The sequence below is a fragment of the Watersipora subatra genome, chromosome 8, assembly GCF_963576615.1.
Source record: "Watersipora subatra chromosome 8, tzWatSuba1.1, whole genome shotgun sequence".
NCBI lineage: Eukaryota > Metazoa > Bryozoa > Gymnolaemata > Cheilostomatida > Watersiporidae > Watersipora > Watersipora subatra.
Genome location: NC_088715.1, coordinates 16,011,814 through 16,140,421, shown reverse-complemented (window position 1 = coordinate 16,140,421; position 128,608 = coordinate 16,011,814). Strand labels below are relative to the sequence as shown.

The 128,608-nt window shown below is 34.7% G+C and overlaps 4 protein-coding genes across 6 annotated transcripts; 1 reads left to right on the top strand and 3 right to left on the bottom strand.

Moving 5' to 3' along the window:
- Positions 1-14,125: 14,125 nt before the first annotated feature.
- On the bottom strand, positions 14,126-38,625 carry LOC137401434 (arrestin domain-containing protein 3-like). 3 transcript variants are annotated; one of them, XM_068087770.1, is made up of 9 exons: positions 38,567-38,625; positions 38,360-38,425; positions 32,418-32,542; positions 31,355-31,495; positions 25,771-25,840; positions 23,670-23,829; positions 19,525-19,633; positions 15,581-15,849; positions 14,126-14,668 (listed from the first exon to the last, which is right to left on the bottom strand). In XM_068087770.1, the coding sequence occupies exons 3-9, from the start codon at positions 32,530-32,532 to the stop codon at positions 14,474-14,476; spliced, it is 1,059 nt and encodes a 352-aa protein (XP_067943871.1). In that variant the 5' UTR covers positions 32,533-32,542; positions 38,360-38,425; positions 38,567-38,625; the 3' UTR covers positions 14,126-14,473. The 3 variants fall into 3 exon arrangements, with proteins under 3 accessions (XP_067943871.1, XP_067943873.1, XP_067943872.1); XM_068087772.1 differs by having other exon boundaries at positions 14,126-14,655; XM_068087771.1 differs by having other exon boundaries at positions 15,587-15,849.
- Positions 38,626-54,488: 15,863 nt separating this feature from the next.
- LOC137401962 (arrestin domain-containing protein 1-like) lies at positions 54,489-90,216 on the bottom strand. The gene is made up of 8 exons (XM_068088433.1): positions 90,146-90,216; positions 76,428-76,552; positions 75,330-75,458; positions 66,234-66,303; positions 63,199-63,346; positions 60,717-60,825; positions 56,180-56,445; positions 54,489-55,045 (listed from the first exon to the last, which is right to left on the bottom strand). Exons 2-8 carry the CDS (start codon positions 76,540-76,542, stop codon positions 54,953-54,955), a joined length of 930 nt encoding a protein of 309 aa, XP_067944534.1. The 5' UTR covers positions 76,543-76,552; positions 90,146-90,216; the 3' UTR covers positions 54,489-54,952.
- LOC137402323 (protein FAM200C-like) lies at positions 79,464-80,268 on the top strand. The gene is made up of 3 exons (XM_068088821.1): positions 79,464-79,670; positions 79,922-80,068; positions 80,179-80,268. The coding sequence occupies exons 1-3, from the start codon at positions 79,464-79,466 to the stop codon at positions 80,266-80,268; spliced, it is 444 nt and encodes a 147-aa protein (XP_067944922.1).
- Positions 90,217-98,006: 7,790 nt separating the features above from the next.
- On the bottom strand, positions 98,007-116,768 carry LOC137402322 (arrestin domain-containing protein 3-like). The gene is made up of 7 exons (XM_068088819.1): positions 116,747-116,768; positions 116,560-116,646; positions 114,322-114,391; positions 111,483-111,633; positions 108,232-108,340; positions 103,170-103,435; positions 98,007-98,201 (listed from the first exon to the last, which is right to left on the bottom strand). Exons 1-7 carry the CDS (start codon positions 116,766-116,768, stop codon positions 98,007-98,009), a joined length of 900 nt encoding a protein of 299 aa, XP_067944920.1.
- Positions 116,769-128,608: the final 11,840 nt, after the last annotated feature.

Here is a 128,608-nt window from a genome sequence, read left to right as displayed (position 1 = left end):
TTAAATGTTTTTTGCTTGCAGTTGTTTTGATGGTAGTGGTAATAGCGGGAATATGTCTTGTTTCAAACGATATCACAAACACCTGCTTTAGGTTGTCAAAATTTGCTCAATTAGTGCCAACAACTATGTAGGAGTTGGCTAACAAGTAGTATAATATTTTGTTCTAGATAACACAAAGATCTGTCCATTAATAATTTTATTAGTTCATTTATTTTTCTATCAAATTATTGTATGTCCACGTTTTATATTATAAGACAATTTAAAATTGATACAACTTGCTAATAAAAATACACCTTCTGCAATTATTTCTTGTTCATAATGCTCATAATGTTCATAAAGGGACTCCTCAATCTCTCCTTGATGATCTGCTGCTGCACTTCAATCACCGAGGCTAAGTTGGGTCAGCCATTCATTCTACCTGTATATATAAATCACAGTGTTTGTCTGTTAGTTGTTTGTCCAAAGTATGTCCAGCAATAGCGATGAAGTATAAGGAACAAACAAAGGACTTCAAGCAGGATTTGAACTCACAACCTATCGGTCTGCAGACAGGCGTGTTGTACTTGTAGGCCAGGCCATCACATTGCTATACAATAGCTTAGCACGTCATACTTATTACACCTGTAAATTTTCAATGCCGATTGGTTGGAACACTCAGGCTTCAACTAGCTCGCTTAAAAAGCATGATGCAATCTTTTATCCTAAAACTAGCTTCAATTATAATAAAGGGACTTATTTGAGAGTTTAAAGATGTGCTTAAAGGGTTACTTGCTACAAAACTCACATTACAGTTATTTGATATGAAAAGATTCACCATGTCTTACTCTGTTGTGTTGTAGGGGCAAAATATGTGGAAAAGTGATTACAAGCTCTTAAAAGCTCAAAAACGAACAGAAAGTCGCAGCCACACGAGACCGCCGTAGTTTGGATTCTCTTTCCAAAATGGCTAAAATGTGACGTAGTTGTGAGAGATGGTTTCCATTTACACTTTCTTGCAACCTTATTTGTCAAAATATTTTCACAAATATACTTCACGCATTCAATAAAACCATGTCTATTGTTCTTACCCGTTTGTTTTATCGTCATCGTAATGCTGTCACTATTAGCAGTGATACCCTATAACTTACCGTAAAAATTCATTTAATTTTCAGCCTTAGCTTGAAGGAGTACATATCATTGTCTGACAATCATGACGAGCCTGTTGGTCACTTGTGATAATTGAAAAGTGCCGCAGAAATTATTTGTAGAGTATTGGGTCACATGATCAGATTACGACTTGCCGAATAAACCAAACCGAACCAAAACTGTAAAGTAGCGAGCATCTACATTTGATACGGGGTCTTCGGTAAAACCCGAAGTGTTTGTCATAAACTATTGCTACGATAAGTTTTATATTGAGTTTTTTATTGGCCTTTCATTTCATGTGGGAACATCACGTGACATAACAATAATCAAATTCCATGGCTACGTCATCGAAATAAAGAGACTCCAATCTACGGCGGCTTTTCGATTTTGAGCTTTTAAGAGCTTGTAATCACATTTCCACATATTTTGCACCTACAAAACAACAGAGTAAGACATGGTGAATCTTTTGATACCAAATAACTGTAATGTGAATTTTATTGCAAGTCAACCTTTAAGTAACTCAAATTCTTTAGGTGAAGAGACTTAACCTATATTAATATGAATGTTCTAGGCAAAGATCTTTTGTTATCAATGCAACACCGAGCATTCAGCTACTGACTTCATATCAAAGAGAAGAACTAACACTTACTTTGAAACTAGGAAGTGTACAACTCTTACTTTGAAACTAGGAGGTGGACAACTCTTACCTTGAAACTAGGAAGTGTACAACTCTTACCTTGAAACTAGGAAGTGGATAACTATTACATTGAAACTAGGAAGTGTACAACTTTAAACTTGAAACTAGGAAGTGTACAACTTTTACCTTGACACTAGGAAGTGTACAACTCTTACCGTAAAACTAGGATGTGTACAACTCTTACTTTGAAACTAGGAACTGTACAACTCTTACTTTGAAACTAGGAAGTCTACAGCTCTTACCTTGAAACTAGGAAGTGTACAACTCTTGCAGTAAAACTAGGATGTGTACAACTCTTACTTTGAAACTAGGAAGTGTACAACTCTTACCTTGAAACTAGGATGTGTACAGCTCTTACATACCTCGAAACTAGGAAGTGTACAACTCTTACCGTAAAACTAGGATGTGTACAACTCTTACTTTGAAACTAGGAAGTGTACAACTCTTACCATGAAACTAAGAAGTGTACAACTCTTACCTTGAAACTAGGAAGTATACATCTCTTACCTTGAAACTAGGAAGTATACAACTGTTACTTTGAAACTAAGATGTGTACAACTCTTACCTTGGAGCTAAGAAGTGTACAACTCTTACCTTGACACTAGGAAGTCTACAACTCTTACCTTGAAACTAGGAAGTGTACAACTTTTACATTGACACTAAGAAGTGTACCACTCGCAAATAGGCTAAATTCTTTTGGTTTAAAACTTGTTGAGTTGTACAAAATTCTTATTTCTTAAAATATAATTTTTAGAATTTGGTTATTGTAGACTTTTCCACGCTAGATCGGTGATCGGCCGCAATAAAATTGTTCACACTATCAAAAAACTATATGCATTTACATCAGCATACAGTTTGCAGCATAGCATACAATGTGCCCGCTAAAATGCTTGAATACCTGTCCTGCAGCCACTATTATGAAGGGAAGTTTAGCTCAAGCAGTCTGTGACAACCAATCACCATAGTCGAAGATGAGCACATGGCACAAAATGTCGTGAATGCTCAGCAAAATATCAAAAGATTTTTGACAGTAGCCGATGCTTCCCATACCTTCGTATTGCTTTGATGATGTCATCAATGATCTCATCGGTCCACAGTGCACATATTCACAAATTAATGTTAAGAGGTTCATCTTTCTGTCTTTACTCGAGCGATCTCGGAAGCTATGGACTGATTCTTCAGTTTTGATTGATTGAAGATCTGCATTGGAGGTTTCTGAGATCTTACATTTCTTTACTGCTGCTTCCAGAGTCAACCCCTCAGATTCTTCAAAGAGTTTTCTTCTCAGCTTGTCATCTATGATGCCAAGCAGCAAGGCTTGCATCATAAATTCCTCGTACATTTCTCCAAGGCTACATTCTCTGGCCATCTTGTGTAATTCAGTGATGTACTCATCAACAGAGTGACTTCCTTGTTTCGTAGACAACAGTTGGTGCCTCTTTATAATATTGTTAGAAGTCTTGTTGCATGTCTGGTCAAACTTCACTAACACATCCTGGTAGACCTCCTTTGACTTCCCTTGTTCAAATTTGAAACTTTTGAAAATGTCAGTTCCTCTTGGTCCAATAGACCTCAGAAGGAGGGCGATCTTGATTTTGTCATCCATGTCCGATTTTTCTGCAGCTATCAGGTAGTAACAGAACTCTTCTTTGAAACGAGTCCATTGAGTTGACAGATCACCTCCTTCTTGCAAAGGTTTGGGAACTAAGAAACTGTCTGCACCTGGCATCTTGCACGAAATTTTATAGCATTATCTGTGGTGGCAGGGAAGTTCTTATTCTTAAAGGTGGAACTCACTCGATGGCACCATGTTTGTTTTATTGTTTGTGTGAGGGTAAGTTAGTGCTATATGACTGATTGTTGTTGACAGAACTTGATCATATGTGTGTTTGTCTTCGAGTTTATTTCTTTACTTCAGTCTCACAATTTTAAGCCAGAGAATTTACTGAAAACATAAACAAAAAGGAGTATCAGTATTTAAATACAACATTGCACAGGTAGTGTAACAGAGTATTGAGCATAATACATCAACTGTTCAGAAATGGTTACGAAACACTAGAATACCTTTTGTGTGAAGAGGATCAGTTTGTAGAATGTAGAATATTGGACACGATGTGAAGAACCCAAATATTTACGATAAAATGTTTTGAACCAAACTAAATATTCAAAACTGCATTTGGGAGGATAACTCTAAATTGTTCAAGACATGAACACCAATGCACAATTTTGTTTACATTTCAAAGCGTCATAGCTAACAATATCAAGAAGTTGTGATATTTATATAGATTTTTAGAAAATCTATTTAACAAAACTTTAGAAAAACTAATAGCAGTAACATACTGCCCATCATCGATGTTGTTAGCGTGACTATAAGACTTCAATAGCCATCCCAACTTATAATTAAATATTGTAATAATCTCATAAGAATCGTTAGAAAAAAATATCATCGTAATTTTTTGTACTTTCACTGCTTTGGAGATCAGTTAGAATACCAAAGTACTCAAAAGTTTCCAAAATTTCAGTTACTTTGAAATCGCCAAAAAAGAAACGATTTCAGTACTTCTACGTTAATTACAGAAACCTTCGGCAATTCGACAATGCTATAGACTGGTGAAATGTGCAAGTTATTTTTGCGTGAAATGCGCACGACTTAATATTTCTATTCTCTGTCACTCGGTGTTTCATTTTCCGGTCTTAATTTTGATAAAAGTAAGGCTTGGCCAGTTTTAATAAAGATTTTTGGCCAATTTAATCTGTCTATTTGTGTATAATCCGATCAGATGGGTAAGGTTTAGGAATATGTCGACAATTTTCAAAGACTTGGTAACATGTTCAAATAGGCTTATATGTGTTTTGTATCGTTATTATACTTTAACAACTCTACAAAAAATGGTTAAATTTGTTGATGAGATTTCGATACAAGGGTTTGCGACGTTGTTGATGAATAATTTTCGTAAGTTGTGTGCACATGCATTAATCATAAGGACTCTCAAACATTCGATCCACTCGTTTGGTCGTGGGAATATTTTTTCAGTACAAACCAATACAGATTACTTGTACAAGCCTTAAACATACTTATATAAACCTTCAATATACTTATATAGGCCTTAAACATAAATTATAATACAAATTATAACACTGAAGCAACTTAAAAACAAATTCACCTTACGAACGATCGTTCTCGGAACGTAACTCGTTCGTAAGTAGGGGACCGCCTGTATTATAAAAGTTATTCTTCACAGTCGTGTGGTGGTAGGTGACTGGTTTTAGTCCGTGTTGAGTCCGGGTCTTAACAAAAAGCCAAAGGATCTTCCTCAATACCACTAAGACCTTCTTCAATATGTGAGCTGTTCCTAACATGGCTGTCTTATTATTATTATTACTATTATTGTTGTAAAAGTTTTTCTTCACAGTCGTGTGGTGGTAGGTGACTGGTTGTAGTCCATGTTGAGTCCGGGTCTTAACAAAAGGCCAAAGAATCCAACATCTTTCTCAACTCCACTAAGAGAGGACCTTCCTCAAAATGTGAGCTGTTCCTAAGATGGCCGTCTTCTGTATAGTCTCAAAAGACATATTCACTCCCACCTCCGCCAAGTATGCTACATGCCTCATTGATATCGTTCCAAGTGCACCAATTACTATAGGTATCACTTCGGTCTTCACCTTCCACAGTCTGTTTATCTTGAACCCAAGCTCTTTGTATTTACCAATCTTCTCATCTTCCTTCTGTACTACCCTTGTGTCTCCAGGTATTGCTATGTCTATGACCTGGCAATTACTATTATTATTATTATTATTATTATTATAATAATAATTATTATTATTAGTATTATTATTGAAACTATTATTAAAACTGATGAAAGAAAAGATCAATATAACACAAGAAAAGTCATTGTTGCTCAGCTCTTGTCAATAATAGCTATTGGGTAGAAACTTTTTAAAGCTTTTGTACTTTTCTTTGGTTCGGGCGAATTACTCAACATAAATGTAGCTGCAATGCTGCCTTTGCATTAAAGCCCGTTTAATTTATTTCATAGGTGGTATAACGAATCTTTTGCATTTGTGATTCCAATTAAGAAATCTAGTGTTAAAGTGAAAAAAAAGTGTATTGCTGGAAATAATAGCAATGAGTCGGAGCAAAGTTGCTAAAGAGAGTTGAGTATATTATTACTCTTCAAAATATGGAGATTTCCCAAAAGCTGTATCAGCACTGTAGTAGCCTTGCACACGGTGAAGTCGATTTGTCAGAAACATTCTGTAATATGTGCTTAAATTCAATCTTTTTTCACTACATGATAAGTTTGAGCAAGTAAAGAAAAGCTGTGACAAAGAATTAAGTGTGAGATTTATAACTTAGACTTTTGGTTGAGCTTTGTTTCATCTCCCTCTCCTGATAGGAGCTGATAGCGTGCGTTAATCTAAAGGTGTGAACACACTGAAAGCGAGTTAGACGAAGCTGTAGCGGCTGAGGAGTCAAACGAATGTCACCTCAACACGCACTTGGTGCGATATCATTCTCGTCCATCAGAAAAAAACCAAATACAGTACACAGTTTTGATCAATAAAGTGATGTTATTAGTGACATAGTAATAGTGATATAGTGATGTTATTTACATTAACTTAAATTTGAATTAACATATATTAATTATTATTACGATTTATTTACTTATCAGCTGGCTTTAACTTTTGCGATTTTATGCCAGTTATTCCTCTTGATATCTTCTTTTTCATAATTTTGGTGTCGTTGATTATAGAGGCACTGCATCTTTCTTTCTAGCGCAATGAGTTTCTCTCCCAAATCTGATTACGCTACTATTATTAATTATTTAATCAATTTATTATTATTAATACACTAGCGTTTGGTACGACCACGTTTGCAGTTTTTGCAGTCTATGACCTTGGAACAGCCAATAGCGTGCAACAGCCGCACCCAAAATCAAACATGTTTGAATGCTCTGAAAATGCAACAATCTTGCCGCTGCGGCTGCCGCTTTGTCGCATCGCTTTACTTTTGTATCACAATCACTCTGGTGTGCATGCACTTTAACTCTTTGGGACAATATTGAAACTGAAAAGTTGTTTCACTTTGATCATTTGCTGACAAAGTATGTTTAGATCATTCTTTAATCTGAAATTACTCGGCCATCGGGCACGGAAGATCTCTTCCTCTGTGGTACTCTTTGTAAATTAGAAGCCTGAGCATTTAATTTTGAAATGGTGGAGGATTTATTTGTTTCCTTAATCAAGTAAAAACTATTGTTATACTCATTTGCAGTTTCCCAATTTAGAATTGTGATTATGTTGTCGTCTGTTTGTGATATAGATGTTGTTATATATGTTGGTGATATATGTCTGTTTATTCTTTTATATAAACAGTTTTTTTTATTTTTGTGTTTTTAATTTTTTAATAAATATCTTTTAGCCCGCAATGTAATGAAAGCTGAAACTCGAAGTAGCAAAAGATTACTGTATGTTCATTGCATATCGATGAGCCTTTTACATCAATAATCGGTCCATATGTCAAACGCTTCATTTTTTAATCGATTTGGAAAAGACTCATAACAAAACAATTATTTTGTATATTATATGATTTCTAAACAAATCAAGTTTCGCTTTTTTTTAATCCTACATTATATTGAAAAGACAACAAATCCATTTACAGATTGCCTACAATGGGAAAAGTAAAAGTATTTTGTGTGACAATCAATACTGATCCTGCCACTATTCCACCCGCTATTCCTGGATGTCTGTGTGTCTCTGGGGTCATTGTAATAGAGCTGGAGGAATGTATGTATACTATGCTGCACGTTTGTTGAGTTGTGTTTGTATGGACTTTTCCCAAATTGTGTTGAGATGACTTTGTAATGGATAAAACCTCAAATAGATTTGCTACAATTAAAGGTTAACTTACACAAAATTTTAGTAGATTTTATTAGAGAGTATAGCTACTTTTTTAGATGATAAATACTGAAATTACGCCACTAGTTTCTCAGCTGTCATGCTAGCTGGTGTGCACACACTCCTAAATTAAGAATTTTATTTTAAACCATAAGCTCTCTCATGGAATTCCTAAACAAATGTAAGGCCATTATTTGGGTACTGAGGTTTTAGTTTTTGCTGTGGAGAAACAAAACCTTACGCTGTACATATATGAAAATACTTGTTTGATGTTGCTTTCCAAAAGTTGGTCATGTGTACAAGCACAGAGAACTAACAGTTTTGGCACATTTATAATTCCACAGTTTTGAAACTGCTGGAGTCAGTGCTGACCAGGAAATTTTTTTTATTCGTTTTAAACAAGAAAAAGCAGCCATTTTGTTATTATTTTAATTTAAGTACCTGACAGTCTAGTGTGTTGTGAGGAATTGTCAGGTGCACATAGAACAACTATCTGCACAACTATTACAACCGGCTGATAGGTGTTTGATTGGTGCAGGTGTTAGAGTTATATCGAATTGTCTAAAATTTGATATGATGTCATCTTTTTATCCACTTTTAGTCAGGCTCTTATTATAGTAAAGCTTCCTGATTTTAACATTGAACTATAAAGTGCTGAAACTATGTTAAAATTATAAAACGGTTTATATTATAGGGTTGAACTTATGAACCTTTACTCGAATATAGCTGTGTCCATCTAGCCAAAGCCACGATTAGAGGTTAGAAAAAGGATTAAATCAGACAGGATTTGAACTCGCAGCATGAAAATGATATTTTAGTTCATGTTTTTGTTAACACAAAAGCTTCTTACTCTTCTTACTCTGCTTATGCTAAAGGCTTATTTTACTTCAATTCAAGATTTCAAGATTTTTCATGGTTTTTGTCCTCATTTTTTACATGAGAGTTACAGATTCTCAACTCATTTCAACTTAGGTGATAGGAACAAATTGCATACGATCACTAACAATTATTTTGAAAATATCATTGCCAGCTGCTTTAACAATCTTCCAACTAATATCCGTTCTTTTAGCAGAAAAAGGCATTTTAAACACTATTTGTCAGACTATTTACTTAATTTTAATGGCTAATAGTTGCTTTTTTCTCTTTTTATTTTATTAGTGTTGTATGGCTTAATTTAAAAAACATTTCTATTTGTGAAATGAAATTATTGCCAATGAAGTACTATATAAATTCTATATAACACAAACACAAAGTTAATATATTTTCAGGTTGAAAAAGTTAGTAAAGTGAACAATACCACTAAAAACAGCGAGTGTAACAAATTATTCAAATTGTAATCTATCAGCAAAACAATAAAATGTGGAAATCTAAATAATTATTTAATCATGTCTTTTTATACTGAAGAGCAACAAACTAAACATACCTATAGAGAGTAGTTAAGGTTGACATATAATACTTGTGTCTAAGTCAAAGGTGCTCAATAGATCTATGACATTATAGTACTAACCTGAAAGGTTACGTTGGTAAGTCACATGACCTGACCCGATTCCTTGAAGCTGTCTCAGCAGTAACAGTGCATCTGCTGATATCGATTGTTTTTAACATGCCACGAAGCTCACTCAAGTCATGATGGTTGAATGACATAAAAAAATAAAGATACAAATCCCATATGAAGACAATGAGAGAAGCATCATGTCAAATTGAAAAAAAACTAAAAACTGTCACTTTACTTGGCGATGACATTTGATATTTGCTACAAAGATTTCTTTGGTAAATATTATGCAAGTCTGTTCTAGAAGAGATTTGTCAACGAGAAGATAATTTAAATACTAATGTTGAACAAACTTGTGGCTGCTCTCTATAGGTAGAGAAATCAGATACAGGATGAGTAAACGTACAAAACGGCACCAATTGTAGTCGATACACAATGTTTAGTGTACATTATCGATCAATTTTGTTACCACTTGTATGATGTAAATTCAGTTTAAATCAGGAGAAGGTATTAAGTAAAAATGTACATAAGAAAAAAAATTATATAGATGTGTATAATATATTATACACATCTATACATATATAGTAATGATATATATATATATATAATATATATAATGCCTATGTTACAAATATATATATATATATATATATATATATATATATATATATATATATATATATATATATATATATAAAGTTTATTAAAAACTACAGGTTAAAATCATTACTACTATTAGTTTCATGCAATCGTGTTGCAATCTTCAGATAGAATGACTAAAATGTATAATGTACAAGCTATAAAATTACTTAATAAAACTGAGGGCTTAATACTATTGTGTGATATATATATTATAGTATACAGCAAATTATGTAGTCAAATTATGTTATTGAGCTATTAGGTGTTTTCTGGCATGCCGGCATGCGGATATCAGCTCACTTCTAGTGTTAAGGCTGGCTAACTTCGGTTCGAATATGATGAAGTACTTTTCCCATAGACATAACTGGCAAGATTTTGTTGATGTGTTGTAAGATTGCGCTCTTTTGATGATCTTCTAGGTTATATTATAGCGAATTTTCTTGTCTTTTAAGTCCCATATGTATTTGCTCAATTCTGTCTGTAGCCTTTTAGTAGGATATTTAAAGGATGTTTTGTGGTTGGCTAGTTTTGTTTTAAAAGTTGTTTCGGTGAGGCCTACATACGTTTGTGTCTCTTGCCCATTGCGTTCTTCAGACTCTACGGTTGCCTGATATACTATGCATTTTGAAAGGCATTCTCCATTTAGAGGGCAGTTTTCCCGATTTTTGCAGTTGCATTTTCTGTCGGTGTTGGTTGGTTGCGATAGTGCTTGTTTATTGTGCCTGCTAATTATGTAGTTGATGTTTGAAGTACAGCTATAACTTAGTTTTGCGGAGTTTCTGTTGAAGATTTTGTGTAATTTGTGTTCTGGTGGAAATTCACTCTCCAGGATCTGGAAAAATTGTTTACCAATCTTGGTGTTAACAGCTTTGTTGTATGGGGGGTTGTACCATATTGTTTGGCGTTTCCTGTTTCTGTGTTGACTGGTTTCTTTGTTAGGGTTGTTGCTCTGGTATTTTAAAGAAAAGTTGTATTTACTGTTAGAAAGTGCATTTTGAAATGGAGCTTTTGTTTCCTCGAAGAGTTGCTTGTTTGACGAAATGTTGGTGAGCCTATTGTTGATGGATTCAGGTATGTTTCTTATGATTGATGGTGGATGATTTGAGTCTTTGTGTACATATGTGGTTGGGTTGTTAGGTTTACTATACGGTTTGAAGCTGTTGTTGTTAAGGTCCAAAGTTACGTCTAAGAAGTTTACTACTTTCTTATTTGCTTCGATGGTGATACGTAAACTGTGTTTACGGAAGATTTCAGATAGTTCTTTTTTAGTGCGCTCGATGTTTCGTGCAGTATCTTTTAGTAGTCCTAAACTTTGGCTTATATCGAGACGAGGTCTAGGACTACTAAAAGATACTGCCCGAAACATCGAGCGCACTAAAAAAGAACTATGTGAAATCTTCCGTAAACACAGCTTATGTATCACCATCGAAGCAAATAAGAAAGTAGTAAACTTCTTAGACGTAGCTTTGGACCTTAACAACAACAGCTTCAAACCGTATAGTAAACCTAACAACACAACCACATATGTACACAAAGACTCAAATCATCCACCATCAATCATAAGAAACATACCTGAATCCATCAACAATAGACTCACCAACATTTCGTCAAACAAGCAACTCTTCGAGGAAACAAAAGCCCCATTTCAAAATGCACTTTCTAACAGTAAATACAACTTTTCTTTAAAATACCAGAGCAACAACCCCAACAAAGAAACCAGTCAACACAGAAACAGGAAACGCCAAACAATATGGTACAACCCCCCATACAACAAAGCTGTTAACACCAAGATCGGTAAACAATTTTTCCAGATCCTGGAGAGTGAATTTCCACCAGAACACAAATTACACAAAATCTTCAACAAAAACTCCGTAAAACTAAGTTATAGCTGTACTTCAAACATCAACCACATAATTAGCGGGCACAATAAACAAGCACTATCGCAACCAACCATCACCAACAGAAAATGCAACTGCAAAAATCGGGAAAATTGCCCTCTAAATGGAGAATGGCTTTCAAAATGCATAGTATATCAGGCAACCGTAGAGTCTGAAGAAAGCGATGGGCAAGAGACACAAACGTATGTAGGCCTCACCGAAACAACTTTTAAAACAAAACTAGCCAACCACAAAACATCCTTTAAATATCCTACTAAAAGGCTACAAACAGAATTGAGTAAATACATATGGGACTTAAAAGACAAGAACATTCGCTATAATATAACCTGGAAGATCATCAAAAGAGCGCAATCTTACAACACATCAACAAAATCTTGCCAGTTATGTCTATGGGAAAAGTACTTCATCATATTCGAACCGAAGTTAGCCAGCCTTAACACTAGAAGTGAGCTGATATCCACATGCCGGCATGCCAGAAAACACCTAATTAGCTCAATAACATAATTTGACTACATAATTTGCTGTATACTATAATATATATATCACACAATAGTATTAAGCCCTCAGCTTTATTAAGTAATTTTATAGCTTGTACATTATACATTTTAGTCATTCTACCTGAAGATTGCAACACGATTGCATGAAACTAATAGTAGTAATGATTTTAACCTGAAGTTTTTAATAAACTTCATACACAGCTCTAATTGACTCGATTATTGAGCACTTTACTTTACAGTGTAAACCACATATACTATATATATATATATATATATATATATATATATATATATATATATATATATATATATATATATATATATATATATATATATATATATATAATATATATAATATATATAATATATATAGTATATGTATATATAGTATATATACAAATATATATATATACATAGTATATGTATATATAGTATATATTTATATATACAAATGTATATATATATATATATATAACACCGGAATTATATTGACTTACTCTTACTGCTGATAAACCGAGGAGTAATTTCCGGCAGCTAACCCAAAGAACAATAGCCAGCAGCTAGCCTAAGCCATAATGTATAATAGCTAATTAAAAATGTAATGCTTATTAAAAAACATAGGGGGATATTTTCCATTCAGAAATCTTATTTTTGGCATTTTACCAAATATGTAATTAATTGCGGATGACTCAACGTTTTGTGCAGCAGGCAACCAAATAGGAGCATTTAGTAGTTAAGTTGAGATGTAATATTTGGTGCATAAGGCAAAGTACGTTTCCCAGCAAAATATGTGATATTGTTTATTTACGGTGGCTTTTACATTAACTCTTTGTAGATTTATCTACTAGTTATGTATCATAATATGAGTTTTATGAATAGAGTGCTGTTCCAAATTGGTCACCCATAACATAGACAATTATATTTTTAATGTGCAGATAGCTACAGTGACCTAGTTGTCTAGAACTTCTGACCTGAACACCTTGAACCTGTTACAAACCACAAGTTAAGATTTAATTCCTCAAAAAGAAACTGGTGACGATGAGAATGGCATCTAACCATGAACTTCTATTTGCAACTAAGCCTGGTTGTAAAGGTTCTCTCGCCAGTGAACTCAGACATGTCCAGCCAAGATTACAGAGTCATTGCTTGTAGACTACAGCTTTAAAAACACACACAGCTTCTGCTAAGGAGACATCATCCTCAACTTTCAAGGGATTGCCAACACAATTGAACAATGCTACAAACCTAAATTTTAACATAACTCTTCACAGTATCTAACGCTTCAGATGGTGTTATGTAGAATTACAAATCAAGTCTTACTAACACATTGCATAAATCCTTACTAGAAGAAGAGGCGTGTCCATCCGTCACCATAGTAGTTGATGTTACAAGGAAAACATTAAACCAGGCTGTAATCGAGCCTCTAATCAGCGCAGAATATTCAGATTTTAAGATACACTTGCTACCACTACATTACTCGTTACTCAATCACCTATCTATTTTTAGGTATAACTGTGTACATAGTTATTACACATGATGATCTCTTACGATCTCAGACTACCAGGGTACTAGTATTGATAATAACAACCATCTTGTTACATAGTGGAATAATTGTACACATAGTTATTACACATAATGATCTCTCACAGCACACGAGACTACCAGGGTACTAGTATTAATAATAACAGCCATCTTGTTACAAAGTGGAATAATTGTATAGATAGTTATAACACATGATGATCTCTCATAGCACACTAGATTACCAGAGTACTAGTATTAATAATAACAACCATCTTGTTATATAGTGGAATAATTGTATGCATAGTTATTACACATGATGATCTCTTATGATCTCATACTGTCAACATGATAATAATTATATGTAATTTATTAAAATTCACAAATCAATAGTTCAACAGAACGGCAATAAACCAGCAGTAGTATACCGATAGAACTCCTTATAAAAATACTATAATGGTGAGCATGTGAAAAGTAAAAGATTGCAAAATCAATTTTGATAATCGCCATTGCCTGTAGTTATAAATAACCGCACATCACAATAGTAGCCTGGAATGTCATGATAGAAGACTTACTACACATAAGAAGGTGCAATAATGAAAGCAAATATATTGAGCAAAGGCTAAAAGGTTAAATTATTTATGAAGTTGGCAGCTTCCCTTCTGAGTCAAAGTTGGAGGTCTAACAATCGTATGCAAAACTGTCATAGTTAATACTTCACAGCAGCGGGTTGTCCGGGATGAGATGGGGCAAACATAGCGCTGTCATAATCCATCGGGGGCACATCGGGGTCTTCTTCGGGCTCCGAGGATAAACCACGGAACTGGGAGTTAGGGTACGGAGTTTGACCCGTTCCAAGAAAAATCGGATGCAGCAACTTAAATCTTGAGCCTTTCATTGTCACCTGAAGAATAACTGAAAGAATAACTGAGAAAGTGCCAGTTGAGAATTAGCGGAAATAAATACTGATGAATTTATATTGGTATCACAACTGTACCTGAATCATGAAACAAAATGCGAGCAGTATAACAATACTACAGGTGGATAATACACTACTACAGTACTATTGATAAAGTAGTACATATTACCAATACTACAGGTAGATGATATACTACTAAAATACTATTGATAAAGTAGTACAGAGTACCAACACTACAGGTAGATGATATAATACTAGAGTACTATTGATAAAGTAGTACAGAGTAACAATACTACAGGTAGATGATATACTACTAGAGTACTATTGATAAAGTAGTACATAGTAAGAATACTACAAGTAGATGATATACTACTAGAGTACTATTGATAAAGTAGTACATAGTAACAATACTACAGGTAGATGATATACTACTAGAGTACTATTGATAAAGTAGTACAGAGTAAAAATACTACAGGTAGATGATATACTACTAAAGTGCTATTGACAAAGTAGTACATAGTAGCAATACTACAGGTAAATGATATACTACTAGAGTAATATTGATAAAGTAGTACAGAGTAACAATACTACAGGTAGATGATATACTGCTAGAGTAATATTGATAAAGTAGTACATAGTAACAATACTACAGGTAGATGATATACTACTAAAGTACTACTGATAAAGTAGTGCAGAGTAACAATACTACAGATAGATGATATACTACTAGATTACTATTGATAAAAGAGTATAGAGTAACAACACTACAGGTAGATGGTACACTAGTAAACGACTATTGATAACCAAGCCCAGTATAACTATGATGCAACTGGAGTGGTGACAGTATGGCAATCACCATGGCAGCAGCCTAAAGCAGCAATACACAATTAAGCTCACCGATACCATATAAGAAACCAAAATGTTGTTGGTCGAATTGATGTTTCCACAAACAGTCGGAGGAATTGGTCCAATCACGTATGAACTCCTGTTATGCCGAGTTTTTGGCATAATTGGCTGACCCAGCTGTTTTTCAGCAGAAATTGCCTTTGTGAGGGTTTTGTAATTCCTTTGTGCTCGAAACTTTGTCATTTGTATGAGGCACACTTTGGGAGTAATCTCCATCCCTTTCATGTTGTCTACGGATAATTCAACTTTGAGAGTTTCACCTAAAAATATTGCCATTTAATAATTAGGGTAAATTAATTACACAACAATCATGGACAGTTTTAACAAACTCTTTTACCCTTGATGTAACCACAAAACAAATTCTGTATCAAAGAAAGAATCTGACAGGATAAATGAATTGTTTGACAGCCAGCAAGTCAAACCATTATAATCCTAAAACGGTGATCAAAATTTTGAGAAAATGGCACTGTAAATAGCACTGTAACGCTTTCATGTATTACTCATAGTTTGATGCCTTTTTAATGCTCCAAATTAATATCTCTTTTTGTCAGAGTGTACTACATGTAGATGATGTAATACTAGAGTACTATTGATAAAGTAGTACAGAATAACAATACTACAGGCATATGATTTGATACTAGAGTATTATTGATAAAGTAGTACATAGTAACAATACTACAGGTAGATGATATACTACTAGAGTAGTATTGATAAAGTAGTACATAGTAACAATACTACAGGTAGATGATATACTACTAGAGTACTATTGATAAAGTAGTACAGAGTAACAATACTACAGGTAGATGATATACTACTAGAGTACTATTGATAAAGTAGTACATAGTAACAATACTACAGGTAGATGATATACTGCTAGAGTACTATTGATAAAGTAGTACAGAGTAACAATACTACAGGTAGATGATATACTACTAGAGTACTATTGATAAAGTAGTAAAGAGTAACAATACTACAGGCATACAATTTAATACTAGAGTACTATTGATAAAGTAGTACATAGTAGCAATTGATACTACAGGTAGATGATATACTACTAGAGTAATATTGATAAAGTAGTACAGAGTAACAATACTACATGTATATGATATACAACTAGAGTATTATTGATAAAGTAGTACATAGTAACACTGCTACATGTAGATGATATATTACTAGAGTACTATTGATAAAGTAGTACATAGTAACAATACTACAGGTAGATGATATACTACTAGAGTACTATTGATAAAGTAGTACATAGTAACAACACTACAGGTAGATGATATACTACTAGAGTACAATTGATAAAGTAGTACAGAGTAACAACACTACAGGTAGATGATATACTACTAGAGTACAATTGATAAAGTAGTACAGAGTAACAATACTACATGTAGATGATATACTACTAGAGTACTATTAATAAAGTAGTACATAGTAACAATACTACAGGTAGTTGATATACTACTAGAGTACTATTGATAAAGTAGTACATAGTAACAATACTACTGGTAGATGATATACTACTAGAGTACTGTTGATAAAGTAGCACATAGTAACACTATTACAGGTAGATGGTATATTACTAGAGTACTATTGATGAAGTAGTACAGAGTAACACTACTACATGTGGATGATATACCACTAGAGTACTATTATCAAAGTAGTGCATAGTAACAATACTACAGGTAGATGATATACTATTTGAGTACTATTAATAAAATAGTACATAGTAACAGTACTACAGGTAGATAATATACCACTAGAGTACTATTGATAAAGCAGTACATAGTAACAATACTACAGGTAGATGATATACTACTAGAGTACTATTGATGAAGTAATACATAGTAACAATACTACAGGTAGATGATATACTACTAGAGTATTATTGATAAAGTAGTACAAAGTAACAATACTACAGGTAGATGATATACTACTAGAGTACTATTGATGAAGTAATACAGAATAACAATACTACAGGTAGATCATATATTACTACAGTACCATTGATAAAGTGGTATAGAGTAGCCATACCACAGGTAGACGATATACTACTGGAGCGCTATATTTATAATTTATACGCAATATGTATACGCTCTATATAATATTTATATAGTTATTATACATAATACATGTCTGTATCATATAAATATACATATTTCACTATTAAACTTGACTGACTAGGCATGATAATGTCCTATTATTAGCAATAGAATTAACTTTATTAAAAAATTAATCATAATTGTTAAAAGCATATTTAATGTTTTCAAAAATAAAACAAAAATCTCAATTCAATACACACATACACAATTATCACTGTGCAAACCTATTCAATATTCAATGTGTTTAAGCAAAGTGCGTATGATTAATTGGCTTTTATTTAATGTTTCGGTAGTAGTTTCTCTCCGTTATTTCCAGAAGAAACAACTCCAACATTAGACAGCTCCAAATATGCTATACATACGACTGACTCGTTGAGCACCTGACGGGGCCGAGGTAATAAAAAAGTTTTTGCGCAAAAAACCAATTTTTTTTCAATAATTTAACTCACAAAAGTACAAACCAGAGTTTTTATGTTTTTTCAGGTTTTGCTGGATCCATTATTGTATGTCAGTACTCTTTTGGTAGATGAGAAGGCAACCCTTTATGATATTTGAATCAGGTCAGATTGGTAATATATTAATTTGAATCTCTGATATAAAGAGAATGTAGATTCTTGAAATAAAAGCTTTTTTCTGACCTTGATAATACCATCTCTATAATCTTATTGGTCAAGGATTTTGAGCGATTGTTTGCATGGCTAGCCATATTTTAGCTTTCGATATTGATCAAATATAGTACCCAGCTTTGGGACGTGGTTAGACTTTCCCACAAAAAGATGATGATAGATGCATTCATAGGTCACTGTACTGGCATAATTACATGTATAAATGCTTTGGAGAAGGAAATATGTACCTGGACTGTGTGTAATCAAGTATTTACTGGATTATCTTCCCTTTTCATCATCCCATTCTTATGTGCCTACACTATTGATGGACTTATACAGTCACTTCATGGTACGCTATGTTTGGGTCAAAAACGGTCAAAGAAAAATAATACCGGTAAGACACAAACACGTTAATGCTCACTGAAAAGTTATTTAATTATATTTGAAATAAAATTACATTTAAATGGACAATTCAGGGTTCTTTCAGCCTTTATAGCGAGTCTACTAATGTAATGTTTTGGTAACTCTCTGTTATAAACAGTATGTAGACTCCTGAAATAAAGCTTTTTTCTGACCTCGATAATAACATCTCTATAATTTTATTGGTCAGGTATGTTGAATGACTGCTCGCCTGACCAATCGCATTTTAGGTTTAGACATTGACAAAATATAGTACTCAGCTTTAGTACGCTGTTAGTTTTTTAAACAAAAAGATGATGATAGATGCATTCATAGGTCTCTGTACTGGCATAATTACATGTATAAAATATGCTTTGAAGAAGGAAATATGTACCTGGACTGTGTGTAATTAAGTATTTGCTGGATTATCTTCCCTTTTCATCATGCTATTGCTATTTGCCTATACAATTTTTGGACTTCAACTTCATGATACGCTATGTTTGAGTCAAAAACGATCAAAGAAAAATAGTACCGGTAACACACCAGTAATGTTATTGCTAACTAAAAAATTTATTAAAACACGAAGGAAATTACAGTCAACTGCGCATTTCAGGATTCTTTCGACCGTTATAGTGAGTCTTTCAATACCAGATAGAACTGAACTGCAACTACGTTGTTTGAAGCTGAAAAAAAATTAACAATTTTCAGTTCACAGATATCATCTGTAATGGATTATCTATAATCCTAGTAAAAGCTAGTGGGATAAGGTCTGACAACTCTAGATGGTACCCATTCAGTAGAGCTAATCTGACATGAATTTACAGACCTGATCCGATGGCAAGTCCAGACTTGTTGATGTTGGCTGTCACTATGACAGGACCAGAAGTACAACAGAGGCAGCAATCAGTGTGCGAATCTTCCGCAACGGCAGGTTGCTAAAATAGGTCAAAAGAAAGTGAGTTGTTTGGTACAATTAAGAAATAGATTTACAAATAAACTGCTTCTATACTCTAGTTAAGAGAAAAACCATGAGTCCGCTGAAACAATGTTTTTGTATTCCTTCTTGAAACAGGAATAAACTTAGATCTGTCTCCCTTAACACACGGTGGAATACCAAAGGAGACAAATCCCTTGGCGTTATTGTTAGTTTTGAAACTCGCCAACTAAATAAATTGAATAATTGCCAGCGGTATGATTTTTATAAAAAAAAGCCTGCATTCATACATTTAATAAATTTTGGTAAATCTATGCTTCATATGTAAGCCTCAGTTCTATGCCTCATGCGTAAGCTTCAGTTCTAGGCTTCTTACGTAAGCCTCAATTTTATGTTTCATATGTAAGCCTAAATTCTATGCCTCATACACAAGCCTAAATTCTATGACTCATACCTAAGCCTCAATTATATGTCTCATATGTAAGCCTCAATTCTATGACTCATATGTAAGCCTCAATTCTATGACTCATATGTAAGCCTCAATTCTATGCTTCATATGTAAGCCTCAATTCTATGTCTCATACGTAAGCCTCAATTCTATGTCTCATACGTAAGCCTCACTTCTATGTCTCATAAATAAGCCTCAATTATATGACTCATACGTAAGCCTCAATTCTATGTCTCATACGTAAGCCTCAATTCTATGCCTCATATGTAAGCCTCAATTCTATGACTCATATGTAAGCCTCAATTCTATGACTCATATGTAAGCCTCAGTTCTATGCTTCATATGTAAGCCTCAATTCTATGTCTCATGCGTAAGCTTCAGTTCTATGCTTCTTACGTAAGCCTCAATTTTATGTTTCATATGTAAGCCTAAATTCTATGCCTCATACACAAGCCTAAATTCTATGACTCATACCTAAGCCTCAATTATATGTCTCATACGTAAGCCCCAATTCTATGCCTCATATGTAAGCCTCAATTCTATGACTCATATGTAAGCCTCAATTCTATGACTCATATGTAAGCCTCAATTCTATGCTTCATATGTAAGCCTCAATTCTATGTCTCATGCGTAAGCTTCAGTTCTAGGCTTCTTACGTAAGCCTCAATTTTATGTTTCATATGTAAGCCTCAATTCTATGACTCATATGTAAGCCTCAATTCTATGACTCATATGTAAGCCTCAATTCTATGACTCATATGTAAGCCTCAATTCTATGTCTCATACGTAAGCGTATTCAAATTGAAGACAACAAACAATTAATCCAAAACTTTGCTGATTTTTAAAATGGCTCTAATGCTGTCAGCAATGAGAAATAAACTTTAATTCTCTAGCAGTGCATCATGGTAAGTTGGATAGTAAAACACCTACAACCATATTTGCAGCAAGAGTGTTTCCTTGGCTACTAGTTAACCATGTTACAGCAAGTAAGGCCTTATAAACACTTCAGTATAATAAACCGCGACAGGAAAGTAGCTTATATTGCATTAATGACTATAGTTGATAGTTGCCAATGAACTGCTCGGTTGCTTAAACTTCTGAATGCTATATTATTAAAAAAAATTATGAAAAGATAACTTTAAATTTGAATTAAGGTTGTTTGTCCCGCAAACGTTTCACAAAACGCTTAGACTTACAAATGTTGTCAGCTGCAGCAATGACATCACATCACTAGCTCAAACTAAACCTATCAGATTATTTCATGCCAAACAGAGGATTATACGCGATTCTCTATACGACAACATGCATGTTGATTTTCCATATACAGTACGTGTGAATGCTATCACCGACTTTAAAGCACTGATATTTAAGACCATTACACAACATGTAATAACACTAGAAATTCTCTTGTCATACCGCCCACGACCTGGTAATGGAATAAGTGATAATGGAAAAAAGAAATGGCAGTGCTGGTTCTTGAAAAAGTAGTTGCCAAAAAGTATGTTTTACAGTTTTTTTTCTTTTTATGTTTTGGAAGAATTAAATCTTAACTTGTGGTTTGCAACATGTTCAGGATGTTCAGGCCAGAAGTTCTAGACAACTAGGTCACTGTAGCTATCTGTAAATTAAAAATATAATTGTCTATGTTACGGGTGACCATTTTGGAACAGCACTCTATTCATAAAACTCATATTATGATACATAACTAGTAGATAAATCTACATGAAATTAATGTAAAAGCTACATTATCTACTATTATATTTATACTAGAAATTCCACTGTCATACAGCCCACGACCAAAGTAATAATAGAAAAAAAGAAAGGGTATTGTTGGTTGCTGAAAAAGTAGTTTTCAGCAGGAATTGACAGAGTACAGTGTAAATGAGACTAGTTTGAAATAGCAATTGAAATAAAAATAGAAATTTTCTAGAAATAGCTTAAAAAGCTTGGTTTAATATAATAATAAATCACACCTAATCACACAAAAAATTCACACCTAATCTACTACTATCTCAAACCTGTTTTACAACAATAAAATAAATATTAATTAAAGCTTTAGGCATAACCTACTGTAATGTATGTAATTCAACAACAATAAGGAAGTATGTTTATTACAACTCTGAAATGCAAAATTAATTGTAAAATGGCAAGCTACTGTGTACTATACACAGTTTGAAGGTTGGTTGTGGTGAATGTAGAATGGTTTTGATAGCGATCTTAAACAGAAAGCAAGTATGAGCATTCACGCGTCTGGAAGTTTTCTGCAAACTGGAGCAAAATAAAAAAATGTTCTCGTCATAAAGGGGCATTGTGGTTCAGCCCTAGCTTGTACACAAGTGGTAGAGAATTTTGACTAACGTTTTAAATGAATTAATGAAACCTTCGGTAATTGGACAAAAAAACATAGGCTGATAAGCTGTGTACCACAATTTCGTACCTGTAAATCGGTCTATGCCTCAAACGGGGTACGTTTATTACAGAAACCTTCGAATAAATTCGAATAATTATTCTTATAATTAAATCTTACAAAAATATTAGAAACATTAGCAAGTAAACAATGTCACAGACTGGTGAAATGAGCACGTTTTCGCTTTATTGGCATATCGTAGGCCGGTCGTAACTATTATTAAACCAAGCTTTTCAAGCTTTTTGTGGCGATTTTTGGTCGAATTAATCTGTTTATTTATGTATAATCTGATCAGATGGGTAAGTTTTAAGATATTGTCGACACGTTTCAGAGACTTGGTAATATATTTAAATAGAATTATATGTGTTTGGTATTGTTATTATACTTAAACGACTCTACAGAAAAATGGTTAAATTTGTTGAGATTTCGATACAAGGGTTTGCAACGTTGTAGATGAATAATTTTCGTAAGTTGTGTGCACATGCATTTATCATAAAGACTCTCAAACATTCGCTCCGCTCGTTTGGTCTTGAAAAAATAACAACAAAACAACAGCTAAACAACTTGAAAGTCAAATTCAATCTTTACTGTAATAAGAGTCGTGCCAGTTCCTTTGTCTGTTCAAAGTCACGCATAAAGAGTAAGGAAAAAATTGCTTCAGACGAGGATTGAACACAGATCCCTGTTCTCCGCAGCCAAACACGCTACCAACTATACTCCCGGACCACTTTGTGGCATCAGGGATTAAATTTGCATATAATGATTACACATGATGTTGTATCATGTGTATATGTTATATGTGCATAGGAATGCGCATTTGATTGCATATGTTGCTCATATATTTAGTGTAGCATCACCTATAATAGCACAATATTATTGCCTATTATTTAGGTAAAAGTAGTGTGTAATCATTTTAATTAGAGGTCAAATAATCTCTGTTTGTTAGGATTGCTCTTTATTATTGTCCATTTGTTGACTCTTTTTTTTAAAAATCATGGTTCTTACAGAGAAGGCAAGCCAAACATTTAAACTTAAAACTAAACATTTTTTATATTTTCAAATCTCAGTAAAATTCCCTATTGTTGAATGATTAACTTTAGCAATGGCAACTTTCTTGCAGGCTAGATCAGAAACTCACAAGCAACTACATAGCCACTAGCACTTGATAACGTTGTCACCTACCTCATGTAGGGCCATGTTCAGTGGGACTGGGTTTGAAACTTGGATAATGAGAGACGCTTTCTCATGACAGATGGCTCCAAACTGACTCATTCTAGCACTCAGTGAGTAGACGATACGACCATAGCCATATTGCCCGCAGGCATAGCTAGAAGGCAGGTGCCTGAAGGAAGGAAAAGGGTGGATAAATCCCAAAGGAAATTCGATAGAAAATATTTAGCATTAAACTAATAATCGATATATATAAATCTCAGTGTCTCTCCAGCTATAACTATTACATTTTGGAATGAAGAACATGTATTGCAGAAGCTCTGATCTTGAAGCTTTCTTTTTATTAGGGCAACAAGCTAACCAATTGTGCTATGCGAGATGCATTGGATTCATATGGCGATATGAGTGGTTACCTAATGTAAGTTAAATATGCATAGCGCTCCGCATTATGTTACGGTGCAATGCCACTAAAGCTTGCCCTCACAGCTCTTATTATTAGGTTTAGCAATATGAATACTAGCTGGTTCTAATTAGCCATTGGCAATGCGTCAAGCTAATGGAAGTAGCAGACAACTACATTATAAGCTGACTTTTTAATACCCGCGCAACGCGAGGATTTCCGCTAGCATTTGTATAATCTATAAATACATGTATTAGTTAAAACCTGCAACAAATACACATTAGAATCATATTACTGCATAATAAATAAATTAAACAACAAAAAATGAAAAAAAACTGAGAAACATCAAATGAAAGCTATGAATATTTTGTTTGTTTATCTTTGGCATTAATCGCCTAGACCAGCAGCTAAGGAAAGACTACAGGTAGTTGGTGGATGGCAGTCATGAGGACTGGGTGTTGTATTGATTGTTATTTTGGTTTTGCTCAGAATAAATGTTTAAAAAAGACGTAAATAGGAAAATTTATTTACATTGGCAGAAACTGAAAAACTGTCATCATACAGAAAACACATAACTTGAATTACTAGAAACAAAAGTTTTTCCACTCCGCAATATATGACAACTCCAAATTATATATTGAATCGAAACAAAACACTTGTCATTTATTGACTTTTCTTAGTAAAAAAATGGATTGAGATGTACTCTAAATTGTACTCTAGTCTAAGTCATATCTACAAAAAGCAAATGTCTCAATGAACAAAAGAAGCAAACTGACATGTGCATGTTTTAGTTAGAGACTTTAATAAGTGAACGCATTTATAATTTATACAAATATTACATCCGAGTTTTGTAAAAGCTTAGAAACGAATAGGTCATTTATATGGTTAAAATTGGTTTCTACATGTACTTAGGAGATATCTTATGTAAGCTGACTCAAAGTGTCTACCACTTTTTTTAATTGAATGTCACTTCTATTAGACTGCCACTTTGACACTTTTCGATCTTTGCAAACACATAATCAAAAGTGATCAGTAGAAAAGTTTCCAACAAATTGTACTAATAATAATCTTTTCGCTGTTGCTGAAGCGGTTATCATGGTTTTAGTGATGGGGTACCTGAGAAAATCGATAGTCACAATCATCAGAACTACATTCCGATTCGAAGTCACTAAGGTCTAAATCTGATCCATTGTTTTCAGATTTGTCAATAATGTGGTTTACAATCTGATATGAAGACTTCAAAGCATTTTGATGAATGATGAAAATACTTTTCAGGAACAGCATATGACGTAATAACAGCCATTGTTATGGCGTATCGAAGTCTATTTTCTAACTAAAAAGTGTTAATTTTTTTTTAAACTCCGAAAGCAACACTATCAAAATAATTGATAATTATATGTATCTAGTGCTTTACTCAAAGTAGTTCTTTGGTCAGCTCGGTCTGATACTTCAGCGTGTAAGAAAAAATTGTTTTGCAAAAATTTTGAGGCTGATGGCATTAATGTAGCTCTGCCCAAAGGGGAGAACAAAATATAGGCGACATTACCATTGCTTAGTCTGTAAAAGGGTTAAATTTATCTTTCTGAAATTCTGACAATCTAGTAAAAAGTAAAGCACCACTCTAATACAATTTTACTCCAGAAGAAAGGTTGCAAAATACAGCGCTATGGTGACCAAATAAAGGCTTCACAGCAAGTTAAATTACATTCTCACCTGTCAGCCTGCACTTGAAAGACAAATGGGACCTTATGAGATCCTTGATTCAGCACGTAAGGAGATGACTCTAAAAAGACAAACAATATTTGCTTAATCAACATCCAATATAACAATAATATTTTGAAACCCAGTCTTGTACATACTATCAGGTCTCCTGATCCTGGAACGTATTCACAGCTTTCTACTGTCTGTGAAAATACTTAGCATGGTATAATTCATTTAAGCTGAATATAATATCAAAGCTCCAAGCTTGTAGAACTCAATGAAAAACACAAAAAATCAAATAGAGCATATAGTTTTTTTTCACAAACTTTCAAAGAAGTTATATTTAGTACACAGAGTCTGAGAGAGTGTGAATGTTTGTAATGAATAGAAAACCAACAGTTTTAATGTGAAGCTCTGGTTGCTGAGGAGAAGCTTTCTAACTTTGTCTAAATTAAACGCGTCGTTACTAAAAAGGCTAATCAGTGTGACATTAGACACTATGTAATGATGCACCTTGAACATAATAGCCATTACTATATGTAGCAACGATGATAACGTAGTGATGTCATTTTGCACGCCTTTTGTAAAGAATGCAAAACTGTAATGAAAGGAATTGTTGATTGTATGAAATAACATACTGAAAAGTGTTCAACTTCTCAAGCAGACGAAAAATGAATCGCTGTTGCAGGAGCAGAAGTCAAACCAACAGCTTTGGAAGGACAGAATGCAACAACAACAATTGTACTTGCTATTTAACTATGCGCTGCCACATCAACAAGAAAGCCCACATAGCGACGACATACAAATTCTAGATTGTCAGAATATGACAGTCAAACAAGCAAAACTGAAAGGGAAGGAATTGATGAGCTCGTGGCAAGAATGATCTCTGCAACAGATGGGTTCCGGCTAGTTGAACACCAGACATTTATGGCTTCGATAGAAAAGTTCAGGCCAGGAGATAAGCCACCTTCACACAAGGATATGGCCAGCCCACTGCTTGACAAGGTGCATGATAAACATTATTTGGTAACGAAAAAGCTGGCAAGCTGGTATTCATATTTCACGCAATCAACCACTTCTACCACAATAAGTGCTTAAATCTTTCATAACTCCTTTTTATGTCTTCAGCTCTCATTCCTACATAGTATGAAACTGCTAGTAGCTCTACTCTACTAACTTATATGGAGTTTATACAATATACTTTTACACAACTGTTGATTGCAAGAAATATAAGAAATTGAAGCATTTAAGTCACTAATACTGAAAAGTGGGTTTATCAGCATTCGGATGTGCAATGCAATACACAGACAAATTACATGAGCAAAAACAAGCGAAAATCAAATTTATCAAAAACATAAAAATCAATAAAAATAAAAATGCTTAACACAGGCTAAAACTAGAAAATAAAGAGAATGATTCTAGTAGAAGGCGACCTCAACTATCTCAGATTTTTTGTGAAAAAATGACTGTTTTTTTCAGACCTTCCATAGCTGAGGTTTCAATTATGAGACGTTCATACATTTTCTATCAACTTCCCCAGGTATGGATTGCCTCTGCAAATGATCTTCATCCTGGCATAGGGCTAATCATGAACACTTGCTCATGAGATATAGCAGAAACAACTGCAGTTTTGTACTCTTCCTAACACTACCAATGGTCTTTGTGTGACTCACACCACTCACCTATTACTCATAACCCAGTGCCCTAACCATTGAACAATAGAAATATCATATAACCTTATATAATATGTTAATGATAATAATTTATGATAGTATGGATTATATTATCTACTTCAAACTTTACTATAATAAGAGCCACAGTTGAAGGTTGAAAATAACTGTTTTTAAGGAATTTGAGCTCGCAACCTTCGAATTGGCAGACCGACCCTACCACTTGTGCTAACCAACTACTTTGCCAAATTTCAAAAGAAATGTACAGAGAGCTATCACTTGACAATCTTGCGGAGCGCGCTAGACTACCAGGGTTTGTCTTTGCATAATACAATCCTGGTCTTCTGTCCAGAGTCATAGTCGAAGGTTAGAAAAAGGAATGCAGTGTATAGGATTTGAACTCACAACTCAGCTTTGTAGACCGACACTCCAGCACTCATAGACCTATTAATTATAGTTTTACAATAGTAAATTTTAGTATAGTTAATAGGCCTATGCTAACACCTGTGGCAATCAACCACTATTTCATTTTCATTTTAAGCATACTTGTGCACATAGTTATTCTCTGAGCTTTACATGATGGTACAGCACACATGATGGTCTCTCACAGTACATGAAATAGCTAGGGTACTAGTATTATGAAAAGTAAGGGAAGACGACAACCGCCATATTTACACCACTGTGACTATATGCTATAGATTATAGTGTATAGGTTTCTTAGTGATGTCGACCAATAGCAGACCAGCATCAAAAGATGCTGGTCTGCTATTGGTCGGCATGACGGAATCACTAAAATACCGTTATGCTATTGGCCAAATTCCTCCTACAATGCCTGAATGAGACCTAAGACGCTATTCGTCGTTTACTGCTAGCTAAGTGATGAATCCCGTATTGCATCATGTTCATCTCATGTTAGTGTTTATGATTTCATAATTACTTTTTGCTTTTTAGTGCTTATATCCAACATTCGTTCATGAGCCGTAAGTTCAAAAGTTGCCAGTAGTGGTAAAAGGAGAATCAAAAAGATGATCACTATGGAAACAAAAAATTCAATAATTTAATGATTAATTAATTAATGATGATTAATTAACCTTGCCTCATTAGAGTATGATCAAAATAAATTAATCATCCAAATGCTCCTCAAGAACTATAAAGCCAATGAAGCGAGTCTTCTAAGGACATGGCTCATTTCAGAAATATTAATAAGCTGGCATTAGTAGCACCCCTGAGAGACATCAGAAGCAGGCTTCCCAAAGAAGATTAATAGGAATTTCACCCCACAATCCCAACCCAAAAACAGACTAACGCCATATTCCAAAATTCGCCTGTAGTTGTTGGCGAATCACTCATGTCATGGTACTGATGTGGTTTCCTGTTGATTGCCTTAGATTTTTTACCCTGGGGTTGCCTCCCTTACTACGGGAGCAATGTAATACCCGATGCCCCTCCTGACACCTTGTAGCAAGATTCAAAACCTATAACCTACTGCCAAGCAGTGCAGATTTCTAACCACCATATCACGGCTGATCAATAAGTTAAAAGATGAAATATAAAAACTAAGTTAAACCACTGCAGTTTGTTCATACTAGTCTAAAGTTTTTACAACAAAACTTTAGACTAGTATGAAACACAACAGCATATAATCAGCATGTTTGCACAGCGCAGCCATCCTAGAAAACAAATATTGAAAAAATCTACCAGAGAACTTGAGCTTTTGGCAACTGAAAAGCCGGGTTAGAGGCCCTAGGATGTGGTTTTTTTCAGGTAGCGATGTGAAATACAATGTTTTGCTTGTCCCTGGTTATGGCATTTGCCTCGCCTTACGATATCGCCAAAAAATTTAAACTTGGCAGCTGATAGTTTGAAATCCTGCCATTAATTTCAAAGTCAGTGTATGACTGTTGATTGCCTCGGATTGCTCCACCTTGGGGTTGTCTTCCTTAGAGCAGGAGCAATTTAATACCACATGCCTCTCTTGAAATCTTGTAGCGGGGTTCTAACCTCTGACCTACCGCCAGGCAGTACAGAATTCTAACCACCATACCACAGCTGATCCATAAGTTGAAAGATGAAATATAAAAACTAATTTAAACCACTGCAGTTTGTTCAAACTAGTCTAGAGTTTTTACCACAAAACTTTCATGTACAACAGCATTACAATGAACAGCCTTTGTCGTCACATCTGTCATCACATCTGTTAGTATATCTGTCAGCACGTCTGTCAGCATATCTGTCATCACATCTGTCATCACATCTGTCATCACATCTGTCATCACATCTGTCATCACCTTTCTCATTACATCTGTCATCACATCTGTCATCACATCTGTTAGTACGTTTGTCAGCACGTCTGTCAGCATATCTGTCATTACATCTGTCACCATATCTGTCATCACATATGTCACCACAACTGTCATCACATCTGTCATAACATCTGTCATAACATCTGCCATCACGTCTGTCAGCACATCTGTCATAACATCTGTCACCATAGCTGTCATCACATCTGTTACCACATCTGTCATCACATCTGTCATCAAATCTGTCACCATATCTGTCATCACATGTGTCATCACATCTGTCATCACATCTGTTATAATATCTGTTATCAAATCCCTCATTACATCTGTCACCACATCTGCCATTTATATTATATATAGAATATTAATACATATTAAATAATATATATAAAATACTACACATTAATATTATATATATATATTTATATATATATATATATTAACATATATATTAACATATATATTAAGGTGGAGATGACGAGGCAAGCTCGGTGTCTACTAGGTGTCTTTTGTTGCCAAAACTTGACAAGCAAACTCAGCAAATTGTAGAATTTCCAGCTGAGCAGCAGATGCTACTCAGCTGGAAATTCTACAAACCTAAAAATTGAAAAGGAAAAATGTTTACTCCTGTTATTATTTTTGTAAGAAATAATATGATAGCATTATGGTATAGCAGCATGTGTGACTAAGAAGGAATGATCATGCCAAAGTGAGACCTTATAGTTGACTCCTATTTGCCTATACAAATGTAGAGAATTAATCGTCTTAATCCATTATCTGAATAAAAACGTTTGGGTAAGTAATTGTCTTGGTAAACTATTTGGACATAAAGCAAGTGAATAATTAGCTGTCTTAGTTGATCATCTGAATACTAAACTGTTTTTATCTGAATAATAAGCATGTGAAAAGCTAACTGAGACTTTATTGGGATACTAACACAGTGACAATCAAACTGCAACTTATCTTTATAGTAAGCGCAAAGAGCTAGCACAGACATTATCTGGATCACCACATTATCTGGATCAAATTACAGTTTGATCTTCACCCAGTGAAGATCAAACTGTAACTTATCTGGATAATAAAAATGAAGAGCTAACATGAACATTATCTGGATACTAAGCATGTAAAAGTTTACCACAAGAATATATCTATAGAACACAGCCAGGAGGTTTGTTTGAGGTAATGTTTGAGCAAATACTTTGATGGAATTTTAAATTATAGTAGCAAACCTTGAAACATAATAGCCTCTGATTCAACTAAAAAGACAATCATTGCCTTTGAGAGGAACTTCATGTGAAGTCCCACCAGCACAAAAGAACAAGGGAAAAACAAAATTCTCAGACAAGATATAGATAAAGACATAATTGGATAGATGATGCAAGAAGCCATATGATTGGCTGTAACCTTTTGCTTATGTTGTGTTGCACTTAACAGCAGGCTGAATGTCTAACCAACTACTGATAATGCACCAGCTTGATTCGTAGACAAATCACATTTTATGACTCACTCATCAAAAATCAATACCAAGTAGGGGACCATTTACAAAGGAAGTTACAAAATTTAAAATTTACAAAATTTGAACAAACAGGTCAAGTTTAAAAGTGTAGGAAAAAAAGATGCCTTTACCGTCAGATCTGATGAGCTCCTGCTCAAGGTCGATAAGAACATCAATAGAACTGTATATTCTTGCATTACCTTTAGACCCTTCATTCCATTTGCATTTAGACTCTCCGTGCAGCTGAACGTTCAGATATTTAACCTGTACAGCTGAACAGAAAAGCAAAAATACTTTCTTCATGAACTTAAAGACAATTAAAAATACTCCTAAAATAGAGTTTGAACATCTGTACACTAGTATATTCCTTAACTTGAGTTTGAATATAATATATTCAAACTGCACATATTATGTGCACCAGTAGATTCCGGTGAAATATTGATTGATCAACAAGACATGAAATGCTCAATTATCTGGTAACCTGATACACACAGAAAAACTTTCTAATTTTTAGTTTTTAGATCATTACTATTATTCTGTTATGATAGCTGATCAGAGATGGTGCGAATGACTCAATGAGGTTTAGAAACACCTTAAACAGTAATAATCATTTAGTATTTATAAGTATGATAATGTTACTTCAGAAAAAATGAAAGAGTTAACATTTGAAAGATGGTGGGAGAACTGTTGCTTAAAGATAAACTTACAGTAAATTTTAGTAGGTTCTAAGAGATTTTATCATAGCGTATCAGTGTTTTTTATCATTTACTATTGTTTCTGATGTTTGGGGTGATCTAACTGCCAGGACGTTTCAGATTAAAAATGGACGAAACCTAGTCGCAGTTAAAACTCTCTGATTACAGTTAAAGTGTGATTATGTGTCTATAGTTGCAAACAGACTAACAGAATAGAAAATCGTAATGCTGTATTTTGAACAACAGTTGATATCATTTATAGAAGAGAGATAAACAGCCAAGTAACTAGTGATGTCATTTTGGCTCATTTTCCTTACAAGCATTTGAACTGCAATCAAGTTTTATGGATTTTAATCTCAAACATTCTGACAGTCAGATCAACCCAAAACATCAAAAGCAATCATGAAGTATTAATACTCTCTTACCAAAATTTTGTGTAACTTAATCTTAATTGTAACAATTGTCCAAAAAGAGTTCAACAAGTGTGCAGTGTACATACGTTTCTTCAGTTTTATTACGATGGACCCAGAGACACACAGACCTCCAGGAACAGCGGGTGGAATGGTGGCAGGATCAGTATTGATTGTCACACAAAATACTTTTACTTTTCCCATTGTAGGCGATCTGCAAATAAACTTTTTGTCATCTAAAAAATGAATATTTTGTAAGATTAGAAAAAAGCAAAACAGAATTTGCTTAGAAATAATAAAATATGGCAAATATTTGTTTTCCTATGAGCTTTTTACAAATAAATTCAGAAATGAAGCATTTGACACATGGACCAATTATTGGTCTAAAAGGCCCATGGATATACAATAAGCATGCAGTAATCTTTTGCTATTTCGAGTTCCAGCTATTAGTACTTCACGTATATGTATATATATATATATATATATATATATATATATATATATATATATATATATATATATATATATATATATATATATATATATATACACAAGCGTGTCAGCATGTCAGCATATATATACAACATGTCAGCATGTCCTAGCAAACCAACCAGATATAGTGGTGGTAGACAAGGAGAACAAGAGGGCTACTATAATAGATATAGCAGTACCCAATGACTACAATATAGCCAGCAAAGAAAAAGAAAAGGTAGAGAAATATCTCCCTCTTGGAGAAGAAATTGAAAAATGCTGGAATGTAAGAACAACTGTAATCCCAGTAGTCATTGGGGCACTGGGCGCAATAACACCGGCGCATAAAATGTTCCGGGGTGAGGAAACAATTTTTTTTATATATAAATTGTTTCCTCACCCCGGATACCCCGTATGGGTGGTAAATTCTGTTCTAACTCGGGTCTCCTACCAGAGACCTGGGAGTTTGAGCACTCGCCTCAAGATCTTAGCTGTTCCCAATAGCGCACTTTTCTGCAACTCACCTGAGTTGATTGTTGTTGGTATTTCGGCAAGCCACATTTTATGCGCCGGTGTTATTGCGCCCAGTGCCCCAATGACTACTGGGATTACAGTTGTTCTTACATTCCAGCATTTTTCAATTTCTTCTCCAAGAGGGAGATATTTCTCTACCTTTTCTTTTTCTTTGCTGGCTATATTGTAGTCATTGGGTACTGCTATATCTATTATAGTAGCCCTCTTGTTCTCCTTGTCTACCATCACTATATCTGGTTGGTTTGCTAGGACATGCTTGTCAGTTTGGATGTAGAAGTCCCAGAGGATCTTAGCGCGGTCATTTTCATTCACCTTACCAGGAGCTTCCCACCAGTGTTGTGGTTTATTAAGGCCATACTCATCACATAGACTTCTATACACAATACCTGCGACATGATTATGCCGCTCAGTGTATGCATTCTCTGCTAGCTGTCTGCATCCACTGATGATGTGCTGGATGGTCTCAGGTGCATCTTTGCACAGTCTGCATCTAGGATCGTCTCTAGTGTGGTAGATTTTCGTTTGGAGTTGCCTTGTTGGGAGCACTTGCTCCTGGGCTGCCATGATTAGCGACTCTGTATTGGCCGTTAGGTTTCCTTTGTTCAGCCACATATATGTCTGGTGAAGATCGCCAACCTTAGATATTTGTTGGTGGTAAGCACCATGAAGAGGTTTCGTGTGCCAGTCAATTTCCTCATCATCAGGGCGTAGGTCCGTTGTAAGAGCAGCCGATTGAAATTCATCTAGCAACTTATCTGAGATGGCCATGGAGGCTGCATATGCTTTGATGTTTTGCTCCTCCTCTTTCACTGTCTGCTGTACACTTTTGAGTCCCCTACCGCCATCTTTCCTATCAATATACAATCTAGTAGTATCAGATTTTGAGTGGAGTGCTCCATGCATGGTCAGCAGTTTACGAGTTGCTATATCTGTTTCTTTGATGGCTTCCTCAGTCCACTTTATTATGCCTGCTGGATATCTTATTACTGGCAGTGCGTAGGTATTTATTGCCATGATTTGGTTCTTGGCAGTGAGCTGGCTCTGTAGGACCTGCCGAAGGCGTTTCTTGTATTCAGTAATGGCTTTGTGATGTACCTCGGCTTCGTGGTTATTGTTGCTTTGCATAATCCCCAAGTACTTGTACCCTTCTTCTATATCTTTGATGGTACCATTTGACATTCTTAGGCCATCTGTGAGCATAGAATGGCCTTTCTTAAGAATTAGCCTTCCACATTTCTCAATACCGAAGGTCAATCCGATGTCCTTGCTGTATACCTGAGTGAGGTGTATTAGCGAATCAATGTCCCTTTCTTTGTTAGCGCACAGCTTGATGTCATCCATGTAGAAGAGGTGGTTTATCTTGGTGCCACTCTTAAACTGGTACCCATATTGAGTCTCCTCCAGCATATTGCTTAAAGGGTTTAGGCATATGCAGAAGAGCAGCGGTGATAAGGAGTCACCTTGATAGATGCCTCGCTTAATTTGTACACTCACCAGCTTTTTGCCATTAGCCTCCAGTTCCGTCTTCCAATTGGTCGTTGACATCTTGATGAATGCCACAAAAGCAGGGCATATATATATATATATATATATATATATATATATATAAAATTTGTTTAAGTGGAACTTCACTCGATAAATTAAACATTTTATTACTAATAGTTTCATGTGGTACAATAAGTATCACACTCTTTAGATAAAATGTCTAAAATGAATTTCATACACCAGTAATATGCTGTTATGCAGAGTTAGATAAGCTGATAATTGGATGAAGGTACAGAAGCCAATATATACTTGTATATATATATATATTTACATATATATATATAAATGAGCTATATATATATATAAATTGTTTCCTCGTCCTGGTTAAATGTATGGGTGGTACTTTCTGCTCTAACTCGGGTCTCCTACCAGAGACTTGGGAGTTTTAGCACTCACCTCAAGATCCTAGCTGTTCCTAATAGCGCACTTTTCTGCAACTCACCTGAGTTGATTGCTGTCGGTATCTGGGCACGCCATATTTTATGCGCCGGTGTTATTGCGCCAAGTGGCCCAATGACTACTGGAATAACACCTGTTCTTACATCCCAGTATTTTTCAATCTTTTCTCCAATAGGAAGATATTTCTCTACCTTTTCTCTTTTTCTTGCTGGCAATATTGTAGTCATTGGATTCTGCTATATTTATTATAGTAGCCCTCTTGTTCTCCTTGTCCACCACCACTATATCTGATTGGTTTGCTAAGACATGCTTGTCAGTCCAGATGTAGAAGTCCCAGAGGATCTTAGCGTGGTCATTTTCATTGACCTTAACAGGTGCTTCCCACCGGTGTTGTGGTTTATTAAGGCCATACTCATCACATAGACCCCTATATACACAACACTTGAGACTGATTATGTATGTGTATGTATTTGACGAAAAGTTATAGTAAAATTGAAACCAGAAACATTTAGGTGATAAAACTTTAAACGATTCTAGCATTGAAGTTTAGTAAAATACAGATTCAAACTTAGCTTCAAGCATGTGTTTAGTATAGAGACAAAAGTGATGAGCTTTGCACAAAGGCTAATAGTGTCGCACCTCTCACAGAGTGCTTTACCAAACCAAAGTGAGGGAGCATATACTATACATACATACATACATACGTACATACGTACATACGTACATACGTACATACGTACGTATGTACATACGTACGTACGTACATACGTACGTACGTACATACGTACGTACGTACGTACGTACATACGTACGTATGTACGTACGTATGTACGTACATACGTACGTACGTACATACGTACGTACGTACATACGTACGTACGTACATACGTACGTACGTACGTACATACGTACGTACGTACATACGTACGTACGTACATACGTACGTACGTACATACGTACGTACGTACAAACGTACGTACGTACATACGTACGTACATACGTATGTACATACGTACGTACGTACGTACATACGTACGTACGTACATACGTACGTACGTACATACGTACGTACGTACATACATACGTACATACATACGTACGTACATACATACGTACGTACGTACATACGAACGTACGTACATACGTATGTACGTACGTACGTACGTACATACATATGTACGTACGTACGTACATACGTATGTATGTACGTACGTACGTACATATGTACGTACATATATACGTACATATGTACGTATGTACGTACATATGTACATACGTACGTACATATGTACGTACGTACATATGTACGTACATATGTACATACGTACGTACATACGTATGTATGTACGTACGTACGTACATACATATGTATGTATGTACGTACGTACATACGTATGTATGTACGTACGTACAAACGTACGTACGTACATACGTACGTACGTACATACGTACGTACGTACATACGTACGTACGTACATACGTACGTACGTACATACGTACGTACGTACATACGTACGTACGTACATACATACGTACATACATACGTACGTACATACATACGTACGTACGTACATACGAACGTACGTACATACGTACGTACGTACATACGTACGTACGTACATACGTACGTACGTACATACGTACGTACGTACATACGTACGTACGTACATACGTACGTACGTACATACGTACATACGTACATACGTACATATGTATGTACGTACACACGTACGTACATACGTACGTACATACGTACGTACATACGTACGTACATACGTACGTACATACGTACGTACATACGTACGTACATACGTACGTACATACGTACGTACATACGTACGTACATACGTACGTACATACATACGTACATACGTACATACATACGTACATACGTACATACATACGTACATACATACATACATACATACATACATACGTACATACATACGTACATACGTACATACATACATACGTACATACATACATACGTACGTACATACATACATACGTACATACATACATACGTACATACGTACACACATACATACGTACACACGTACATACGTACATACGTACGTACGTACGTACATACGTACGTACGTACATACGTACGTACGTACATACGTACATACATACATACGTACGTACATACATACGTACGTGCGTACGTACATACGTACGTATGTACATACGTACGTACGTACATACGTACGTACGTACATACGTACGTACGTACATACGTACGTACGTACATACGTACGTACGTACATAAGTACGTACGTACATACGTACGTACGTACGTACGTACATACATACGTACGTACATACGTACGTACATACATACGTACGTACGTACATACGTACGTACATACGTACGTACGTACATACGTACGTACATACGTACCTACGTACGTACGTACATACGTACGTACATACGTACGTACATACGTACGTACATACGTACGTACATACGTACGTACATACGTACGTACATACGTACGTACATACGTACGTACATACGTACGTACATACGTACGTACATACGTACGTACATACATACGTACATACGTACGTACATACGTACGTACATACATACATATGTACATACATACATACATACATACATACGTACGTACGTACATACATATGTACATACATACATACATACGTACGTACATACATACATATATATATATATATATATATATATATATATATATATTCAAATGTATCCTACTTGAAACTAAAATCAGAGTGCTCAACATAGGATGGAGCAGTATAAATTGGAAAGTCAAATAGTGAGTTGAAGCTTACAGCCTGAAGAATGCGCCAGCAGGAAACTGACGGTAGCTGAAAGATAAGTAAACTATTTGACTTTCCAATTTATATATATATATATATATATTTGTTTTATTATCTGTCTCTATACTAAACACACACACTTGAAGCTAAGTTTTAGTATGTATTTTACTAATCTTTAATGCTCTAATCACCTAAAATTTTATCACCTAATTGTTTCTAGTTTTGTTTTTGACTATAAATTTTAGCCGACCTCACTAGAACTTTTACAACCTGATCATACCTGAAAAAAGCCTGAGTGATGCTGTTCTCAAAATCAGCTTTTTACACACTTTGCCACGTAAATCCCCTAAAAAAAAAACCGAAAATTTGTTTACCTTTAAAGTGGCGTGACTTAAGCTTGTTTTATTATCACGCACCACGTTTTTAATAGCTGGAAGTAGGAAACAGAATGCCCTCTAATTCACCGTTGTATATATATTATACTTACGAACTTCAATAAACCTAAAAGCTACATAATCCTGCAAGCCTGTGTCAGAGGCTTTTGCCTTCTAAAGCCTATCTGGCTTCATTAGCCCAAGTTTCTGTAACATAAACAGGCGTGCGAGAGACGCTTGTATATACAACATGCCAATTCTTTTCTCAACACTACAAAACTTTTTCTAGATACAAATTCTAATTTCAATACACTCAGGGTTCACCCAAGCGCAACCACTATTAGCAGAACAAATAATCTCTTATCAAGCAAGCTTTAAATCCGATCAAGCAGGATTATCAAGCCAAGCGTGTTAGATAATCACAAAAACGTTAAATCATAATTAATCATAATCAAGTTACCAAGTTTTCAAGATCCGATATATATGTATATATACAAACTTCTACTCACCTATTATTCTGTTTGCAAACTTGTCTTTATTCAATCATCGATTATTACAAATTTAAACCATTTTAGTCACAACCCAATCCATCTCAATCTACATCATCGTCAATTAACGACTCATCTTCCTCAGTACTAACACTCTCTCTGTACCAATCGGTCTTTCCAGGGTTCCCATTTATTGCCACTGGGTTACCTGTAACTTACAGCTCAGAACCAGCAAGCTAGCCTTTATTGCCACTTTTTGGCTCACAACCAGAAAGCTGGTCGTCATTGCCACTTCTATTTACCATCAGTATCTCTGCCTTTACACTTGCTTTCAGGTTAAATCTCCTTTTTTAATTCGCCAACCTTACTTTTCTTCTTTTCTAGTATTTTTACTAGAAGTAACAAATTAATTTATACTTCTGCATACCATATTTTTTAGGCGGTTTACTATCTCGACCTAAGCTAGTGACAACAGGTTTTCTACTAACAGGCACAAATCCACTTCTAGAATAATATTCCTTCAAGTAAATCATTATTATTTCCTGGAACAATTCTATCCTCAACAACAGGAGTCTCCCCCTAGTATGCACTAACGCCAGTAGTTTCCTCCACATGCTCAGCAACACCAGGTGTTTCTTTGCCTTGTTCATGGATCTCTGAATCAGAGGTTGGCTTACTGACTTTCAAATAAACCATCAGTATTTTCTAATATTTCAGAGTTGCCCTCTTATGAGGAGTGACCATACAAAAGAAGACAATTATCAGAATTCAACAAAAACAAGTGTTTTCTATTTTTACGTATTTTTCTCATGCCTACATTAATTCAGTAATTTTCAGAGGATTTATCCTTTCTCCGAACTATACCTTTCGAACCTACATCAGTAGGAGCTTTTACATAAACGATTTGACCAGGTTTCTGTTGTATTATTAAGAGTTGTCTACCCCATGCTTATATTGTCGTGAACCACACCCACTGTTTTGGAAGATTTTAATGACTCATGTTCTATTGTGTGTGACTTATGAAAGACACTTATTAAATGTTGAGCATTCAGACAAGTTGTGTTCTTTATCTAATTGTAATAATCTAACACGGTGACAGCGGTAAATGTGTGGATAGCAAGAATATATTTGAAACTTTCAGTATAACAGTGACATATTAATCATTATGGAGAGAATTTTGCCTCCTCAGTAGCTGGATTTAAGGTGTGAAGATTTGTCTGGTGAATGGCGTCGTTGGCAGAGGGCTTTCAGTGACTACCTCTTGCCAATTGACCGGACTGGAACTACTAAGGCAGCTGAAAAGAGAAAGCTGGCCTTATTCAGGCATGCTGGGGGTGAGGATGTAAGAGAAGTCTATTTGCAGATGGAGTTCAAATCACAACCTGATGATGATGGCAATACTGAGAAGCTAGAAGAGAGAGCTGCTGGGAGGAAGTTGGATGATGTTATCAAAAGATTTCATGAATATTGCAATCCTAGGTCAGGTGTTGTAGTGAGCAGATTTAAGTTTCGTAATAGCAGTCAAGGTAGTGACCCTGTGAATGTATTTTTGATAAAACCGATACAGTTGGCTTAGGGTTGTCAATTTGGTGATCAAAGAGATTCCTTGATTTGAGACAAACTGCTTTTTGGCGTGGATAATACAAAAGACAGAGACAAGCTTATGAGAGAATCAAATGAAAAGTTGTCTCTCGACTATGTGATCAAGTCATTGAGAATTGCTGAAAAGTCAAGAAGACTGAAGCATCAAAAAGCTGAAGAAAAATCTGAAGATCTCAATGCAGTATCTCAGTTTAGAAGAGAGAAACCTGTCAAGTCAGCAAAACATGGATTTTTCAAGCAGAAATGTAAGAATTGTGGGAAGAATCATAATAAGGGTCAGAGATGTCCTGCATATGGTACCCAGTGTAAACGCTACCAAAAATTTAATCACTGGGCAGTTATGTGTAGACAAGATACTCACATAAATGAAACAGAATATCATGATGTTACAGAAGAAGTTTATCTGGGTGAAATAAACACCATAAATGATATTAACTCATCTATGACTGACTCCTGGTATGCAGATTTACGAGTACACACAAATGCTGTGAAAAGCCAGTGAGTCAGATTTAAACTGGATACAGGAGCTGCTTTGAGTGTATGTGCACCAAATCAGTAAACTGGTGATGTTTTGCATTCTGACAAAAAAGTTATATGGACCTGGACACACACCATTAAACTGTATTGGGAGAGTACAGTGTAAGATTACTGCCAAGAGTGAGTTTACTGAGGAATATATCTACCTAGTTCCAAACCAGAAAATGCCATTACTTAGTAGAAGAGCTTGTGATGAGTTGAAGCTAATCAAGTTTGATGTAGATCAATGCCACATTGAGAGTGTCAATATCGATGCTAAGTTAAAGACCTCAACGGAAGAACGATCAATGTCACATTTCCTCAAAATCCTAGGTTTATCTTCTATTAGATAGTTCTGGCCACAAAGTTTAGTCTCTGTGACAAATTTTCAGCAAAAATGATTCAGGTTTAGAGATATTTCTACTTAAAATAAACTAGCTTTTTGCAAAACTGATCAATGGCCAAGTTTTTAAACTTTAAAATGGCTATATCCCCAGTTTGAACGATTGTGACATTGATTGTTTTTCCGTTGAGGTCTTCAGTTGTTTTTAGGACTTGGAAATGTTGGCAGGGAATATGCTATCAAGTTGAAAGAGAAAGCAGTTCCTTATGCTATACATGTTCCCAGACCGATATCATTTCCACAGAGAGACAAAGCAGATAGAGCGCTTGATAAGATGGTAGCAGATGGAGTCATCAAAAAGGTTGGACCTAATGAACCTACATCATGGTGTGCTCCAATGGTGGTGGTTCCGAAAGCTAATAAGGAGGAAGTAAGAATTGTATCTGACTTCACAGAGCTTAACAGGTTTATTCAATGAGAAATTCATCCCCTGGCATCAGTGGATGCTAGTTTAGCTATGTTAGATGGAGAAACAGCGTTTTCTACAATAGATGCCAATAGTGGTTTTTGGCAGATTCCATTTAGCTTAGACTCCAGTTATCTGACCTCTTTCTTCACTCATAAAGAACGGTTTAGATATCTTCGACTTCTACAAGGCCTATCCAGTAACCCAGAAACCTTCTCTGCTGAGATAAACAGAATCCTTGAAAACTGTAAAGGTGTTGTTATACACATGGATGATTTGCTTGTATTTGGGAAAGATCAACAGCAACATGATGAATGACTACAGGTGGTTCTGGACAAGATTGCTGACGCGGGTATGACCTTAAACGAGGCAAAATGCAAATTTAGTGCGCCATCTGTTGAGTTTCTTGGACATTGATTGATGAGCAGGGCATTCATGCAGGACCAAGGCCACGAAAAATATTGGATTTCCCTCGGCCTGTTGATGTTCATGGTATTAGAAGTTTCTGGGCGTGGTAAACCGATATGCTAAATTTTCATCTGAGCTTGCCAGCATTACAGAGCCGTTGAGAGCACTACTCAAGGGGCCATGGCAGTGGTTGGAGCCTCAGGAGTCAGCATTCCAGAAGCTGAAAAATGTTTTTGCTAATGCACCTGTTCTCGCTATATATGATGCAAAGAAAGAAACTGTAATAACCTCAGATGCAAGCAAAGTGGGTCTTGGTGCTACACTCACACAAGTTCAAGATGATGGAAGTCGGAGGCTGGTTGCTGCTGCAAGTCGTTCTCTGACAGAGACAGAACAGAGATGTGCAACTATAAAGAAAGAGGGTTTAGGTGTCTGCTGGGCTATGGCAAAGTTTGCTCACTATGTCCTAGGTATGGAAAATGTTACAATAGAGACTGATCACCAACGTTTGGTATCACTATTTGGAGATATATTCCTTGATAGATTGCCACCTAGACTCTAGGTATTCAAGCTTCGTCTACAGAGATTTCAGTACACGATGAAACATATCAAGGGAGCTATGAATATTACAGCAGATGCACTCTCTTAATATACCTCTGCAGAACCAAATAGTTCTGATGTAGCACGAGTGGCTGAAATGGAGCATTATGTTGATTTAGTTGTATCTCTTAATGACTCAGATTCCAGATTAGAGCAATTGAAAGTTGATCAGAGAGACGACACAACTATTTCCCAGGTGATCAGATTTGTTGAAGGAGAGTGGCCTGTCTACTTGTCTTTAGAAGACACACTTCAAAAACCCTACTTTGACAGAAAATCTCTCTTGTCAATGAGCAAAAGGTTTCTGATGCTTGGTACCCAATTAGTCATCCCTGTAAGCCAAAGAAAACAAGTGGTGAAGGATCTTTATAAGGAACATCTTGGAGTCACCAAATGTCAATCAAGAGCTAAGAACAGCCTGTGGTGGCCAGGAATGCCCAAAGACATTGAACAGATGGTAAGAGACTGTAATGACTGTAGAGTAAATTCCAACAAACAATGGGAACCTCTCAGGCCAACCTCTACTCCAGATAGACTTTGGAAATTGTTTGGCACTAATCTTCTACACTTCAAGAGTCAGACTTACCTGTTAGTCATTGATTATTATTCCCGCTATCCTGAATTAGCTCTCTTAGGTGAACGAGACTTCTCATCAAAAAAGGTTATCATGCATCTGAAGTCTATGTTCTCTCGTCATGGAATTCCAGAGACAGTAATGTCTGATAATGGTTTACAGTATTCTAGTAAAGAGTTTGCAGACTTCACCATCCATTATGGATTCCGTCACATTACAAGCAGTCCAGAATATTATAGAGAAAATGGAGCTGCAGAGAGAGTAGTGCAAACCATCAAGAAAATGCTGGTTAAAGAAGAGAACCCAAATCTAGCACTGCTGGCTTACCGTTCTTTACCACAGTTTGGCCTGTGTACTCCCCTGCAGAGCTGTTGATGGGAAGGAAACTTAGAACCACTGTGGTAACTCATCCGGATGATTTGCTGCCCAAACAACCAGATCATGCCCATATCCCCAATATGCCCAAGATCATAGCATCAAATGAACGATATAAGTCAAGGATGAAGCAGTCCATGATAGTAACTGTAAATTAATACCTCTACCACCTGTTCACTCTGCAGACGATGTGTGGGTCAGAGATAAACAAAAAAATGGAAAGGTGATCGCTGCATCTGACAATATTACAAGGAAAGTTATAGTTGAAACAGAAGCTTGTAAATTGCTCAAAAACAGATCAGATGTTGTCAGTATGGAGCCAAATGCACCTCTACGCAGATCTCAGAGAATCAAAAGTTCCCAATAAAGTTTAAGGCAACTGGTCATGAATAGCAAAGACAATCATTGATGGTATTCAATTTGTTTGTATTCCAGGGCAAACAAACAGTTCTTACATATTTCTCATTCCGTTTATTATATTTTACTGTTGTTGTACGTACAATCATTATACTCTTGTTTAGAGCTTGAAGGGGGATGTTGTATTATTAAGAGTTGTCTACCCCCATGCTTATATTCTTGTTAACCAAACCCACTGTTCTGGAAGATTCTAATGACTCATGTTCTATTTTGTGTGACTTATGAAAGACACTTATTAAATGTTGAGCATTCAGACAAGTTGTGTTCTTTATCTAATTGTAATAATCTAACAGTTTCAACTCATCTAACTTTGAAACTTTATACTTTTTATCCTATCGTTTCTTAATTTTCTTTTTACGTTCAACTTCATTTTCTTTAAACAGTTCATGGTCTACATCAGTTTCATATGGGAAACCGAAATTTAATCTAGTAGCTCGACTGAAAATCAAATCACTTGGCGTATACCCTGAAGGCAAATAGTACAGTGGGAGGGTATCAAAATGTTGTCAGAAAAAGTTATTTATTGACGGTGACCTATATGATAAGAGTGACATCTAGAAAAGAATTTTGAGCTGATTTCAAATATCTGGTTTCTACACCTCTCAGATTTTCCATTTTTGAGCAATATAATTATTATATTATTTTAATAATTAAATAAATGTCTGTAATGTTTTATGTGCTTCTACCAACAATGTGATAATGAAAATGGCATATAAATACTAAATAATTAGCAATAACCCAGTTGGAAACAATTCTGATAACACTAAAATGTTTATTATTCAAATATTAGAATAATATTATAATTTTACTATACAGTATTATGTATTCCCAGTTTGGTTGATATTGTGGCAGCTTTACAATTTGGCCTTGTTAATTCTCAACTCCTATATCATCACAGATCTGTATAACGGAATGAAAAGTATAGTTAAAGACTCAGGCCATGTATATATAATATTTTAGTATACATATATTCATCATTAATTCTTATTATGTTGAGCCGTGCACTTTATTATATAAGTGAAATCACGATTAGTCAGTCTTTTATACGGTATGACATACATGTATATGACTTCTAATCAAACATGAAGCACACCCCTCGTTACAATACCACTCCAATACTAACCTTTAAGTTCACAGTCATCTGAGTCTTCTGCATCACTAATTTTATCTACATCCCTTTTATTTCTATTGTTACAGCAGCTGCATCTGCACATGTTCGTACACTTGAGATCTGTATTGTTGCACTGACAGCGACGAGACTGGGACCCAGTTTTGCATTGGCAAAACATGTCTATGAGCACATCAAAAAGGTGCTGATTGTTGTATTGATGATTGATGTATTGATGTATAAGTGCTGGCATTGATGATGATTTGCTTGGCTCTTTTCCATATCGCGGCCTGATAGGCAGCCTTAGATATATAGAGATTTAACTGTGGGTGGTAGGTTTGATTGTGATGCGTGAGACTGTGAGCAGAAGAACTTATACCGTGCTTCATTGAGGGAATTTGTCTCTTCACCATATAATCTGCATATGAATGTCTCAATAGATTCTCTTATTGCACTATCAACTTCAAAATCCATTCCCTATGATTTCAATGTGTTACATAATTCAGGATTGTTCTTTAGCAGCTTGAAGAAAGTTATCTTCCCTTTGGCATAAAATGCGCTTACACCGTCGCATCCACTCAGAGCATGTAGCCCGAGCAGTGCTTTGCATCGTTCGGGTGTGAGGACGGTAGACAGACAGCCTATGTTTACATATCTCAACTGCTCCTTACCACAGCAGTAAATGAGTTTCTGTGATGGCAGCTCATCCACTAGAGATAGACGGCTTAGGAAAACATCTGTGTCCTGGCACTTGACTAGAACTTTTGAGCTGAGTTTGTCTTCAGTTATCTTTGCGTATCTGCCTCCTCGTGGTCTGATGTCAAACTATCTATTTGGCTTACAGCGATTGATCCGTCAAGGTCATAGCTGATCATGAGGCATTCTTAAGAAAAAGCTGTTACAACATCTAGTTTCTGCTTCACAGTTGACTTGCTCTATGTATCTTTCAAAAATTTTATTAGGGTAATCTTTTTTGAGCCATTTGCTAAAATTTCAGACCATTTTGGCACTGATTAGTTCGGACTAAACACAAGGACCTTCTGCCTTCTTTTCACACTTCTACAACTTCTGTCGCCTCCTTAAATGCTGATATCAGGGTATGTGTCACAAACAAAATCTAAACGACATGTATGATACACGCTTGCAATACTAACTATTCATTGCAAAAACTGACTTGCAACCATGTCGAAAGTTGGAGGAGCTTTCAGGGTCTGAATTTCAGCTATAGCATCTACGACAACAGCGTCAAAGACCGGTAGCTGATCCTGGTTAACATAGATTGATGGTTGGCATCAACATCTTTCTCAACAGCAACCATCAGAGCCAACTAGCAGTCTTCAATATAGAGTCATCAGAGTTAGTCAGGCACCAGCTGATGTTGCCAAGAGAGAATGATAACACTTCTCAAACCCATGTTACGCTGTTGGCTGATCACTAACAAGTTCTCAAATAGTCTGTGCAAACACTCTATGACTTTTTCTTTTGATTTATTCTAAGCTGATGATAATGTAGTGAAGGTTTTGAGCTGGTTTGACTTGATGGATGCATTGAAATCAACTTCTTGGGTGCTTAACATCTTCTGGACAAATTCTGAAGCTGTTTCTGTCCTATCACATTTGCCATTTCAAGATCCTGCTTCGCTTCAATGGAGGCTTTTGCACCACTGGTAATATGTACTAGCTTGGTGGTTTGAAACTCAATAGGATTTACTCTTGCTTTTATGAGTCTTTCATGACTTCCCTCATTTCCTCATCAGCTTTCCATGCCTTTTCACGCATCTCATAACTTGCTGCATCCACCAAGCACTAGCATCTTCTTCGTGTCTGTATGTATAGCTGTTCATTCCGGGTGAGATAGAGTCTATTGTTGAGAGGCCAATTACTTCCTGGTAAACCTTATGATTCCACTGTAAGACTTTGAGTCTCTTTTAACTGTTAGCTGATGTCATAATTGATAAGTAAAATACCCCTTCTTCATAAGAGCCTCATACACCTTGATATGTGATACCTTCAGATTAGTCATCTTTGCATAGTACAGAATGCCATATCTAGCGTAGTTTGTGTGGTCATAAGCAAAAAACCAAGGAAGGATCATACATGTAATTTATCTACACATTTATGTCCAAATTGTAGGCTTTAAAACGTCATGTAAACTGCAAAAAGTTAGTTTTGCTGCTCACAAAATGTGAAGATAAAAATGAAAATGTTTTCTTTTTCTCCCACTAACGTACCATCATCATGGAGTAGTCTTCATGAATTTGTAAAGTAATACTGTAAATATCTAGTCTCACCTCTTCTGCTGTATCACATTCTTTCTGTCTCTTCTCAGAAAGAAGAGACCGAAAATAATGTGTCTCTTTTCTGTCTTTTCTGCACCTGGTACCAATCTAAACCAGACCAGAGATTAAAATTGAAGATTAATTATTTATTAATTAAAAACAGGACATAGCCAGGAACCCCCCAAATTACAAGAGTCAGAATTGAAAACCTAAAACGTATAGTTTGACTACTGGACACCAAGGCTACCTTTTAACGAATGTAAACAACGCATACTCACTAATACACTGCATTCTTTTAGTACAGTTTCATCATGGCAGGCAGACGTGTCAGCAGATTAAGTGGAAAAGTCGCTTCTCAAGAGAACAGGAGGGTGACTATATTTTAAGTCTCAGATATTTCTTTACACTTTTATAACTTAGTCTAACTTCTCAATCAGACCATAACTTATTATATCCACTTCTTGTTCTTAAGATAAACATAAGGTTTTGAGAAAAACCCGTTTTACATGTACATTGTATTTTTTAGGGATTCCCGTTCTCAGAGTATAGTCTTCAATTCTCACATTTATGAAAGTCAGTTATAATATCTTGATTCCACTAATCACCAAAACAGGTTGGTTAACCAGTCATTAGTCAGGATTAGGTCTTATCTGAGAGTTAGTACTAACACTTAAGCAGTGCATCTGCATTTGATAATATACTTGAGCTACTCCCTAACAGTTGTAAGATTGATTGGTAAGATAATCCAATACTATCAATAATCAACACAACATTTCTGGTGACAGATACCGATTTTATAACAAATCTAACGCAATTTTATTTTAGCAAAGCGTTTACAGATCCGTGATAGCTAATTTGAATCGGTGGTAAAGATTCTTTGTAAAGATGGAGAAGTACATGTGTCATTACATATTAATGAAACTGATTAAAAATTGTTGAAACTTATTCCTACCTATTCCCCAGCTATAAATTGAAACAGACATATTGAATGTATTATTGTTTGAAAAAAAAATCGCTAGCTGGAGTAGTCAAAAGAGATTGAGCTCTCTAAGCGTGCCTCGCACACAAAGATGTGCACCCGTAGCTTCAATTAGTCTTAGGCTCTTGTAAAAAGGTACCCTTACAGTCCTACACTACCCGTACGACCTATATTGCCCAGGAGAGTATATTAGATCCCTTCTTACTTGAGTTAAATGCTGACTTGGACTCCCATATATATTTAAAGATATGATATTTATGTTGAACAATTTATTTGAGCATTATTACTGTTTATTCTAACGGGATTAAATATCAAGCTCATTTATAGGAAACCAATAAAAAACTATACAAAAGCCCACAAAACAACTTTAGTATTGGTAAGTGACTGTCAAACCTGTAACTAATTTTTTGGTAATTGTTTTATTTCTAAAACAACAAAAAAGAACTCTCTATATTTCTATTTAGTTGGTTGCGCACCATTCATAATACTTATTGCTCACTAAACTGTAGTCTCTCCTAAAATTGCTACTGTAGCATAGAAGTGTACAGATTAAATTTTTAGTAAAAGCTGATTAGATACAGAAATCCATACACTTGTGTAAATGGCAGACTTAGTCAATTTCTGCCACAGCTTGGTAAAAGGTCTACCATGGAATAACCCTATTATTACTTTAACCTAGTTACGTCTCGTTAAAATTCAATCAACAAAATTAATTGTGTGAAGATTGCGTCATTCCCCGATTGATATACATGTATATATATTTTCTTGAAGTATAACATACTATAATAGCATTACTACTTAGCAACTTTGAGATGTATAGTAAAAACTATAACGACAGTATCATGATAATCCGTCAAGATGAACCATTTGTTTATTATTTGGTGACTGCAAACCCTATTAATATGTTCAGTCCTGCAGCTTAAATATTTAAAAGAACAGTATGTTAAAAAATCAAGCTTCACAATATAGCTTTTCATTCTAACAAATTTCATTAATTGAGTTTATTAAAATTAATTAATCAGAGCCTCCTTATCTATGAAAAGCTTGCTATTACCTAATTACCTAAAAGCTTGCTAAACACCTAATTTTGTGACTATAAATAAAATTGATTAATTTGAGACAATGCAGAATGACGCACCCATAATAAACTGTACATCAACTGTATTACATTCCAAAAGTTCTATTACAATCATTGAGCAGTAGCTAGCATACAATGAACTGCGCAAAACAATAATCCCATATTGGATTAGCTTCACTTAATTATTCTCAAGATGAATATATGCATATGCTTAACAAATAATCAAAAATTACTTAAAAAAATGTTTTCATTCACTTCTATGTCTTAATGTAAGTCTCAAAATTTTATCTTTATGTACTTGTACTTAACTATAGGCATCTAGAACCTTCTTATTATATATTGAACTAATAGTAAGTTTTAGTTTCAACATTATCATATTCCACCCAATGCGTGAACCTGTAATCATCTGTATCTATGGTCTTAGATTATGAAATTTCGTCATAACCTTGCCTGTGTCATTGGCTTGTCATGTCTGGGGACAATATTAATTCCCTAATGCTAATTGGTCAATCTCGATTTCATCATCCTGACTAATTTAGTGTCTTACTACTTAATTGTTAGATTACTTGTTACTCAAATAAACTACGAGATACATGTAAAGCTCGGACAAGTTTCATACACCACCCAAAACGTGAAGCTGTAACTATCTGTATAATACTACTAAATACAAACCCTACTTAAAATAGTATCAACTATCCGAAAAAAAAATGCTATCGGCAAAAAAGCCCTCACTTATTACCATGCTCACAAAACTTGGAAAGCAATATTTTTGCTGTAATATTTTTGACCGAGTGCCTTTAGTTATTATCTGAAAACTATTACTGACTAGCATGTAGCCTAGAAAGGATTAATAACGGGGTGGTTACTTCTAAGCTTGATTCAGTTAGATATTAAGAGAATCCTTATACAACGCTACAAGCAACTTGCCTCCTACAAAAGTTGAGCACCTTTCTTGGTTGCATTTATTTAGCTCATGATTACTAAATCACTGCAGCTCTAAGACTCAAAAAGTATGGTCATATCTACTCTCACACCCATCTTATGCTGGTCAGAGAAATGCATTACGCATCATTTCATGCATTAGCATAAAAATTAATTAGCTCTGGTACGCAGCACGACCAACTAGGAACCACCAAGCTGATAAAAATTTTCGTTTCATTCCTTATGTACTGAATAATAATAACAAATGCACGTATTCAGTGCTACATCTTTGTAAACATGTTTCTGCTAGACACCTATTTTAAAAGACTTATTAATGTGTAATCATTGGTATGTAAGCAGAAAAACGCTGAATGTCTGTGACAAGATGATGTGCTCTTCTTGTCACTCTAGCCAGAACCAGGTGCTATCATCCTTGGCAAGGCTCAGTTAAATTGTGTCTAAAATTCACATTTATCTAAAGCAGCGTTTGTAACCTTTTTTTAATAGTAAAAGGCTCCTAAAATGCAACACTAAAAAAACTGAACTTAAAGTTTAAAATAAATCTTTAAATAATTTTTAGCTCAATTGATAAAACAAAAAACTTTGTTTGCATTTACTTTAAATTCCAAAGAATAGCTAAGCTAAGTTTTCAAAAGAACAGGTTTTGATTAAAAGTAAAACTTAATTGTTTCAATTACTTCTGGTCAGTTAGTTAAACTTAGTTAATTTAAATCGCATTTGCTTGGCTTTAAAAATTAGCACTTGAAAAATTTATGTTTGGAGCTATGAAATAATTTGTGTATCATTTTCAATATTAAAATTAAAAGATTAACAAGAGTTTATGCTTAAAAAGTAATCTTATGTTCTTTTTGTTAAGTAGCAACAACTTTATTACTTAAAACTTAGAAAGTTGAAAATTAAGGTTCCACTTTAACCACTTGAGTGTACCAGACACTCTTACTATGAATTAATTTGAAAACAAACTTCATAATCAAATTGCATATTGATGCGTCAAAGTTTTTAAAAATAAATAAGGTGAAAACATTAAATCTCCTGAACAATTGAGTTAGCTTCAGGTCATGCTCAGTTTGTCGTGACAGATCAGCTGATCCGAATAATTGAGTTACCATGCCGCGGCTGTTTGATTTGATCTCACTTGATAATATATACATGTAACTTAGGCTACATACTGCTTGTATGTAAGACAATATCTGTTAGAGACTTTGTCGATGCTTTCCAAAATGTGGCCATGTGTACAAGGACAGAAAACTAGCAAGTTCGGCAGAGTTATTTATGATTCCACAGTTTTGAAACTGCTGGGGTCAGTGCTATACTGGAAAATTTTATTATTCATCATAAACAAGAAAAAATTCTAGAATTATTTCTTGTTTCTTCTAGAACGTTCTAGAATTCTAGAACGTTATTCTAGAATTATAGTATTTAAATTCAGGTACCCTGACAGTGTAGCATGCTGTAAGGAATTGTCAGGTGCACAAAGAATAACTATCTACATAATTATTACAACTGGATGGAAGGTGTTTCATTGATGCAGGTGTTAGAGTGTTGGTCTGAAAATCTGAATGTTGTGGTTTCAAATCCTGTGTGAGGTCATCCTTTTTTCCAAATTACAGTCGTGGCTTCAGACGGATGGACATGGCACTTATTATAGTTAAACTTCCTGATTTTAAGACCGAAGTATAAAGTGCTGAAATTATGTTGAAATTATAAAGTGCTCCAAACTTCAGTGTTGAAATGATAAATCTTTACTATAGCTTAGTCCACCTTTCCAAAGCCACGAATAGAAGTTGAAAAAGAGATTACATCATGCAGGATTTGAACTCACAAAATGAAAATGTTGTTTCGTTTTTTATTTTTGTTTATGTTTGCAAATGTAATATATATTCAAGCTGAGAAAGGTTAGTGAAGGGCAGAATACTACTAAAAGCGATGAGTGTAACAAATAATTTAAATTATAATATATAAACAAAACAATAAATTGTAGAAATCTAAAAAGTTGTTGAATCATGTCTTTTTACGCTAAAGTGCAACAAACTAAACATACATATAGATAGCGATCAAGGTTGACATCATTTTTGAGTCTAAGTCAATGGTACTCAATAGATCTATTACACCATACTACTGACCTGAAATGTAGCATTGGTAGGTCACATGACCTGACCCGATGCCTTGATTGACGCTTTCGCGAATTTAGATTGCTTTTAATATGCTAAGAAGCTTTTGCTAATTTTAACTATCATTCACATTATTAAATTTACTATAGTCTTAATGGTTGAATGACACAAAAAGTTGCAAGATAACAGTGCTATGTGAAGTCTTTTAGAGAAAAATCATGTCAAATCGAAAAGAACGCTAAAAACTGTCACTCAATTTTGCAATTGACTTTTATCTACATTGGTAAATTAACTCTACTCAAGATGGTTGAATGACATAAAGAATTACAAATAACAAGTAAAGGGCCACCATGTAAAGTTGAAAAAATAAAGACTGCCACTTTATTTTACAATGAAATTTCGTATTTGCTACAAAGATTTTTTTGGTAAATCTTACGCAAGTCCATTCTAGAAGAGACTTGTCAACAGCAAGTTAATGTAAATAAAAATGGTGAACAAACTTATGGTTGCTCTCCAGGTGGAGATAAATCAGATACGCAATGAGTAAACTTACATACAGACACAACTTATAGTAAATACGCACTCTTTAGTGTACATCGTTGGTAAGTTTTGCTAGCACTTGTATGATGTAAATTCAATTTAAACCAGGAGAAGGTTTGTAGTGGATTTGTACATAAAAAAAAATTATATTGACTTACTTGGTAACGGACTGAGGAGTGGTGTCCGGCAGCTAACCCAAATACAATAGCCAACAGGTGCCTAAGCTACCTGCTGGTTATATATGTGTGATAGTTAATTAGAAATGTGATGCTCATTGGATAAACATTAGCGTGATATTTTGCATAGGAAAATTCTATTTTTAGCATTTAATCCAATAGTTAATTGATTGCTGATAACTCAATGTTTAGTGTGGCAGCCAAACCAAGAGTAGCGTTTAGCCGTTAAATTGAGATGTAATATTTGGCAGTTTTTCGTACAAAGTACAGTGTTTCCTAGTAAACTGTTTGGTATTATTTTAAAAAGCTTTCACATTGATTCTATATATAACATTTATATATTAGTTATGTATCATAATATGAGTTTTATGAATAGAATGCTGCCCCAAATTAATTACCTGTAGCATAGACTGTTATATGTGCGATGTACAGAGAGTTACAGTTACCTAGCGTTCTAGAGCGTCTGACCTGAACATCTTGAACTTGTTGCAAACAGCAAGTTTAGATTCAATTTTTCTAAAGGCGAGTGGTGGCATTGATAATGGCATTCAACTGGAATTTCTTTTTGCAACTATGCATGGTTGTAAAGGTTCCCATGCCAGTGGACTCAGACATGTCCAGCCAAAATTACAGAGCCATTGCTTGTGTAACAATGCTCTTAAAAACATACACAGCTCTTCTTGCGGTAAATGACATACTCGACCTTCAAGGGATTACCCACACAAATGAACAATGTTAAAAACCTTAATTTTAATAAAACTCTTTATACTGTGTAACTCTTCAGATGATGTCATATAGAATTACAATTCAACACTTACTAACCACTCACACGAATCTACTAGAATAAGAGGCGGGTCTGTCCGTCGCCAAAATTGCAAGGAGCTTTAATCAAACCGGGTATCGCTGCTGAGTATTTGGATTTCAAGATTCCCGTGCTACCACTACCTTACTCTATCATTTATATCTATATCTGAGTAAAATTGTATACATACTTATTACACATGATGATCTCTCACAATCTCAGACTGCCAACGTACTAGTATAGATAATTTATTACAATGTAAAATCTATAAAATTAACAAAACCGCAATAAAACAAGCATTAGTATATGAATAAAACTTGATAAAACATTATAATAGGGAGGGTGCAAAAAAGAAAATATTACCAATAGAGTCTTGATAATCCTCGTTGCCCATAGTTATAAGTAACCACACATCACAATAGTGGCCAGGAATGTTATGAACATATGATAGAAGACTTACTACACATAACAAAGTGCAATTATGGAAGCATATATATAGAGCAAAGGCTGTTTAATTAAAAAGGTTTATAATTTTGACTGCTTTTGTTCAGAGAAAAAGCTGGAAGTTTAAAAATGGTATGCAGAACTGTCTTGTCAATATTTTACAGCAGCAAGCTGTCAAGGCTGAGATGGGGCGTACATAACCCTCCCATAATCAATCAGGAATGCATCGGGATCATCTTCAGGCTTCAAAGATCAACCAAGGAACTGGTATTTAGGATACCCAGTTTGACCCTTTCCAATGAGAATCGGATGTAGCAACTTAAATCCAGAGCCTGCCATCTTCACCTAAATCATAACCATGAAAGTGCCAGTTAGGAGTTAGCAGAAATAGACACTGATAAATTTATTTTGGTATTATAAATTTGCCTAAATCATAAAATATAATGCGGGATTTACCACCAGTATATACATATATGATATACTACTACAGCACGATTGATAAAGGAGTGTATAGTGACAATACTACAGGTAGATGATATACTATTAGAGTACTATTGATAAAGTAGTACAGAGTAACAATACTACAGGTAGACGATATACTACTATAGTACTAATAATAAAGTAGTACAGAGTAACAATACTACAGGTAGATGATGTACTACTAGAGTACTATTGATAAAGTATTACAGAGTAACAATATACTGCAGGTAGATGATATACTACTAGAGTAATATTGATAAAGTAGTACAGAGTAACACTACTACAGGTAGATGATATACTACTAGAGTACTATTGATAAAGTAGTACATAGTAACAATACTACAGGTAGATGATATACTACTAGAGCACTATTGATAAAGTAGTACATAGTAAGAACACTACAGGTAGATGATGTACTACTAGAGTAATATTGATAAAGTAGTACAGAGTAACAATACTCCAGGTAGATGATATACTACTAGAGTACTATTGATAAAGTAGTACAGAGTAACAATACTACAGGTATATGATATACTACTAGAGTACTATAGATAAAGTAGTACAGAGTAACAGTACTACAGGTATATGATATACTACTAGACTACTATGGATAAAGTAGTACAGAGTAACAGTACTACAGGTAGATGATATACTACTAGAGTACTATTGATAAAGTAGTATAGAGTAACAATACTACAGGTAGATGATATACTACTAGAGTACTATAATAGTATAGTACTATTATGTAAACAGAAGTATCAATTACTCTATAAGTACTTTTAATAGCTACATCAGCTACTCCTAAAACATTGAGTCTATTTTCATAGCTCCACTCAAAATTTTTTTGGAATGGAGCCTTATGAGCCTTGTATATTAGAGTATCATAGTTATGCCGTACTGCTTTATCAATAATTGATAACTATGATGTAATCAGCTTGGCAACAGTTTAGCAATTACCATGGCGACAGACAAACAACAACAATACACAATTAAACTCACCGATACCATATAAGAAACGAAAATGTTTCGAGTTGATTTGATGTTTCCACAAACAGTCGGAGGAATTGGTCCAATCACGTATGAACTCTTGTTATTCCGAGTGTTTGGCATGATTGGCTGACCTGGCTGGGCTACAGCTAATTTCTTTGTGCAAGTTTGAGAAGACCTTCCAGCTAGACACTTTGTTATCTCTACGATGCACACCTTGGGAGTAATCTCAAACCCGTTCATGTTGTCTACGGTTAGGCTAACTTGGAGAGTTTCATCTATAAAGATGGTGATTTAATGGTCAGGGTAGATCAGTGACAAGATAATCATAGATGGTGTTGACAAACTCTTTTTTATTTCTAATAAGTAGAAAACAACTTGCGGTTCAAGACAGATTCTGACAGAATAAATGAATTGTTTAAAAATCAGGAAGTCAAATCATTCTATTCCAAAACTGACGATCGAACTTTTTGAAAACAGTTATGTAAGGCTTTTAGCAATCAGTCATTTTTGATGCCTTTCTAATGCCCTAGAAAATAATAGTAACTATCTTTCTCGTTGACAGAGGGCAATAAAAGCAATCCTTTTTTACTTATTGATATTTATATATTACTTTTTACGGCATAACCATACATAAAAGATCTTTTTTATTAATCTGATCATAAATTGTGCAATATAAGTATATATACACATATACACATACACACAAATACATGCATACAAGTATGTACATAAATACATATATAAACATATATGTATGTACTAGATAAATTCCTGAAAAGTTTCAGCTAATAAAAAGTTTTTGAATATAAAATTATTTTTAATTGGCCAAGTTTCTTCACCCAATGAATTTGATTAACTAAAGCCCGGTTCCCATATACGCCGCAAAGCACCGGCGACAGCACCGCAGGCTATTGCGGTAAAATGGAAACCTTCACGCCGCGGATCGTAGTGCACCGCCGGTGGATGCCTGCGGTCAACGCAAGAGTTTGTGCATGTTCAAATTTCGCAAACGACCGCAGGCAAAACCTTCCCGAAATGCACTGTACGGATAAAGGTCACCATTATAGGCACGGCATGGCGAGCGAGCATTTTATTTGATTACGTAATTATGTTTACGATATTATTAACGATGTGGCTTTTATGTGAACATTAAACTGCGCCGAGCACCTCAAGTGTTTTGCTGTGCGATATTACCGCCGGTGCTTTGCTACGTATATGGGAACCAGGCTTTAAGCTAGTCTGAATCTTAACTATAATAATAGCTGTGTTCGTCCTTTTATTAGGGTGTTAAGAAAAAAGATTGGACTTCACAGTACAAGCTGTACATTCTGTGGAAGCACGGATGTGAAGCTACGCGCCTGACTACTTAGCCAATAAACTAGGTTACCATGGCTTGGAATACCTCTACCATTTACTTATATGCATAATCATTATGAGTCACTCACTCAATCATGATCTTCAAGCATGCAAGAATTATCCAAAAGTGCTAGTTATTCAAATAGTATCGCAAGAAGCACGTAGTCGCAAGTAGGCCATGTGGTGTAGTGGATAGTGTGGCTTATTGCAGAATGATTGTTTATTCATTGCTATAACTATATTGGTATAACTGCATAACATAACTGCATATGTACATTATACATAACTGTATAACGAACACTTAGATTTACACATAATACATAATACATAAATATATATAATACATAAATATATATAACACATTAATATATATTACATGTAATACATATAACACACAAATACATATAACACATAAATACACATTACACATAAATATACATATATATATAAAATGTATTAAGAAATGTAAACTTTAAAAAATATTTACTCCTTAAAGTTTCATATTCGTTACCATTCATCAGATAAAACTGAAAAAAAATGTATATGGTAACTAAATCAGGTGCAAAAGCATATGAAAAGATAACAATACACTAAAGACCTAAAAGATAACTAGTGGAATATAGAAAAAAATTGGAATAAAGTATATTTTTAGTAAAGTCGCTACAAATCTGTTTCGCGCAATGCAATCCTGAGGTGCAGTCAGAAAACCGCAACGGAGGGATGCATTGCACGAAACAGATTTGTAGCGATTTTACTGAACATTTAATTTACCCCTAATTTTTTCTATTTTATATATATACATATACTAGTACAAAAAAAAAAAATATATATACAGCTAGTATATATACGAGCATACTCGTATAAACGGCAAGTATATATATATATAAAAAAAAATTGTTTCCTCACCCCGGATACCCCGTATGGGTGGTAAATTCTGCTCTAACTCGGGTCTCCTACCAGAGACCTGGGAGTTTGAGCACTCGCCTCAAGATCTTAGCTGTTCCCAATAGCGCTTTTTTCTGCAACTCACCTGAGTTGATTGTTGTTGGTATTTGGGCAAGCCACATTTAATGCGCTGGTGTTATTGCGCCCAGTGCCCCAATGACTACTGGGATTACAGTTGTTCTTACATTGCAGCATTTTTCAATCTCTTCTCCAAGAGGGAGATATTTCTCTACCTTTTCTTTTTCTTTGCTGGCTATATTGTAGTCATTGGGTACTGCTATATCTATTATAGTAGCCCTCTTGTTTTCCTTGTCTACCACCACTATCTCTGGTTGGTTTGCTAGGACATGCTTGTCAGTTCGGATGTAGATATAAATATATATATATATATCTACATCCGGTATATATATATATATACCGGATGTAGATATATATATATACTGTATATATACCGGATGTAGATATATATATCTACGTTCGGTATATATATATATATATATACAGCTAGTATTTATGTATATACGGCTATTATATATGTATATATGGCTAGTATATATGCATATACGGCTAGTGTATATATATACTACATTTTTGTACAAAATTTCTGTGTTTCTGTTGGCTACTTGATACTAGCTTACCCAAATTAGCCAATGGCAACTACACTACCTGCAACTGTTTAAAAGTGGTTTTAATATTTGGCTAGTATATATAAATATATATACTAGCCAAATGCCTGACATTTCACAGGTATTAAAAACAAATTGTAGGCAGTTGCAGGTAGTGTAGTTGCTTTTGGCTAATTTGAGTAAGCTAGTATCAAGTAGCCAACAAAAACACAAAACTTTTGTACAAAACCAGCTCAAGTTTTCATGTTTATTCCAAGTCTTGCTGGATCCATTATTGTATGTCAGTAATATTTTAGTAACTCTCTGATATACACATGTAGACTGCAGAAATAAAACATTAGTTTAACCTCGATAATACTATCTGAAATATTAGAGTATTATTGATAAAGTAGTGCAGAATAACTATACTACAGGTGGATGATATACTACTAGAGTACTATTGATAATGTAGTACAGAGTAACAATATTACAGGTAGATGATATACTAATAGAGTACTATTGATAAAGTAGTACAGAGTAACAATACTACAGGTAGATGATATACTACTAGAGTACTATTGATAAAGTAGTACAGAGTAGCAATACTACAGGTAGATGATATACTACTACAGTGATATTGATAAAGTAGTAAATAGTAACAATACTACAGGTAGATGATATACTACTAGAGTACTATTGATGAAGTAATACAGAGTAACAATACTACAGGTTGATGATATACTACTAGAGTACTATTGATGAAATAATACAGAGTAACAATACTACAGGTAGATGATATACTACTAGAGTATTATTAATAAAGTAGTACAGAGTAACAATGCTACAGGTAGATGATATACTACTACAGTAATATTGATAAAGTAGTACAGAGTAGCAATACTACAGGTAGATGATATACTACTAGAGTATTATTGATAAAGTAGTAGAGAGTAACAATACTGCAGGTAGATGATATACTACTAGAGTACTATTGATAAAGTAGTAGAGAGTAACAATACTACAGGTAGATGATATACTACTAGAGTACTATTGATAAAGTAGTGTAGAATAACAATACTACAGGTGGATGATATACTACTAAAGTACTATTGATGAAGTAGTACAGAGTAGCAATGCTACAGGTAGATGATATATTACTAGAGTACTATTGATAAAGTAGTACAGAGTAGCAATACGACAGGTAGATGATACACTACTGAAGTACTATTGATGAAGTAGTACATAGTAACAATACTACAGGTAGAGGATATACTACTAGAGTACTATTGATAAAGTAGTATAGAGTAACAATACTACAGGTAGATGATATACTACTAGAGTACTATTGATAAAGTAATACAGAGTAACAATACTACAAGTAGATGATATACTACTAGAGTATTATTAATAAAGTAGTACAGAGTAACAATACTACAGGTAGATGATATACTACTAGAGTATTATTAATAAAGTAGTACAGAGTAACTATACTACAGGTAGATGATGTAATACCAGAGTACTAATATGTATAATACATACAAGTTATGTATATATTATATGTAATGCTTGCATGTATTATATAGCAGATATATATGTAGATACAGGAGGTGAGCAAGCTAATCCAACATGAATCTACAGACCTGATCCGATGACAAGTCCACACTTGTTGATGTGGGCTGTCACTATGATGGGACGAGAAGTAAAACAGAGGCAGGAATCAGTGTGTGATTGTTCCGCAATAGCAGGTAGCTAAAATAGGTCAAAAGGAAGCGAGTTGCTTGGTACGATTAAGAAATAGATCGATAAATAAACTGCTTCTATACTCTAGTTAACAGAAAAAACCATGGGTCTTATGAAACAATGTTTTTGTATTCCTCCTTAAGGCAAAAATAAATTAGATCTGCCTCCCTTAACACACGGTGGCATACAAAAGGAGACAAATCCCTTGGCGCTATTGTTAGTTTTGAAACTCCACCAACTAAACACATTGAGTATTTGCCAGTGTTATAATTTTTTATAAAAAAGCCTGTATTTATACATTTAATTAATTTTGGTAAATCTATGCCTCATATGTAAGCCTCAGTTCTATGCTTAGTACGTAAGCCTCAATTCTATGCCTCATATGTAAGCCTCAATTTTATGTTTCATATGTAAGCCTCAATTCTACGCCTCACACGTTAGCCTTATTTCTATGCCTCATATGTAAGCCTCAATTCTATGCCTCATAAGAATTCCTCTATTCTATGCTTCATACGTAAGCCTCTATTCTATGCCTCCTACGTAAACTTCAGTTCTATGCTTTATACGTAAGTGTATTCAAATTAAAGAAAACAATCAAACAATATTAAACTGTGCTGTTTTAAAAATATAAAATGTTTTTAATATTGACAGCAACAAGGATTACACTTTAATTCCCTATCAGTTCATCAAGGTAGGTTGGATATAAAAAACCCACAACCATATCCGCAATGAGAGGGTTCTCTTGGCTATTATTAAACCATGTTACATCAAATACAACAAAGATCTTATAAACACTTGGATATAAGAAACTGAGGGGTGAAAGTAGCTTGATAATCACATAAATGACCATAGTTTACGGTTGTCAGTAAACTGCGGTGCTGCTTGCACTTCTGAATGCCAAACTATCAAAACGTTTTTCATGAATCGATAGCTCCATATTAAAAATAAAATAGTTTTTACCGCAAACATTTCACAAATGCTTAAGACTTATAAATGTTGGCAGCGACAGCAATGATATCACATCACCAGCTCAAAATAAAGCAATCAGATTAATTCATGCTAAACAGAGGGTTGTAGGTGATTTTCCATAAAACAACATGTATGTTTTTTCTTATACGAGTACATGTCATCAACAAGTTCAAATCACTAATGATTATACAACATGTAACAACAAAATGACTTAAAATTCAACTATATTCTTTACTATAATAAGAGCCATGTCAAATCTCTTATTTGTCCAAAGTCATGCCTATAGAATAAGGGAAAAATCGATTCACACAAGAATTGAACTAAGATTCCGGAGCAATGCAGCCAAGGTCGCAACCAACTATACCACCAGACCTCCTTGTGGCATTAGGGAATAATTGCGCATATTTCTACTATAATAACTGCTATGTTCACGCCTTCAAAAGATATAAAATCACTTCACACAGGAATTGAGCTTGTGTCTTCGAGATTAGCAGCCAAGCACACTACCAACTACACCATCGGACTACTCTGAAGGAAAGATAGTGCATATAACGATTATACATGATACTTTATCATGTGTAAACTTTTTATTGCTATATGTATTTGTCAGACTGTGTGTATGTGTGTAGTTCCAGCTATAGCTATTAAAGCCACGTAATGAAGAATCCGTAAAGCAGAAGATTTGACTCAGAACCTCTCGTCCATCAGTCCAACTGTCTTACTAACTAAGTTATTAACTGTCTTACTAACTAAGCCAAACGAGCTTTATAGATTCACTAGGCAATATATGTCTCTATATGGGAGCAAATACACAACTCATTCGATCACAAGCCAATGCATGCCATAACGTCAGTAGAAGCTGTAGCTCTTATTAATAAGCTTACTTAAATTTTCCAATTGCAATGTGCCAGGCTGATAGCCAGTGGCAGCCAACTCTCATTACCTCTCATTGTTTATAAGCTGATTTTAAATACTCGGGCATCGCCGGGTAGCACAGCTAGTATTTTATATATGTGCATGTGAGAATGCATATGGCCGTATATGTTGTTAATATATTTAGTCTGGCATTACCTATGATAGCACACTACTATTACTTATTGTATAGAAAATAGTAGTGTGTAATTATTTTTACTTAGAAGTCAAATAATCTCGGATTTGTTAGGACTGATTTTTATTCATGTCATATTCATTGATATTTATTCATGATTTTTGACTATTTTTCTTTTGACATCAAAATGGTTATGGAGGAGGCAAGTCAAAGATCTCAACCTAAAGCTATACATTTTCATGTTCAAATTTCCCTGAAATTGCTTACTGTTAAATGATTAACTTTAGCTATAGTAACTTTCTTGAAGGCTAGATCAGAAACCCACAAGCAACCACATAGCTATTAGCACCTGCTAACATTGTCACCTGTAGGGTCAAGTTCAGTGGGAGTGGGTTTGAAACTTTGATAGTGAAAGATGATTTCTCATCAAAGATGACTCCAAACCGACTCATCCTGGCACTCAGTAAGTAGACGATACGGCCATGGGGCCCGGCGTAGCTGGAAGGCAGGTGCCTGAGGGAAGGAAAAAAGTGGATAAATCTCAAATATACCAAAGAAACACATTTAGCAATAAACTATTAATCTATATATATATATAAATCACAGTTTATGTCCGTCCATGATTTGGTCTGTGGTTCGACCTGTCCAGCTATAGCTATTAAAATCTTAAAATTAAGAGTCTGTATCGCAAAAGATTTGATCTCGGAACTTCCGTTTCACTAGTTCAACCAGCTAACCAATTGAATTACGTGATATGCAGTGGATTCATAGGGTGATATGAGTGGTTATCTAGGTTAAAATATGCATAGCAACTCTGCATTACGTTACGGTGCAATGTCACTAAAGCTTTCCCTCACGGCTCTCATTAATAAGTTAAGCAATACGAATAGTAGCTTACTCAAATTAGCCAAAGGCAATGTGTCAGGATAATGGCATGTGGCAGGCAACTACATCGCCTGCAATTGTTTATAAGCTGACTTTTAACACCCGTGCAGCACCGGACATTTCATTAGTAGTAACATAAGTACAGACTTTCTGTATATAGGCAAACTAAGTAGCAATGGTGTTACCTGGTAGTTAGTCACTCCTAGGAAAGGATTATAAGAAAATGATCTCTAAATAGATTGAAGAAACACCAGAGTTGAGCAAAAACTGGGATAATTATATGAAATATTTGAGAGTTGTTTGGCCAAAATATGATAAAATCATGAAGTCTAGATTTATAGAATTTTATTAACACTAGTACAAGTTATAAACCCTTCGGAAAGATATATTTACTCACAAGCATATGCCATGGCTGCAATTGTTGACCCTAAAATACGATTGAATTAAGTACAAGTGAAACATTTTCATATTTGTTTCATATACATCAAAACTATTGAATGTTGACAATGGTTTTGACATACAGAAGAACCTCTACTTACGACAGTAATTTGTTCTGAAAGCTGTTTGGTAAGTAGAAAGTTCATAAGTAGAAGCCGATTTTATTGGATAAATGCCCTAATCCATCCCAAGCCTTTACAAAACTCAAATATAATCTAAATATATAAATCTCAAAGTCTGCGTATCTGTGTGTAGTTCAGTGTGTCCAGCTATAGCTATTAAATAATATAAGGAAAAATTCGTACCACACTAGATATGATCTCTGAGTTTCCCATTCACCAGGCAAATGCATTATCGATTTAGCTACACGAGATTGGTTGCATTCTTCCGGCGATATATGTCGCCAAGTGGGTGAAAATATGCTACTGCTCTCCGTTACGGTGCAACGTCATTGTATGTATTAGTCACAGCCGTAAATTACCAACTTTCTTAAATTAACCATTAGCATTGTGCCAAGCTAGTGACAAGTGGCAGGCAACTACATTATAAGCTGATTTTTTAATACCTGTGTAACGGGGGCATTCCGCTAGTATTTGTGTAAATTATAAATACATGTAAGGGTTAAAACCTGCAACAAAAACACATTAAAAATATATTACTGCCTAATAAACAAAGTACACATGAAAAAATAAAAAAATTGAGAAATAAAAAATGAAAGCTACGAATAGTTTGTTTATCTTTGTCATCGTTTACCTCGACGAGGAAAGACTACAGGCAGTTGGTGGATGGCAGTCAGAAAAAGTGGGTGTTGTATTGTTGCCTTGATTTGGTTTTGCTCAGAATAAATGTTTTTAAAAACGAAAGTAGAAAGATTTATTTACATCGGCAGAAACTGAAAAAACTGTCTTTTTACAGAAAAGCCAGAACTTGAATTACTAGAAATAAAAGTTTTCCTACTTTGCGATATATGACCACTCCAAATTATATAATGAATGGAAACAAAACACTTGCCATTTATTGACTTTCTTTAGTAAAAGAAACTGAGTGAGATGTACTCTGTGTCATGCTCTAAGTTATACCCACAAAAAGCAACTGGCTTAATGGACAAAAGAAATAAACTGACATGTACATGTAATTGTTAGAGGTTTTAACAAGTGAAGCATTTATAATTTATACAAATATTACATTTGAGTTTTGTAAAAGCTTATAGAACAGAATAGGTCATTTATTTGGTTAGAATTGGTTTCTACATGTACTTATGAGATATCTTTTGTAAGTCCAGGCAAAGTTTTTACTACTTTCTTTAATTAAATGCCACCTCTGTTAGACTGCCACTTTGACATTCTTCGATCTTTGCAAACCCATAATAGAAATTAAGTGATCAGTAGAAAAGTGTCCACAAAATTGTATTAATAATAGTTCTTTTATTGTTGCTGAAGCTGTTATCATGGTTTTAGCAATGGTGCACCTGAGAAAATCGATCGTCACAATCGTCAGAACCACATTCCAATTCAAAGTCAGTAAAGTCTAAATCTGATCAATTGTCTTCAGATTCATCAATAATGCGGTTTACAACCTGATATGAAGAGCTGAAGCATTTTGATTAATGATAAGAATACTCCGCAGAAACGCCGTATGATGTAATAATAGTCAGTGTTATGCTGTATCGTTTTCTAACTCCATAGCTTTACAGTTTTTTTTTAAAACTCTGAAAGCAAAACCATCAAAATGATTAATAATTGTATTTGTCTAATGATTTTTTCAAAGTAGCTTTTTTCAACTTGCTCAGATACTTTGACGTGTACGAAAAATCGTTTAGCAAAAACTCTGAGGCCGACGACATTAATGTCGCTCTGCCCAAAGAGGAGTTGAAAATATTGGCGACATTACCATTATTTCCCCTGTAAAAGGGTTAAATTTATCTTTCCATTATTTTGACGATCCGGTCAAAAAATAAAGCACCACTCTTCACTTGAACGTTACCTCTAATTCAAAGCCGCCATAGGAAAAAAGTTTCAAAAAAAGGCGCCATGGCAGTCAAATAGATAGTTTACAGTAAATTGAATAACATTCTCACCTGTCAGCCTGCGTTTGAAAGACAAATGGGACCTTATGAGATCCTTGGTTGAGCACGTAAGGAGATGATTCTAAAGAAGACAAACAATACTTGCTTAATCAACACTTTCAATTTAACAATAACATTATGAAACCTAATCTTGTATATAGAGGCGGGTCCCATGTTCCCAGACTGTATTACCAACTCTTTATTGTGAAGTCTGATCATAAACAGCATTACCAACTTTCCCTTGACTGTAAAAGAACTTAGAATAGCACAAGTCCATTTAAACAGAGTATCATATTGAAAATACAAAACTCGCAAAACTCAATGAAAACATACAAATCAAATAGAACTAATAGCTTTTTCACACTCTTTTGAAAAAGTTCTAATTAGAGGTCCTTGTGGTAGCTGCAGAAAAAATGACTGTAGGACACCGAGTCTGATAGATTGTATATTTGTTATGAATAGAAAAACCAACTGTTTCAGTGTAAGGCTCTTGTTGCTGAGGAGAATCTTTTTAACTTTGTCTAACTTAATTTCGTCGTTGCCAAAAATGTAAATCATCGTATCATTAGACACCATTGTTCATTATTATTCATTTCTCGATTGGCTAAAAGTGCCCTCAGTATTTTGGCAATATTTCTAGAACTAATAGTCTAATTGACTTGACACTTTAACAATAGGCTGAAGAGGCATTAAATGACACTAATAAAAAGCTCAAATGACGTAATTGTACTCAAACTGAAAGTGCAAAAAAGAAACAAAGTGAAATTAAAAAACAGCTGCAACTGACAGAAAAAGATTGATAATTTCTAATGTTTGAGAAGTTTACTCAAGAGTGGGAAAACAACTCCTTGAATCATTGAAGAGAAGTCATTTTCCCACAACTCGCAAAGAGACTGAAATATTTTCACAAATTTTTAGTAAAGTTTATTAGAAAGTATCAATCTTTTTCTGTCAGTTGCAGTTGTTTTGATGTTTGAGATGGTCTGTTGCCAGGGTGTTTCAAATTAAAATCAACAAAACTTGATTGCAGTTAAAACACTCAAATCAAGCAAAAGTGTGATTTTGACATTTATAATAGTGCGTAATGGTGCACCCTAAACATATTAGCCAGTATCAGTTATAGCAGCGATAATACCTATTGATGTCATTTGCACGAATTTTGCAAAGACTGCAACACCGCCGTGCAAAGAATTGTTGGTTGTATGAAATAACATACTGAAAGGTGTTCAACTTTTAAAGCAGCCAAAAAAGAATCACTCTGGTAGGAGCAGAAGTGAAGCCTACAGCTTCAGAAAAACAGACTACAACAACAACAGCAGTACTTGCACCTAAACCATGTGCTGCCTCACTAACAAGAAAGCTCACATAGCAACGAAGAATGAATTCTGGATTGTCAGCATGTGAGAGTCAAACAAGCAAAACTGAAAGAGAAAGAATTGATGAGCTTGTGGAAAGGATGATTTACACAAAAGACTGGTTTCGGTTAGTTGAACACGAGACATAGCGTCGATGGAAAAAGTCCAGTTCAGGATATAAGCTACCTGCACTCAAGGAGATGGCTAGCCCCTTGCTTGACAAGGTGCGTGATAAATTAAGTAATGAAAAAGGCTGGCAAGCTGGCATTCATATTTCACATGATCAACCACATTGATCGCATTAAGGAAGAATGTGCTTAAACCTTTCATAGCACATTTTTATGTCCTTAGCTCTCATGTCTACACATTATGAAACTGCGAGTAGCTTTACTCCACTAACTTACATAGAGTTTACGCCATATAATCTTACACAACTGTTGATTGCGAGAAATATAAGAAGTTTAGGCATGTGAGTCACTAATAGTGAAAAGTGGGTTCATCAGCATTCGGATGTGCAATGCAATACACAGACAATTTACATAAGGAAAAATAATCGAAAAATCAGATTTATCAAAACATCATGAAAACTAACTAAAATAAAAAAGCTAAAAGCAGGCCAAAACTCTTAAATGAAGTGAATGATTCTAGTAAAAGACATCATAAACTATTTCAGTTTGTTTGTGAAAAATTGGCTGCTCTTTTAGACATTCCACAGCTAAGGTGTCAATTATGAAACATACTTATATTTTCTATCAGCTACCCTAAGTTTGGATTGCCTCTGCAAATGGTCTTCATTCTGGCATAGGACTAATCATGATCAGAATTATCTGTAGTTGAGTACTCTTCCTAATACTACCGATGGCCCTATTAATCATAACTCAGTGCCCTAACCACTGAACAATGTAGGTATAATATAACAATATATATGCTAATGATAATATTTAGTACGGATCATATTATCTACTTCAATCTTTACTATAATAAGAGCCACACTGGAAATTTGGGAAAAAATTGCTTTTAAAGGGATTTGAACTTGCACCTTTCAACTTGGCAGACCGGCCCTACCACCTGTGCTGACCAACCAACTAGCAGAAAGTTATTACATGACAATATCTCACAGAGAGCCCTAGACTACCAGGGTACTAGTCTTTGCTATAATAAATGCCCCGTTCAAATGAATTCTAGATTGTCAGCATATGAGAGTCAAACAAGCAAAACTAACAAGGAATTGATGAGCTTGCGCCAAAAATGATCTACGCAATCAATTGGTTCAGGTTAGTGGAACTTAAGATATAGCTTCGATGGAAAAGTTCAGGGCAGGATATAAGCCACCTACACGCAAGGAGATGTCTAACCCATAGCTAGACAAGTGTATGATGATCAAGGTACTGCAAAGGCTGGCAACCCAGTATTCATAATTCACACAATCAACCGCATCTATCACATTAAGGAAGTGCTTAAATCTTTCATAATGTTTTTTTAATGTCTCCAGCTCTCATTCCTACGTAGTATGAAACCACTGGTAGCTCTTGTCCACTAACTTACATAGAGTTTGTACAACATAAGTTTATGCAACTGTTGATTGCAAGAAATATAACAAATTAAACCATGTAAGTCGCTGCTGCTGAAAAGTAGGTTCATCAGCATTCGGATGTGCAATGCATTACCCAGACAATTTACATGAGCAAAAATAAGCGAAAAATCAAATTTATCAAAAACATCACAAAAATCAATAAAATAAAAAAAGCTAAAAGCAGGCTAAAGCTATTAAATAAAATTATTGATTCTAATAGAAGACAGCATCAACTATCTCAGATTTTTTGTGTGAAGAGTTGGCTGTTCTTTCAGACCTTCAACAGCTGAGGTTTCAATTATGAGACATAATTATATTTTTTATCAGCTTCCCCAGGTTTGGATTGCCTCTGCAAATTGTCTTCCTCGTGGCATAGGACTAATCATGACCACTTGCTTGTGAGATAAAGCAGAAATATGTATAAGATAATATGTAGTATGGATTATATTATCTACTTCAATATTTACTATAATAAGAGCCACGCTTGAAAATTAGGAAAAATTGCTTTTAAAGGGATTTGAACTCGCACCTTTCAACTTGGCAGACCGACCCTACCACCTGTGCTGACCAACCAACCAGCAGAGAGTTATTATATAACAATAGCTCGCAGAGCGCACTAGACTACCAAGGTACTAGTCTTTGCTATAATAAAACTCTTGTTTATCTGTTCAGAGTCATAGCTGGAGATTAAAAAAGGGAATGCATTAATTGGGGTTCGAACTTGTGACTGTTCTATGTAGACGGATACTCTAACACTTGTGAAAATCAACCGCTATTAAATTCTCATCTCAGAATACTTGTACACATAGTTATTATCTGCGCTTTACTGGCACACCTAATGATCTCTCACAGTACATTAGATGACCAGAGTACTAGTATTACTAAAAGTAAAGGAAGACGACAACTGTCATATATATACATCATTGTTACTATATACTATAGATGATAGCGTATAGGTTTCTTAGTGATGCCATGATGCTGACCAATAGCAGACTAGTGACAAAAACACGGGTCCGCTACTGGTCAGCACCATGGCATCACTACGATACGGTTATACTGTTCCTATTTCTCTCACAATGCCTGAATGAGATCTGAGACGCTATCTGTTATTTACTGCTAGCTAAGTGATGAACCACGTATTTCATCATGTTTATCTCTTGTCAGTGAGTATACTATCATATTTACTTTGTGCTTTTTAGTGCTCATATCAAACATTCATTCATAAGCCATAAGTCTAAAAGTTACTAGTTGTGGTAAAAGGAGAATCAAGAAGATGATCACTATGGAAACGAAAAAAATACAGTAATTTAATAAAGGCAAGCGCATCATTAGTCTCGCCTCGATAAAGTATGACTGAAACCAGTTAAATATGTGGTTGCATCAAATTTGAGTTGATTTTAAAAGAAAGAATGTTTGTTTGTCTATCAGTTGATATGTTGTGTGTTGTGTTAGGCGATCTCATTGTCAAGATATTTGAAGATTAAAATAGAAAGAAATTGATCACGGTAAAAGCGCTCAGGCCAAAAAAACATGTCCAGACTGGCCCAAAAAGATGTAACGTGTGATACAACCTGTATCTATGGGCTAGTGCGATACAAGTCTAGTCCTATGCGAATCTATTGGCATATATTTTATTTTGTATTTGCTTATGTTGGCTAGAATAAAATTTTAAATCCAGCTAAAAATACATTATTATGAATGTCTCAAACCCCTCAAATAAGGGAAATCAAAAACTTGTCATATTAGCTTCTTTTAAATGCTGCGTACACATTTTAGTACTGACTACCAATTCTAATGGCCTACGGTAATTATGTCAAGCAAACTAAGTAGAATAAGGTATTTGTTTTGGCGCAGTTCCGTCGCTATCCACACAGGAAACTAGTTACTAAGCAAAGTAAGCATGCTGTGTCTTTGAAAAGATTATGTGGCAAAACCAACTGCATTCCCAAAAAGTCATGTACATTGTATAGTCAATTTTATTAAGTCAATATTGGTGTCAATTTGTAGAAAAAAATTCACTGGTCCCATTTGATTAGTTGATTCAAGTACTAAACAAATGGTCAAGCTATGCAAAAGTACCTGTCAATTATACAGCTCTGATTACACTTCATAAATCCATCTATCAGACAATATTTCAGCACAGGTGTCAATGGAGCTATAATGTATTTGATGTTCTGCAAATCATGTTTTGCATTATCTTCAACAATATTATTTTATTATATAATTTATACAAGCCAAAAAAAATTTCGTCTCAGCATAAAGCTTTTATAAAAAATATCTATCTAAGTCGTGGCCCCCTCACATAGTTTTAGCTGATACAATAAGACAGATTAATCTGCTGCAGCAAACTCAAACAAAACATCATGGTTTATGCAGCACACATTGAAGTCTCTCTTTTCCATTTATGGCAGTTTCCACTCTGACAAAGCTGCTTCGCTGGTGCGGCCACATAAACTTCCTATAACCAATAAAAAAATTGCAATAAATATATGTCATTCATAGAGTTGTCGTTCTAGCACGTATCTACTAAAAGCTTTCAAATTGGGAGTTAGATAGACTGCGAGTGTAATTTTAAAAATGAATAAACGTTTAACAACAGCATAAGTACGCCAAGCCAACGATTCAAAGCTTTGATTCTGGGAGTCAAAGATGAGCATTGATCAATCGATTTTTCTCACTTTGTACAAGTGAGAATGGAACATCTAAACTCTAAAGTCTAATCATAAATCTAATTTACTAGATAAAACTGCCTAAGGAAGTTTGAAGCAAAAATTATAGCTATATAGGAGAAACGATAAAAAAATTATAAAACTATGATTGGTGATAGCAATAAGTTATAATTCTATTAATTAGTACATGTATAATTAATGAGTACTAACATTATTACCTTTAGTATATTCATCAATCTAAGCCATTGTATTGCTAGATGCTATGGATTAAAAAGAAGCCGCCAAAAACTCACCGTGCATCCGTATCTTGCACTTGTGCACTGGAAATTACATTATAGTCTCAAACAGGAAAATATAATCTGAATGTAAACACAACAGTATTGTATATCTATAGGAGACTCAAAGTAAAAGATAAATTACCTCCATTTTCCTATCTTCCTCTGCAGCATAACGATGCTGACGCCTGTCAGCTCTAACTATAAGCTGTCTGCCCTAAACTTTAACCACCTGATGCTCAGAAAACTCAGAGTCACCTTCGCAGGAACTGAGCATTTTTAAAATTATGTTGTTTGTCAAATAAAATGTGTCAATTGAGTGATTCATTGAAGTAGCGATGTTAATTGATTTAGTAAATATCGATGTCGAAGCGATCTAATAATAGAGTCAAATCCTTAACTTCGAGTTCATAGACAACGCATTTTACGAGAGATAACATTTATTATAACCTAAATAAAAAATTCATGCTGATGATTGGCTAAAGAAGAGATCTTATATTTATGCCTTGTGATCTCTTTTTAGATGTATCACATGCTACGTCAAGAATAAAGCACCCGCTGGAATCTGAGCTTTTTAAAGGAGGCCTCATTCAAACGCATATATCTCTGGACAGGTTTACTCTATAAATACAAAACTGACATCAAATCATAGCTGATGTTTTAGCCTTTTATTGGTCTTAATTTTATTAAATCGATGAGTAGTGCCCGTGAGAGACAGCCATGTGTAATAAATATGTGCACAATTTTTTTTTGATGTAGAAAAGAGTGGCACCGATGACAGTTTGCTTGGTTGGGAATAAAAAATCTGGGTTTAATTCCTGAGTGATGCAATTTTTTTTCCTAACACTGCTAGGAAAAAGGCTGTGTCCATATAGATGGACAGAGCTTTTATTATAGTAAAGATTTTGAAGAGTTGCCAGAAGCTTCCAAAAAAGAATATCAAGTATTTCACCTTTCAATCCCAACCCCAGAACAGACTAACGCCATATCCTTGGATTCGGCTGTAGTTGTAGGCAAATCACTCATGTCATGGTACTGATATGGTTTCCTGTTGATTGAGTTGGATTTTACCATCTTTGAGTTGTTTCCCTTAGCGCATGAAAAATTTAATACCAGATGCCCCTCCTGACATCTTGTAGCAGGTTTCAAACCTCTGACCTACTGCTAGGCAGTACAGCATTCTAAACACCGTACCACGGCTGATCCATAAGTTGACAGATGAAATATCAAAGCTAATTTAAACCACTGCAGTTTGTTCATACTAATCTAAAGTTTTTCCAAAAAAAAACTTTCATATGAAACTGCATTACAATGAACAACCTCTATCACCACATCTGTCACTACAAATGTCATCACATCTGTCAACACATCTGTCATCGCATCTGTCATTCCATCTGTCATCACATGTGTCATCACATATGTCATTACATCTGTCATTGCATCTGTCTTCATATCTGTCTTCATATCTGTCAGTAAATCGGTTATTACATATGTCATTACATCTGTCAGCACATCTGCCATTACATCTGTCATCACATATGACATTACATCTGTCATCACATCTGTCATCACATATGTTATCATATCTGTCATCATATCTGTCATCACATATGTCATTACATCTGTCATCACAACTGTCATCACATCTGTTATTACATCTGTCATCATAGCTGTCTTCATATCTGTCTTCATAAATGTCAGTAAATCGATTATCACATATGTCATTACATCTGTCATGACATCTGTCATCACGTCTGTCATCACATCTGTCAGTACATCTGTCAGTACATCTGTCATCACATCTGTCAGTACATCTGTCAGCACATCTGTCGTCACATCTGTCATCACATCTGTCAGTACATCTGTTATTAATTATATATTTAGAATATTATTATATATTTTATCATACATGTATAATATATTATATATTAATAATTTACACATTAAGGTGGAACTGAAGAAGTAAGCTCTACATGCCTATTTATCTCAAAAATCCTGTCCTTATCACTTTATTTCATTCAAAAAGTATTTGCCATGCATACAGGTTCGCATTAGCTCTCCATCTGTTCTTCATCACTATTAGAACAATAACTACTATTACCATTACTATTATCATTACTATTACTATTCTTCATCACTTCATCACTACTACTAGGTGTTCTTTGTTGTCAAAACTGAGCAAGCAAACTCATCAAACATTGCTCAACTGAAAAATCTACAAACTTAAAAATTGAACAAAAAAATAATGTCTAGTGCTGTTAGGATTTCTGTAAGAAATAATATGGCAGCATCAGTTGTAGCAGCATGTGCGACAAAGAAGGTATTATCATGCCAAAATCACACCATATAGACACAATTACTCTGCATGTTGAGACACTAAAACAGTGACTATAACTGAACATGGATTGAAGTTGCAAAACATCATCATTTCAGTCGACTAACTGCATACAACAAATGGAGATTTAAGCGCCTTACTTCATTATCTGAACACAAACTGTTTGGGTAAATGATTGTCATAATAAACTATTTGGCTATAAAGCAAGTGAATATAGCTGTCTCAGTTGATTATCTGAATACTGAACTGTTTTTATCTGAATGATAGGTGTGTGAAAAGCTTATTGGAACATTATTGGGATACTAACCCAGTGAAGATCAAACTGTAACTTATTTAAATAATGAACATGAAGAGCTAACATGAACATTATCTGGATACTAAGCATGTAAAAGTTCACAACAAGAATACATCTATAGACCACAGACAGGATGCTAAATAAGCCCAGTCATCATAACACATGTAATGCTTGCTCAAATATTCTGATGAACTTTTCAATTTTAGTAGCAAAACTTCAATCATGATAGCCTCTGGTTCAACTAAAGAGACAACCGCTTTGTCTGAGAGGAAATTTATGTCTCACACCCACACAAAAAAACAAAGGAAAATCAAAGGTCTGAGACAAGTGAGAGATCCTGAAGACATAATAGAATAGATGATCCAAGAAGCTACTTGATTGGCTGTAGCCTTTTGCTTATGTTGGGTTGCACTTTGCGATAGACTAAAAGTCTAACCTACTATTGATAATGCACCAGCTTGATTTGAAGACAAATCAGATTTTATGACTCGCTTATTAAAAATCAATAACAAATAGGAAACCATTTACAAAGAAAACTTTCCTATGGTCACAAAATTTGACCAAACAAGTCAAATTTAAAAGTGCAAAAAATAAAGCTGCCTTTACCGTCAGATCTGATGAGTTCCTGCTTAAGGTCGATAAGAACATCAGTAGAAACAAAACTGTCATCATCATTGCTCCATTGGCATTTAGATACTCCCTTCAGCTGAACCTCTAGGTATCTAACCTGTACAGCTGAAAGGAAAAGCAAAAATACTTCATGAATTTAGAAGACGATTCAAAGATGATTCTAAAACTTCAACTTGAACATCTGAGCACTAGAAGATTCCGGTGAAATCTTGATCGACCAGCAAGACATGAAAAGCTCAAATAATTATCTGGTAAACTTAACATAATTATTTTCATAACCAACATAATATGTTGGTTATGAAAATAATATTATTATTTTAGTTTTCAGATTTTACAATTATTATCTTGTTGTGATAGCTGATCAGAGATGACTCGAATGACTGGATGTAAATTAAAAATGCACTGCACAGAAATAGCTATTTAGCATTTATCATTACAATGAAAAAACTTCAAAAGAAAAATGAGAGTTCGTATTTCAGAGATGCTCAGAGAGCTGTTGCTTAAAATTAAATTTTAATAGATTTTGTCAGAGAGTATCAGTATTTATCTATCATGTACTATTGTTTTTCAAGAATGAATACATCCTATTTTATAGGATGTTTTAGGTGATCTAACTGTTAAAGATAAATATTGACAAAACTTGATCCCGGTTAAAACTCTGATTCAAGCTAAAGTGTGATTACATGTCTAGAGTTTCAAAAAGAGGGACAGAATAAAAAAGTGTAAAGCTGTAATTTGAAAGCAATAGCTGATACCACTTTCAACAGAGAGATAGACTGCTGAGTAACTAGTGATGTGATTTTGGTAGATTTTCCTTTCAAGCAATTTAACCGTGATCAAGCTTTATTGATTTTAATCTGAAACGCCCTGGCAGTCAGCTCAAATTAAAAAATCAAAGACAATCGTAAATGATAGAAAATATTAATAATTTGAGACAAAATCTACTAAATTTCTGCGTAAGTTAATTTTAATTGTAGCAAATCTATGTGAGGTTTTATCAATTACATATTCGTCTCAACACAATTTGGAAAAAGTGCATGCAAATGCAGCTTAACAAGTGTGCAGTATACATACGTTTCTTCAGCTTGATTACAATGCCACCAGAGACACACAGACCTCCAGGATTAGTGGGTGGAATGGTGGCAGAACCAGTATTGATCGTCAAACAAAATACTTCTACTTTTCCCATTGTGGGCAATCTGCAAATAAATTTTTTGTCATTTTAAAATGAATATTTTATAGGATTAAAAAACAAGCAAAACTTGATTTGTTCAGAAATCATATAACATGCCAAATAATTGTTTTGTTGTGAATTTTCTACAAATAATTTCAAAAAATGAAATATTTGACATATGGACCGATTATTGGTGTCAAAGGCCCATCGATATGCCGTTTCTACTTCGGGTTTCAGCTTTCAGAACTTCGCGGGGTAAAATATATTCATTTAAAAGTTGAAAACACAAAAATGAATAAAAGAATTGCTATTCAACCAGGCAATACTTTTATAAAAAAAAACTAACAAACATAATAGAAGTATATAACAAACAAACAACAACAAAATAGCAATTCTAAATTAAAAAACTGCACATTAATGTAACACAAATTTTTACTTGATCAAATAAAAAAATAACTTCTCTAGTAAGAGCCTAATTGGCAATTGTGAGAATGCTATGGAACTCTACACATATATGAGTGTACTAGATGAATGAGCGGCGCTTCACAGCTAATAAAAAAGTTGTTGTATAGAAAATTTACTATTAATTAACATGTGCAACATCAACATTTACCATTTTTATGTCTAAATCAAAGTGTTCGTTTATTTCTGTGTACTGTGCTATTTATGCTTACTGTGTTTTTTTCTGTATAATTCATACCGTATCGGCTGCAGCGCCTACTACAGATCTAAAATGATCGCAATAGTCTTGTTAGCTATATGAGTTTAGGCGTTTTTCATCACTTATGGGCATGCATTTTTCTTCTAGCAGGGCTTCATGAGTTTTTCTTCTCATTTGGCTTTACACAAGCAGCAAGCTGCAGCGTTTAACGTAAAGCTATAAAAGATTATTATATATTCCAAGTATGTGCCAAATTTATTTCATAGTGCAGCAAGTTGGAGAGTGTAGTGTATTTGATAATTGGATGTCCGCAGAACTAGAGGTTATGAGTTCAAATCCAGTTCACAGTAAACTTCTCATTCTTGGAACTTTATTGCTATAGCTATAGCTGGACATGCAAAAGCACAGACGGACAGACAAAAAGATTTCTATATATGGATTGTGTTCTGCCATCCCTCTGTGTTTACGAACAGTCTCTCAAGATTGGGTGTGATGTCTGCTTAGCTTACTAAAAACAGAGGCTGTAGGGGTGCTCTTTTTATGCGTTTTCCAAGAACATGGTTCTGTAGTCTTGGCTGTACATGCCTAGGTCCAACGCCAAGGGAACCTCGATGATGGCATGCCAATTGCAGAAAGCAGAAAGAAAGATGCCAGTATGTATATGTGTAATCATTTTGTTCGTTTCCAATGTATCATTAGCGGTTCTGGAGTTTGCTAGGTGGTACATCTTTCTAATTTGTCTTTGCTTGTATCTTCTGAGTGTCTTTTTTGAGGTTATCTAATTTGCTGAGTAAGGTGGTTTCTCTTGGTGAATTTACGTAATATAGTAGATGTTTTGACAATTAGGCAAATCGTGTAAATTGTTCAGATTCTCTCTTTTTCTGGTATTTTGTTTTGCTGAGATTTCCATACATCACTTGCTTCAAAATTTCCACATCGCCATTTTTATAATTCAGTGGTTCTTAACCTGGGTTCGATTGAACCTTAGGGGTTTGGTGAGTCGAACTCAGGGGTTCGGTGGAGCCTCTGCCATGGAGGTTTTGACACACCGACTCATGTCAATACGCCATGCCCCACTTGGCCATCCCTGACTGCAGATGATCACATTACATTGTTCAACTCTTTACCCCCATCCATGTACAAATTTAGTTATTAGCCTACTGCCAGCCATTCTACCAAAGATTGCCAATTTTGCTTAATGATATGTATACAATTTTTTCAACTTCAAACTCTATCTAGAACACTTTTGTTATATATTTTATTCTGCTATCATATTAACAAGTATTGCTATGCCAAAAATTCAGTGTATTTATACTTTGTGCATTGCTAAAGCTATGTGAAGCTATGATCGTTACGGAACTAAAAACGATCTTCTACAATGTTCTTTACTCTTGCAAAACTATTACTTTCATCACTATCAGAGTCAGTGCTGCTACTTTATTGATCTGTGTAATTACAAAATTTTGAATCTGAATGGCTATAATGTCATCAACATAAGTAATTATCTGTTTCCTAACTCGGGAGGTACTTACAAAACTTTCACCAAAATATGTTAATTTTCAAGTTGGAAATTCCCAAACAAAAACTTAAAGTTGCTTTGTTATTTTTGGCTAATTATATAGATAAATCTTCGGACAGCGCGGTCAATACCATAAAAGTTCTAAAGATCATTGGTTATGTTGTCAAGGAATAATAATATAAGTTACTACGCAATTGCTGGGAAAGTCGCAAATATGTGTCTATACGCAGTCGACCATAGAAAACGCATAAATTTGTTTACGGTAGTGAAAGGGTTAACCATTCAGCAAGGAATTTAGTACACTCAGGAATGGTCAACGTGTGACTGCCATCGTAGTACAATAAAAATGCATTTTGTGCAATTAATTTTTTAATATTTTGGTCCATACTAACTATGTCGAGCAAAAAAGAAAGTGGTTGGATGAATATGACATAATCGATTCTTATGTGCATGTATTACAAAACAGGATGGGAATCAGCGCCCTGTCTGCATGATTTGCACTGGTAATATGAGCAACTCAAGCCTCGCACCGGCAAAACTAAAGGAACATTTCGTGAAACAGCATGGAGATGGGGAATTCAAGAACACAACGTTTGGTGAATTCAAGCTGAAGAGAGCCAGATTTGATGAAAAGGCTACTCTGCCTGCTCCTGAATTCGTACCCATTAACAAACCGATCCTCACAGCATTGTACAAAGTTGCGTACTTGAGCCACACACCATTGGTGAAACACTTGTAAAACCAGCAGTGTTAAATATGGCAAGTGTGATACTCGGAGCAGCAACCGAAGTTAAATTATCACATATTCCTCTTTCAAATGTTACCAACAGCAACAGAATAGAGGACATGAGTAAAGATATCTTGGCTCAAGTAGTCGCAGATCTGATTTCAAGCCCAGCAAAGTTCAGCCTTCAACTCGGCGAAACCACAGACCTTGCTAATCCAAGCCAGCTTGCCGTTTTTGTGCGCTATTAGAAAAACGACATAATAAAAAAGGAGTTTTTATTTTGTAAGCCTCTTACAACAACAACTAAGGCAGCCGATGTGAAAATAATTGTGAATTACTTTTTCAGAGAAAATAATCTTTCGTGGGATATGGTTTCTGCAGTTGGTACGGATAGAGATCCAGTCGTGATTGGGAAAAAATCTGGTTTTTGTGCGCTAGTAAAAGCCGAAGCACCACAGATCATTGTTATGCATTGTATTCTGCACAGGCATGTGCTGGAAACAAAAACCTTGTGAACTACGTACGAACTAGTTTTCTCAGGCACCGCAGCCTTAGTGAGCTGTGCAAAGAAATGGGTGCTGAATTCGAGATGCTTCTCTACCATTCTAATGTTCCGTGGTTATCCCGTGAACAGGTGCTGAATCGTGTTTTTACCCTGCTTATGGAAATAGCCATTTTTTGTACGAGCACCAACATTGCCATGCATATTGCTTCAAAAATCCTGAGTTCCTTCTCATTTTACAGTTTAAGGCTGATCTATTTGCAGCTCTTAATCACCTTAATCAGCAAATGCAGGGTGCTGGAGTCATAATCATAAAAGCAGAAAAAACCTGAAGGTTTTTCCAAAAAGCTACCGTTATGGAAACGACGAATAGAGAACAAAATCTTTGCAAACTTTCCTTTTCTAGACAACTGTGTAAGATCGAAGATGTGTCTGGAACTGTTGACATTTCTGTACCTATGGAACTAGAGCAAGCAATTGCCACACCCTTAGATAAGCTTGCAAAGTCTCTCAACAAATACTTCCTTACACGAAAGTCATATCCAGCATGGGTGATACAACCATTCACGTTTGCCATTGAGACAGCAGAAGTCAATGATGAATACCTCAAAAAAATCATTGAATTTCAGCAGATCGAAGTTCAGCAGCAACTCTTTAGAACAACAATGCTCTCCGGGATGTTGACAAATAGAAAAGGTATCCAGTTATTGCCAAGAAAGCCTTAGAGTTTTTTATACCATTTGTTACAACATACTTTTGCGAGCAACCATTTCGAGGATGCTGGACAAAAAACGAAGAAAAGGAACAAACCTTGTTGTGAACATGACATGAGATTGGCACTTGCCAAGGTGAAGCCAGGCATATCTAAACTCGACTATCAAAGGCAACAACAGAAGTCACACTGATTTGCTGACCTGTATGGAATTTGTTGTGAATTCATACACTATGGTGGTTTTGTTCTTTGAACAAGGTGGTGTTCACGCATGGTTCATTTTGTGCACCAGTAGAAAAACAGGATGTCTTGAATTTGAAAAATTTTGTTTTTATTTTACACTAAAGTAGGGTTGGGCCGCATTTTGAATTGAGCGGCGGATCTATGGAGTGCTGCCCCGGTGACCAGGACGGATAAAGGTGGGAGAAAATAAGTAGGATTCGGTGAATTCACATATAAAACTAGTAGGGTTCTGTAGCTCCAAAAAAGATTAAGAACCACGGCTGTAATTCTATACAATGTTTGATAGCCAGCTAACATAGCCAGTTAGCTAATTAAATACAAATGCAGTGCACCGGCCAATAATTCAATACGGGTTGGCATTGTAAGCGAAAATGTCATATAGAAGGGTATAGAAACCCACAGTGATTATCTAATGCAAACACACCCTAATAAAAAACATTGAAATATTACATATTGTATGTACTGTGCATATTAAAAACTAGTAACAAAATATTATGTTAATCTTATTAGCTATAGTTACCTACTGTAACTTCAGTGTATTTAATGATTATGAGCCTGAATAAGATTGTAGCAAACCTAACAAAAATTGCGAATGCTATTTTACCGAGTGAACTCTATGAAATGAGTGATGGCCATGAGAAAGACCAAGGAAGAGCAACTCCATGGGCATCACTTTCTATTAGACTGGCAAAAAGATGAGGCGATCAAGCCAATATATTATAGAGAGAAGACTTGTGGGACAGAGGTTGACGTAGAAAAGATGATAGACCCCACTTATCCCGATTTATAAAAATTTGTGTACAATGAACAATCTTTGAGAATTTTATTTTAGCTGTTCACATGTTCGAAGAATTAATTTCTGTTAATGATTGCTTGTCAGATTAGCCTAAGTATCTGCTCTATCTGCTTAATTAGGTTCTAGCTGTTAAAGTCATTTAAGTAGCACTTTGCTGTTTTCTTTGAGGTTCTCTCGAGATAACATTTTGTATTTAGTCTTTTTCGATGTCAAGATGTGTCTTGTTGTTTCCCAAGAGTACTGTTCCCTACAGAACATAAGTGAAATTTTATGAGCTTTTTGTTATTACCTAGTTTGTTGTACTGAAATGGCTAGGTTTCAGTCAATAGATTTTTTATCGCTACGAATGTGACAATTTTACTAAGTCAGTAGTCAGCAAAGCAATGTGATTGGTCAGTTTGAACATTACTTGTTAATCTCTAGGTCATCCGCTTATGTAATATAAATACAGCTGCAATTTTTAGGCAAGTCAGCTTTGCGTTTTGCTCTTGAAAACGACAATTGATGTTATTACTATAATAAATTGTTTTTTTTCAATGGAGAAATATTATTTCTGATGCTTATTAAATGACTAGCACTAAGCTTGGACAAGATTGCAACAATAATTAGATAACCAAAGAGTTACTGTTCTTTCAGTAGTTGAATTACCTCCTGTTGGGCTCAGCAGGTGGTATCGAAGGAATAAGTGGGTTCAGCGCACTCTGTTGGTTTTAGCAGAGCACGAGTGAGCTGGTTTCACCTATTACCATTTGGTTTCAGCAGCCCGTATTGCAGGAAGCATTAGGTTCAGCACATTGCTGGTTTCAGCAGAGCACAAGTGAGTTGGTTTCAGCTCTGTCCTGTTGGGTTCAGTAGATTATATCACAAGAAGCGCTAGGTTCATCTAACTCTGTTGGTTTCAACAGAGCACAAATGAGGCAGTTTCAGCTCCTTCATGTTGGCTTCAGCAGGTTATATCACAAAAAGCATTGAATCCAGCACACTCTGTTGGTTTTCAGTAGAGCCTAAGTGAGTTGGTTGTTGCTCCTTCCTGATGTTTTCAACAGGTGGCAACACAGAAAGCATTGGGTTCCGCACAGATATACCAGAAGCAAAAGTTGTCTCCATCCCCTCCTACGAGTTTTTTCGAAGTGTAACACTACAATATACTATGTGCAGTACGTACTGTAAAGAGTTCTTACCTTCGAGACAGATGTATAACATAAACTTTGAATTTAACTTAGAAGTATTTAGCTTTCTAAACACACACTTAAAGCTAAGTTTTAACAGGTATTTCACTGAACTAAACTTAAGTGTTGTAACCGTCTAAAATTGTATCACCTAAATATTTGCGGTTTTGTTTTTACTATAACTTTTAGCTGACTTCACTAGAACTTTTTCGACTAAATCTTGCGAGAGAAAAAAGCCTGATCACCACTGTTCTCAAAAGCAGCCTTTTGCATACTTGTCGCATTACCTTCAAAGTTGCGTGATTTGAGCTGGCATATATTTTTACTTTTGCTTACTTTGCTATGATTTTCACACAAAAAATGCTGAACTGAGAGAACAAGCATCGTATCGACATCGCATGCGTTGTGAAAGAGATTTTGGCAAATAGCCTATCGTCATCTTTGTTATTCCCACATATTGATATATAGAAGTTCACTAAAACTTGATACCAACTGGGAATAGTGTCAGACCACTGGATATACACACACTATGCCTTTGCTTGGAGATATCAGGACACCGACAAAGAATGGACTAAGCCCAGAAGATGTACACATGATGCACACAATGGGATGTACAGATAGCAAGCCATACCAGCAACAAGACTCCTGAAGGCATCCAAAGTTCAATAATTAGAAAGCAGCAACAAGCTAATTAGAAACTCCAAATTGAGAAAAATCAACCACAGAAGATGAGCTAATCGCATATCAGAGAAACCACCAAGCGAAGCTGAAATCAATTTTTTTCCCAGCAAACACCAGAAATTGACGAAATAGCTTGAATATATCATCTCATCAATTTATTGAATTTTCCTGATGTACAAAAGTCCCAACAGGAGCAATATTACTTAACTACAACATTCGCCCCACTAAAACAGCGATCTTCCGATGACGTACCCAAAGAGAGTGCTCCCTTAATGACCAACCTCAGTAACCTAAAGACACAACCCTGAACACTTATACATCTACCCTCAGGCTAATCAAATGCCTATAAAAGAGAACACTTATAGTAGTTCATCCTTTTTTGACAGTGACGCCTTGTAGAAGTACAAGACTGAGCTTAAGAGCAGATATAGTCTTTTCGCGAAAGGATATAATTTATCACTTAGCTTTTATTACCTATTGTTACTTTGCTTTAATTTAGAATTTTACTATTTATGTATTAGGTTTTGATTTATGAGAGTAAAGAATATTTCTGCTGCTACATTATTCATCTGAGAACTAGCATAATTAGACTTGCACTAAAGATCTGTGTCAAGTCCTATAGCAAGTCTCAACTCTTGACAACCATAACAAAACAAGGTGGCTCGCTTTGAGACATTAATCATAAAAGCCTAGTTTGGGTAAAGGAAGACATCATAGTTACTAATCACTGATGCTAGTGTGGTGTTCAAGTGAGTATCTTTTTTAAATACCACATATAACATTTTTGGTAGAGGTGCCTTATCGGCCATCAACCTTTCGCATAGCTAAGTGTGTATTCCCCTAACACCTACACCTTTCGTAAAACATTTCATAACACCTTTCATTATACATTCGCAGCACTAAGTTGTAGCCTATATTAAGATTTGTTGACTATCATATATTGATTATAGGCATGAAAATACTAACTAGTATTTTAAATAATTCTTAGGACAGATTTATATTTGTCCAGGAGAAACTTGAATTAAATTAACATTCCTGACTGTTTTGCGTTCACAATAAATTATGAGCAGTTTCACAGCCGCGTTCTTACAAAAAAATTATATTCACAGCTGAGCACCATTATTTACCACACTGTCTACTTTTCCGACTGTTTTGTGCACAGGGAAAGTACAGATACACTTACATAGTTTGATGCACTGTACATTGTATAAAGGCACTACATTGAATCATCTTTCTAACTGTTTGCCGCAGAGAAAGTATAGATTCATTTACATATTGGTAACATTTCATGTACATTGTATGTTCAATTCGGCAGATCTATCCAGTCACGTGCTCACACTACACATATCTTTCTGATTGTTTTGTTCACCGAGAACGAATGGTTTTATTTACTCTCCAATTGTTTTGTTCACAGGGAAGGATACAGTTGTATACTTTCTAACTGTTTTGTTCACAGAGAAAGCGCATATCTGATATAAATAGAATCCTAATCGTAGTGACTTTAAAAATATTTAGTTCAAGGTTATGACATCTAGCCTAAATATGCAAGGAGTTGAGAACCTGTCTACTTTATCTTAAGCTATGTCTTAGCAACGTGTACAATCATCGACTACAAAAATAAATTTAGTTTACTCTCGGTGTACTTATAACTTAAAATCAGTTATTTGTCTACTCGATGGATAGGAATATGTGCAAAATGTTCTTATTATGAGACAAAAATTTATAGCAGGTCTACATCAGCTGAAGCAAAGCACAGACTCATCACTCCATTAATTTGAGGTGAGAAAATTGGCCCAATTTAATAAATTTTGACAGCGTACCCATTTCTGCAGCTTGCAATTCTTAAAGAAAATTATTACATTCGAGATGAGAGACTTTGAAATTAATTCAAGGAGAAAAAATATTAACAAATATAACTTTTTCATTCAAGTAATTTTAGTGATAAATTTCTATTACATTTATTAAGTGTTTAAATTAATTCTATAAATATTATAAATGACTTGATACTTGCCAATTCAATAGAACTAGTACAACCTTTTGAAAATTATACTTGATAAATACTTAAAGGTTGACTTGCAACAAAATTCACACTACAATTATTTGGTATCCGAAAGTTTACCTTGTTTTACTTTGCTGTGTTATAGGTGAAAAATATGTGGAAATGTGATTACAAGCCCTTAAAGGCTCAATATCGAACAGTAAATGACAGCCTTCCCGAAAACGCAGTAGGTTGGAATCTCTCTTAAAAATGGCTCAAATGGGACGTAGTTGAACACGCTGTGCTTGCGTTTACACTTTTATGCAGCCTTATTCGCTGAAATATTTTCACAAATATACTTAAAACATTAATAAAAAGATAATTTACACAAAATAAAAAGATTCTAACCTTCAGCAGTTTTGTGATGGCTGGAGTTATTTGTTCATTTTTTAGCATTTAGAAGCTTATAATCACATTTCCACATATTTTGAACCTACACCACAGCAGAGTAAGACATGGTAAACCTTTTGATACCAAATAACGGTAACGCGGATTTTGTTGCAAGTCAACCGTTAACAACAGGCACTAGCACATGTCTGATCACTATAGAAAGCTTGTCATAATTAGACTGTCCACCTTGCTTACTGGGCCGACTGATAAATTACAAATTTTCAGTTGTGGGCACATTTTATCACGCTATGTTAGCTGAGGCTTGATTGCAGTTTTCTAATTTTGAGAAGTTTCTTATTCATAAAAAGCTTGCTATTAAAAAATTGATAAAGTGTTATAACAGTTCTTGTGATAATATTTTAAATTGACTAATTTTAAGACAATACAGAATGATGAAGCCATAATAAACTGTGCGATAACTAAATGTACTCAATCAACCCATAAGTTCTTTACAATCTTTGAACAATTGCTAGCATACCATGAACGGCTCAACAACAATAATCCCGTGCAGATTGGATTCACTTAGCTACTCTTGAGATATATACATATGCTTAACAAACAATCTTAAGCCTTGTGAAGTCTACAAAAAATATTGCTTTTCTTATACTTAAATGCTGCTAGCCGTGCTACCCGGCGTTGCCCGGGTATAAAAAATCAACTTATAAACAATGACAGGTAATGAGAGTTGTATGGCACTTGATATTAGCCTGGCACATTGTCAATGGATAATTTGAGTGAGCTTAGTAATAAGAGCTATGGCTTCTCATAAGGTTACGTCATGACTTTTCGGAGTGACCGAAAGTGCTAGCATATTTGCTCCCATATAGCAACACATATCGCCTAATAAATCTATCAAGCTCGTGTGGCTTGGTTAATAAGGCAGTTGGACTGGTGGATGAGAGAGTTCGAGATGAAATATTCTGTGGCACGGATTCTTTATTCCAAGATTTCAATAGCTATAGCTGGACATATACAACTATGACAAACTTTGAGAAATATATATATATATATATATCTTGGTGGTAGACAAGGAGAACAAGAGGGCTACTATAATAGATATAGCAGTACCCAATGACTACAATATAGCCAGCAAAGAAAAAGAAAAGGTAGAGAAATATCTCCCTCTTGGAGAAGAAATTGAAAAATGCTGGAATGTAAGAACAACTGTAATCCCAGTAGTCATCGGGGCACTGGGCGCAATAACACCGGCGCATAAAATGTGGCTTGCCCAAATACCAACAGCAATCAACTCAGGTGAGTTGCAGAAAAGTGCGCTATTGGGAACAGCTAAAATCTTGAGGCGAGTGCTCAAACTCCCAGGTCTCTGGTAGGAGACCCGAGTTAGAGCAGGATTTACCACCCATACGGGGTATCCGGGGTGAGGAAACAATTTATATATATATATACAAATGTATATAGCTTGCACTTATACGCCTTATAATTATGTACACATATGGCTTACTCATATACATTTAGAACCTTCCTATTATATATTGAATTGATAGTAAGTTTTTTATTACAACACTATCATATACAACCTCTTGCCCAAACCTATAATTATCCGTATAATATCACTGATTACTAGCCCAAAATCGTATTGGAGAACAAAACCCTCACCTAATAACTTTCTCACAAAACTTTGAGAGCAGAATTTTGCCTTAAGACACTGGTTCGTCTTTTATTATTATCTGATGACTATGATTGGCCAGCATGCAGCTGAGAATAGATAAAAAACAGGGCAGCCATATCTATGCTTGATTTGGTTAGATATTGAGAACATCTTCATTCAACGCTATAAACAATTTGGTTCTTATAAAAGTTGCGCACCTTACTGTGCAGCATTCACTTAGCTCATGATCACTAAATGGCTATGCAAATTTGAGACATGAAAAGTTTTGTTACATTCATTCTTAGTGTTATATTCATCCTCCGCCGGTCAGAGGGCAAAATTGTGTGTGCGTTGCTTTAGCAAAGAAGTCATGATAATTAATTAGTTCCAGCACCACAAATGATAGCTCTGGTATGCCTAAAGCCACAAAGCTAATAAATTTGTATTTCATTCCTAAAGCGCTTAATAATTGTAAATCTTGGAAACTTCTTAGGATCTGATAACTCCCATGGTAGCTGTGAAAACAACTGGCTATTCAGTGCAACATACTTTTAATCATTTTTCGGCTAAGCGCCTACTTTGTCTGACTCATTAATGTACAATCATTTGTATGCAAGCAGGGAAACTTTGAATGTGTGCCCCAAGATGATGGGTTACTCTTCTCAGTTCACCCTAGATAAAACTAAATGCTATCATCATTGGCAAGGCTCAGGTAAATTTTGTTTGAAAATTTGTATAAATTTATAATGCAGATAGTTTGCAACCGTCTCCTGTAGTTGAAAGCTTTTAAAGAAGAAATGCAACTTTACAAAAAGATCAAAGTTTTTGTTTAAAATAAAAATATAAATAACATTTTTGCTAATTTGATAAATCAGAAAATTTTGTTTACATTTATTTTAAATTTAAACAATTAGCCATGTTAAATTTTGCACAATTATAGTTTTTGATTAAAACATTAAACATTAGTGCTCCAATTACTTCCAACATCTAAACGCTTTGTTAATTTCTATCGAATTTGTTTAATTCACAACTTGAGGCTCAACAACTGTCCTGTTTGAAACTGTGGAATGTTCAGTGTAAAAATTAAACAGTATATAAAAGCATATAAATAAAAAACAAGTTTTATGTTTTTTTGTTGAAATAGTTAACAGGCCTATGACCTAAGACCTATGTTTTACTTTAACTGCTTGATAATGTACCAGACACTCTTACTATAAAATCATTTGAAACACATTTCATATTTAACTTGCATAAATTATTGATCAGTCACATAATTATGTTAAAACAAACTAAGTAAAACTACAACCTCCTGAATGTTTGCAGTAGCCTCAGGTCATGCCCCGCTTGTCATGACAGACCAGCTAATCCGGATAGTCAATCTGCTATGTTCTGGTTGTTTGACTTGATTCCAGTTGTCAAAAGAAAAACACTATCCATACTGCATTTATTGCCAAAATTTTCCTATAAAGTTTCAACTGGAAGAAATCGTAAAACAACAATAAACATTTGTAATTCAGTTGAAATAAAATTCACAAAAAATAATGTGGGTTTCCATTTGAGTAGATATCTGTACACTACAGCTGCAGTCTTTAAATAGCTTTTAGTTTTATAATTAAAGAACTAGCCAAGTAGAACGCTAATATTTTGTTTCACAAAAGTGGTTTGCCAAGGAAGTTTTTCTTACATGAGGTTAAATGAAATTATTCATTCATCAAGAATACCATCCCAAACGATTGTATGCCAGCTCTTTGCAACTTTAGTAAAATTATATGGTTGCTATCATACCAACGTCATCACTACTTGGCTAATAATCATTTCAATGCTACACTTTCAATTAACAGCAAAATGATAGAGTTACACTTTTCCAATTGATGTAAGTCAACTACTTGTTGATTTTTAATACTAAAAATACTTCAATTCTTTTAAAACAACAAAAACTGTGTTTTTTTTCAAAAATGTTTTTATAGTAAAAACAAGAGTTTTACCAAATTTCAAAGGAGCACTTTTGCTCCAAAGTAAAGAAACAACTGTTATAACTTGATGTAGCACAATAGCTACATCTGGGCACCATTGAAAATAAAGCAGCTTTCAAACTAAAAAAAAATAGTTGCGATAACATTTTAAAAGATGATTTTAAAATGGAGCAAATTTTTAAATAAAAATCATTTTTGCAGATTGGTATGCCTCCTAATTTAAAAAACCATAACTGTCTAAACTTGGTCTTTTCCATTAAAATCAGCAAGGCCCAAACTTCTGTATTATTTTATAAAGCTTAGAGAATCAAAATTAGCCATAATAACAAAACTAAAAACCATATTACTATTGATAACTTAAACCCACTGATTTTTACTGCCCTGGCAACCACTATTATAGGTTTAAAAATTATTTAAAATTTGTTCGATTTGAGTTTTTCGAAGTAATATAAAGACAAGTGAGTCATCTCAACAGTTTGACTAAGCAAAGTAAGCTCACAAAGTAAACACTCTCAGATAAAAGCAAGACTGACTATGTACCCATACAAAGACAATGAATAAAAATGTGTAGTGGACAGAATGATGCTGTAGTAATTACCTTTAAGTCTAGAAGAGTGAATGCGATGTGTGCGTTAGAGTAAGTATATCCGTGAAGTGAATGAGATATTGTGATTACTCAAGTGTGCATAGCTTACAGAATGGCAAGCATAGCTCACCTCATTGCTATAAAATATGGTTTAGCATATTTTATAGCAATTTTATAGCCCACCTCATGCATGATTTAAACTGGTCAGATACCTATGTTCTGTTTACTGAAAGGTACAGCTGTGACAGAGTGATTAATCATGAACAAATAACATGTAGAACTACTACTCTTATTGTATTGACTAAGTGTTGCGCATAAATACATTGTCTTTGTAGGCGCTTGATGATTTTTACAGTTAAAAAAATCTTTCTTTTTATGACAGTGCTAATGCTTAAAGCTCTAAAAATTCCAACGGTTTTAATATTTGATATACTTTACTACATAGAGTTAGACAAATTACACTTTCGATTTTGAAGACTGAAACTCGAAGTTAAATGTATTAATTTGCACATTACCTAAGGCACAATCTTTTGATAGTATTTTGAACGAGTGCATGAGTTGCATGAACGAGTGGAAAACTCCAAAAAAGATGAAGTTTTCTGCTAGCGTACATAGCTTATCTGAAATGCAGCAACTCTAACTTATGAATTCTTCAGAATTAAAATTTTTTAATTGTATTTGATGTACCTAGGACCTTTGCTTGAGAACTAACTGATGACTATGACTTATTACTAACATAGTTCACCCAGACATGAAAGAATACCATGGAATTTCTGCATTTGCATCTCTAACCAGTTACCAACCCAACATTACCTACTGTATGACCGGTGACAACTAACTTTACCGCTGATGTGACTTCACATGCTTGACATTTATTTGTTGGGCTTTCTACTTAAATACTGCTTATGACCAGCTCTGACTCAAATTCCGTTACATATATTTGTTAATTACCTGGTCTCACACACTCATCTGACCATCAAAAACACTTTGATATTGAGCTGATTTTTTTTACTCACTTTTCACTTACAATTATGTAATTTTCACAGAATGTTATGCAAAGCCGTAACTAATGTAGGTTTTACAAACCCAACCTAGCTAACCTTTGACAATGCTTTTCATTATTGACCACAATTTTGTCCTTCTCTGCATTGCATTCAAAATATTCATTTACATTCACTCTTTCTTACACTGACAACAAACAAACCTTACCGAGAGATACAACCCTCTCATTTTCATCTCAGTCACCCTTTCAAACCCTTTTCAATTTCCATCAAACTGAGGCTACATAAACTTCCTACCTATTATTCGATCTTTTGGTTGTCGTGTTTCAGCAGCGACTCCCAGCAGTGTCATGATCTTAACAAATATTGCATGAATGTAAATATTAGTTTAAAAAGAAATCCTAAAAATATCAAAACATAAAAACAGAGAAAGGAACTTGACATTTTGGATAATACAAAATTTTCAGTTCAGTGTTTTCTTTGAAGATTGATGGTAAAATTGCCAAGTTAAAGTAAAACGCTAATGTTGGAATCATAACAATTATACAAAGAGAAACTGCTAATTATAACAGACCGTTGCCTTTTATTGTATACAAACATCTTGTTTATAAAACTTGTGTTCCTTTACATGTAATGTGCCGGGTTATTATTTAGAAGTAGCTAATTGATTGTAACTGATAATTTCACTTTTGATCAATGTCTTCTAAAAAAACTATTTCGCGACAATAAAGCTAGCAGCGTGCCTCACAATAATGTTATAAAAGTTCAATTATCAAGTTTTTAGAATTGGCCTTTTGTTGTGAGTAGACCAGCACAACAAAAAATATATGATCACTTTATTATCAGATATTTTTTTCTTGATATTTTTGTAACTTTCTATTTTTTTTTAAGTAAGATAGGCTAGCCAACAACATGTTTGTGTGTCTTTTAAATAAACTATTAAGTAGCACCATTAAAACAAACTTGCTGATTAAATTCTTAATTCATAACTACTGTTAGTCTTTTCATTTCTTTGGGGGTATGTAGAGTTGTGTTTGGAATATATGGTGTTCCGGTTTTATGTTATCTTCTTTCCGTCTTCAACTGCTACCTTATTGATCACAGCAATGCTTTCAGCCACCTACACATATCGACATACGAAAGGACCCATTTACTTTGCAAAGGGAGATGCGATAGAAAGAACAGGACAGTAATACCCAATTCCAAAATAACAATTGACACTTGCCAAAAACTACACGGCAAACTACCAACCATAGCGTTCTGCTACTCTTCATATATGCCTTAATTCTTTGAGAAGAATAAAATTTGTTTTTAATGTTTAATATTATGGTTTTGAATTTTGACTCATGGCTTTGGTTTTATTAACTGTGTTTAATTTTTCCACGACCATACAAGAGCGAAGCGATTGATTGGGAGAATTATGATAAATGCACATGTGCACAAAACCCCCGAAAAATTATCCGTTAACGGCCGTCACCACACCCTTGAAACGAAACCCTATTACCAAATTTAATTATTTTTCAGTAAAATCGTTTAAATATAATAATGAGACAAAACGCATATAAACCTATTTAAATATGTTACCAAGCCTTTGAAAGGTTACTGCAAATTCCTAAAACTAACCCATCTGATCGGATTATACACAAATAAACAGATTAATTTGGACGAAAATTGCCACAAAATGCTTGAAAAGCTTGGTTTAATAAAAGTTAAGACCGGAAATTGAAACGCCGAGCGACAGAGAATAAAACGATAAAGTCGTGCGCATTTCACGAAAAAATAACGTGCACATTTTACCCACCTATAGCATTGTTGAAGGTTTCTGTAATTAGCGTAGGAGTACTGAAATCAATTTAATTCAGTAAAGGAAATGACGATGATATTTTTTCTAACGATTCTTATGAGATTACGATATTTAATTATAAGTTTGGATATTCTTCTTGATATTGTTGGCTATGACGTTTTGAAATGTAAACAAAATTGTGCATTGGTTTTCTATTATTACTGTATTACTAAGTTTGGATATTCTTTTTGATACTGTTAGCTATGACGTTTTTAAATGTAAACAAAATTGTTCATTGGTTTTTTATTATTACTGTATTACTATATTAATAATATTGGTATCCTAATAACATCAGTGCATTTTACTTCTAATCTTGCATTTCTCCTATTGCAGGAAGAAAGATATAAACATATAATCTTTTCCTTTTATTATTGCTGTTTGTCATGACCAAACACTTTTAAAAATAGATTTTCTTTAAATCTAGATAAATATCACTTCATGATATTGTTAGCTATGACATTTTGAAATGTAAACAAAATTGTGCATTGGTTTTATATTATTACTATATTAATAATATTGGTTATTCTAATAATATCAATGTATTTTACTTCTAATATTGGCCAATATTGCATTTCCCCTATTGTATGGGTAGAGATATAAACATATAATCCTTTCCTTTCATTATTGCTGTTTGTTGTATATAATAACACCCACACCCAGTACATTACAGCTACCATTGCAGTTATCCTATTGCACTGCAGTGCCATTTGACTGCTAATATTGCATTTCTCAACCATCAGTACCCTTTCTTTTTTTCAATATCACTTTGGTCGTGGGCTGTATGACAGTGGAATTTCTAGTTATTAACACTGGTTTATGGTTTTATTAATACTGGTATATGGTTTTTAGACTAATACTATTCAGCCGTTATCTTCAACTGCCATATTTTCAATTTGAATAATATATATATATCTTTATTTTTACTCTTACAACAGCGCCGACTTAACCATAGAACGCCGACACCGATATAAAGACATGGTGCTCTTTTACAACGGGAGAATTGTTTTATATTGATATTTCACTAAAACTCGATATAAATAGGGAATGGAATTAGATCACTGGATATACATGCGTTATGTCATTGCTTGAAGATATTAAGACACTGACGTAGAGTAAGACCAGAAGGTATACATACGATGCATGCAATGGTACATACAGATAGCGGAGCCACATCAGCAACAAGACCCCTGAAAGCATCAAAAGTTCAATAATTGCTAAACAGCAATAAGCTAATTAGAGACTCCCAGCTGAAAAGAGTCAACCGCAGAAGATGTGCTAATCACGTATGAGAGAAATTACCAAAAGAAGTTGAAATCTATTCTCCTGCCAGCTAACAGTAGATATTGACAAAATAACTTGAATGTACCATTTTATTAATCTGGTGAGTTTCTGATGACATACCCGTAGACTATGCTCCCTCAATGACTAACCTCAGTAACAGAAAGGCACAACCCTGAACACTTATACATCTACCCTCAGGCTAATCAAATGCCTACAAAAGAGAAAACTTATAATAGTTCATCCTCTTTTGACATTGACGCCTTGTAGACGTACAAGAATGAGCTTAATGGCAGATACAGCTGTTGGCGTAAGATATATATTATATTACTTGGCTTTCACTACTTGTGATTATCTTTGCTTTATTTTAGAATTTTGCTACTTGTGTATTAGGTTTTGGTTATGAGATTAAAAAATATTTTTATTGTTGCATTAAACATCTGAGAACTAGCATAGTGAGACTAGCACTAAAGATCTGGGTCAAGTCCTATAGATTGAACTCTAAACTCTTGACAGCCGTAAAAAACAAGGCGGCTAGCCTTTGATTAATCAACCATAAATACTTAGCATAGTCTGAATAAAACAAGAACATCGTAGTTGCTAATCAATGAAGCTAGTGCGGTGTTCAAAAGAATAAATTCCTTATATACCACGCATAACCAAATTTTTTGGAGTTAGAAACCCCAAACGTTAATTATTGTCTCCCTGTGACCTCTCCAGTCATGAGTTAGTTGCCAGAGGTGCTACTAACCAGAGGTGTACCCATTCAGTAGTACTGTGAATATTGATATGACTTGAATATGATAATTATAATGTATTATTATATTGATTATTATCATTAAATCTTATATGATAATCTTTGTGGGATTTCACTTCATACTCGTATAAGTTGTTCATAGTAAAGTAATAGTCTAAACGGCACATATGCTCCTCGTATATTATTGGCTGGTAAATTGATAGAACGTCGTTGATCAATTGAATAATGATAAGATGAACTAATGATGACTTACTCTACTTTAAATAAATACTTTTTTTCTTCAATGATTTTGTAATCAGCGATGTCGAATATTGTGAAATAATTATTTAGTTAAAAAGGATTCAGGTTGGGCACAACAGGTGGGCAGTTTGCTTTGCTAGATGTTATTTGACACGCAAAAGTAATTTGACTTTAGTCCAATTAATTTTCGATGAATATGGCTAGACTTCAAATAAAAGAATCCATTTTGATCTAGCTCTGCTAACAGCGAAATCTCAACTAAACAGGTCCTCAACAATGAGTTACGATTTAGTTATTGAGCTACCATAAACCGGGGTTACTTTGAATGCAAGGGTAACATTAAACGCTTTTTGAAGTTTTGTTGGACTTATGTAATACAGTAGAATTCTATCATTTCACAACATAAACATTGAATTCAGATATCATATTTGATCTATGGATGTTCTGCATAATAATTAGAGAAAAAATATATTAGTGCTCAATTTTGTAAACTTTTATGGGAGACTTTTTGGCAGCCATATTAAAGCAGACAAAATTCACACATTACAAAGGTAAGCTAAATTTAATTACAAATCTAAAACCTAAATGAGCTAAAACATTTCCACAACTGATAATATATTCTATTTCATGTTTTCACCCATATTTGCTTTTAAAAGCAGCAATTATGATGATTATGTATTATTAATTAATTAATTGAATGTATTATTATAAGATTGATTTAGAAGCTTGAAGAAAACTCTTAACAAAACAGCTATTTTGTATATTTTATGATTTTTGAAGAAATCATGTTTTGGTTGTTTTCTAATCCTACAAAATATTCATTTCAAATGTCAAAAAAAAATTTATTTTCAGATTACCTACAATGAGAAATGTAAAAGTATTTTGTGTGCCAATCAATACTGATCTTGCCACTATTCCACCCGCTATTCCTGGATGTCTGTGTGTCTCTGGGGGTATTGTAATAGAGCTGAAGGAGCGCATGTATACTGCACACTTGTTGAGCTGTGTTTGTATGCATTTTTCTCAAATCGTGTTGAGATGATTTTGTAATGGACAAAACCTTACATAAACTTGTTACAATTAAAAATTAAACAATTAAACTAACTCGAAATTTAATTAGATTCGATCAAAAAGTATTGATGTTTTTTTATTATTTTTGAGTGTTTTTGATGTTTTGAGGTGATCCCACTGCCAGGATGTTTGAGGATTAAAATCGACAAAACTTGATTGTGGTTAAACGCTTTGAAGGAAAATGTGCTGAAATGACATCACTAGTCGCTTGAGTGCCTGTCTATTTTTTGTAAGTGGTATCAGCTGTTGTGTTCAAGTTACAACGTTACACTTATTACAGTTACAGCATTAAGCACTTTCGCTTGAAACATCTTGAAGCATTTTGGCAGTCAGATTACCTCAAACATAAAAGACAATCACAAGTAATAAAAAAATAACTTTATTATAAATTCTAATAAAGAATTAGTTGTTTTCCAAAATGCGGCTTTTTGTACAAGCACAGAAGACTACGAATTTCAACACAGTTGTTAACGATTTCATGGCTTTGAAACTGCCGGGGTCAGTGCTGATCTGGAAAGTTTGATTATTCATCATGAACAAGACATAGCAGTCATGGTACCATTATTTAAATTCAAGTACTACGGCAGTCTAGTGCGCTGTGAGGAATTGTTAGTGCACAGAGAATAACTACGTATCTGTCCAATTATTACCATTGGCTGAAAAGCATTTGATTGGTGCAGGTGCTACAAATCCTATGTGATGTCATAATTTTTCCAATTTCCAGTCTTGCTTTTCAGACAGTTGAACATGGCTCTTATTATAGTAAAACTTTTTGAGTTTAACACTAAAGTATAAAGAGCTGATATTAGGAAGACTTCTGATTTGAAACTATGAATTTTGACTACGATATTGCTGTGTCCATCATTCCAAAGCCATAATTGGAATTGGAAAAGGATTACATCATACAGGATTTGAACTCACAACATGAAAATTATATGGTACTTTATATTTTTGTTAGCATATGCAAATGTAATATTTTTTAAAGTTGAAAGAAATAAGTGAGGAAAAAGAGACTACTCAAAGTAATGTGTGTAACAAATTATTTAAATTGTATTCTATAAGCAAATCAAAATGTGGAAATCTAAAAAGTTATTGATTCATGCCTTTTATGCTGAAGAGCCAAAAACTAAACATGGACATAGATAGTAGCTAAGGATGAGATAACATACTTAGGTCTAAGTCAATGTTACTCAATGAATCTATCACATGGAATTCACCTAAAAGGTGGTATTAGTAGGTCGCATGACCTGACCCGATAATAATTATTTTCGACGTTCATCCACATTGATAAATTAACTCTCGTCATGATGATTGAAAAACATAAACATGCTGAATGAGATATTTTATTAAAATGCACAAATCAATAATAAGCAAGAACGACAATAAACCAGTAGTAGTATATCAATAGAAATCTATATAAAATATTATAACAATGAGCGTGGGAAAAGTAAAAGATTGCAAATTCAATTTTGATACTCGTCATTGCCCGCAGTCAGAAGTAACCACATATCAAAATTATAGTGGCCTGGAATGTCATAATAGAAGATTTGCTACCTATAAAAAAGTGAAATAATGGAAAGAAAGATATAGAGTAAAGGCTATATCATTGAAAATGTTTATAAATACGATTGCATATGGTCTGAGAAACTAGAAGTCAAAAAGTCGTTTGTGAAACTGTGATAGTTAATACAGCATGGCATCAGGTAGTTCGACCTGATATGGGTCATACATATCACCGCCATAATCTATCGGGGGCGCATAGGGTTCATCTCGGGGCTCTGAAGATAAATCAAGGAACCCGTAGTTCGAAAATGTAGGCTGAACCTTTCCGAGAAAAATCGGATGCAGCAAACTAAATCCTGATCCCTTCATCGTCACCTAAAGTATAACTGAGGAAGTGCCGGTTAAGATTTAGATACCAGAAATAGATACCGATGAACAATTATTTGTTTCTGCTAACTCAGTACATTGGTGAATGTGCCTGAAACATAATGCCTGCAGTATAACAATACTACAGGGAGATGATATACTACTAGAGCATTATTGATAAAGTAGTACATAGTAACAATACTACAGGTAAATGATATACTACCCTAGGACACTTATATTTCGCTAGTATTTAGTTTCGTGAGTAGCACACAGAATAAAATTTCGCTGCAACTTAATTTCGCGGCTCTGATGAGTGCGAAAATATAGTGATGTGAAAATAAATGCAGTGGAAAAAACAGATTACATTCCTCAGGTCCAGTTTGCTAATAAGAAAAAAATTCAATTTGGGACTAGTTCGTATTTGTAAACCACAGGTTAAAATGTGTGGGTGAGATCGCCAATTCATATGGATCACTTGCTGCCATTTGTTTTTTAGACTATCAATGACGTCTAGGTTCCTACCGCTGTGACTTTCACATTCGAATCCCAAGAAAAAGAAAATAGATAGGTAGCAACCAACTTCACAACCAAAACTGTATAACCCTTACGCTGCCATAAACGCATTTTGCGGACTTTCTCAGCAATTGTCTGGTAACCTGATTTTATAATTTTTTGACCACATAAGCCACGGTCTTTAAGTGTTTTATGAAATTGACTGTGTTGTCCGAAGATTTCTCTATAAAATCAGCCTAAAACAACGAAGCAATTTTAAACTTTTGTTTGAGAATTGCTAATCTAAAAATGAACATTTTTCTATGAGTTCATTAACTACCCCGCGCGAGTCATAAAACAGGTAATTAGTTGTTGATGACATAATAGCCAATTTAGATTTTCGTGATTATACAGATAATTAAAGTAGAACATGAAAAAATACTGTATACATATCATGAAGCAATATCGGCAATTTCGGTAAAATGGCTGGCACTAGGCCGGTAGCTAATTTGTACATGGTTGGCAGTGGAAGAGATAATGTGGTTAGACCTGATGAGGGTTGATATTGTTTTTGGTTGGTAATAAAATTCATCACTACAATAATTATTCTGCAATTTTATGACTTCACCTACCAGACTTTCATCCTCATCAGTTACAAATTCGAAATGTCACATCTACCAGAAATGTCACATTGATCCCAACCACAGACGAAAATTGCCTGCATTTCTAATATGACGATTTTATTGTGAATATCAATGAACAAAGCTATTTAACTTCGCGTTTTCGCTCGTTCGTTATGATAGTATAGTTTCGCTCATTAAATTTTCGCGAGAGGATGACACCGCGAAAACGCGAAAGTTAGATGCCGCGAATACATGTGTCCTAGGGTACTAGAGTACTATTGATAAGGTAGTACAGAATAACAATACTACAGCTAGATGATATACCACTAGAGTACTATTGATAAAGTAATACATAGTAACAATACTACAGGTAGATGATATATTACTAGAGTACTATTGATAAAGTAGTACATAGTAACAATACTACAGGTAGATGATATACTACTAGAGTACTATTGATAAAGTAGTACATAGTAACAATACTACAGGTATATGATATACTACTGGAGTACTATTGATAAAGTAGTACATAGTAACAGTACTACAGGTAGATAATATACTACTAGAGTACTATTGATAAAGTAGTACATAGTAACAATACTACAGGTAGATGATATACTACTAGAGTACTATTGATAAAGTGGTACAGAGTGACAATACTACAGGTAGGTGATATACTACTAGAGTACTACTGATAAAGTAGTACATAGTAACAATACTACAGGTAGATAATATACTACTAGAGTACTATTGATAAAGTAGTACAGAGTAACAATACTACAGGTAGATGATATACTACTGGAGTACTATTGATAAAGTAGTACATAGTAACAGTACTACAGGTAGATAATATACTACTAAAGTACTATTGATAAAGTAGTACAGAGTAACAATACTACATGTAGATGATATACTAATAGATTACTATTGATAAAGTAGTACAAAGTAACAATACTACAGGTAGATGATGTACTACTAGAGTACTATTGATAAAGTAGTACAAAGTAACAATACTACAGGTATATGATGTACTACTAGAGTACTATTGATAAAGTAGTACAAAGTAACAATACTACAGGTATATGATGTACTACTAGAGTACTATTGATAAAGTAGTACATAGTAACAATACTACAGGTAGATGATATACTAATAGATTACTATTGATAAAGTAGTACAAAGTAACAATACTACAGGTAGATGATGTACTACTAGAGTACTATTGATAAAGTAGTACAAAGTAACAATACTACAGGTATATGATGTACTACTAGAGTACTATTGATAAAGTAGTACATAGTAACAATACTACAGGTATATGATGTACTACTAGAGTACTATTGATAAAGTAGTACAAAGTAACAATACTACAGGTATATGATGTACTACTAGAGTACTATTGATAAAGTAGTACATAGTAACAATACTACAGGTAGATGATATACTACTAAAGTACTATTGATAAAGTAGTACAGAGTAACAATACTACATGTAGATGATATACTAATAGATTACTATTGATAAAGTAGTACAAAGTAACAATACTACAGGTATATGATGTACTACTAGAGTACTGGTGACAAAGTAATAAAGAGTAACAATACTACAGGTATATGATATACTAATAGATTACAATTGATAAAGTAGTACAAAGTAACAATACTACAGGTATATGATATACTACTAAAGTGCTATTGATAAAGTAATAGAGAGTAACAACACTACAGGTAGATGATATACTGCTAGAGTACTATTGATAAAGTAGTACAGAATAACAATACTACAGCTAGATGATATACTACTGGAATACTATTGATAAAGTAGTACATAGTAACAATACTACAGGTAGATGATATACTACTAAAGTACTATTGATAAAGTAGTACAGAATAACAATACTACAGCTAGATGATATACTACTGGAATACTATTGATAAAGTAGTACATAGTAACAATACTACAGGTAGATGATATACTACTGGAATACTATTGATAAAGTAGTACATAGTAACAATACTACAGGTAGATGATGTACTACTAGAGTACTATTGATAAAGTAGTACAAAGTAACAATACTACAGGTATATGATGTACTACTAGAGTACTATTGATAAAGTAGTACAAAGTAACAATACTACAGGTATATGATGTACTACTAGAGTACTATTGATAAAGTAGTACATAGTAACAATACTACAGGTAGATGATATACTAATAGATTACTATTGATAAAGTAGTACAAAGTAACAATACTACAGGTAGATGATGTACTACTAGAGTACTATTGATAAAGTAGTACAAAGTAACAATACTACAGGTATATGATGTACTACTAGAGTACTATTGATAAAGTAGTACATAGTAACAATACTACAGGTATATGATGTACTACTAGAGTACTATTGATAAAGTAGTACAAAGTAACAATACTACAGGTATATGATGTACTACTAGAGTACTATTGATAAAGTAGTACATAGTAACAATACTACAGGTAGATGATATACTACTAAAGTACTATTGATAAAGTAGTACAGAGTAACAATACTACATGTAGATGATATACTAATAGATTACTATTGATAAAGTAGTACAAAGTAACAATACTACAGGTATATGATGTACTACTAGAGTACTGGTGACAAAGTAATAAAGAGTAACAATACTACAGGTATATGATATACTAATAGATTACAATTGATAAAGTAGTACAAAGTAACAATACTACAGGTATATGATATACTACTAAAGTGCTATTGATAAAGTAATAGAGAGTAACAACACTACAGGTAGATGATATACTGCTAGAGTACTATTGATAAAGTAGTACAGAATAACAATACTACAGCTAGATGATATACTACTGGAATACTATTGATAAAGTAGTACATAGTAACAATACTACAGGTAGATGATATACTACTAAAGTACTATTGATAAAGTAGTACAGAATAACAATACTACAGCTAGATGATATACTACTGGAATACTATTGATAAAGTAGTACATAGTAACAATACTACAGGTAGATGATATACTGCTAGAGTACTATTGATAAAGTAGTACAGAATAACAATACTACAGCTAGATGATATACTACTGGAATACTATTGATAAAGTAGTACATAGTAACAATACTACAGGTAGATGATATACTACTAAAGTACTATTGATAAAGTAGTACAGAGTAACAATACTACATGTAGATGATATACTAATAGATTACTATTGATAAAGTAGTACAAAGTAACAATACTACAGGTATATGATGTACTACTAGAGTACTATTGATAAAGTAGTACATAGTAACAATACTACAGGTATATGATATACTAATAGATTACTATTGATAAAGTAGTACAGAGTAACAATACTACATGTAGATGATATACTAATAGATTACTATTGATAAAGTAGTACAAAGTAACAATACTACAGGTATATGATATACTACTAAAGTACTATTGATAAAGTAATACAGAGTAACAATATTACAGGTAGGTGATATACTACTAGAGTACTATTGATAAAGTAGTACATAGTAACAATACTACAGGTGGATGATGTACTACTAGAGTACTATTGATAAAGTAATACAGAGTAACAATACTACAGGTATATGATGTACTACTAGAGTACTATTAATAAAGTAGTACAGAGTAACAATACTACAGGTATATGATGTACTACTAGAGTACTGGTGACAAAGTAATAAAGAGTAACAATACTACAGGTAGTTGATACACTAGTAAAAGACTGTTGATAAACCAGTACAGTATAAAAATGATGTAATCAGTGTGGCAACAGTATAGCAATCGCCATGGCAGCAGTCAAAAAACCGCAATACACAATTAAAACTCACCGATACCATATAAGAAACGAATATGTTGTCAGTTGATTCGATGTTTCCACAAACAGTCAGAGGGATTGGTCCAATTACGATTGAACTTTTGTTATGTCGAGTCTTCGGCATGATTGGAGTGCCCGACTGCGCTACAGCTATTACTTTGGTGCGAGTTTTATAATCCCCTCCTGCTAAAAACTTTGTTTTTTCTATGATTCTCACCTCGGGAATAATCACCTTCCCTTTCATGTTGTCTATGGATAGGCTAACTTTGAGAGTTTCACCTAAAAATGGTAATTTAATATTCTGAGTAGATCAGTCACAAGAGAATCACAGATAGTTTTAACAAACTCCTTTCTACTTCTAGTGACAACAAAACAACTTCCGGCTTAAAGACTGATTCTGGCCGAATAGATGAATTGTTTCAAAAACAGCAATTCAAACTATTCTACTCCAAAGCTGATAAACAAATTTATTTGTAAAACAACTTTGTAATGCTTTTAGCATTTAGTCAACTTTTGATGCCTTTCTAACGCCGTAGAAAATAATAGTACCTATCTTTCTCGTTGACAGAGTGCTGTATGCAATATAAGGCAATACCTATTTAAATTATGGGTGACCCAGTATAAGTATAGATATTCATATACACATACATATATACACATACACATATACACATTTACACATATACACGTATATACATATATATGAATACACATATACACTTATATACCTATACATATGCAAATATATTTACTAGATAAATGTAATAAAAGGCAAACAAGTTTTTGCATAGAAAATTAAGTTTAAATAAACAATTTTTTTACTTAATAAATTTGAGTAACTTGAGGTACTCTAAATCTTTACTATAATAAGAGCCATGTTTGAAAAAAAAGATTTCACCAAACAGGAATCCAACCGATTCCTTTTGTTAATACACAAATGTGAAGCCAAGAGCACTACCACTGAGTCGCACAATTAGTTATGATTTAGTTACTGCTACCCAAAGTATTTTGGTTCTGTGTTTGTGTTGCTTCTATGAATAGACTACGTACAAGTTGAAAAATGGCCGCTATGGTGTGAGCTTGTCATGGCTTGGAATCATTGTACTTACCCTACAGGATTAAAATACTCAATTGATTTAATCATTCGCGATTTCGCGAACAGACAATTCCGCGAATTATAAACTTTTCCGAATAATAAGTTCTATTGTTAAACACAAGGGAGAATAACTACTGCCTCAAATTAACAACTAGTCGCTAGGTCGAAGTAGTAAATGTAACCCAGTTCCAAATTCTTTTTTAAAAATCATTGCTGAGGCTTTGAGTTAACCACATCGCCAATGCATCACACTTCTTTACAAAATTATTCAAGGTCGACACAAGTTACGTCTAGTACAGTGGTTCCCAACTGGTGGTCCATGGACCCCTAGGGGTCAACAGGAGGTTTTGAGGGGGTCCACAGGCTGGTGCCACGATTGGTTTTTTAGCTAGTTATTTGCAGCTATTTCTGTCTTTTAGTGATTAGATCAATGATATAAACCCTAAAAGGATCGAGCTCTGTTGGGATTGTGCTAGCCTGGATTTCAGGGCTAATGCAATTTCCACGGGGTGGTCTCGTTGTCTTGTTAGGTTTTTGGGTTCAGACTTTCATCACCTATGTGCATAAATCGCTGGATAGTACCTGATTTCTGGTTAGTAGTACAGAACAACAAAACCTCGAACCAGCAAACACGCAATTCTCCCTCTTCAATTTCAGCGATATACTAAGATCCATGGAAAATAAAACATTTAAATTTACAATGCATTGTTATAAACACCATATATTATGAGGTTCATAAAGGGGTACATGACTTTTAGATAAGGAGCTCAGGGGGTCCATGGTTCCAAGGTAGTTGGGAACCACTGGTCTAGTAAGTCTAGTAAGTCTTTACGTTGAAAAACTTCTAACTTTCCATAAGTTGCTGGTTCACCAAAGGCCTCCGAATCGATGAACATTCATGAAAACCTCTAGATGAAGCCAAAAAATTTTAGCTTAGCATGAATTATGCTTATGTATAAATATATTATAATTGATTACAAACTTGAGTGTACCAATACAATATTTCAAATACAAATAAAATTTTACAAACAATGAATGGAGTAAAGAAAAACATTTTGGCCCATATGTCAGTTGTCTGGCAATAAAATTAAACTGATACTCTTAATAAGTAAACACTACCATGTAATGGTGCTCTCTGACTAGTTATTTTGGTAATAGCAGCGCTATACCGTTTTCACTGGCTTGGGTATATGTCAAAAGTGATTCTCTCGCCACTACATGGCTAGTAAGGAAGTTATCATCAGAACTCTCCTCTTGGCTTACTATTGCAAAGTTCTGCGGGTTGGCCCAAAACTTTCCAACTTTCCAAGAACGCCAAAAGGCGTTCTTGTTCCTTTTTAAAACATATATATTCTCCTTGTTATCAGCTGCAGTCACTTCTATACTTCAATTTCAAGACCTTCCTGAATGATCGGTGATCTTTTTGGAATGACATCCACCACCCTTGCAGTCATTGTGCTGCCGTGTATGATGAAAAATCTCTCTTTCACTAAAATGAGTAACAAAGCGGTAGGGATGGAAAAAATAAATATTGCGTTTTACCAAAGAACCAAAATAAAGTTCAATTAATAATTTAGTAAATGGTTTTGAAAAACTCTCTACTTACCACAAATTGTTGGTTCATCAAATACCTCCAAAGCGATGAATATTCGTGAAAACCTCTGGACGCAGCAAAAAATTTGTAGCTTAGCGTGATCGACTCGTAGTTGTCAGCTAAATAGAAACCGCAACACGCAATGTGCGCATGCATAGGGTTAACTCTATTGCTAGCTGCAATAGAGTTAACTCTTCACAGAGAGTGACAGTGTTCAGCTGCGAATAAATTAATATTCCGTATATTTTTAATTCCTTGTGTATTAGCATCAAAAAGCCAACAATAAACAGTTGTAATTACATTCCCCTCTAATATTTCATTAGTTGTATCAGTAATGTTAGTATTTACTAAAAATTAATTTTAATTGAAATACAAAATGAAATTATATAAAACTGTACGTTTTAGGATTCCTTCAGCTCCTTCATTCCTTCCTTTAGTAAACCTACTAATCCTACATAATAGATGAATTATTATATGATTACATGACTAAGTCAGTTAAAGCTAAGGATAAACCTTACCAGTTTTTATTTCATGTAAGTATATTTAGAGTTATCCCTTTCACAACAAAAAAAGAAGGCAACTCTAAATGATATTTAAATCAGGTCAATTTAAAGCTAGAGTCTATCGGTTATACTTAACACTAGCTGTACTACCCAGCATTGCCCGGGTAATAAAAAATGTTTAGATAGAAAATTTATGCTTATTTAATATACCGTATACAACATTCACCAATCTAACTTTTAAACTTCATACCATGAGAAGATATTTTTAAACAGTTCAAATAAATTAAGAGGAAAAAGAAAACAAGTGTAAAGGTTTTCAAGCTTTTTCAAACAACTACAACTTTTAAGTCATATCATGAGATAAGTGTTTTGTTGAAATAAATTAAAAATTAAAAATAAAACTGTAAATGTGTTTAAACATAAATGTGAAATCATTAGCAAGTAATGGCTAAATACAATCTGTTTAGCTATGATTACAATGAAAAATTACTTGGTATACGATTATACGATTTTAGTTTGTTGCAATGTTGGCATCGTAAAGTGAAAATATTGTATAGACATAGAGAGTAGTATCAAAACCCATAGTAATTATCTAATGTAATCACTGCCTGTTAAAAACCTTCATCATTCAAAATAGTAACAATAGAAAATGTTAACCTTAGTAACTATAGTTACCGACAATAACTTTGGTACATTTTGTGGGTATGATCTGCAAAAAAAATGTAACATTACAATGTACTACGTGCAGAGTTCTTACCTTCAAGACAGACATGTACCATAAATGCTGATTCTAACTTATATGAATTTAGCTTACTAAAAACATACTTGAAAGAAGTTTTTGTATGCATTTCAGTATACTTTTAACTAAGATTTTAATAGTATACCGTTTATCATCTGTGTGTGAACTGTTTTTGCAATAACGAATGAGGCTGAACTGAGATATAAACGCCAAATTCTGATTTTGAGAAATACTAGTTTTGATGACGTTTTGTAGAACACAAATTAGCCCTAGTACGGCGAAGACAAAAACATCATGTTTCATAGAATTAACTGAGTTCCTAGGGTTTCAATTATTATGTTATGTAGCTCTGAATTACCTATAAGTTAATGCGCCAATATCAGAATTAAGGAAACGTGTTGTGGCTAAAAAAAAGTCTTCGGAGCAGCGAAAATAGATTAAGAAAGCAAATAAATGTAGATGTGAAATAAATAGCAAGTATGTATGTTACAACTGATACAAACTGAGAAAACCCAATAAAAATTGTTATTTTGTCGTAATCAGTACAACAATCGCCAAATTTTAAATTCGAGAGAAATTATTGACACTATTATTTTACTGAAAACAAATTAGCCCTAGTACAGCGGGGGATGACAAAGTATCGCGTTTCATAAAGCTAAAAGAGTTCATATAGTTTCAATTAAAGCGTTATTTTGGGTGTAAAAACAAAAAAGGATGTAATGTCGGTAACACACCAGTAACGTTAATGCTCATTAAAAAATTAATATAATTAAATTTGAAATTAAAATACATTCAACTGCACCTTTCATGGATCCTTTATAGTGAGTTTATCAATACAACATAACAGATGAACTGAAACTAGGTTATTTGAAATTGAAAAAAAAAGAATTTACAATTTTTATTTTATGGCAGCCTATTTGGAATTATCCTTTCTCACAACAGAAAGGGAAGGCAACCCCTGTAGAGATTCACCACATGTCAGTTAGAGACTAGAGGGTATTAGTTACACATAATATAAAATTAGATATCAGCTGCGTTGGATTATCTATAATCTTGGTGATATCTAGAGGGAGCGAGTCTGAAAAACTCCAGGTGGTACCCATTCAGTAGGATAGCCAGTTAATCTGATATGAATTTACATACCTGAACCAATGGCAAGTCCAGATTTGTTGATGTTGGCTGCCACTATGACAGGACCAGAAGCACAACAAAGGCAGCAATCAGTGTGCGAATCTTCCGCAACGGCTGGTTGCTAAAATGGGTCAAAAGGAAGTGAGTTGTTCGGTATGATTAAAAAATTGATCGATACGTAGAGGCCTTCTATACTCTAGTTAACCAAAAAAAATCAGGAGCATTATGAAACAATGTTTTTTTATCCTTTCTTGAGACAAAATAAAATTTAGATCAGTCTCCGTTGATACACCATAGCATACCAAGGGAAACAAATCCATTGGCGGTATTATTAGTTTTAAAGTTCCCCTAACTAAATCCATTGGATATTTCTCAGCAGTATGATTTTTATAAAGTCGCCTATAGTCATACATTTAGTACAGCTAAATTTGGGCAATTATCTGCCTCATACGTAAGCTTCATTTCTATGCTTCATACGTAAGCCTAAATTTTATGCCTCATATGTAAGCATTAACTTTATGTCTCATATACATAAGGCTCAACTCTATGCCTCATACGTAAGCCTCAATTCTATGTCTCATACGTAAGCCTCAATTCTATGTCTCATATGTAAGCTCCAATTCTATGTCTCATATGTAAGCATCAATTCTATGAGGCGTAGAATTGAGGCTTACATATGAGACATAGAATTGAGGCTTATGTATGAGACATAGAATTGAGGCTTACGTATGAGGCATAGACTTGAGGCTTACATATAAGACATAGAATTGAGGCTTACATACGAGTCATATAATTGAGGCTTACATATGAGACATAGAATTGAAGCTTACATACGAGTCATAGAATTGAGGCTTACATATGAGACATAGAATTTAGGCTTATGTATGAGACATAGAATTGAGGCTTACGTATGAGGCATAGACTTGAGGCTTACATATAAGACATAGAATTGAGGCTTACATACGAGTCATATAATTGAGGCTTACATATGAGACATAGAATTGAAGCTTACATACAAGTCATAGAATTGAGGCTTACATATGAGACATAGAATTTAGGCTTATGTATGAGACATAGAATTGAGGCTTACGTATGAGACATAGATTTGAGGCTTACATATGAGACATAGAATTGAGGCTTATGTATGAGACATAGAATTGAGGCTTATGTATGGGGCATAGAATTGAGGCTTACGTATGAGACATAGAATTGAGGCTTATGTATGAGACATAGAATTGAGGCTTACATATGAAGCATAGAATTAAGGCTTACATATGAGTCATAGAATTGAGGCTTACATATGAGGCATAGAATTGAGGCTTACATATGAGGCACAGAATTGAGGCTTATGTATAAGGCCTCACGTATTTGCCTCTTCTCTGCTCTACTCGCCACATGAACCAGCTCAAGTCACGTTACTCCAAAGGTATATATGTCATGTATAGTAAATAAATTTTCGTTTTTTCTTTTCGATAGTCATTAAATGGCGGAGTGTGCAAGAGGCAGCTTTTGATAACTGCATCGCTTGATCTTTCTTTTTGAAATAGGTTTTAACCAAACACGCTAAATGTTATAGTGTAAGTGGAGACAAAAACTGATTAAGGGTAAGATTTTCATGATAAAAATTGAAATTCAGTAAAATAGTTAAAAATACATACTAAAACCTAGCTTTAAGTGTGAGTTTAGTAAGCTAAACGTATTTGAAGTGAATTCAAAGTTTATGTTATACATACGTTTTGAAGGTAAGAACTCCTTACCGTATGTACTGCATTTGGTACACACATTATAATTTTGCATTTTATTGCAGATCATAACCATTAAAATACACTAAATACAATACAGATACTGTAGGCAACTATATTTACTAAAGTTAAAATACTATTTTATTACTAATTTTCAATATGTACACATTTTTATAAAATTCTGACGATTTTTATTGGGCATGTTTGCATTGGATAATTACAATGGTCTCTATACCCCTACATACAAATCTTTCACCCTATGATGCCAATCCTGGAACAGATCAACATCGTATCCTGAAAGTGCACTGTAATGGCTCTAATGCTAGACATCAATGAGAAATAAACTTTAGTTCTTTAGCAGTGCATCAAACTAGGTTGGATAGCAAAAACCCACAACCATATTCACATCAAAAGTGTTCCCTTGGCTACTATTAAACCATGTTACATCAAATACATCAAAGGCCTAATAAATCCTTGGATATAAGAAACTGAGGGGTGAAAGTAGCTTGATAATCATATTAATGACTATAGTTTATGGTTGTCAAGGAACTTCACTACTGGTTACACTTTTGAAGGTCAAACAATCAAAACTTTATTTCATGAAATGATAACTCCAAATTTCAAAGAAAGTTGTTTGTCCAGCAAACGTTTAACAAAATGCTTAAACATAGAAATGTTGCCAGCTGCAATGACATCACATCACCAGCTCAAACTAAACCAATCAGATTGTTTCTTGGCAAAAAGAGGATTCTAGGTGATTCTGCATACGACAGCATGTATGTTGACTTTCCATATCCGAATACATGCCATCATACGAGTTCAAAGCACTGATAATAATAACAAACTAACTTTAAAGTCTTCTATAATCTTTACTATAATAAGAGCCGTGTTCGTTACCTGGTCTGTCTAAAGCCCCAGTTGAAAAATTAGAAAAAAATTGCTCCACACTGAACTAAACTCAAATCCCCAAGCTTTGCAGCCAAGTGCGCTACCTACTATACTACCAGACCACTCACAGCATGTGTATATGTTATATAAGTTACCCATGTGTATGTGTTAAATGGTATGTGTTATGTTACTTATATGTTATATAAGTTTCTATGTTTATATATGTTTCATATGCGCATGTGTATGTGCATTTGGTTGCATATGCTGTTGATATATTTAGTGTGACATCACCTATGATAGCACACCACTATTACCTATTATATAGGTTATAGTAGTGTGTAATCATTTTACTTCAAATAATCTCTGATTTGTCAGAGGGTTGTTTTTTATCTTTGTCCAACTTTGACCATTTGTCTTTTGACGTTATGGTGGTTACGGAGGAAGCAGGTCAAACATTTAAACCAACGTTTAAACCTAAAAGCATACATTTTTCACATGTTAAAATTTCACTGAAATATCCTATTATTGAATGATTAATTTGAGCTATAGTAACTTTCATGTAGGCTAGATTAGAAACTTACAAACTTACAAGCAACCACATAGCTATTAGCACCTGCTAACGTTGTCACCTACCTCATGTAGGGCCATATTCAGTGGCAGAGGGTTTGAAACTTTGATAATGAGTGAGGATCTGTTAGAAAAGATGGCTCCAAACCGATCCATCTTAGCTTTCAGTGAGTAGACGATACGGCCATAGCGCCCAGCGTAGCTGGAAGGCAGGTGTCTGAGGAAAGGAAAAGAATGAATAAATCCAAATCATACTGAGGAAACACATTCAGCAATAAACTAGTAATCTACATATATATATATATATATATACAATAAAGTATAGGTTAAAAGTCAGCATAAAGTGCTCGATACTAAAGTAGAGCTTACTATAAATTTGATAAGAAATTTATTAAAATTTGACTAAGCAAAAAATTACTAAAAGTTTCGTATTACACAAAAGGTGTGTAACACTCATCAGATAAAATGCTTAGTGAGGACTATACACAAGATTCTGCATTAGCTGGTAAGCTGAAATAAAAGCTCAGGTATTAAAAGCTAGATGGATAAGATCTATTATGTAATGCTATTTCGTAAAAGGTGTTACTTAGCATGTCTACATGTAGATATTAGTTCACTACGTTTGTTAAGAGTTGCCTTCTCAGGTCTGTAAATGATGAAATATTTTTCTAATGTACATAATCTGCAATTTCCGGTGCTTTTAGAGTATGGCTTGGCGTGTGATAAAATCTTCCAGGCTATGTTGTAGTCAGTGCCGCTTTCCTTGAGTTCCCATATGTGGCTGCTTAGCTCGGTAGAGTAGCGTTTAGAAACGCTATATATATATATATAATTGTTTCCTCACCCCGGATACCCCGTATGGGTGGTAAATTCTGCTCTAACTCGGGTTTCCTACCAGAGACCTGGGAGTTTGAGCACTCGCCTCAAGATCTTAGCTGTTCCCAATAGCGCACTTTTTTGCAACTCACCTGAGTTGATTGTTGTTGGTATTTGGGCAAGCCACATTTTATGCGCCGGTGTTATTGCGCCCAGTGCCCCAGTGCCCCAGTTTATATAGATATATATATATAAACTGGGGCACTGGGCGCAATAACACCGGCGCATAAAATGTGGCTTGCCCAAATACCAACAACAATCAACTCAGGTGAGTTGCAAAAAAGTGCGCTATTGGGAACAGCTAAGATCTTGAGGCGAGATATATATATATCTCTCAGTGTCTGTCTGATTTATTTCGTGATTCGGTCTGTACAGCTATATCTCTTAAAATCTTGGAATGAAGAATCTGTATCGCAGCTATGATCTCGGAACCTTTATTTTCTCCAGGGCAATAAACAAAACCAACTGAGCTACCCAAGATGGATTGGATTCATAGGGCGATATGAGTGGTTACCTAGGTTAAAATACGCATAGCAAATTTGCATTACCCTATGGCATAATGTCACTAAATCTTGCCCTCTCGGCTCTTATTAGTAAGTTTAGTTATATGGATACAAACTTGTTCAAATTAGCCACTGGCAATTTGCTAGGCTACTGTCAAGTGGCGAGCAACCAAATTAACTGCAACTGTTTATAAGCTGTTTTAATACCCGTGCGACGCCGGACATTCCGCTAGTAATAACATGAGAACAGACTGCATGTATATAGGCAAACCTAGTAGCAATGGTGTTACCTAGTAGTTAGTCACTCTTATGAGAGGAATATAAGTAAATGATCCCTAAATAGACTGCGGAAACACCAGAGTTAAGCATAAACTGGGAAAGTTATATGAAATATTTGAGAGTTGTCTGGCCACAAAATGATAAAATTATGAAATCTGCATTTATAAGTTTTTTGTAACACTAGGACCAGTGATAAAATCTTAGGTAAGACATATTTACTCACAAGCATATGCTATGGCTGCAATAGATGATCCTAAAATACGATTGAATTAATTACGAGTGAAACATTTTCATATTTGTTTCATATACATCAAAACTATTGAATGTTGACGATGGTTTTGACATATAGAGGAATCTCTACTTACGATCGTAACTGGTTCTGAAAGCTGTTTCTCAAGTAGAAAATTAATAAGTAGAAACCGATCTTATCATATAAATGCTTTAATCCATTTAAGCCGTTACAAAGATCAGATATAGTGTTTTTAAGAACTATAATTAAATGTGAGGGTTAAAACCTACAATAAATACATATTAAAACTATATTAATACATAATAGAGAAAGTAAACAACAAAAGATCAGAGAAATTCTGACTAAAAGCTATGAATAGCTTGTTTGTTTATCTTTGGCATTGTCCGCCTAGACGAGGTTAAAAAAAGACTACAGGCAGTTGGTAGATGGCAGTCAGAAGAAGTGGGTGTTGTATTGATTGTTATTTTGGTTTTGCTCAGAATAAATGTTTTTAAAAACATCGGTAGAAGGATTTATTTACATCGACCGAAGCTGAATAACTGTCCTTGTTAAGAACACAAAACTTACGGCGTATTGAAGTCTGTTTTCTAACTCCAAAGCTTTACAGTTTCACTTTAAAACTTTGAAAGCGACACCATCTAAATAATTAATACCTGTACAGTATCTCTTTAATGTTTTACTCAAATTATTTCTTTGGTCAGTTCAGTCTGATACTTCGACGTACACGAAAAGTGGTTTAGTAAAACTGATGAGGCCGACGGCATTAATGTCACTGTGCCCAAAAGGTAGTGCAAAATATAGGGACCTTACCATTGCTTCACCTGTGAAAGGGTTAAATTTATTTTTCCAAAACTCTGACGATCTAGCCAAAAAATAAAGCGCCACCCACTGCTTGAAAGTTACTTCTAATACAGCGCCACTGTAGGAAAAATGTTGCAAAATACAGCGCCAAGGCAGCCAAATAGAGGCTTTACAGTATGTTAAATAACATTCTCACCTGTCAGGCTGCACTCGAAAGATGAATGGGACCTTATGAGATCCTTGATTGAGCAAGTAAGGCAACCATTCTAAAGAAGACAAACAATACTTGCTTAACCGACACTTCTAATTTAACAAAAAGACATTTAAACCTAATCTTGTATATCGAAGGGACTCTCCTGTTTCTAGACCGTATTACCTACTTTCCATTGACTGTGAAATACTTAATATAGTGTAATTCCTTTTCAACTGAATATCATATTGAATCTCCAAGCTTGTAGAACTCAATGAAAAACACAAAATAAAAATAGAGTGACTAGCCTTTCTTACACTCTTTGAAAGAAGTTACATGTATGTTTAGAGGTCCTTGTGGTAGCTGCAGAAACAATGATTGTAACACACAGAGTCGAATTGAGTGTGAGTATTTGTTATGAGTAAAAAGCAAATAATTTTAGTGCGAAGCTTTTCGTCTAATTTAAGTTCTTCTCTATTAATTTGAATTAGGTTAAGTTAATTCAGCGAGTCATCAGAAACTATTGTTCAGTCATCAGCCATTTTTCATTTCTCGATCAGTTAAAGTTGCTCCCAGTATTTCGGTAGTATTTCTAGAACTAATACTCCAACTAATTTTTATTTAAAGTATTTTTTGTAATTCTCCTTAAACCGGAAGTGGGAAAAAGCAAAGTGAAGCTTAGCAGCCAAGTTTACTCAGGCGGGGGAAAACAACTCCTCGAATTATCCACAAGTGTAATTTTACAATTTTACAAGTGTATATGTTAAAGGTTTGATTAATTAGCACATTGACCTAATAACCCAGGGTCACTTTGGATACAAAATAGACCTATCAACAAAATAGATTATCAATCTACAGCGCAAATTAAATTATTTTCCGCAAATCTAGAAGAAAACAAAAAAAAATTCTGTAAAGCGATTTCATGGATGCAACATATTTTGCAAGTTTACCCTCATCAAAAACATATTCACACATAAAACTACATAGGCTATAAGATCACAGCCTAATTTAACAACTAGTCAGTTTTTTCTCCCTAGATAAAGTCTTGTCAATGCACCAATACTGATAACCAAATCCTTCAGAGAGCCTCTCAAAACTCCACAGATAATTTAAGACGATTTGCACCTTAGGCGTCATAAGTGCATGAAGGTGCGATTATGACGTCAATAAATGCATGGAGACTGACAGAGTAGAGATAAGTGACACTGAGACTTGAACACAATAGCATATATCAACTATAGCAATAATAGCAACTAGTGTAGTCATTTTAACCTTTTTTTCTGAGTATCTTAACCAGGATCAAGTTTTGATGAATTTACTCGAGAAACATCCTGGCAGTCAGATCACCTCAAACATCAAAAAACAATTGAAAATAATAGAAATATGGCAACAATTTTTGATAAAATATACTAAAATTTTGTGTAAGTTTGTTTTTAAAAGCAAATATTCAATATTTGCTCAATTATTCAATTTTTAGCAAATATTCAAATATTCAACTTGTAGATCTAATATTATAATTTTCCAGAAAGAACTCAAAAGCAGGTCTGCTATGGTCGGCACCACGGCATCACTAAGATACCGTTATGCTATTGGCCAAATTCCTCCCACGTTGCTTGAGAGAGATCTGAGAGGCTATTTGTTGCTTACAGCTAGATAAGTGATGAGTCATGTATTGCATCATGTTTATCTCAGAGTGTCTATGTTATCATATTTACTTTGTGCTTTTCAGTGCTTATATCAAACATTCATTCAATAGCCATAAGTCCAAAAGTTACTAGTAGTGGTAAAAGGAGAATCAAGAAGATGATCACTTTGGAAACAAAGTTAAACATACAGTAATTTAATGAAGGCATCAAAAATCATCAAGAACTAGAAAGCCATTGAGTCAAGTCTTTCAAGGGTGTGGGTCATTTCAGAAATACTATTACGCTGACATTAGTAGCATCCATGAGAGATCGCCATTTGTAAGGAACATGTACACAATTATTTATAGATTTGGAAAAGAGTAGTGCCAACGGTAGTTCATTTGGTTGAGAATTTATAATCTGGGTTTAGTTTCTGAATGGCGCAATCTTGTTTTTCTAAAACTCTTAGCATGGCTTCATACCGACGGAGAGACAAACACAGCTCACAATATAGTAAAGATTTTGAAGTCGCCAGAACAGGTTTCCAAAAAAAGAATGACAGGCATTTTCACCACAATCCTAACTCAAGAAAAGACTGCCATGATATCCCAGGATTTGCCTGTAGTTGTAGGACAATCACTCATATCATTGTACTGATGTCGTTTCCTGTTGACTGTCACAGATTTTGCCACCTTTGGTTTGTCTCCTATAGCGCAGAAGCAATTTAATACCAGATGCCTCTCTTGAAATCTTGTATCAGGGCTCAAACCTCTAACCTACCGCTAGGCAGTACAGACCGTACTAACCACAGTACCACGGCTGATCCATAAGTTTGAAGGTGAAATATAAAAAGTAATTTAATCTACTGCAGTTTGTTCATAATAGTTTGGAGTTTTTACCCCAAAACTTTCAGGTGAAACAGCGTTACAATGAACTGCCTCTGTCAATACATCTGTCATTCCACCTGTCATTCCACCTGTCATCACATCTGTCATTACATATGTCATCACATTTTGTCATCTCATCTGTCATCACATCTGCCATCACATTTGTCATCTCATATGTCATCATATCTGCCACCACATCTGTCAGCGCATCTGTAATTACAGCTGTCATTACATCTTTCATCACATCTGTCATCACATTTGTCATCTCATATGTCATCACATCTGTCATCACATCTGTCATTAAATTTGTCACAACAACACCTGTCATCACTTCTGTCATTACATCTGTCTTCACATCTGCCATCACATCTGTCATATCTGTCATCACCTCTGTCATTACATCTTTCATCATATCCATCGTTACATCTGCGATCATATCTGTCATCATATCTGTCATTACATCTGTCATCACATCTGTTATCACACATGTCAGTACATCGATAATTACATGTGTCATCACATCTGTCATTAATATTATATATGCATGTAGAATATTAATAGCTAATATCTTATATATCTAATATATTACATATTAATAATATATATATAGTAATATATATATTAAGGCAGAGCTGAAAAGGTAAGCTCTATGTCATACCATACCTAATAGACATGATTGCTCAGACTACAACTGAACATACATTAAAATTGTTTTAAAACATCATCATTTTAATTGACTATATGCATATAAAAATATATAGAATTAATCGTCTTAATTCATTATCTGAATAAAAAACCTTTCGTAAAGTAATTGTCCTAATAAACTACTTGTATTTGGATATAAATCAAGTGAATAGTTGGCTTTCTTAGTTGATCATCTAAAGACTAAAATTTTTATCTGAATAATAAGCATGTGAAAAGCTAATTGAGACTTTATCAGGATACTAAAGCAGTGACCATCAAACTGTACCTTATCTTTATAGTAAGCGGAAAGAGCTAGCATAGACATTATCTGGATATTAACTCAGTGAAGATCAAACTGTAATATATCTGGATAATAAAAATGAAGAGCTAACATGGACATTATCTGGATACTAAGCATGTAAAAGTTCGCAACAAGAATACATATATAGAACACAGAAAAGGCGCTAAAAAAGCCCAGTCATCATCACACATGTAATACTTGAGCAAATATTTTGATGAACTTTTTAATTATAGTAGCAAAACTTGAAACATTATAGCCTCTGATTCAACTAAAAAGACAACCATTTGTCTGAGAGGAATCTTATGTCTCACACCCACAAAAAAAGGAAAAAACAAAGCTCTCAGACAAGTGAGAGATCTTTAAATATATGGTTGCATCAAATTTGAGTTAATTTTTAAAGAAAGTAATTTTCTTTGTCTATCAGTTGGTAGACTTGCTGTTATGACCTACATGTGTATAAAACTTTGTGCTGATGATTGGCTAATGAAGTGATCTTATATTTATCGCCCATGAACTCTTTTCAGATGTATCACTCGTTACGCCACAAATGAAGCACCCACTGGAATCTGAGCTTTTTAAAAAATGGCCTCATTCAAACGCATATATCTCTGGACAGGGTTAGTCTAAAAAGACAAAAATGACATCAAATTGTACCTTATTTCTTTAGCCATTTATTGGTTCTAATTTCATTAAATCAACCTTTTTGATGCAACCACATCTTTAAGACATAATTGAATAGATGATGCAAGAAGCGATGTGATTGGCTGTAGTCTTTTGGTCATGTTGTGTTGCGCTTAGCTAATGGCTGAAAGTCTAACATATGACTAATAAAACACCAGCTTGATTTGTAGACAAATCATAATTTATGGCTCGCTTATCAAAATTCAATAATGAGTGGTGAACCACTTACTATTGATAATGCACAAGCTTGATTCACTTACAGATTATTTGTCACCAGAAAGTTTCTTACGGTCACGAGGTTTGAACATACAGGTCAAATTTAAAATCGCAAAAAATAAAGCTACAGTACCTTTACCGTCAGATCTGATGAGTTCCTTCTCAAAGTCGATAAGAACATCTGTAGAAGTCAATGTTTTGATATCATCTCCTGACCCTTCACTCCATTGGCATTTAGACACTCCCTTCAGCTGAACCATCAGGTATTTAACGTGTACAGCTGAAAAGAAGAGCAGCAATACTTACTTCATGAACTTGGAAGACGATACAATAATGATTCCTAAACTTCAGTTTGAAGATCTGTGCACTAGGAGATTCTGATAAAATATTGATCGACCAACAAGGCATGAAAAGCTCAAATAATTATCTGGTAACCTAAAACACGCAGAACCATATTCTCATTTTTAGTTTTCAACAATTACTATTATTATTCTGTTATGGTAGCTGATCAGACAGTGCGAATGACTCAATGTCAATTATAAATACAATCAACAAAAATGGTCATTTAGCATTTATGCTTACGGTGCGGAGCTCGCAGTGAAAAATGAGAGTTTATATTTCAGAGATGCTTAGAGAACTGTTGCTAAAAGATGAACTCACGGAAAATTTTAGCAGATTTTATCAGAACGTACCAGGTGATTGTTTCTACCATTTGTGATTGTTTATGATGTTTGAGGTGATCTGACTGCCAAAATGTTTCAGATTGTAATCAAAACTTGATTGCGGTTAAAACTCTCTGATTCAAGACTGACAGAAACGAGAAGCTCACCGCCGTAACTTGAACGCAATAACTGATACCACTTACAACAGAAAGAGAGAGAGAAACAGCTGAGTAACTAATGGTGTCATTTTGGTACATTTTCCTTTCAAGCATTTTAACAGCTGTTAAGTTTTACTGACTTTAATCTGAAACATCCTGGCTGTCAGATCAACTTAAAAAATCAGAAGCAATAGTAAAGGAAAAAAAATATTAATACTTTCTGATAAAATTTACTAAAGTTTTGCATTAGTTAATTTTAATTGTAAGCAAATCTATGTGAAGTTTTATCCATTACGAAGTCATATTCACACAAATTGGAAAAAAGTGCATGCAAACGCAGCTCAACAAGTGTGCAGTATACATACTTTCCTTTAGCTCTATTACAATGGCCCCAGAGACACACAGACCTCCAGGAGCAGCGGGTCTGTTGGCGGCAGGATCAGTATTGATCGTCACACAAAATACTTTTACTTTCCCCATTGTAAACAATCTGCAAATGAATTTTTTGTCATTTCAAAAGGAAAATTTGTAGGATTAAAAAACAAACAAAACATGGTTTGTTTAGAAATCATATATTATACAAAATAATTGTTTTGTTAAGAGGTTTTCACAAATCAATAAAAATGAGGCATTTTACACATTGACCCTGGGTCCTACCATACTAAGTTGTAGACAGAATAGTCACTTTTAAAATCACTGCCATCACTTTTAAAATCACTGTCGTCACAATCGTCACCTTTTTTGCCGCGAGTTTTTGGCAAAAAAAATGTGTATGCTATTAACACATTTGTTATTTAATACAAATATCTAGTCTGGTAGCACTGGGTTGTGTTAAAAACCTGAAATTTTCTCCGCTTGAACTCCAGCTGGTCAAAAACTTTGGCTCAACCAGCGACCTTACCAAACTTATGAGTGATGTTTTGGACATTGTTGATTACTCTGCAAAAAGTGACAGGCATCTTAGGTTTTTAGGTCAATACTTCCTGTACTGAGAATGGACTGAGATTGTCTTCAATAATCACTGTCAGACACAGACTTAAAAATGAATTTTCTGTCAGTGTATCGTGGCCTTTCATAGCTGTCTACGTAAATTACCTGTCAGTCTATGAATGCTGGGCCAGATGCTTTAAACCAAAACTAGTGAAGTTTTATTATATCTTGGTGATTTATGGACAAATAATAGGGCAGTTAGTAATCCTGCTCAATCATCGTCACCTCCACAAAGGCATATACAGTGATATAATGATCATCTCGTCTGTCACTTTTTAAATACCCCTGTCAAAAAACATGGTAGGACCCCGTTGACTGATTATTGATGTTAAAGGCCTATCGATGTGCAATAAGCATGCAGTAATCTTTTGCTACGTTGTGTTTTCAGCTTCCAGTACTTTGCGGGTAAAACATATTCATTAAAAAGCTAAAAGCACAAGCATAAAAAATGCAATGCTTATACAAAACATTAACAAACATGATACATAACAGACAAACAACAATATAATGGTAATATTCTAAATTGGGAAACTGCACATGAGTGTAATAATAACTTTTACTGGGTTGAGGAAAAAAATACTCCTCTAATAAGAGCTCCTTTAACGTTCACAACTGGCAATTGTGAAGATAGTATGGTACTTTACACACATATGTGACCCAGGCAGTCAGAATGTACCATCGTGCTAAAACCACATGTTTGAGTTATTTAAGGATTTGAAATCAGCAAATTCTGAGGATTTTAATGCATTTTAAATTTTTTAAATCGGGTTATTTATGCCCAGGTTACGCAAAATTTAGTAGAGAAGGTCTCGTGATGAACTAAAACTGTTTTTTTTTAGTTTAAGCAAGATAAAGTTGGGGATTCATGAACTGTAAATCATGGTATTTGTTTACAAATCAAAATGCCATAGCAACCAACCACTTAATCTCAACCTATAATGATGAAACTTGGCATTTTCTACAATAAAACCCTGAAAAAGATGATCGATGCATTTTTATTCCAATTCGATTAACGGTTGACCTCCCAAAGGTCATGGTAAGGTTAACAATACATGTGACTAAAAGCTCACCGTCCTGGAGATATACATTAAAAGGATATGCTTCAAACTGGGCACTTCTCATCAAGCTATATAACTATGACTGCATATAATGACAGTACAACAACTTAACAAAAGGTTGGAAGTGTATTCAGAATTGTCCCCCTATACAGAAGGTCGTGGTAAGGTCAACAAAAAGTGACAACATAAGGCATCAGGATGCGGAAATATCATCCCAACTCATCAAGTGACCATTCAATCTAGAGCTCTTTTTATGTAGTTTAACACTCACACAGTGTAGCACGAGTACGCTGCAGAGATTTATTGTAGCGCATTGGATGAGTTTGTTTGTTATGCTAGTGGCAATTTGTCCCGATGTTATAGCTGAAAATCATGTTTTTGAAATAGCTGTATATTAGCAATGTTCCCACAAACGTAAATGTCAAGAGATTAGTTAATAGGTAGGAAACTTAGCAGTTACAATACATTCCTACAGCATATATTATCTCCCACTAACGGAAACAAGTATGCATCAACAACCATTGTTTACATGCTGCATACGTGTTCAATATTCTTACCATTTGATTGTTGAGTTGGGAATTACTTACTCAGTCCATAGCAATACTATAGTAGGAACACAACTCCTATTCAGTCTATCCATTTATATAGATGTAGCTTTATAGTTATATTCATTCCATGTCTAGCAACTAAGGAAGCAACATCATTTAATTGTATACTAATAGTTGATCGATCAACATGTATATTATATCATAATATCTTTCGTCTAGACTTCTAACATAACCCCAACCCAGTCTTTAGAGGGTTGGTTGGAGGTGTACGTACAGTAGTGTATACATGAGGTATCGTTACATGAACTATAGCATTGGATTAGTCTTGTTGTAGAACCGTAACCTGACCATCACTAGACTACCTCCCACCTATCGGCATCGACACTCACATAGACGGTGAATAACACTATAGCACCAGCTAACCAGAGTCCTCTGCACCTAACGACAAACACAACTGGAGTGAAGACTATTCGTATATAAGGAGATTTGGACTCATACTAATAGTGAAGGTAGATAGCTCATTTACAACAAAATAAGCTACAACATTTGGTGGAGGCGCCGGACCTTCTACAGCTCATTGCCAAGCGATTGGCAAGCCGTTTGCTTGCCTGGTGGAGTACACGCCCCTATCTAATTCTCGCTGAGCATTCTTTGTCGATTGTGGCGAGGCTGTTGCGTGCGAGGACGCACATTTTTTTGTTTGCCGGGAGAGTACAGGTTAGTGTTTCATATTGTATTGTCTGTCTTTGACAGCAAATATGGCTACAGTCTGTAATGACTACCAACATTTGTTTTCATGCAGAGACAGTGGGTACTATGTTAGACCATTCTCTTTTGAGCCAACAGATAATTGGTATCAAACAAAATTGGAATTTCTCACAAGTGCTAATGCTTTGTTTCTTTCTGATCATCAAAGGGTTTTCTGCTTTTATCATTGTTTAGTTGGTCTAGCAAAAACTCTCTACATCGAAGTTCTCAAACAGTTGTCAAATAGGACATTTGAAAATCTCATAATTGCACTTGACCAAAAGTTCAATTTCTACCATCCTCTTAGAACAGCCAATCTGGCAAAACTTTGTCTAGAAAAAAATGAATCAGTAGGAGAATTTGGCTTGAGAGTAGAATTTGAGGTAAGAGATTTGTATTACTTGCCCACCGTAGTACAGGATCAACTCATTTTTGACACCATAATGTCAGGAGTTCCCGAGCCAATGCAGCAGTTTGTATTGGATAGTACGTTAGGACAAAGAGCCCCATTGGATTACATGAGTTTAATCCAATTTTGTAAAATGTATGAACAAATAAAGTTTTTTGTGCATTATGACCCCGACAATGCAGCTATGAAAAATGTAGAGAAGTGTAAACAATGTCCCAAAATCATTCTACTCATGCACATTCAATGCCCACAGGCCCATGCTTATGATTTGGCCCTTCAGAATGAGCAGTGGGAAGTTTGTAAGGATGTAGTGGCAGAAGAACATATACAATGTGAAGAATTGTTTGTTGCCCAACCAGTAGACTGTGGTCTGCCTTCACAGGCCGAAGTAAGCATATTTCAGGCACCGCTAATGGAAAGTGGTGACAGCTTGGCTCTAAAGATTTACACTGCCGTTGAAAGTCCTACACAATCTGTCTATAGCAGTGACATAGCTGAACGGTTGCCCATGGCAACCGCATCAAAGTTGAGTGGGGAAATAGAATCTTGTGTGCATCTGCCCCAACAGTTCGATTGTGATCAAAAATCGCTATCCATTAATCAGGAGTTTAATGACAGAATGAATCTTGCACTTCCCAAAACTTCTGACATTGATCTGATGAATTATGGCATTCAATTGGTAGCTACTTCTTTTCTTCTGGCAGTATATGAATGTATATCTCTCAATTTAATGACCCATGACTCTTCCCTTGATACCTCAATAGATCACAATAAAGATCTAGTTGAATACGGTTTGGAATCTGATTTACAGCACGATGACAATGTGTTTGAAAAACACAACCCAACAGATGCTGATGAGGGTTATTGTTCAGAATAATTCTGTTTTGCCTTTTGTTTTTTTTCTCTCTACAATTTACAGTGTATGTCCACACTTGAAGAAGTGGATAAAACCTTTTTTTTTAAAACTGGGTCCAGATGATATTGATTAAACTATTTTTGGCTAAAATAGGATGTGCATCGTTGCACAAAGATTTTATATTTTGTTTTAATAACAAACATGGCCATTAATTTTATGGAAATAAGTAGAGGTGGAATAACCTACAAGATATTTTATCTTTTAAAGTGATCACTTTTGGCAAGCTTTTGATGTCATATCAATCCACTATTTTTTCAAACAGGTGGCGTACTAGTCGCCAACCATTTAAAGGAATTGAGCTCATAATGTTGACACCATGGACAAACATAAATCCTGATCAGGCACTGCAGTGAAACAACATAACTTTTTACGTGTACACGAACTCTGCTTTAATGACTACACAGACATTCACACTTTTGAATTTGGGGCTGTAGACTGACTACCACAGCCATAGACCCACATACACGCGCAAGCGCAACACGGGCGCCTAGCGAATGTGATTGAAGCTTGAAAGTGTTTGTCAGGGTATGATGTGTGAAGTTAATGGAAGGAATGCTCTGTAATTAGTGTATTACACAACTAATAGCACCCATTTATGACTAATTAGTCTACAACCCAGTTATATATAGATCCCATGGCTATTAAATTTACTTTTAATTGTCTATGCATGAAATGTTAAACATTGTTTCATTACAGGAATTGCAGGTTAGGTACAAACGATCGATCGGGATCTGATGAATGACCAAAAGAAACAAACTTTGACGCAATCGTTACGTTACGAAGCCCGTGTCACTAAAACTCGTAGTAGTACATCTTCATGCACTAGTGCTAGCTGAAGCACCGAAAACAAACAGTTTCGTTCTTATTTATGTTCACTACAATTATTTATTATTACATGTTGTTTCGAGTGATATTTATTACATGGTAGCTGCTACAAGATCGGGTTGTAAACCCTTGTGCCCACAGAGGCAACAATTGCGCATGAGCTTTTTCAGGGCCATGACGCACCAATGGCCATCAGATATTTGGTTAAGGGACAAATGAATCTCAAGCTTGAGAGATTGAGAAGCCTACAACAGTGTTGCAGAGCAGTAAAATAAATGTTTTGGAAAGCTGGAAAGCTCTCAGTAAATGTCATAGAGACAGCTGAAAACTTAGCTTATAATTGTGACAGAGACTTAGTTTAAAAGTACTGAGGCCTGCTTTTACTCTCCAGGGATTGACATCTGGAAATAGATGTTCGTGAGTTGGTAGTTGCGTTTGAGTATCAATAGCTCACCACATAGATCTAGGGTTCACTGTTCAATACAAAACTCAGATCTCATGTCAGTTTTTCGAAGCGCAGAAAGTATTTTGATTCAAACTTTTTGTTTACCTATACCCCTATTGGTAATTGACAAGACATAGTTTTTTATGTATCCCAATAGCTCACATATTTTATCTTTATGACCACATAATATAAAAGTGACTAATTACACAGCTGGGTGACACACGTCTGTCGAGACAATTGAAAAATTTTATGCAAATTATTCAAATCTATGTGGAGAATTTCTATCTATGAAACTAGGGTGAAGGCATCCACTTGCAGCATCAGCTGCATCGTTAAAACCTAACAGTCATTTAAAGCACGTTCAGCAGTAAAGGAGAGGTTCAGAATTAAATGCAGGAAAATTGAGTCAGGTGTCTGTAAAAGACCAGGTGTCTGTAAAAGGAATGTTATTAACTTGCTCAATAAATTACATTCGTGCCAGTGTGGCAGTGTTATCATAAAATCTCCTAGCAACCTAATCAGTATTAAGGCTAAAGCTTTTCATGTGCTTATACTAACGCATTTTCATGCTTCATGTTGCTTATGAAAGGGAATACACCATTCCATGTTTGGAAACCAGTTTGGTTTTGGGTACTGCTAAAAAGAAAAAAAAACAACTCTTTATCAGTTGTTTGAACTTAAGGGATATTGTGTATTTGTCTTATGTTAATCTTCCATTAAATTTCCAGTCCATCCATTGTGATGTAACTTGGTAAGTGATGTATTGCTTTAATGCATTAAACGCCGTTTGTTTCACTTCAAGAAGCCCATGCATTTCCTCCCATAAATTAGGCGTTTGAAATTTAGATGACTCTAAGTCTATGAATTTACATAATATCCATTAAAGCCATGGTTACGTAGCAATCAGACTATCAATTGTATTATAATCTTCAAGCCTAGTGTATGCCCCATTTAGTTAGCATAGTTTTGATGATTGGATATGCTTTCACAACGTGACGCATCCTCTTTAATTTATGTTGTACCAGCTACACCCAGTGTACTCTAGTTTTAGATAATCTTTCATGTAATAGCATATGTAGGTAACTATAACTGTAGCTAAAACCACCGCTAGTCCAAGAGATAATTTGTGATTCTACAGGAGTAGAATTTTTATTGACCGGGTGGATGTTATAGCTGAAAATCATGTTTTTGAAATAGCTGTATATTAGCAATGTTCCCACAAACGTAAATGTCAAGAGATTAGTTAATAGGTAGGAAACTTAGCAGTTACAATACATTCCTACAGCATATATTATCTCCCACTAATGGAAACAAGTATGCATCAACAACCATTGTTTACATGCTGCATACGTGTACAATATTCTTACCATTTGATTGTTGAGTTGGGAATTACTTACTCGGTCCATAGCAATACTATAGTAGGAACACAACTCCTATTCAGTCTATCCATTTATATAGAAGTAGCTTTATAGTTATATTCATTCCATGTCTAGCAACTAAGGAAGCAACATCATTTAATTGTATACTAATAGTTGATCGATCAACATGTATATTATATCATAATATCTTACGTCTAGACTTCTAATATAACCCCAACCCAGTCTTTAGAGGGTTGGTTGAAGGTGTACGTACAGTAGTGTATACATGAGGCATCGTTACATGAACTATAGCATTGGATTAGCCTTGTTGTAGAACCGTAACCTGACCATCACTAGACTACCTCCCACCTATCGGCATCGACACTCACATAGACGGTGAATAACACTATAGCACCAGCTAACCAGAGTCCTCTGCACCTAACGACAAACACAACTGGAGTGAAGACTATCCGTATATAAGGAGATTTGGACTCATACTAATAGTGAAGGTAGATAGCTCATTTACAACAAAATAAGCTACAACACCAACACAACCATATCCAATGCTTCCTTCGGTAATCCTTGATACACAGTTCTAATGAGGCTTAATTGTTCAGATGACATAAAACTAGCGCATAATTCCCTACATTTGCACCCACGTATTAGTTTGATGTCAACAGCTAGAATGTGAATGTTATCAGCAGTGATAGGCTGATCGTTATTCTCTGTAATTTGATTTAATTCATTCGCATTATCGTTAGCAGCCACATATTGCGTAAGCAGCTGTATTTCTAAGGTTACCCTATTATCACAATCCTCATCATCGCTTTCACTATGATTTGAGGCAGCTGACACAGATTCTAAGTAGAAATACTCGTCTAGCATCAACTAGCCGTAATTTTTGCGATGGTTTTATTTTGTTCTAGCCTGAGGCATTAAAACAGGAAATAGCCACATACATGCGCGCACCCGCAGTTAGAGCCTATATTTATGATCTTGGGTTATGGAAAATTCCATAGCAACCACCGATAGGGGTATGGTTAAATGGCAAGTCTGGCTTTATTATTGGTCAGACACAAAAATAAACAAGACCATGTGAAAGAGCAGGGTTGAATGCACTATAAACCACAGTTTACTGAAATAGTTACGATGAGTCATATAATAGCGTAAAGCACGCTTAGCGCGCTGTTATGAACAATGCAATTACCGCACGATTGTACATTCTGACGGCCGGGGTCACATATGTGTGTATTGTGTTCTGCCATGACTCTGCGTTTGTGAGCAATTCCTCATACAGTAGATTGAGTGTGATGTCTGCTTAGCTTACTGCAAACAAATGCTGTGTGGGCTTTTTAAAGCTGTCTTGCATGAACACGGCTCTGTGGTCTTGGCTGAACATACCTGAATCCAAGGTCAAGGAAACCTCGATGACGGCATGGCAGTTAAAGAAAGCAGAAAGAACGGTGGCAGATCTGTATATGTGTAATCATTCGGTTAGCTTCCAATGTATCTTTGGTGGTTCTGCGATTTGCTGGGTAATACATCTTTCTAATTTGTCTTTGCTTGTTGCTCTCAAGTTTCTTTTTTGTAGTTCTCTAATTTGCTGAGTAATGTGCTTTCTTTTGGTGACTCTTCTTAGTAAAGTAGATGTTTTGATTATTATGCAAGTTGTGCAAACGCTTCATGTGTTTTGTTTTGCTAATATTTCCATTCACCACTTGCTTCAAAATTTTTGTATTTTCATTGCTGTAATTCAAGACAGTGTTTGATAGCCAGCTATCAT

Coding starts and splice junctions, on each gene's coding strand:
- LOC137401434 (XM_068087770.1), bottom strand. CDS start 32,532: ATGGGAAAAGTAAAAGTATTTTGTGTGACAATCAATACTGATCCTGCC. Junction 31,496..32,417: donor CGTAATAAAACTGAAGAAAC/GTATGTACACTG, acceptor TTTTCTGTTCAG/CTGTACAGGTTAAATATCTG. Junction 15,850..19,524: donor TGGACTTGCCATCGGATCAG/GTCTGTAAATTC, acceptor CAATATTTTTAG/GTGAAACTCTCAAAGTTGAA.
- LOC137401962 (XM_068088433.1), bottom strand. CDS start 76,542: ATGGGAAAAGTAGAAGTATTTTGTTTGACGATCAATACTGGTTCTGCC. Junction 75,459..76,427: donor TGTAATCAAGCTGAAGAAAC/GTATGTATACTG, acceptor TTTTCCTTTCAG/CTGTACAGGTTAGATACCTA. Junction 63,347..66,233: donor TTTCAAACGCAGGCTGACAG/GTGAGAATGTTA, acceptor TCCTTCCCTCAG/GCACCTGCCTTCCAGCTACG.
- LOC137402323 (XM_068088821.1), top strand. CDS start 79,464: ATGGCAAGTGTGATACTCGGAGCAGCAACCGAAGTTAAATTATCACAT. Junction 79,671..79,921: donor CAAGCCAGCTTGCCGTTTTT/GTGCGCTATTAG, acceptor TATTCTGCACAG/GCATGTGCTGGAAACAAAAA. Junction 80,069..80,178: donor CGTGGTTATCCCGTGAACAG/GTGCTGAATCGT, acceptor CTCATTTTACAG/TTTAAGGCTGATCTATTTGC.
- LOC137402322 (XM_068088819.1), bottom strand. CDS start 116,768: ATGGATCAGCCGTGGTACTGTG. Junction 111,634..114,321: donor TTTCGAGTGCAGCCTGACAG/GTGAGAATGTTA, acceptor TCCTTTCCTCAG/ACACCTGCCTTCCAGCTACG. Junction 103,436..108,231: donor TGGACTTGCCATTGGTTCAG/GTATGTAAATTC, acceptor TACCATTTTTAG/GTGAAACTCTCAAAGTTAGC.